General features: G+C 45.0%; 2 protein-coding genes and 1 pseudogene across 4 annotated transcripts; 1 reads left to right on the top strand and 2 right to left on the bottom strand.

Moving 5' to 3' along the window:
* Nucleotides 1-7,448: 7,448 nt before the first annotated feature.
* Zbtb34 (zinc finger and BTB domain containing 34) lies at nt 7,449-37,029 on the bottom strand. 2 transcript variants are annotated; one of them, XM_048343097.1, is made up of 2 exons: nt 36,969-37,029; nt 7,449-13,928 (listed from the first exon to the last, which is right to left on the bottom strand). In XM_048343097.1, exon 2 carries the CDS (start codon nt 13,904-13,906, stop codon nt 12,404-12,406), a length of 1,503 nt encoding a protein of 500 aa, XP_048199054.1. In that variant the 5' UTR covers nt 13,907-13,928; nt 36,969-37,029; the 3' UTR covers nt 7,449-12,403. The 2 variants fall into 2 exon arrangements, with proteins under 2 accessions (XP_048199054.1, XP_048199063.1); XM_048343106.1 differs by lacking the exon at nt 36,969-37,029 and adding an exon at nt 17,803-18,006.
* A 20,959-nt stretch (nt 37,030-57,988) lies between these two features.
* Zbtb43 (zinc finger and BTB domain containing 43) lies at nt 57,989-83,955 on the bottom strand. 2 transcript variants are annotated; one of them, XM_048343074.1, is made up of 3 exons: nt 80,946-81,262; nt 79,627-79,724; nt 57,989-63,422 (listed from the first exon to the last, which is right to left on the bottom strand). In XM_048343074.1, the coding sequence occupies exon 3, from the start codon at nt 63,397-63,399 to the stop codon at nt 61,996-61,998; it is 1,404 nt and encodes a 467-aa protein (XP_048199031.1). In that variant the 5' UTR covers nt 63,400-63,422; nt 79,627-79,724; nt 80,946-81,262; the 3' UTR covers nt 57,989-61,995. The 2 variants fall into 2 exon arrangements, with proteins under 2 accessions (XP_048199031.1, XP_048199040.1); XM_048343083.1 differs by lacking the exons at nt 79,627-79,724; nt 80,946-81,262 and adding an exon at nt 83,853-83,955.
* A 9,297-nt stretch (nt 83,956-93,252) lies between these two features.
* LOC125356392 lies at nt 93,253-94,101 on the top strand (annotated as a pseudogene).
* Nucleotides 94,102-127,254: the final 33,153 nt, after the last annotated feature.

Raw genomic sequence — 127,254 nt, 5'->3', positions numbered from 1 at the left:
ACCTGAAGGTCATCGCTTGAAATGAAATTCACTATACTTCAACATATAGCTCTAATCACCCTACCCACACTTGTTTCCTGGAAGCTTCTTAAAGTACCTACTATATTTTATCCTATTTAGCACCTTATTTAATACAAATAGATATCAATAGGTATTAAGTAGAGGCTATTATGTACATATATACATAGATATACTACATTGTACATACATGTACATACTGTAACCTATATATCTCACATGGCACATATCCCTTTAAAAGCTACTTTGCTACACCTGACAACATGCCATGGATATATACCTCACTGTGCCATAAAGGTTTAGTAATACTTATAAACCCATTTTAAATTATTTCGTAGTATAGCATTGAAGGTTATGTACCAGATTTATTGATGGCTATTAGAGTGGTAGCTTGCAACTGTTTTGGGGGTGTGAGAAAGAGAGTCTTACTATGTATCCCAGTTTGGTCTGGAACTCGATCTATAGCAAGGCTTCAAATTCCCGCCACCACCTCTCTAAGCTGGGTTTACAGGCCTATACCACCATGCCTGGCTCCAATAATCAACACTGGGACAAATAAATTATACATCTTTGATGACTTTTTTTTAGTGTCTTCCTAGGTTGGATTTTTTAAAAGTAATACCTGCATCAAAGGACATACATAATTAAAAATTACAACACAACACCAATCCGCCTTCCAGAAATGTTATATACCAGCTTCTATTTCTAAGAGCAGGGTCCACTATCATGAATGCAAGATATTGTAGGAAAATTGCCTCTTGTTTCTGCTTTGTTTTCTAGAAAGGCAAAATGTATTTGACTTGACTACATTTGTTGGGCTTGACTATTTCTTCTGTGGATCATTTCTTTACATTCCTTTCCCCTTCTCAAACTTTTGTGTCTTTTTCTCACTATTTTTATTTTTATTTATTTATTTATTTATTTTTTTGCCAGTCCTGGGCCTTGGACTCAGGGCCTGAGCACTGTCCCTGGCTTCTTCCCGCTCAAGGCTAGCACTCTGCCACTTGAGCCACAGCGCCGCTTCTGGCCGTTTTCTGTATATGTGGTGCTGGGGAATCGAACCTAGGGCCTCGTGTATCCGAGGCAGGCACTCTTGCCACTAGGCTATATCCCCAGCCCCTTTTTCTCACTATTTTTAAAAGCTCTCATTTTATATGTTGCAAAGCTGTTTTCCCCTAAATGATAGTTCTCCCTTTTCTTGCTTCTGTTTTGCTTTTACCTTGAATATAGTGTGCATGTGTGGGTGGGTGTGCACACACACATGTGCACATGTGCACACATGCCAGTACTGGGGCTTGAACTCAGGGTCTAGGTGCTATCTTTAGCTTTTTCACTGAAGGCTGGCAGTCTGCCACACTTTGAACCACAACTCCACTTCCTGCTCTTTGCTGGTTAATTGGAGATCAGTCTTCCAGACTTTCCTGCTGGGGCTGGCTTTGTACCTAGGATTACAGGTGTGAGCCACTCGTTCCCAAATTAGAAATTCTTCTCAAGTCAAATAAATCTTAAATTACTGTGTGTGTGTGTGTGTGTCTGTGTGTCTGTGTGTGTGTGTGTGTACTGCTCCCAGGACTTGAACTCAGGGCTTGGGCACTGTCCCTGAGCTGCTTTTGCTCAAGGCTAGCATTCTACCACTTGAACCATAGCTCCATTTCTGGATCTTTTGGGGGGTAAGTTAATTGGAGATGATAGTCTCATGGACTTTCCTGCCTGGGCTGGCTTTAAGCCACAATCCTCAGATCTCAGCCTCCTGAGTTGCTAAGATCACAGTTGTGAGCCACAAGTGCCTGGATCAACTCCTTTAATTTCAAAGTTACTTTGTTCATAGTTTGCTCATGCATTCTATTTTCTACAATTACTAATTACCTGGATTTTGTTTCATGCTTCCTGCCTGTTAGTCACTTAGCTGGACCTTCTCCCTCAGACTAAGTATGGTTTCCCCACCCTTTAACTGAATATAAAGGGTGTGTGTGTGTGTGTGTGTGTGTGTGTGTGTGTGCATGTGTGCACTAGAGCACAGTACTGGAGCTTGAACTCGGGACCTGGGTGCTTGCTGTCCCTGAGCATTTTCATTCAAGGCTAGCACTCTACCACTTTGAGCAACAGCACCACTTCTGGTTTTCTGGTGGTTAATTGGGGATAAGAGCCTCATAAACGGGGCTGGCCTAGTGTTAAAGTGCTCACCTCACATACATGAAGCCCTGGGTTCAATTCCTCAGCACCACATATATAGATAAAAGTCAGAAGTGGCGCTGTGGCTCAAGTGGTAGAGCGCTAGCCTTGAGCAAAAAGAAGCCAGGGACAGTGCTCAGGCCCTGGGTCCAAGGCCCAGGACTGGCAACAAAAACAAAACAAAGAGTCTCATAAACTTTCCTGTTTGGGCTGGCTTTGAACTATGATCCTCAGATCTCAGCCTTCTGAGTAGTTAAGATTACAGACTGGAGCCAACAGCTCCTTGACTAGAATATAGGTGTGTGTGTGTGTGTGTGTGTGTGTGTGTGTGTGTGTGTGTCCTGGGGCTTGGACTCAGGGCTTGAGCACTGTCCCTGGCTTTACCACTTGAGCCACAGCGCCACTTCTGGCCATTTTCTATATATGTGGTGCTGAGGAACTGAACCCAGGGTTTCATGTATGCAAAGCAAGTTCTCTACCACTAGGCCATATTCCCAGCTCTTAAAAGATGTCAAAGCTAGTCCTAGATTATCTTATCCTGAAATCTGAGTCTCTACTTAGAGGCTATGCCCCTGGCTCCATCTGAATTCTGCCTTCTGGTACCTGAGTGTAGCCATCTTAGTACCAGGTAGAAATAATCTGAAAGCCTGGATCCTGTGTCGTCTTGGGGTTCTCAAGGTTGCTGGGCTTGGCCACCAGCTCTCCAGGGGAATCAGCAAAGCATTCTGTGCCTCATCTATCCATAGCACCCTTGCAGTGAAACCACTCAATCTTTTTCATCTAGGCTAGACCATTACAACTGATGCTCCCTGAGTCTTTATAAAGGCGTGGACTCGAAAACCACAATGGTAGGCAGAGAGGTTTAGGGCTTACCATCAGGGTGGAAATCTGCAATCTTACCGGACATGAAGCTGGTTCCCTTGACCACAGTAAGAATTGGAGCATTTCAACACAGCCTGGTGGCAGGAGGCCCCTTCAGGGGACCAGGAGGCAACATAGAGCAGGGAAAGAAGGAAGTGGTAGTCCAGTTACTGAAACATAAGCAATCCCATTTCACCACCAGCCTAGCCAGGTAAGGATGAGAGAGGCTAGACAAAGAGGCACAGTTAGGATTAATGGGCAGAGGAAGTGGATGAAACTCCTTCCTCTGGATGAGCCACAGGCTCGAGCCTTCTGGGTGAAAAGACACACAGGCAGGACCAAATCCCTCTTCCCGGGTAGGGTAGTGCCACTGGCCCAGCTCTCCAGTGAAGCCAAGATACCCTGGAGAGGAAGGAAAATGAGCCACCAAAGGGGGACAATGATCCCAAAGGAATTTGGTAAGGCCTCAGGGAAATTCCTATGCTAGCGTCCAGGCTCAAGTCTCCCAAAGTCAAGGCAACAGCTCCCAAAGTCAAGGCAACAGCTCATATTTGGGAAAATGAGGGAAGAAAATGTAGGGCTGAAGAAACCATTTTAACAACCCTGAAGCCAGCTCCAGGCACACAGATGTGTGATGAACAAATTGTCTGGCAGCAACAGGCTAGTCACACCAGGCTGGCAATGTGGCTTAGTGGTAGAGTGCTTGCCTAGCATGCACAAAGCCCTGGATTCAAAACCTCAGGACCACATAAACAGAAAAGGCCGCAAGTGGTGCTGGGGCTCAAGTGGTAGATGCTAGCTAGCCTTGGGCAAAAAGAAGCTCTTGAGCCTATGGCTCATCCAGAGGAAGTAGCTTCATCCACTTCTTCCGCCCGTTAATCCTTATTGTGTCTCTTTGTCTGGCCTCTCTCATCCTTCTTACCTGCTGTACCCTGGCTAGGCTGGTGGTGATAAGGCCCTGAGTTCAAGCCCCAGGACTGGCCAAAAAAAAAAAAAGTCACACAAAAGTAATTTGCTTGCCAAAAGCATGTTCCTCCAAGTTATATTGTCTTCTCAGTTCCAAGGAGATTCTGTAAGTAACAGGTCTCAGTCTTACTAGTTAAAATCCTGAAATAGAGAGAAGTGGGTAGGTACAAAGATGAATGTCCCCATGGCCTAGTCTCTGAAAAAAGACAAAAAGCCCAGAATCACATGTACCACACCACAGTCCAGAGATGAGATGTCACAGACTCAATGCATGTGACCTTCGAGAGAACAGAGCCAAGGGCACAGACCCCAGGGAGGCAGATGTGGGACTCAGTACAAGGAAGGGCTTTGTGCCATTGGGAGCTGTCAGACTTGCAGAATCCCTTAGGAGGCAGGCATTTCCATAAGCAGAATCTGGTGGAGGTATATGTGGACCACGGTAAGAGTCCAACACAGGCATGGCATATCTGTGAGGTCCCATCCCTGAATGAAAGTGATCTCCCCATTTCCCACACTCTGGGAAAGAAGACTGAATTAGAAATGACTTACCATCTTAGTTGTCTAAGTGCATGTATATACCACATGTGGTATACACATGTGGACACACACTCAAGTACACACACATAGCACCTGAATGAAGGTGGTCAGAGAAAACCTGCGGGGTCCATTCTTGCTGAACTGAGGCTTGGGCCATGCGGTCACAGTGAGCTGAGGGGAGCCCACCAGAAGTTATGGGCTGTGACAAAAAGGACAGTTCTTGGGCCGAAGAGTACATCAAGGCTGAGCCTACAAGTGTGTGTGTGTGTGTCGGGGGGGGGGGTTCCTCTTGTCTCACTTGTCACTGCTGTCCCAGCAGTTGGTCTGCTACCCTGGTATAGCAGGAGTGAGCAGGATGTCCAACAGCAACACCCCTGGCTTTTCCTGATCCCATACTGAAAAGGCCCAAATTCCTTTATGGCAGAGGCAGAACAAAATGAGCTCCCTTTCCTCCCTGGAGCATGGACAAGGTTCTGAGAACTTAGTCTCTTGGAGTGCAGATGTGGCACAATGTTGTTGGGTATTATCTACATTCCGAAACATATGTGTATGCAGGGCACCAGGGGCTCACACCAGTAATCCCAGCTACTCAGGAGGCTGAGATCTGAGGATCACAGTTTGAGTCAGCCTAGGGATGAAAGGTCCCTGAGACACTTTTCTCCACCTAACTCAAAAACTGGAAGTGGTGCTGTGGCTCGCCCAAGTGCTAACCTTTAGCATTAAGAGGCTCAGAATGTGGCTTAGTGGTAGAGTGCTCACCTAGCATGCATGAAGCCCTGGGTTCCATTTCTCAGTACCACAAAGAGAAAAAGCCGAGTGCACTATGGTTCAAGTGGTAGAGTGCTAGCCTTGTGCAAAATAAGCTCAGGGACTTCCCAGGCCCTGAGTTCAAGCCCAACAACCACAAAAAAAAAAAAAAATCACACATGGGGGAGTGGGGGGAAGACGGCTGGGTGCAAACGTGTAGCTGGGCACCAGTGGCTCATGCATGTAATCCTAGCTACTCAAGAGGCTGAGATCTGAGGACTACAGTTCAAAATCAGCCTGGGCAGTAAAGACCCTGTGAGTCTATGATCTCCAATTAACCACTCAAAAACTGGAAATAGCACTGTGGCTCAAAATGGTAGAGCACTGGCCTGAAAAGCAAAAGAGCTCAGGGGCAGCACCCTGAGTGGACATGATGGACAAAACAAACAAAACCCACTTTGGGGGGCTGGGGATATAGCCTAGTGGCAAGAGTGCCTGCCTCGGATACACGAGGCCCTAGGTTCGATTCCCCAGCACCACATATACAGAAAACAGCCAGAAGCGGCGCTGTGGCTCAAGTGGCAGAGTGCTAGCCTTGAGCGGGAAGAAGCCAGGGACAGTGCTCAGGCCCTGAGTCCAAGGCCCAGGACTGGCAAAAAAAACAAAAACAAAAACAAAAAACCCACTTTGGAAAAAAAAGGACACTCTCGACTAATGAGAGTTCCAAGAGCAGGCTTTATGGTATACCTTTACCAAATCCATTTGCTTTCTAATTTCATTTCCTTCATGATGGACTCTGCCATTCTTGTGTCCTGACAAAAGGCGAGCTAGCCTGGCTGCTTTGAAAACCCCCAAAGCAAACATCATGAGAAATAATCAAATACGAACATCTTTGAGGAGCTTTCAATAAAGTGACCTAGGAGATGATGGCCAGTGGTCAATTAGGGACTGGGGGTGTCCTTTGACACTAGAAAGCCAACAGGCTTAGCCAACAACTCTGAATTATAATCAGCAGGAACCCAAAGCAAAGACCTGTCTGACTTCAGGACACATGAAAGGCCATGGCCTTTGCTGGCCATACAGCTCCATATAACCTCTTGGATATCTTCTCCAACCCATGGTGTGTGCTTCCAGATGGTAGAGACAGGAAACAGCCTCCAGGGATGGCCCTCTAGAGATCTGCCAGTTTCCTGATGTTGGGCTACTTTTCTAGCCTGAGGGAATGAACAAACCTATCAGAAGCCACAGCTGCCTGACTTGTTTATTAAGATGATGCTGAGGCACAGGAAGGCTAGAAGCCAGACCTCCCTCCAGTCAGGAATGTCAGTGCCCTTTCTCCATCATCTTTACTTTCTTCCTCAGGCATCCCAGGGCCAAGCTTGTAGGAATCGCCCATTCCTGCATTGTCTATTACCTCGCTGTCATCAGACCGTAAAGGAGTCCTGGAGAGACGGCAGCAGCCTTAACTTACCAGCAAGGAACATGTCAGCAATTCAGCTCTACGGGAGCCAAGCAGAATCCCCACTTGCTTCACAGCCTTACTGCCTGCTCCGTTCCATCAGGTCCTACAAACACCAGCTGAACACCCACTGGGGCCTATGCTAAGGACACAGGGGTGAGGGTGTAGGGCCCCTGCAGCAAGGAGGAGCTCAGGGGCTTTCAAGGGAAGCAACCACTGGACAATCCCACTGACTACCCAACCACAAGTGAAAGTGCTCCAATGGTCAAGATCACTGCACCGCTCAAAACATCCCGTTATAAAGGGGCCTGACATGGAAAGAAGGGCTCCAGAGCTGGACAAGAGCGGAAGGAACTAGCGATTAGGAGGGAGATGGCTGTGCAGGCAGAAGAAACGGCCCGGGAGGACTGGGCAAGGTGCACCCACAGGCAGTGTTCTGGAAGCCTGGGTGCAGACCAGAGCCTAACGATCCAATATTGGCTATATAAGAGAAAGATCAGAACTCCACCTGCTTCTTTCTCTTCTCAGTACAATCATAGCACTACAAGGGTCTCTTATGAAACTCTAGGCTTTCAAAAATAGTGGTTACACAGAAACTGTGACACAGCAAATGTTTGTCAGAGCCAGGAACACACACAGAGGCCATGAGGGGCGAATACAAACGGTGACCACAGCATGATTGCTCTAGCAGCATTTTTATTTACAAACAGCAATGTCCATTGACTTTATACCATAAAAAAGCCATTTACAAGCAAGAAACAAGAATTCAGAACAAAATTAAGCAGCACTGAAATATTCATGTCACAAATCTAAAACAAAATGAATACGAGAGTAAAATATCATTTGAATAAATAGTCTTAACTCCATGCTATAAAATAATCCTTAATGGCAAGTTACTAGTTGATACAGCATCCGCTTAGCTAGCTTCATTTACTTCACATGGCAATGAAGTGTGGAGTTGTGAGGTTACCAGTTTATATTGCAAGATAATGACACTGTGTTAAGTCATTCAAATTGCTCAACCACTTATAACGGAAAACAATGTTAGCCCTACTAATAAAGTGGTGAGAAAGATGGTTTTCACATTAGAAAAATGGTTATTTTCAAACAAAGTAAGTCTACCTCTTACTCTAGTCAGGGCAGCAACCAGAGGCTTGAGTCTCAAGTCCAAAGGTTGAATTCACAGCATACTTGTCACTGAGGGGCAGCAAGAGGTCTGTTTACTGAATCTGCCACACGGAGCACCACGGCCACAAGACCGACTCCAAGACTTGATGAAGAACTACAATAGCCCTGTCTGTGCCAGACCCAGGGAGAGAAGCAGAGCATGCCGGCCCTCTTCTGGGCTGAGAAGTCAAGCACTGGACAGAAACAGTGGGACCACTCTGGCACTTATTGAAGAAGACGCATGTGATGTGTGACAACCGTTACAATTTTGGAACAATGTGAATGACTTTCCTGAACTTTCAGTTCAGTTGCACTGAGTAATATGAAATCTATGACTTATGAACTAGTTTCATATAAAGAATTTACATAATTCCCCAATACTTTCATATATAAAATTTAATAAATAACCCTGACCAGTCTAGAAGCACCATTCAAGGGGCATGTGCCCTTGGAAAATAGTTTAGGTGTTGCATATTTGAGTCCCTTTCAGTGGAGGCTTCACAGGAAACCATTATAGATTTAAACTATAATGACAATGACAACAACAAAAATGTCACAGTTACAAATAGAAAAAAAATTAAAATAAAACACATTATCTCTAAAGTAAAGCTCATTCACATGGATGACTCCCCCAGCCCTTGTTTTGTATCCCTGCAAATTCTTCCTAGAATGCAGGACATTAAATAAAAATAAAAACAATCACACACAAAAATACACAGGCCTTATGATCCGGGCTAAGGGAAAAACAGAGTTGGCTATAACCGCTATCATTAGAAGAGTCATATGCTCTCAAAAATTTAAAATTTAGCAATTTAGTTCTACAGTATATTTTGCTTAACAGTGAATTGACAGTATCCTTTCTGCGGCTTAAAAAGAAGATAAACAACAAACACACACACATACACACACAAAAAAAAAAAAGGAAGAAAAAAAACCCCAAATAAATGCCAAGGCAGAGCCAATTGGTTGGGAAGCTTTCCCACTAACCAAAAAGTTAACTTTTTTCATAAATTGTATTTACAAATATATTTTTAAATGTATTTACAGTTTTAGTAGAAATTAGAGGGTAGAGAACTGATTGGAATGAAAACTGTTTAAAACCACAAACATTAGCAAAAGTATAAAATATTTTGTCTTCACAGTTTGTAATAACAGGTTAGACATTGATAGAAAAGGACGCTGTCACTGTCTTCACATTGTCAAATATGGAAAAGGTAGCGCAGAGACTCAATTATGAACAAGCCTAGAGGAATTCAGGATATATTTTACCGTAAAAGATTTCTTCACATATCACTTTTTTCTCTTAGCTGATTTCTGCATCTGTTATAAATGAAACACCTAACCTAAAACTGTACAGAAATAGGGACTTTGCTTTCCAGAAGGAGTTGCTCTAAGGAGCTAGTTACACAGCGTCCTTCGTCTGTGGAGACGTGGAATGAACTTCAGGGAGAGAATGGTTCTGTTCTGTGGTCATGTTAACCTCCTGGCACATCCTCCTGTGGCAAGGCACAATCAACTGCTGCTGCTCACCAGAGGAACCACCCCACAGCCCCGCCCACTGGAGGCAGACCTTGGAGCGCTCAACTCAGTGGCTCCACAGCACTGTGCTGGCCTACGCACCTCCCTTGAAGCCCTGCGAACGTTACAGTACTGTGTTATGGCTTGAGTATTCATTCTAACACTGCTAGCAGTGGAGAGAGAGGGTAAAGTGTTAGCAACATGAATGGGAGCAAGTGGAACTTGCAAAATGTGATATCATGATTATTAGAGAGAAACTCAATCAATTTTCTGCCCCTTAACAGTCCCATTACAATGTTTGAACCTGAACTGTACAATCAAAGCAATGTATAGTTTTGTCAAAGACAATTTTGGATAAGTCACTCTTTGGTAAACTCAAACCAGCTAAAACACATTTACAAGCACAACAACTCCATGTAAATAAGGTTCAGACAGACACAGAGACAAGATCCAGGACATGGAGGTACTGCCTCAAGAGTGCTCTCCACTCTCCACCTGTCTCGCATCCTGTGGAAAGCTCTGGAGACCTCACAGAAGGCCTGAGCCTGAGTGAATAGGAGGTTCCTTCCCTGAGCTTGACTCTCCTGTCCTTGGATTTGGGTCTTTCTTGTCACAAACTTAAATTTGTATCACAACACATTTTTTTTATTTTTGCATTTAACTCTTACGAAGAAAAATCAAAAAGCAAACTTAGTTGTGTAAGGAAAAAAAAAATCACAAACATTTACCTGAAACCCCAGAACACATTTAAGTGGGTAAACACTTAAGAGTCCAGCCTCCCCTTGAGGCACGCAGCTTTATCAAAAGTTGAGCAAGTGCTTCAGGGAGAGAACAAACCCCGACTTAGGCAGTTTGACGAGGAAAAAGGCATACTATATACCCGATTAGCAAGAGCTGCTCCCCAGGAGCAGCAAGGTTAGAGTGAAATCTATGTGAGTTAACACTGAGGTGTAGCCCAGCAGTTCACATGTGAACAAATCCTGTGTGCTAGAGGTGCTACTGCTCAGCCACCACTGGAAGGGGGTGACTGGGGGGTGGGGACGCCACACAGGGAGGGCTTGAATGACTTCTCAAAAAAAAAATTAAATTCAAAACAACCCCCCCCCCTCCCCGAACCCACCACTCTTGGTCTTTTAAGAGCCAGAAAAGCATGGGAAACCAGCAAACACTGACTTCTGCATTCTTTAACTCCTAGCCTGTGAGGTTATCTGTCTGGTTTTTTTTTTAGGTGGCTTGGAGATGTGCTGGTTGTGGGTCTCAGAGCCCAGGTTCTCAGGCAGAGAGACGAAGCATAATGACATTCCCTGGGCGGCCTGCAGCAAGACTCACCACCAACCTGTTCCCAAAAGTTCTCTCTGCCAGAGTCTACAGTACCAAAGTGATCTTGTAAAGCCTGTTGGTACAACAGAGAAACTGAAGCTAAAGTACTAAGACAACATTATTCAAACAGGACTCAGGTATGTCTTTGTAGAGCAACCTGTTTGCCAGCACATGCTTTTGAGGTCTCTCTTCAAGCTATGAACTTGGGAGGAAAATAACTATAATTCACTATTACCATTAGATTTCACATTTTCTACAACTATACTGACCTAAAAGACACGGAACATAAAAATAGCACCACGTGACCAAAAATATGGTGACATCACATACAGATTTGGTGACACACAGAGTATCTTAGAGGGCTTTGAACTGTTGGTTTCTTTCAGCAGGAAACACAGAGAGTGGGGGTGCCACAGAGGCTCGCGTTAGCACACACAATACTAGGATAGATATATTGCTTGCAATTCCCGTAGAGTATAGCTTTACAAAAAGTACAAATTCCAAGTTTTGCAGTTTCCCTGGGAACTGCACATAGAAAAAGTTGCTGTGCACCTGAACTGGCTGTTTGAAAAGAGAAAGGAAAAAAAAAATAACAACAACAGGAAAAACAAACAACACTGCTTGAAGAATTTTGTAGCCAGAACTACAAATTCTTTTCCTTTAGTGCGAGTAATAACTCATGGTAGAGTGATTCGGTTCAGTTACCTGGAATGTATGTTTCTACAGTACGGAATGAAGGTAGATTTGTAGGCCAGTAAAAACCTTGAAAACCACTGCTCCTTTGGGGTTGGCTAATAGAATACTACACTATTAAAAAGGTCAGCACCACAGGTTATCCAGCTTATGTGCTGGACAACAAACAAAAATTCCAAACGGTTTCAACTAGAGTTAAGAAATTTTATGGCATTTGGTTTATGTATTTGCTGTGAAGCAGAGCTATGAACACTGTGATTTGCTTTATCTGCTTCTGGACACAATGATTAATAGATATGAAAACCTACTGACATTCTTCTGGAGGGGAAATGAAGGGGCAAAACTAACATATTAGGTAGGGATGAGACAGAGTTAAAAGCTCTGTTCACGTTGTATTAAATTATATATTTCTCTTACATTCACCTCAACCAGAATAAACTCAAATTTCAGAATGTATATATAACTATATATATAATAATCACTTTATTATATATATATATAGTCTAACTACCCTTGAAAAGTAAATTTAACTTACAAAAGGTTACCCATTTATATCAGCTGGATAGCAACCTAGTCTCCCTGTGGAAATAAATACACTGGTGCTAGTGCCCACAGTGAGAGAGGATGCCTCTTGGCAGAGAATGTAGGGTCAACCAATTGGCATAGCTAAATAACTGGCAGGTTTGGGATTAAGAGTTCAGCCAAAGAAAAATACTGTCAGCCTGTGTTTTCCCTGGATACGATGCCCTTCATGCTTTGAGCTCCTTGGGGGAGACAGAATGGGAGAAAGGATAAACACAATGAAGTGTTCCGTCCAGAAACTTTAGAAGAACTGCCAAGAGACCAAGAGCTTTCCAGATAGTTGGGGAAACAAAAGATTACACAAAGCAAGTCACAAATATGCATTGATTAATGTGCTTTGTTTGGGTGCACTTCTTTACCATCCTAATCAGGAGCATCAGACACTGTATGAATTTCCATGCGAGAATCTAGGGCCATCTCTGAGGCTGATGCATCATTTTCTAGTTTCTGTTCCACATACACATCTGTTCTCTCAGGGGACTCAATGCGATTCCTGACTTCTGTGACACCTGGGTGGTTTTTCCGCAGGTGCTGGTTAAGGGTACCTTGGAATGGAAAGCACTTCCCACAGATCTCACAGCGGAATGGTTTGTCATCGGTGTGGCCCCGGATGTGGTACTCTAATTGGTCCTTGCGTGTATACTTCTTCCCACAGAACTTGCACACAAAGGGGGTGATTCCCATATGGAGTCGCATGTGCCTGTCAAGGCTTCCTTTCTGGTTGAAGGATTTCCCACAGTAAATGCAGATCAACCTCTCGTTGTATGGGTACCAGTGACCCCTGGCACTCCTCTCCCGCGGACTGCTCTCATAGCCTGGGTTGTTCATCATGGCTTCGCTGTCGGACCCTGGCACCACACCTTGGAGGTCACTGTGCAGGTGGACTGACCAAGCTCTTTTTTGGCGGGCACGTCCTCCTCGGAAACAGCTCAGCATGGACCTTGATGGGCTAGAATTACTCAAGCTTCCAAAAGTGTCTGACAAACTGGAAGGCTGTGAGGTTGCCTGGGAGTAGGAATACGTATGCTGGAGCACAGAGCCATAGGAGCCTACGTTCACTGCCACTACTTGCTCCCCATCAACCATCTCCGTGTGGTACCCATCGTCACCCACAGAGGAGCTGTCAGAACAGCTGGGCCGGTCAGACTTTTCCATCTTTACTTTCACCTCAGCAATCTGGCTCTCTCTCACCAAAAGGTCCCCTTGCTCATGATCCCCCTCAATCTGAATCTCATACTCAGACACGCTCCCACTGCTGCCCCGGTCTGAGTGCCCCTCCTCCTGTAAGCGGCTACGCAAGGCTTTGCTGGGGGCTGTCTCCATCCGGAGCTCACTGCTGGTGGTGGGCTGCCGTCCCTGAGGGCAGTATGGAGGGGAGATCTCAACTGGGTTAGCGAAGAAGCTGCCATCTTTCACCCCGTTACGGCTCTCGGGATTCTCTTCTGCACCAACAGTGACAGAGTCAACGTCTCCAACACTGATTTTTGAATGGATGCTCTCTAGGATCTGTGTGCACTTGTCAATGACACACTGCATCTGAAGAAAGCTGGCTGCCGTCAGAAAACTGACAACATCCTTCAATTGCAAGGACATTCTTCCAGTGTAACAAAAGGAAAGCAACTGCTCAAACACGTTGGGATTTTTAATCACTGATATTGACAAGCCACTCATGGTACTTAGTGCCGAATGGTCTCGGAAATATGGAGAGCTGGCTGCAAGAACTGCTTTGTGGGCTCGAAACGGCTGACCCTGAATGTGGACGATGATGTCACATAGTTTCCCTTGCAGGCGGAGTTCGTTTAGCTGGCTCAGAACGGTGCTGCTGTACTCGGGCACATCAAACTGAATAAAACTGCTGCTGTCCATTTCTACTGATATGAAGCGTAATCTGTGGAAAGAGAGTTTTTATTATTTGCTAAAGACTCCTCAGAACAAGTGGCATGAATTCAAGCTCACCACATCAAGACAACACTGAAGCTACTGTACTTCCTGAGGACTGCCTGACCGTTCTTCCTCTTGTTCTTTTTTTTTTTAAGTCTTCATCTTTTAGCTAATTCATTTAAAGCAAAAAAAAAAAAAAAGATCAATTAGCCTAATGTCATTATTACCCTACATTCATCTTGAGTAAAACTAAAACACTACACGGTAAGGCTATTTCAGCTCTGAATGAGAAAAATACTTCCTGGGACCACCTACTTTTGAAGATTTGAAGTTCTCTGTAAAAAAAAAAAAAGAAAAAGAAAAAGAAAAAAGAAAACCAAACAAACATAAACTCAATGAAGGAATGTCTTGCCTTACTTGTGTACTTCTAATTAGTATTTTTCAAGAATACAAACACTTGGACACATTTACTTGTCAGCATGCTCACCCCTTTCCAGTATTTGTCTTACTGCCTTCTCTCCCTTCAGCTATGAATGACAATGCAATGCTGACCTTCTAGTGAGGAGCTATTTTAGGCAGCAGGAGTAAAAAGAGCCACGGACACATCAACGGGCATTGGCTACCACCGGTGCTTTCAGCCCGCACACCTAGGACAGCTCTGCTCCCTCCTGCCTGCTCTCTGCAGTGCACATTACTCAAAACACTAGATCTAACAATTATGTATTAGCTTTTGAAATCTAATAAAAAGAAATTTAAATGCCAACTTAAAAGTATAGCATCAGACAAAAATCAAAATGAAATAAAAGTACTTAGAAAATGAGAAAGCACATATAATATGCTGGGGCTGGGGATATAGCCTAGTAGCAAGAGTGCCTGCCTCGGATACACGAGGCCCTAGGTTCGATTCCCCAGCACCACATATACAGAAAACGGCCAGAAGCGGCGCTGTGGCTCAAGTGGCAGAGTGCTAGCCTTGAGCAAAAAGGAGCCAGGGACAGTGCTCAGGCCCTGAGTCCAAGGCCCAGGACTGGCCAAAAAAAATAATAATAATAAGAGGCCCTAGGTTCAATTCCCCAGCACCACATATACAGAAAACAGCCAGAAGTGGCGCTGTGGCTCAAGTGGCAGAGTGCTAGCCTAGAGCGGGAAGAAGCCAGGGACAGTGCTCAGGCCCTGAGTCCAAGCCCCAGGACTGGCCAAAAAAATAATAATAATATGCAGCAAAAAGGGTTCAGCAGTCAGGTTGACCTGTCTTCAACTTGCTTAAAAATGGCCTCTCAACTGAATAGACACTTCTCAGAAGAAGTAAAAATGGCAAAGAAACACATGAGGAAATACTCACCATCCCTGTCTGTAAAGGAAATGCAAATAAAAACAACACTGAGATACTACCTTACCCCAGTAAGAATGGTCTATATCCTGAATTCAGATAATAACAAATGCTGGCAGGGATGTGGAAAAGAGGAACCCTACAGCACTGCTGGTGGGAATGCAAACTAGTACAACCACTCTGGAAAGCAGCCTGGAGGTTCTTCAAAAAAACTCTACACAGACATACCCGATACCACTCCTAGGCATCTATCCTGAACAACCAGGATATGACAAGGACACCTGTACCTCCACGTTCATTGCTACACTATCCACAACAGTCAAGCTATGGAAACAACCAAGATGCCCCTCTCAGATAAATGGATTAAAAAAATGAGGTACCTGTACACAATGGAATTTTATACTGCCATTAGAAAGGACAAAATAATGGCATTCACTGGAAAATGGATGGAACTAGAACAAATCATGCTGAGACAAGCTAAGAACAGAGAGACAAACAGCGTACGATCTCCCTGATATGTGGGTGTTAGAATTAAAATGCAAAGAGATAGAACAAAGTAAACAAGTCTCAAGATACCAAAATACAGGAAAAATAAAAGAGGACACAGAATGAGTAAAAAAAGGTATGTGAGAACAGTAATAATCATAACAGTATAGCAGAGGGGACCATCAGATACATTGGACACCGATGAACTAAGCAACTCATGGGTGGGAATGGGAAGGAAGGAGTGAGTGCAAGAGGGAATAGATGTTGTTAGTCTTGAGAAAACGAAGGTCAGGGACAGGGCCCTGAGTTCAAGTCCCAGGACTGGCAAAAAAAAAAAAAATTTGTACTCATTACCTCATTTACAGAACTGTAGCCTCTTTGTACAACACCTTCATAAAATTATATTTTTAAAAATGTATCTCAAAAAAACAGATGGACATGTTAGCTTTAGAGACAGTAGCTATTTGGATATCCACTATAAAGTTCTTTTGCTTAAGGCAAGTGTTAAACCATTTGAGCTATTTGAGCTACACATCCAACTCTCAGCCCCCCCCCCCACCTTTTTTTTTCTGGTCAGTCATGGGGTTTGAACTCTGGGGCTGGAAGCTGTCCCTGAGCTCTTCAGCTCAAGGCTAGTGCTTTACCACTTTGGGCCATAGCACCACTTCTGGTTTTCGGTGGTTAAGTGGAGATAAGAGTCTCACGGACTTTACTGCCCAGGCTAGGTTTGAACCTTGATCCTCGATCTCAGCCTCCCAAGTAGCCAGGATTACAGTGGTGAGCCACCAGTGCCCAGCCACTCTCTGTTTTTTTGCTAGTTAATTGGAGATAAAATTCTCATGGACTTTGCTGCCTGGCTAACTTTGAAATGCAATCCTCAGATCTCAGCCGTCTGAGTAGTAAGAATTACAAGCATGAGCCACTAACACTTGGCTTTTCAACCTGAAATTTTTCATGAACGCTGGAGCTTAGAAAACATCATCAACAAGCAACAACACAGAACAGAAAACATTACCAACAACAAAGAAGTGCAATATGGGAAGCTAGTGCCTTAACTTTCTATCTTTAATACTAAAAATAAGTCAACTCACAAAATTAGAGAAAAGGAAAAAAAAACTACACTCAATATTACAGAAAAATAGCATTAAGACACAGAGAAAATCAGAAATTTTAAAACCAGCCTAAGACTTTCAAGAAAGGATCAGTCAGATGGTGTGACTAGATGGTAACAGAATTCTTTGTTAATCATATCAAAGTCTGAGTTAAAACATTTAGTCAAAGAGGAATTTTGTGCCTTTATTTGTCCTAGACTTTGATTGAAATCACTTTGAAATCTGTGTAGAATGGACATATTTTTAGGATAACATACATTGGCAGAGCTGAATAAGAAAGAAACAGAAGTGCCAAGGCACAAATGATCTTCAGGCCGTCCACACTGTTCTAGATGCATTGAAAAACATTTAGGGCATCTCAGCTCATGTGGCATAAATTCTGACACCAGAAAATGACAAAGAGCATAAGAAACAGTCTACTTGGTCTAACTAGACTTTAAAGTCTGAAGGAAATACTAGGAAATCTAACCTATTAAGAGATAAATATATTATGACCAAAAAGGACTGCTTCATAAATTTAAGGATGGTTCCATATTGGGAAATAGATTAATATAATCAGTAATAATGGAAAGTCAATGGAGAAAAAAATTCCTATGATCAAATCAGTACAATGCCAAAAAAAAAAAAAGTATATGAGGAAGCTAAGTCTCTTTCAGAATAAGAAAAAAATACTAAATAAGCTAGAAATAGAGCGTTATTTTGTCAATGTAATAAGCAATATGTACTGTATACAAAGTTCTGGCAACATCATCCTTCAAAGGACACATTGTTATTCCCAAAATGTACTCAACAGTGCACAAGTCCATAAACTAGCCCCAATATGCCTCCCTCCCAGGGATTAAAAATATATTAGCATAATAACCCATCTGAAAAGTCCTGCAGACAAGCATTCTGTTTAACTCAGCAGTTTGCAAACTCATTTAACTGTGGAACTCTTTTCTCAAGGTACATACATTAGTATTCAAAGAATTAGCGCTCCCTGGAGCACATTCTGGTAAACACTTCAGTGGAGGCATTCCCATCAAAGCCTGGAAGACAGACAAGATATGGCCATTAAAAAGAGGAGACAAGTCGGGCATTGATAGTTTATGCCTGTAATCCTAGCTACTCAGGAGGCTGAGATATAAGGATTGAGCTTCAAAGCCAGTCTAGGCTGGGAAGTCCATGAGTCTCTTATTTCCAGTTAACTACCAGAAAAGTGGGAGTGGAGATATGGTTCCAAGTGGTACAACACTAGCGTTGAGCACAAAGAGACTCAGGGACAGCACCTAGGCCCTGAGTCCAAGCCCCACAACTGACAGCACATACACACACACACACACACATACACACATACACACACAAACACACACAAATCATATTGTGTCAGAATCAGGCTAAGAAGCAGAGGATGTAAAAAATAATTGTACATAAAAAACAGGTAAGATAGTGACAAGTTACAGCCATATAACAGGAACTATAAAATACTTGGGGATAATAAATAAATAGTGTCAACAGCAAAAAAGTAAGTACAAAAATATGTAAATGAAGAGATAGAAGAAGCTGTAGCAAGAAAATTCCATACTATATAATTTCTTCTAAAATGAATTTAGAATTATAATGCAAATCAATGAAATATTGTCTTAGAAACATAACATTATGATCTCAAAATCCATCTAGAACGTACACACACACACACACACACACACCTCTTTTTTTTTCTTTTTTTTTTTTTTGCCAGACCTGGGGCTTGAACTCAGGGCCTGGGTATTGCCCCTGAGCTTCTTTTGCTCGATATTAGCACTCTCTCACTTGAGCCACAGTGCCACTTCTGGCTTTTTCTGTGTACGTGGTACTAAGGAATCAAACCCAGAGCTTCTCCGTGCATGCTAGGCAAGCGCTCTACCACTAAGCCACCTTCCCAGCTCTTATATTTTTTTGTGCCAGAATAGGGTTTGAACTGAAGACATTTAGCTCTTGCTTGGCTTTTTTGCTCATGGCTAGCGCTCTACCAATTGAGCCACACCTCCACTTCTGGTTTTCTGGTTAACTGGAGATAAAAGTCTTACAAATTTGTCTGTTGGGCTGGCTTCAAACCATGATGCTGAGATCTCAGCCTCCTGAGTGGCTAGGATTACAAGTATGAATTACTGGCACCCAACCACACATTTTTAGTTTAATGTTTCTAGTTGTTTTCAGGGTTTTTGTTTTGGTTCTGGGAATCAAACTCAGAACCTCAAGCATGCCAGGCAAATGTTCAACTACTGAGCTACATCCTAGCCCTATCAAATACTTATATTTTTAATATTAAAAAAATCAGATGCTCTATTTAACCTAGCATCAAATCTATTATTCTAGTATGTAATCAAATTAGATTAGGAAGATGTGAGACATCTTAGGGGTTTTTTTTCCCTCTGAAAGGTTTTTTTCCCTCTGAAGGTTTTTTTTACTCTCTGAAATTTGGTATGTATTTTATGCAGAACATCTCAGTGTGAACTAACTGTATTTCAAGTGCTCAATAATCACAGTATAGATCTAGAACAAAATATACTAGAGAAATTTAGAAAAATACAGCTGACTTAATGTATAATTAGGCTGTAACTCATTTGGTAAATATGTACTGAATATGCCAACCACTAGAGGATGGTGTTAAGAGCTATGAGATCTTTTATAATAGGGGAATGATCAGAAAAAGCCACCTGAACAAATGCTATTTAAGATGGGCCCCAAAGAACAAGTAAAGGTTTGCTATATCTGCAAGGGTGTGGCAGTACTGCAAGGAAACTGCCTGGCAGAGGGATTCATATATACAAAAAAAAAAAAGAAGTGTCCAAGTCAGAAAGGACAGATGTGCTGAAGTGTCCTCACAAAGTGGGGCCCAGGCATGAAGGAAGTACAGAGGGCACACCAGGCTGTCATCTAAGTAGAAATTAAACTGAGATGGCCGCATGGGCCATTTTATATCAGTAAAAAAGTTAAGAATCATTAAACAGATGTTGCTTAGGGAATTTGAGCAAATAGTAGTTAGATCCTTTGCTCACTGCATACCCTGAACCTCTAAAAGAGAAATTTCTAAGTACTACAAGGCAGACATTATAGGTTTAATTACAGAATTTAAATATATATATTAAAGAGATGGAAAATCACGAAAAATATAACACACAAAGCAGAAAAGACTTATAAATCAATAAAAAGCAAATAAAACTATTGAAAAATCAGCAAATAATGTGAGCAGGTACTTTGGAACAACTTTAAAATAGCCTTTAAATAGAAAACAATGCTTGGCTACTTCATCAGTAAATAAAAATTAAAACATGAGATACAGTCCTTCTTTCTCAAATTGGCAGAACTTACAAAACTGCAACCAGCTATCCTCTAACACAGGTCGGATGTACCTACCCTTCATAGCTTTTCCAGGGCACAAGTGCCTGAAGAGCGACTTGGGGGATGGTGAAAGGGTGAAAGGAAGGTGGGCTCGGGCTTTCCAAAGGTGTGGAGTCCCGGTCAAAGAAGAACAGCAAAAAAGTATTTCTGAAATAGGAGGTAAAATTGAAAATGGATTCCAGTGAGGCCTCCTCGCTAGCAAGTGGCTCTTTTATCTGCTCAGAAGGAGAGAACTATACTTGAAAGAAAATCACTAACGAGAAAAACAGCACACCATGATTAACACTTCAGAGGGATTCCATTTTTCTGCAAAATGAGAAGGGAAGTGCTCTGCTCTCCTCTCCTCTACATTAACGCTTCCTTCCACAGCAACAATGAGACTAAGACTTTCCTTGATCTGTGAACAAGCAACACTCTTGAGTAAGAAGCTTCTGAAAAACTGGCAAATTTACAGTTAGTTCATCCAGTTCTAGGCACATTACCAGGCTAAAGAGAACAAAAGGCATAATTAATCACAAGTCCTCCATCCGATGACCTATGGTCCCAGGATAGAAACCTTTCCTAGGAGTATCAAGTTCAAATGCAAATCTTCCCCTCCTGTGAACTGGCAGTTTCCCCAAGGGCTGGGTACTCACTGGCTTCCGAGAGGTCTTGATCTCTCCCCATGATGCATGGAATGCCAGGCTCACAACTATGTTAGGTCAATTTTAAAATTAATTTTATCTTTAAAACTATTCAGATCATGCAGAAAAATATAAAAATGACCAAACTCTCTCCTCTTCCCAAAGATAATCCCTGGTAGAAGTTTTTGTTTTTGCCAGTCCTGGGGTTTGAACTCAGGGCCTGAGCACTGTCCCTGGCTTCTTTTTGCTCAAGGCTAGCACTCTGCCACTTGAGCCACAGTGCCACTTCTGGTTTTTTTCTATATATTGTGGTGCTGAGGAATCGAACCCAGGGCTTCATGCATGCAAGGCAAGCACTCTACCACTAGGCCATATTCCCGACCCTGGTCGAAGTTCTGTGGTGCTGTTCTAGGGAAATGTTAAACATGCATCAGTATAAGCTATTCTGCTCTTAAGAATGTATTTAAGCCAGGTACGACGGCTCACATCTATAATCTTAGCTACACAGGAGTCAGAAATTGAGTAGACTGCTGTTCAAGGACAGCTAGGGCAAAAAGTTAATGAGACTCCCCTATCTCAACCAATAGCTGGGCATGGTAGGGAACATCTGATATCCTAAGTACCTGGAAGTTAAAAACAGGCAGTAGAGGGGCTGGGGATATGGCCTAGTGGCAAGAGTGCCTGCCTCATATACATGAGGTCCTGGGTTCAATTCCCCAGCACCACATATACAGAAAATGGCCAGAAGTGGCGCTGTGGCTCAAGTGGCAGAGTGCTAGCCTTGAGCAAAAACAAGCCAGGGACAGTGCTCAGGCCCTGAGTCCAAGGCCCAGGACTGGCCAAAAAAAAAAAAAAAAACAGGCAGTAGAGGCAGCCCCTGTGTAAATAACAAAAGCAAAAAAGGAATGAGGGGGCATGGCTCAAATGGCACAGCACTGCTTAACAAGATACTGAGACTAACTACCACCACCAAAAAAAGTATTTAATATACATTAAAATCATCCCATCACAGCACATACAGAGCATGTCATTTTTTCTTACTTAATAGCATTCCATGGCCACACTGTACTCAGCCAACCCCCTAAACAGGAGGCAGTTTAAACAACCATTGCAAATAGAGAATGGTTCTATGATATTACATACATCTTCGCTTTCTTCTGTAACTCCTGGTAAAGGAACTGGAAGGATTTTTATTTCAACTGGTAATGACAAACTATCCTCTAGGAGATGGTAACAATTCTCCCTTCACTCGGCACAGCGAAGAGCCTCTTCCTGCCACAACCAGCCGGGGCACAGAACTGCTTTACCTTTGATGAACCCCTAGATGGGAAATGGTACAATATTGTTTTGATATGTGTATGCCTATTAATAAATGAGGTTGCCAGGCACCAGTGACTCACGCATGTAATCCTAGCTTCTCAGGAGGCTGAGATCTGAGGATTGTAGCTGGAAGCCAGCCTGGGCAAAAAAAAAAAGTCTATGAGGCTCTTATCTCCAATTAAAAAAAAACAAAAAGCTAGAAGTGGAGCTGTAGCTCAAGTGGTATAGAGTGATAACCTTGAGCAAGAATGCTCAGGGACAGTGCCTAAGCCCCGAGTTCAAGCCCCAGAACCTTCAATAAATAAAAAGAGATTATCTTTATTCACATTTAAGGGCAATCTAAACTTTGCCTTTCTTTGCCTATTTTTATCTTGTACCCTTCTTTGCCTTTTTATTGAATTGTCAGACGTCTTTGCAAATTTGGGAAATTAGCCTTTGTCACATGTGCTACAGTATGAGGTTTCACTGCTATCACTAAACTGCACATTAACTAAGACTTTAATGATTATTTCTCCTATACTTATATATGAAATACTCAGAGTCAGTCTCCTACACACACAAAACCAGAGAGAATAAGAAGACGAATAAAGGTCTTGCAGTTTGATACAACTTAATGCAGATTCCTCCCAACTTAGATAAGGGAACTGAATTCATTTTTGAAAATGCAGAGTAGTTTGTCATGTAGATTGTTTGCAGCTGCTTCAAAAAGCAATAATGAATTTGATTATCCCACTAACTGAAAACATTAAAATCAGTATTCTTTAATTTAGCAGATTAATCATAGATTTTTCCATCATGCCACACTAGGAAAAGAAATAAAAACAAAACATACTTCTAAATTAGACATTTATAACCCTACGTGTGTGTGTGTGTGTGTGTGTGTGTGTGTAAAGCTGGATGGTTTTCTACAGTCCTATTCTTCTCTTTGTTTTGTACTGAAGTTTGAACTCCGAATCTTGTATCTTGTGCTTTCTAGGTAGGTACTCAAGTACTTGAGCCTCTCCTCCAACCCTTTTTTGATTTAGTTATTTTCCATAATCTTTCTGAGTCTCCTGAGTGTCTGAGATTATAGACATGTGCTCCATAGCAAACTAGATGGCTGAGATGTGGTTTTACTAACTTTTTGGCTGGCATCAAATCCTGATTAACCTGATCCTCACCTTTATAGTAGCTGGGATTACAGGCAGGTGTCACCACACCAAGACTTATTTTTAACAATATTTAGGGTTTTTTTGGCCAGTCCTGGGGCTTGAACTCAGGGCCTGAGCACTGTCCCTGGCTTCTTCTTGCTCAAGGCTAGCACTCTACCACTTAAGCCACAGTGCTACTTCTGGCTTTTTCTAAGTATGTGGGTGGTGCTGAGGAATTGAACCCAGGGCGTCGTGCATGCAAGGCAAGCACTCTACCATCAGGCCATATTCACAGACCCAATATTTAGTTTTGTTTGTAAAAACTATACTCTGTATACAATACTTGTTTCAGAAGTGGAGATGTGGTTCAAAGTGGTAGAGCACTAGCCTTGAACACAAAATCTCAGGGACAGCGTCCAGGCCCTGAGTTCAAGCCCCCTAATTAACAAAAAATGAAAAAATGAAAAAAATAAAAGACTTCTTTCAAAAAACACACATGAAGAGGAGTTAGTTGAAATAGTTTGTTGGTTCCTCTATTTTCATAGGCCTCTTTTGTTCATTCACCCAAAGACAAACTAGCTGTTCTTTCAACTTCTTTAATCTCTTATTTTGAAATTCTTTCTTCTTCTGCAGTTCTAGAACCGAGTGCAGTGGAATCTAGAGCCTCTGTATGTTAGGCAAGTGGCCTGACACTGAGCCAAGTCCATCCAGAATTCTTAGTTTCTTACACAGAAAGAGAACTATGCAAAACCCAAGGAGACAACTTTCCCTTACCTCAGCCTCTGCTGTGGCTAGAAACACAGTACCCTTCAGCAGCCTCAGTAACTGTAAAAGGGGATGCCCTCTCTTTCTACCTGGGAAACTCCTTCCTTAGCACCATCATCAATAACCGTCAGGTTCTGAATGCCTGATACATGCTAGGCATTATATGACAAAATCACTTACCATGCATGATTTCCCTGAATCTTCTTGTACTTTCTTCATGAGGCAGGCATTATTTTAGAGATGTGAAAACAGATTCCAAGAAACTGACTTTCTAGGATGGTTCTAATGTCTGCTTTTCAGACCCCTGCACTATAACCCCCTATACTGCTTTATTTTGCCTATGGGGAAACACCAAGGCCAGTGCAGGAAGAGATGCTGAAGAAAAGGTAGAAGGAAAAAATGCTTACCCTAGGTTACTCTTCCCCCAGGGAGGTGAAATGGAGAGGGTTGGGGACAGATGGAAATCATTCTCCTATTGTTGCTCAGGTTGGAAAAGGCAGCAAATGAGGATATTTTATAAACATCCATCAAAACCATGAATGCACAGCTTGAGACCAGGCAATTTCAGATCTATGAGTTAACTACAACACCCTCTAGCTAGATCAAAATCGTCTGTATAGGCTAGGTATAATAGCTTATGTCTATAATCCCAGCACGATGGAGACACAAAGATTCTGAGTTCAAGGTCACTGTAGGCTACATAGTGATAGGGGACCCTATTCCCCATCCCTCCAAGAAAATCACCTGTAGGGTTAACAAATGCAGTGGTACTCATTAGACACTATGTTGAAAATGAACTATACAACTTGTGGGTAAGGACAGGAGGGAAAAATTGAGAAAGAGTAAGGGAAGAGGTGACATTGTCCAAAAAGAAATGTACTCATTACCTAAATTACTTAACTGTAATCCTTCTGTACATCACCTTTATAATACCAATAAATTTTTTATAAGAAAGAATATCACAGCTGGGTGCCAGTGGCTCATGCCTATAATCCTAGCTATTCAGGAGGCTGAGACCTGAGTATCACGGTTCAAAGTCAGCCAGGGAAGAAAAGTCCTCATGAGACTCTTATTTCCAATTAACCACTCAAAAATCAGAAGTAGAGTGGTGGCTCAAAGTGGTAGAGTGCTAGCCTAAGAGCAAAAGAGCTCAGGGACAGTGCCCAGGCCTTGAGACCAAGCAGAAAAACACCCCGAGGGCCCTCTTACTTAAGTGCATTATGCCTTCCATATTCTGCAGCTTTGATCCCTTTGCCCTTCCTTAGGCCCAGGACCCTGGCTCATTTTACCATTATGTAAAAAGCCATCTTTGCACACTAAAGCCTCAACTAATTAGAAACCACAGAACTAGGGCTCAAATAACTGGCCCTTTCGTGTTTCAGGGTAGAAGGCCCAGAGAGCAGATACTGCCAAGAAGACACAGGGTTCAGCCCAAGTTCAAAAGAATTCAAAGCAGCACTGAATATGGTGTTCAAAAAGTAAGAGTAAACTGAAGGGAACCCAGGATTGATGCTGACAATGCATTTATCTTTGTGGCTTCTGGGATTTATGTCATGCTTGGAAAGGCCTTTACATCAGTATAAATGAGTTTACCCATGTTTTCTATTAGTTTTTTGGTGATATGCAAATATTTCCAAGATATTAGTGTAAGAATGTAATGACTTCACATGGAAAACAACAAGACTCTGAGTATATTCCTTGTTACTTTTTAAGACACTGGTAACATTCAGCCACTCTCACAACTTGGAAAAGAAGCTGTCTTTTCCACACATCAGACCTTTTTAGTAACTCTGCATTGTCTTCATATTGTAAGGGTGATCACTGCCTTTGCCTAAACCTAGCAGAAGGAGCATGGGCTGAAGGATCTCACTGCTCAGTGAGAAAGCCAAGTCTGATGACACCAGGGAATGGCAGGTCTGGAAGCCAAATCACAGAGGTGAGTTCAGGGTAAGATCAGCAGCTTTTGTAATAAGATGGATGCTGAGTGGCAGAGGTCTGAGGAAGGAAACGACTCAGGCGGCACTGTGGGAAATCACAGGAGGAGTGAGAATGACCTATAGATTAAGGAGCCTGCCTGGATGCTAGGGGTGCAGGAAAAGAAAACACAAGGCCTAATGCAAGACCATAGGCTTGCAAGGGCCCACCACAAACATCACCGTGAAGCAGGACAAGTCAATGTCCTGAAATATCACATTCAAGGAAATACTACCTCCAACCTGGGTTCCAAGACTCCCCAGAAGCAAAACAGATTTACCTACAGGGGCCGTGGAGAGACAGGGAAAGCACACTCAACCATTACCCAACAGACTAGAGCTCTTGTTCATCCTTCAGCCCATGCTCCTTCTGCTGGGTTTAGGCAAAGGCAGTGATCACCCTTACAATATGAAGACAATGCAGAGTTACTAAAAAGGTCTGAAGTGTGGAAAAGACAGCTTCCTTTCCAAGTTGTCTGAGTGGCCAAATGTTACCAGTGTCTTTTTTTTTTTAACTCAATTTTATTTATTCATTCTTTTTGGCCAGTCCTGGAGCTTGGACTCAGGGCCTGAGCATTGTCCCTGGCTTCTTTTTGCTCAAGGCTAGCACTCTGCCACTTGAGCCATAACGCCACTTCTGGCAGTTTTCTATATATGTGATGCTGGGGAATCAAATCCAGGGCTTCATGTATGGGAGGCAAGCACTCTTGCCACTAGGCCATATTCCCAGCCCACCAGTGTCTTAAAAGTATCAAGGAATATAATGTATTCAGAGTCCTGTTGTTTTCCATGTGAAGTCATTACATTCTTACACTAATATCTTGAAAATATTTGCATATCACCAAAAAACTAATAGAAAACATGGGTAAACTCATTTATACTAATGTAATGGCCTTTCCAAGCATGACATAAATCCCCGAAGCCACAAAGATAAATACATTGTCAGCATCAAAGTGTATGACAAAAAGCACACATCTTGCTTGGGCCTATAATCCTAGCTACTCAGGAGACTAAGATCTAGGGATCCTGGTTCAAAGCTATCACAGGCAGAAAGGTCTGTGAGACCCTGATCTCCAGTTAACCACCAGAAAGCGGTTGCTCAAGTAAGTAGAGTGCCAGCCATGAGCACAAGCTCAGGGACAGTGCCCAGGCCATGAGTTCAAGCTCCAGGTCCAGCACACACGCACGTGCGCGCGCACACATACACACACACACAGAAACCCGACATGTTGAGGAGGAAAATGCATACATACTTGACAGAAGGCTACTTTACAAATTCTTTTTACTCATAGCTAGTGCTTTACCATTTGAGTCATGTCTATGGTTGCATCTTTTTGTTGGTTAGTTGGAGACATTGTCTCACCAATTTGTCTGCCCTGGCTTGTCTGGAAATTATTTTAATTTATAAATCAAATTGGGCTAACATAAAAAAATTCTATTGAACAACGAGCAAAGGCTATAGAGTTCAAAACAAAACAAAAAGAAAAAAGGACCATAAAAGATGCTCTAACTTTATTCGTGATTAAAGATATTTGATTCATTTAAAAGAGAGAGGGAGAGGGAGTGTGTGTGTGCTAGTGACTCACACGTATAATTCTAGCTACACAGGAGGCTAAGATCTGAGGACCCTGGTTCTGACACCAGCCTGGGCAGGAAAGTCCATGAGACTCTTTTTTTTTTTTTTTGGCCAGTCCTGGGGCTTGGACTCAGGGCCTGAGCACTGTCCCTGGCTTCTTTTTGCTCAAGGCTAGCACTCTGCCACTTAAGCCACAGCGCCACTTCTGGCCATTTTCTGTATATATGTGGTGCTGGGGAATTGAACCCGGGGCCTCATGTATACGAGGCAGGCACTCTTGCCACTAGGCCATATCCCCAGCCCCGTCCATGAGACTCTTATCTCCAATTTATCACAGAAAAACCACAAGTGACACTGTGGGTCAAGTGGCAGAGCACTAGCCTAGAGCAAAAAAAAAGGAATTCAGGAACAGAGCCCAGTTCCAGAGTTCAGGAAAAGAAAAAAAAAAAAGAGATACTTGTTTCCTTTTTTGGTGCTCGTGATATCAAACTCAAGGACTAGTACATGCCAGACTAAGTATTTTACCACTGAACTATATAACCTCTGTAGGGTAGTTTCCATTGTAAAACCATCAGATTTGTACATATTTTTAAAGAGCTGACAGATGTAATCATAAGGGATAATTTAGGAATATCCATCAATATGTAAAATGAATTTATTTACTTTTAAGTCTATAAGAAGCTCCTAAAAATTGAAATAGCAAAAAATACAGTACTTAACACAATTTATATCAGGAAGAGGTGGGCAGGGAGACACAGCTCAAGAGCCCCGAGTTCAATCCCCAGACATGCAAAAAGAGAAAAAAAAAAAAAAAGTCAGGATAATATAGGTAACAAGGATGTCTATCAAACACTTTTCTTTGCTATATAGCCCAGAATAGGTTCCAAAAGGAGACTAGATAAAACAAAACAACAAAGAGTATATAGAGTTCATCTATAGTATCAGCTATTTGGGAGGCTAATGCAGGAGGATCATTTGAGCCCAACAGTGAGAGGCCATCCAGGGCAGCACTGCAAGACCATGTCTCAAAAACAAAGCAAAGCAAATCCAGAATGAAACATATTGAAGCTTTAAAAAAAGAACAAAGTTATAGGCTTTAAAAAGAGCTTTCTAAGATTTAGTTAAGAACAGCAAGAAATAGAACAATGCATACATACATGTGATTTCCTTCATGCACATTTCTTCTTCTTTTCTTTTCTTTTTTTTGCCAGTCCTGGGGCTTGAACTCAGGGCCTGAGCACTGTGTCCCTGGCTTCTTTTCGCTCAAGTCTAGCACTCTGCCACTTGAGCCACAGCACCACTTCTGGCTTTTTCTGTATATGTGGTGCTGGGGAAATCGACCCCTGGGCTTCATGTATATAGGGCAAGCACTTTACCACGAGGCCATATTCCCAGCCCCCTTCATGCACATTTCTCAAAAGAATTAACTACAGTTGCCAGGTGCTGGTGGCTCATACCTGTAATACTAGCTACTCAGGAGGCTGAGATCTAAAGATCACCATTTGAAGACAAGCTCAGGTAAGAAAGTCAGTTGAGATTCTTACCTCTAATTAACCAGAAAAAAAAAAAAAAACAGAAGTGGAACTGTGGCTGAAATGGTAGAGTGCTAGCTTTGAGCATAAAAGTTTTAACTTTTGACTCCTACTGATATAGCCTGGCGCTGTTTAGTAGTTTACCAATAGCATCAACAATCAACCGACACATATTTCGTTTCTTATGTGTATTTTATATACAGAAAAGCATACAAGAGGCTCAAGAGATCACTTTTTACTGACACGTGAAAGTTACTGGAAAGATGTGGAAATGATTAGTGCACGGGTGTTAGAAGCAGATGCTCCAACATCTGAGCTCACCACAATAGCAACAGGAGGTGGCTTCAAAATTATTTCAGCTGCAACTACACCATGTACTACAGTGTGATCTGTTCAGCTGGATTCAACATTGTCTTCATGCCTTTAAGTTTCTCTCAAATGTAAATGGCATCATGTATTGCCTACATGCCTGTACATTTTGATTAATTTTTTTCTCAAATTTTTATTATCAAACTGATGTACAGAGAGGTTACAGTATCATACGTTGGGCATTTTGATTAATTTTAACTTTATATTTTACGGTAATAATAAGACAGACAATTATCTATATGTTATGCATTCATGATATTCTCTATCTTAAAGTTTTCCATATTTATAGGCTTATGGTTTCTGATTGTTTTGCAAATTGTTGCAAAGAAAAAAGAAAATAAAGTCCATGTAGATGGACTCATGCAGTTCTAATCCATGTTGTTCCAGGGTCAAGTGCATGCACTGCGGTATTCATTCCAAGAGGAATGCCATCACTTTTTGGGAAGAAGGACTAAGGACCAAGAAGAGGAAAAGGAAATAAAACTTTATTTTAAATCTTTTTAATTTTTTTTATTTTTTATCTGACCAGTCCTGGGCCTTGGATTCAGGGCCTGAGCACTGTCCCTGGCTTCTTTTTTTTTTTTTCTCAAGGCTAGCATTCTGCTACTTGAGCCACAGCGCCACTTCTGGCCGTTTTTCTATATATGTGGTGCTGGGGAATCAAACCCAGGGCTTCATGTATAGGAGGCAAGCATTCTTGCCACTAGGCCATATTCCCAGCCCTAAATCTTTTCAATTTTTAAAAATCACTTAGCTAAATTATTCTCACTTGAAGGGTGTTGTTGTTGTTTGTACAATCCTGGGGCTTGAACTCTGAACCAGGTCCTGTCTCTGAGCTTCTTTTGCTCAATGCTAGAGCTCTACCTACCACTTGAGCCACAGCTTCACTTCCTGCTTTTTTTAGTGGTTAGATAAAGTCTCAAAGACTTTCCTGTCCAGATAGGCTTCAAACCGCAAGCCTCCTATCTCAGCCTTCTAAGCAGCTAGGATGATGGGTGTGAGCCAATAGCACTCCGGGCTCCTTGAAGTTTTTTGTTTGTTCTTTTTTAAAGACAAGTAGGCTCATACCTAAAAATACCCAATTTTAAGCCAAAAAGTATAAAGATGGGCTAAAAATCGCTAATTATTATACCAAGAAGACAATTACAGAGGTAGAAACAAAGAACTATGAGTAACCGTGACAGGACTGGTTACTTTTGACCAAAAATAGTTTTTTTTTTTAATCAAAACAGAATAAAGAAAAAAAATCATGGTGTAAGATATTTTTGAACATATCCTTGCATTTCAAAAGGATAGATACAGCACTTCAGGCAAAAAGAATGGCAGAAGCAGAGGCCAGGCCCACAAGGCCTGGGGTGCAGCAAGCTGTAAGAGTGGACAAGGCCCCAGGACAGGGAAGCACATGGTAGGCAGAGCACAGCATGGGGTCTCTAGAACACCCTTGCTTACAGAATGCAAACAGAATTCTGGGGGCAGCTACTGTGAACATGAATCCAAAGACAGCCTGAATAGGTCCTAAAAAATAGGAGATGACACCCACTTCGGGGTATCAGTTCAACCAGGACAAGACAGACCAAGTATAGGTTGCCAGCTGGTGAATGGGAGAAATGGGGTGGAAGGAGGAAAGAAACAGGCACTGACTGTGGAGTTACCTCCTGAGTTACTGTCTTGAGAATGGCAACAGTAAGATGGGGATACGCAGAGAGAGAAAATGGAAAAAGGATGAGAACAAAAGATGAAGTACCACAACATAGTAGCTGGTTAAAAGAGGTAACACTCACACCTGGTTCTCACCTGAAACAGCATTTCCAGTGATTAGTATGCATAAGGAAAACTTGGCCCTACATTCTATTAAATGAGGAATGTAAACAATAAAAACTAGCAACATCCTCTCATACAGTGCAGAAAACCAAAAGATGAGGAGACTTGGGGCTGGGAATATGGCCTAGTGGCAAGAGTGCTTGTCTCCTATACATGACACCCTAGGTTCCATTCCCCAGCACCACATATATAGAAAATGGCCAAAAGTGGCGCTGTGGCTCAAGTGGCAGAGTGCTAACCTGGAGCAAATTGAAGCCAGGGACAGTGCTCAGGCCCTGAGTCCACACCCCAGGACTGGCGACAAAAAAAAAACAACAAAACAAACAAACAAAAAAAAAGATGTGTTATACTTACAAACTGATATGGTGGATTGAAACTCCTTTGAACAACGATTTAAGGTTAATAAAAATTAAAAAAAAAAAGATGAGGAGACTTAATTTTTGAAGTACTGAAGTTTGAACTCAAGTGTCTTCTGCTTGCTAGATTGGAGTTCTACCACCTGAGCAAGACCTCCAGCTTAGTTTTTTTATTTTAGAAATGGAGTCTTTCTGCCCAATCTGGCCTGGAACCACAATCCTCTAGATTTCGGCCTGAGAAACTAGGATTATATGCATAGGCATGCACTTCTCAGACGAGGGGATTCTAAAATGGGCAGAACACCCATGTGGGTCTTGAAATTCCTTTTGTAATAATTCCCTTTTTCTTGGAAAAAGCCTCAGAACCACTTCCTCATTACGACCAGCAGAACTGAAACAAAGAGTAAAGACTAAGCCATTGATGACTGATCACTGTTAATCCTAGCTACTAAGGAGGTTGAGACCTGAGGATCATGGTTCAAAGCCAATTCAGGCAACAAAGTCTGAGATTCTTCTCTCCAATTAACTACCAAAAAGCAGGAAGCAGTGCTGTGGTTCAAGTGGCAGAGTACTAGCCTTAAATGAAAAAGCTAAAGGTCAGTGCCTAGGCCCTGAGTTCAAGCCCCAGTACTTGCACAGACAGATAAACAGATAAAGACTCCACCACTGGAGCTGTACTCCTTTTGTAAGTATGTGCACAGCAGAGCTTTCCCACAGAGGCCAGGGGCTAAGTGTGGCCAGCTAATGTAACTTAAACCAACTAAGTGACCCAAGACCCATGGACTGCCCTTACAGCTACACAATCTCAGCTCACAGCTTTTCCTGCTCAAGACTCCCCAAGTTGCAGGCCAGTTTGTGGCAGGAAGCAAAATCTAACAAGGTGTCTTATTCCCACCTAACCCAGAAACACTCTAACACACATCACAAGATGCTACACTGTAAAAATACCCAGTTATACATCCAAGAAAGGAAAATAAGGTCACTAATTTGGAAGTTGCTTAAGGGACCTCTTATTCTCAGTCAAGATGCTCATGATTCCTAACTCAGATTTGTACCTGCCAGCTTCACTCTCTCACACCTGAGACACACAACTCAAATGTGGCTTTCTCCATCCAATGCTGAAGATACCTCATTTCCACTCTCATCCAAGTCATCAAAAAGTCTTGTAGTCAAAGATTGAGGCACTAAAGACGAAAGACATGGTAACAGCAGTAAAAACCACATAAAAATAACTTTTCTAGATATTTCTGCCTGGGTCTAGATCAAAACTAAAATGGAGCTGTCATGAGCTACAATCTAAGCCTTTGGAAAGCAGCAGCAGCCGCTGAATAGCACCAAGGCTGCACAAAACATTCTGGTGCTGCTCAAACCCAACGCTAAGGGAAAAAGAAAAAGGAAAAAAAAGAAAAAGGCATTCTGTGATGGATATTCATGAAGCACTCATCCTAATTTAAAGGAAAGCAAGTTTAGAGTTCTTACTGCATTAATTCATGTGAGCCTGAGAGAACATTTTTATCCAAACTGTTACATTTCCGACCAAGGCGTTAACATTCTCCAGGTCTGCTCAGTTACACTAATTCTGAGAGGGTGTGATCTGTCTTAGTCAAGGCAAGCCTAAGAGGCTGCTTCAGAGAGGAATGGCCTCTTTAATTTTTCTGGCAAAGGGAAGGATTAACAGCAATTGAGCTCCTACTGTGTACAGTATGCTAAACTCACTCTTCATTTGCATAGTAAATCTTTGTAATTATACAAGACAGATGTCACAATTATTCCCATTGTGCAGATGAGGAAAGACCTCAGACTAAGAAACTTTACCTTGAGGTTTCTCAGCTAATGAGTATTTGAACCTACATTTGTCACTCTCCAGTAAGAACTTTACCTCCTAGACAGTAAGACTTTAAGCCCACTGAGGATTCAGTGTTACTATTGATGCTGAATTCTTACTAGTTAATTTGAAGTGGAAAGAGAACTCCCATTTAAGGATATACTGCAGGAATAACATCAGTCAGGGTCTAACATGGTGATATTTAAGAGTCTCTGTATGTTATATTTCAAGGGGCTTGCAGTCATTTGCCTGTGAAATGTCCGTTTTACTCTATCAGTGAAGTATCCCAAAAGATGTCTCAATTCTATTTATTTTTTTTTTTTGAGACAGGGTCTTCCTATGTTACCCTGTTGGTTTCAAAGACCTGGGCTCAATCAATCTCCAGCCTCAGCCTCTTAGGTACTCTAGGTGGAACTTGCAGTATCACCCCTGGTTACATTTCAAATTCTAATCATGAACTGAAAGTATTTGTTTCAAGCTAAAGAATATTCTTTCTTAGGGTAAGACCTCAATGTAAAAATACTAAGGAATGACATCTCATCTGCTGACTGCTGGCATTTCAGGGGTACTAAGCCTGAAAAAAATACATGTTCTATGTCTTATAACCAAAGTATGAAAAAAGCTCACCTTGAATTGCATTCTTCCATGAAATTTTCCATGCCATCAACATCAACGAGAAAACAACCATTAGAAATTTAACTGTGTTCCGTTGATGACCTTCGCTAAGCTACATGCAGCAGTTTGTCAGCGACAAAACATTAAATGCACACAGTTAAGTCTGAAAAACATTAAGCAGAATTTAAACTAAACTAACATAAAAATGTAATGGGGATGAAACACAAGGATGGCATTCTAGATTCATGACAAACGTTTTTGACAAGTGGAAGGCAGAAGTAGGATACACAGGGATGCAGAACACCCCTCCATGACTATTCACAGACAGCAAAGTCTGGCAGCCTATTATTCCTCCACCTCCATAAATTTACTCCTAACAATAATTAAATGTATTAAGAAATCACTGGGTGCTACAAAATACCACCTCCGTTGCACACCATTTTCACTTAAAAACCCAGAACAGCACTATGAAATGGGCTTTTATTTTTCTACACACTACAAATAAAAAGGCTCAGAATTTGGGAACTTACTCAAGCTCACAGAACCAGGAAGTAGCCTTGCTGAGATTCAAATTCAGGGCTGTCTGACTCCAAGAACTGATGTTCTTTCCCTACAGCTTCTGATGAAGAATTGCATTATATTTTTCTTTTCACATAATCAGTAGTAAACATGTAAATGTTTCAAAGATTCATCTTAAAAATGAAAGATGAAAATATTCACCTCAAATGGCAATATCAAATTTCAGTTACACATAACAGAGAAGACTGATAACTAGCAATCGTTTCTCATTTAAAAAAAAAAAGTCAACTTATGGGGGGGGGAGTTGTTTCCCAACAAAATTCAGTAAGTATGTAAGTGCCTATTCTAAAAGTATAGCTCTAGCATTAGGCACCAGAAGGGATGACAGAAGAATTAAGCTTCAGTATCCCATTCCAAATAGCACAAGAACAAGCTCAGTGACCAAGGAAGCAGTGCTGAATCCCAGAGGCCTAGGGGCAGTGCAGCAAGGAACACCCGCTGGGGGAAGTACTTTTCAGCAATGGCTTGGAGTACAATGGAGACTGTGCACAGAAAGCCTACCAGCAATCATAACCTGGCAGAGATGGAAAGGTGAGGAACAAAGATGTGGAGCAGGGGGGAGTAAGAGAAGCCTTGAAAAGGGCAGGCAGGAGAGTACCACTCAGCTTTAAATAATGGTCTGACATCCTGGCCTCCTATCTGATCTTCTGGCCTCTCACTTCAGCCTCCAGCATAGGAACCAACCATAGTCGCCTGTCACTTACATATGCTTACCTTTAGAAAAGTTTCAACTTTGGCCTACCTAGTCTTCAAGTTCTTTCAGGAACCAGCCCCAACCAATCTTTCCTCTTTTCCCCCTCCAGTACAAGTCCTTCTAGGCCAGGAAGTTGGTTTAGTCACTAACTCCACAGGATCACCGGGATCCTGATTCTTCTTTTCCTATGTGAATCCTACTTATCCTTTTAACACCCAGCTTAAATCCTGACCCTCATGAAGCTATTCTGACTCCTGTGCAGCATATGTGACCTCTATGTACAGGCTTTCCTCAAAATTACCTTTTCACTAAGTTAACAACATCCCACCTCTATAGTAAAGACGGCATGTTTTTTCAACTACTCTCCTCCACCACACTGAACAACATCTTGACATTTATAATAAGCAAGCACCCAACTATTTTTTGACTTCCTACAGTAAGTTTGGCGTTAGCATAAAGGAAGGATGGGGGAGGGGGAACCTCTAGAGTCAGAAACCAGCTAAGAAACTGTTGCAATAATCCAGATGTGAGGCAAAGAAGGCCTGCACTGGGGAACAAAGAGGAATATGGGCAAATATAAATAACTAAACGTTTGCTTACAAGAGCTTTGTGGGATGTGATTAATGAAAACTAGAGACAACAGCCAGGGGTTAAGAGCTGATTAAGGCTAGGTTTAGAAACGCTTCTTGTGTTCTTTTTCAAGTCTGGAGCAAAGTGCATTAGCTGGCTATAAAGTCTACATTTGCAAAAAAAAAAAAAAAAAAAGTCTTCAGTGAAACTGTCCAGCATGTTGAACTAAGGACAGCCAGCATGGTGGAGCCGGAAGTCGGCCGGGCACTTGATCGAAACCCTCAGTTCTCACAGGGGGAAACTGAGGTTCAGAGTGGAAAAGGCTTGCTCGATGCCTCAAGTCAGAGCGCCCCTGACCAGTACCACTTGGCCTAGAAAGGCATGGCTTACAAACCCAGCCCAGCTGGCCCTCCACAACCGCAGGACTCGCCCGCGCGCGAGGGTGACCCGGGAGACCTCCCGTGCCCAGCACGACGCGCCTCGGCCGCCCGTTTACCTGCAGAAAGGCGGTGGCGGGAGGCTCAGGGTCCTAGGCGGCCACCCACTGGGCCGAGCCCCGACGGGGCCTGGCTCTCCGGGACCCTCAAGCACCCAGCCCCCAGCTGGCCCCAGAGACGAAGGCCCGGACAGCCGCGGGTCCTGGGGCACCTGGGGCGGAGGCTGGGGAGCCCAGGCAGCCGCCGGGGAATCTACCGACCACCTTGCCAGCGGCGCTCAGACCTCAGAGCCGAGCCCCGGAGGCCACCGGGGACGCATACCTAGCCCAAGCAGGTGCCCGGGCCTCCGGACTGCGCTCGGCCTTGGCTCGGGCCGGCACTGCCCGCCCACCCAACCTCCGGCCGGGCCGGAGACTGACCCGGCGCGGAGACGCCCGCCCCGCCGCACCCTGGGGGAGCCGGACAGCGGCCCTGGCGCTGCCACCACCCCTGTCTGCTCCGCCCGCAACTCGCCAGCTGCCCGGTCCCCCCCCCCACCCCCGATCCCCGACCCCCGACCCCCGAGCCTTACCAGTCCAGCGCGCCGCGCTCACATCGCCCGCCCGCGGCGACCCCTCCGCCGCCGCCGCCGCCGGCGCCAGGCCCGTCCCCGCCGCTCCGGCTGCCGCCCCTGCCCGCACCCCCCGCCCCCGGAAGCAATTCAAAGCCCCGCCCCCCCAAGCGCCCGCGCTTCCGGGCAGGAGCGAGTCGAGAGTTCGGTGTCTGGTCTGGTCCCCCTCCTTACCGTGAAGATGTTCCGGGGTCTTCCACGACTCCCGGTGGTGTACCGGCTGGCAGCCGCCCCGGCCTCCACTCCGAAACCGGACTCCAGGAGCCGCGGCAGATCGCCGCTTCTCACCCGCCCTCTCCTCGGCGCCCCCTGCCGGCCGGAGGAGGGCCCGGCAGCGGGGCTCGCGCGAGGCTTCCGGAGCCCACGGGGTCGGAGCCCAGGGCCTCGGGCCGCCTGACCGGAGCTGGCAGCCGGGCTCGGCCCAGCCACGTCTTCTCCACCCGTCGCTCCCCAGCCCTTCTGAAGGCTGCCCCAGGCCCCGGGGCTGGGGCGAGACAGCGGAAGGCTGAGAAGTGCTGCTCGGTGTGGGCCTGCCCCACCTACCCACTCACTCCCTACCCTTGGAGGGGGGGGGGAAGGGGGGGTCTTTCCTTCCTCAAAACGGATCTTGCACCTTGGTCCTCAGAACGTGTGAGTTTCACCTGTGTGTATTTACTGTTAGCATTCCCCCTCCCTCTGGTCCTCAGGCTCCTCCCATACCTAAACTTCCTGCCCTAGAGCTATAATGGACCCCTCCCAAACAAACTGTCAAGCAAATACTTCTTGGATAGTACCCGGCCCAATGACAAATCAGGGACCTCCGACTACTTCGCCCCTTTACTGCAGGAAGTAGCTCCAGAAGAAACAACCTCTGCCCATACTCCCCGGCCTGGTACCACTCCCTAGTTATTAATTTAAAAAAAAAAATGGGGGTATGCTAACATCCCCCACCTCCAATTCCACCTATACCTAAAAAGTACTGGATTAGCCCAGCGCTGGTGGCTCCCACCTGTAACCCTAGCTACTCAGGAGGCTCAGATCTGAGGATCACAGATCGAAGCCAGCCTGAGCAGGACAACTCCTGAGATTTTTTTTTTTTTTTTGGTCGGTTGTGGGGCTTGAACTCAGAGCCTGGGTGCTGTCATCCCTAAGCTATTTTGGCTCAAGGCCAGTGTTCTACCATTTTGAGCCACAGCTCCACTTCCTGTTTTCTGGTGGTTAATTGGAGATAGAGTCTCCCAGGCTTTCCTGCCTGGACTGGCTTTGAACCTTTATCTCCAATTAACCACTCAGAAAAAGCTGGAAGTGGTGTTGTGGCTCAAGTGGTAGAGTGCTAGCCTTGAGCAAAAGCAGCTCAGTGACAGCAACCAGGCCCTGAGTTCAAGCCCTCATGACTGACAAAAAAACAAAACAAAAATGAAACTTCTCTTCAAGACGGAAGCCCGACTTTGTTATGCCATGTCATCCTTTGCAAACAGGAACTATCTCTCCAGGTTCTATCCAGAGGCCATCTCTCAATCACAGCTACCCTTGGTCTAACGCTGAGCAGAATGCCAAAAATAAGTATTTTTCCAGTGCCAGAGATGGAACTCAGGACCTTTCATATGCTAGGCAAGCATCCTACCACTGAGCTACACTACACCTCCAACCTGACCTCCTTTAATGCAACCCTTAGAGACAGCAATGTATTACTCCTGTTTTACCTAAGAGGGGACCGAGGCTCAGAGAGATAAGTAGCAGACTTGTGGCAGATGTGGATTGACCTCCTTCCTGTGTCTCTCCAGATCTCTACCCGGGGCTCTGCCCTCTGTCAACAGAAAGGTCTAAGCATAGGCTTTGAAGTAGCCAGCCTATAACTGCAAGCTCCTGGGCTCACTGCTCACTGCTATTCTTATTGAGCTGTTTCCTTGAGATCTGTCTCCAAGAGTACATCAGTGAAAGGCACAAGAATGCCCCATTTTGTTAGGCCAGGTTTCCTCCATGCCACTGTGTTGATTCATGTGCTCAGAGCAGTGAGTTCTTGTTTCTCTGCACACCCAGTGTTGGGCCTCCTCGTTTTAATTTATATTTGCTACATTTGTTAGTAAGATTTGGAATCTTCTTGGCTACAGTACAGTGCTTGCATGCTTGAAAGACTATGAAGAGACTAAAATGTTGCTAATTATTTGCCTTTTCTGTCCACTATCTCAAAGTTGTTAGCCATCTACTATTACTGTTTATCTCAAGCCCACTTTGCAAAGTCATTTGGCTAAACATATCTGTGATTGGGGGGGGAAAGGCTACCGGTTGGTGTTAGAGGTCAGGCTTAGAGAATTGGAAGGCCATTCTCCCTCCCTCAGAAGGCTGAGGGTGGCCCCAGCAAGACCTATGGCTCTTAGCATTACAATGGCTACAGTTTCCCCCCCCCTCAGTGATAACCAGTTCAAGTCCTGATCTTCACTTGACCTTGGAGGTTGCAGGTGGCCTAGTCATATTGGCTGTTTACTGTTTACAATTTGACTCATCAGAGTATAGCTTGCTTTGTGAGGGACAGCAAACACTTGCTTACCTGATACATGCCAGTTTGGGCCAAAATAATAGATTAGTTTGAACAGTTACTATGTGGTTAGTTGTAACTCTATCAGCCACCTGCTTGTGGCCAGGCGTGATTGTGTGTGTGTGTGTGTTTTTCCCTTTTTAAACCCCTGCTTGAGTGGCCTCGGGGTCACAGTGTTAGCTCCCGAGTGTGCACTGTGTCCCTGGCTGGTCAGTTTTTGTGCTTGCAATAAAGCTTGAATTCTCCCGACTCTGTTTGTATGCTGGACTTGGCTTCTTTTCCTGCCCGGACCTTGTGTCAATCTGGGGAGAGGGCTCGCCCCAACAGGGTTCCCCTCTGTGCCCCACAGCATTGGGAGTCTACAGAAGACAGGGGGCTGAGTCTCCCTTAAATAAAAACTTACATAAATTCTGCCAAGCAGTTGCCAGTGCTCATGACTTATAATCCTCGCTACTCAGGATGCTGAGATCTGAGGGTGGAGGCTCAAAGCCATATGCAGAAAAACCTGAGACTTATCTCTAACCACCAAAATCCAGAAGTGGAGCTATGGTTGAAGTGATAGAATGCCAGGCTTGCACAAAAAAAAGCTGAGGGACAGCACCTAGGCCCCGAGTTCAAGCTCCAGTACTGGCATACACATAACACACAAAAATGACATGAAATCTTTGTCCTCTCCTTACCTGCTTCCTCACCTGGAGGCACACTGGTATGTCCCTCCCACCTGCCTCCCGCCTGGGTAGAACTGTGCCAGCAGAGGGAACCTGTCTCTCTAAACAGGTCCAAGATGCCACTGACCTAAAGAACAACCCAATGGGTGAAGATTCTTTCCATCGCTGTTTCTGTAGAGACTGAGCATTCCACCTGGAGACCAAAAAAAAAGCCCTTAGAGACCCTTCTGGCACCCACTGCCTGGGTAATGGGGACCATTTGTGGTTCACACCTCTGAGTAGCTCCTGTTAAAAGGTGATTAGGAGCCGGGCACTGGTGGCTCATGCCTATAATCCTAGCTACTCAGGAGGCTGAGATCTGGATTGCAGTTCAAAGCCAGCCTGGGCAAGAAAGTGAGTGAGACTCTATCTCCAATTAACCACCAGAAAACTAGAAGCAGTGCTGTGGCTCAAAGTGGTAGAGTGCTAGCCTTGAGCTGCTCAGGGACAGCACCTAGGCCCATTGTTGACCAAAAAAAAGGTGATTAGGTTTGTAATATGGAGGTCAGATCTAGCCAGTGCCATCATTGGCCACATGATGAGTTGTATGTACTATTGGGCATCTTGTCTTGATGGGTGTGCCTGGATTCCTAGAGAAAGGAAAGTCCCATCCCCATGTGATGGGTGTTTCTGAATCCCAAGAGACAGAGGTGGACACATGGCCTATAGGTTGCTGGACCTGTCAGCCAAGTGCCTGGGTCTGGGAGTTTCCTGTGACCCTACCCCCTGACCTGACCTGTTTAGGGTCAGGCCAGCTCAGGTGCCATTATTCCATGCCACATGTCTCCGTATTCATCTCCTGGCTCCTCTCTAGTCACCAGGACGTCCCAAGTCAGCTCCCCATTGGAGCTGGATTGGTTTGTTGGTATGGTTTTTGTTCTTTCTTCCCTCTCTGGTGTATTTGTGGGCTGCAGGCCTTTGTAACAACCAGCTGCCTGCAGACTGCTAATGCTCTAATAAAAACTCCAAGATTCTATCCTTCAATACGTGGCTTCTCGGAAAATTTATACATATAATAACAGGTTGAAGGTGTTATATGTGGAGTCCTTGCCTCCCCTGGCCAAGCCTGGCAGTAGAGAACGTTATGGATAGGTGATGAGGCAGATCTGAGTTGAAACTAGGTCCAACAGCCAGTCAGCCACCCAGGAGCTTTTGATCTGGAGCAAGGCATTTATCCCCACAGAGTGCTACTCTACACTGTTCATCCATACAGTAGCAGGTAAATAAAATAATAATATAATGCTTCCACTTTTTTTTTTTCAGTACTGAGGGTTCAATTCAAGGTTGTATGCTTGCTAGGTAAGCACTTTACCTCTGGGCTGCATTCCAGTTAATATTCTTGATCAGCAAGAAAGCAAGGGAATGAGGATGGCCTCAGGAGCTGCCACCTCCTTCCATATAGCCATCTCATTTCCTAGAGATGGCATGTTCTCTTCCCCCTCCTGCCCTGTCTCCCCTGTCCAGTTCTCAAGGCCCAGCCCCCGAAGGGATTTCACCTCTTTCTGACCTGAGCCCTACTGCCACCCAGGTGTTGTCTGGGGTATCTTTACCTGCTGTACTTTTTTTTCCTGGTCTCTTCTCTATGGTTTTCCTGACGAGTTGTGACACTATCCCTTGTAATTGACTTTCCTTCCACTCTGTACTTTTCCTTTGTAGTAATCACACTTGCGATTAATAAACTACTTATATAATTGTGTTTGATTGATAACTTTGCCCCCCACTACTAGCTTGTAAACTCCATAAGAGAACTTGTTTGACTTCTTTCCTGCTATTTCCCCAGCACTTAATGCTTCATAAATATGTGCTGAATGGATAATAAGCAGCTACCTGTTTTTGGTTCTAAGTATGTTCCTGAGGGCAGGGATTATTTTATCGATCCATTTCCCCTGCCACTTGCAGAAAACATGGTATGGCATAGTTAGCATTAATCATTTGCTGAGTGAGTGATGAAGGAACACCCATCTCTCTTCCCTTTTTCCCTGTACCGTGTCTTAAGATAGGATTCCTCTTAAGTGTAGTCTCTTGGTCTTGCAGCTTTCCAGTATTCATGAGAATCATAGGTGAGAAGGGTCAAAAAATGCCTTCCACATTTGACGGATATGTTCACTTGAAAAAAACACAGAAGGTTTTAGGTAATCTACACTGCTTTTCTCCCCATTTCCTTCTGCACCTCAGGGGTGGGCACACACACCCATGCAGGAACACCTGCATGTTGCTTTTTCATCAGAGCCATTAATAACAGTTTCACACTTGCACCCACACAAACTATGAATGCTACCAGAGGAAGAGCAAGCTGTGCTGCTGAAGGGAGTGAGTCTAGTTGGTTTGGGTGAAACCTCAATCTTTTTAACTTTTTTCTTGCTTGTCTGAAAATAAAGACTAATGTCACCCAACTTCTTTTACATTAGAAACAAAACAACAATAAAACCACCTAGCACTCTTTTTTGGTACTGGCACTAGGGTTTGAACTCAAGGACTGGAAGCTGACCCTTAGCTTTTCTGCTCAATGCTAGCACTCTGTCACTTAAGCCACAGCTCCACTTCCAGCCTTTTGGAGGTTAACTGCAGGTAAGAGTCTCAGGGACTTTTGTACATGGGTTAGCTTCAAACCATGATCCTCAGATCTCATCCTTCTGAGTAGCTAGGATACTATAGGTGTGAACCATTAGTGCCCAGCCCCCTATCCCCCCCCCCAAGAAAAAAGCATTCTTTCTTAAAATTTAAGCATTTGTGGAATTCAAAGCCATCTAACAATCAAGACCTGTATTGAATCTGCTTGGTTGTTTTCTCAGTCACAAAATCCAGAATATATCTCCAAATCAATGACATTCTCAAGCTGCAACATCTTAAGGTAGATTATTGCAACTCACATTGCTTTTTCCTCCCAAGGAGTCAGGAGAGTGGAGCCATCTGGCAACATCTAGCCTGGTTTCAAAAGGTGACTGAGCTCCAAGTGTTATGAGCAGGCAGAAACCCGCTGGGCACACCCTGGATTTCTGTGAAGTGAGCAAACTGCACATGAAGAGCCTTCATGCCGCCACATGTGTTTAATGTAAAGCCAACATTCTGTCCATCAAACTTCAGACCAGAAAACACCGCTTGCCTTTGCTCAGAAGTCAGAAGGCTTCGCAGAATGACTTTGATGACCAAGGCTTTTTTACAAAGATACCCTGGAAGATGGAAGCTACCCCCACACCCTCCATAAATTTCCCTAGAGGGAATACTTTCATTGACCTTAGACATGACTTCAGCAGCTTTCTTCAGACTTGAAAGCTGTTTAAAAAGATAAGTTGTTGCATCTGATTGCTTGAAGGCCTCACTGAAGATTTCAAACATGAGGATCTGGAGAGTGGGTGGGGGGAGGTCTGGTTTTTTTTTTTTCCTCTCTCTTTCCTCTTTTATTCCTTTCCTCTTAATAAAAGAATCAGAAGAGTCCCCAGGGGCCTGCAGAATCATCCCACGAATTGCAGAATGGGGAAGAGTCCATCTTTATTCTTTGCTTATCCTTCCTTCCTTCCTTCCTTCCTTCCTTCCTTTCTTCCTTCCTTCCTTCCTCTCTCCCTCCCTCCATTCTTTCCTTCCTTCCCTCATGTCTTTTTTCTTTTAATTTTCATGAGAAATGAGTCTTGATTAGTATTTGCATTTGTTCTCAGCCACCACCACCTTTGCTTTGGCTGAGTGTGAGAAAGCCCTCAGTGCCTGATTTTGTTTGGTTTTGTTTTTGATGCCAGTCCTTGGGCTTGAACTCAGGGCCTGAGCACTGTCCCTGGCTTCTTTTTGCTCAAGGCTAGCACTCTGCCACTTGAGCCGCAGCACCACTTCTGGCTTTTTCTATATATATGTGGTGCTGAGGAATCGAACCCAGGGCTTCAGGCATGCTAGGCAAGCACTCTACCATTAAGCCACATTCCCAGCCCCACGGTGCCTGATCCTGATTGCCTTTTTCAAGCTGCAAAATAGTAACTTGAGGGGGTCCTATAAGATATGTGAAGTCACCATGCTGCCAATAAGATGAGCTGGCCATGGACTCACACAGTCCTTGCAGAAGAGCCTGTCATGCAAATGACTCTTGTATATTTATTAATTCATTAAACACTTACCGAACATTTAAAAAGTGCCAAAGGTTTAGAAGACACACTTACACTTTTATGGAACTTACATGACACCTTGCATTCATAGGAAACAAGAGAATCCCCAATGATACTATTTTTGTTTTGTTTCCAGTATTACGGCTTGGACTCAGGACCTGGGTGCTGTCCCTTGGCTTTTTTACTCAAGGCTAGCACTCTACCACTTAGTCCACAGCTCCGCTTCTGGCTTTTTGCTGGTTAACTGGAGATAAGAGTCTCCGGACTCTTCTGCCTGGGCTGGGTAAACCCCATCCTCAGATCTCAGCTTCAAGAGTAGCAAGGATTACAGGCACCCAGTCAATGACTGAGAGTGTTTCAATGCTTGTTTGAATTCATGCTTTTACTTTCAGTCTTACCCTTCTATGTAGACAAGAGGATGTTCAGAGATACCAAAAAACAGTGCTCCTGGCCCTGTCTACCTTCCTCTTGCCAGTCTTCCTCCTGCTGACATTGACCTGGCGACTCCTAGGACCTAGGTTCCTGTTTTGCTCTGACCATTCCTCTTCTACTGGGCTTCTTGGGGGTATGTCCACCAGTTCCTGGGGCCTCTGCTCTCTGGTCTCACATCTGCAGTCTTTTGTTACCCACTGGTTTTCCAACTCAGTGCTTCCCTTACCAGACACTTGACTTTCATGGTACTTTGATTTCAGGTGATAAAAACTCTAAGACTCTGAGAAAGTGAACCTCAGTTTTCTCATCTTTGAAATGGTTATGGCGATATTATCAGCTCCAAACTCTTAGGGAAATCCCAGGAGAGAAAAGAAGTGAAGTATTTTTTTTTTTTTTTGGCCAGTCCTGGGCCTTGGACTCAGGGCCTGAGCACTATCCCTGGCTTCTTTTTGCTCTCTGCCACTTGAACCACAGCACCACTTCTGGCCGTTTTCTATGTATGTTGTGCTGGGGAATCGAACCCAGGGCTTCATGTATACGAGGCAAGCACTTTTTGCCACTAGGCCACATTCCCAGCCCGAAGTGAAGTAGTTTGTAGAGCCCAGTACTTTATGGGTGCTGAGTGAATGGGAACTATGGCTGAGGAGAGCATGAGCAGAGGCAGAAATACAGGGGGCAGCCAGCTGCTGGTGGCTCACATCTGTAATCCTAGCTATTCCAAGAGGCTGAGATTTGATGATTATGGTTCAAAGCCAGCCAGGGGCAGGAAATCCCTTGCAACTTTTATTCTCAATTAACCACTGAAGAGCAAGAAGTGGAACTGTGGCTAAAAAGCACTAGTCTTCAGCATCAAAGCTGAGGGCCAGTGCCCAGGCCCTGAGTTCAAGCCCCAGGACTAGTGTGTGCGTGCACGCGTATACACATACATACACACACACACACACACACACACACACGCAGGGGGCAGCACAGGGTAGAAGTGCACTCAGGTTGTCTCCCACCTCCCTTCTCTTCCAGGCTTCCCCTCCACCCCAACCCTGACAGGCTGTCATTCTCCACTCCCCTTTCATCAAGGAGCTTAGCTCAGTGGAATCTTTGCCTCTGGCCACTTAATGAGAAAACCTTTCCACCCATCTGCCCACATTCTCCCTCCTTCTTACCTCATTGCCTGAAGAATAATCTGTTCAAAGATGAGGCTGCTTTCTTGTCATTCAAGACTCAAGTAGCTCAAGTAGGCTAAGTGAGATCTCAATCGCCCCCCCCCCCTTGATTTGTGGTTGGTCAGGGGCTTGAACTCAGGGTTTGGGCACTGCCCCTGTGCTATTTTCCTCAAGGTTAGTGCTCTAATATTTTGAGCCACAGCTCCACTTCCAGTTTTCTGGTGGTTAATTGGATATGAGTCTCATAGGACTTCCCTGCCAGGGCTGGCTTTGAACCATGATGCTCAGATCTCAGCCTTCTGAGTAGCTAGGATTACAGGTCTGAGCCATCAGTGCCCAGCTCGGCCCTTTATTTTTAATGCCTTGGTTTGAGAAGACAATGCTTTTGTCCTCTCGGAGAATAAGTAGTCACTTGGAACACCCAGAAAACTTTGGTGATCACTGCCAAATGAGTCAGAGGCTCCATTCATCCCAGGTACACAGTTAACAGACTCTCTGCCTCCTGCCCTTCAGGTGGAACCAAAACACACCTGGCCTAGTTGACAATGTATACAGAGTCTTTCCCTAATACCTGTTATAGTATGTTCCAGACATTCAGTTATATGGGTAACCTGTACCTAGCCTCCCCCATAGAACTTTCAGAGCAGAAGTCTTCTTGTGAAAACCCATTGAGTTTTCCATGTATGACTGGAACTCTTTTATGCTTGATCATACTTGTTACAAAAAGAAAAGTGCACATGGCCAGCAGGAAATTCTGAGGTGCAGGAGTGAAGTGCCCAGTGATAAAGCAAACTTCACACCTAAGTGGCTTCACACTTAAACTTCAAGAACAACGAAAAAAAGTGCACCCAGTCTGGCTCTCCTGTGACTCCAGTGCCTTAAATTCTCCTAACAAAAAAACTTAACTTTCCAGGTGAACATGGAAACAGAGTCCCCCGGGTCTCTTCCTTGGATCACTTTCTACACAAGTCCTAGGTCATCATCCTCCCACCCCAGGAAGGCCAGGCACTGCTAGACAGTACAGCTGCTGAGGGAATCTTTAAGAGCTTGTATGCATTTGGCCCAGAGTAGAATTGAGGTATATTCAGGAGAGGGGTTCTCAACTTCAGACTCAGAAGCCACCCTTCCAACTCTGCAGAATTCCCCTGTAAGTGCTACTGTGATCATAGGACAAGCTGCATCCCAGGCCTTCTGAATTACAAGTTGACTTTTATCCTGCCCAAGGCAAGGGAGCTTTTTGGAGTCCAGACTTCTGAAAGGAGTGGTTTGTGACTGAGAGGCTGCTGGACTGGATGGAGAGTGAAAGATTACTCAAAGAACAAGGCAAAGACTGTTTTTAAACTCAGCCAAGCTAGTCTTTTTTTTTTTTCTTCTCAGTTCAGAAACAAAATACAGCCTGAATTGCCATGGTCCTCTGTTTGCAGAGAGGGTGGAGGGGCCTGTAGTAACAGCTAAAAGGTGGGGTGACCCCTCTGATCTCAGGCTGTGACACACTGGTTGTGACAGCTGCTCTCAGGTGGAGCAGAAACAGATGGGGTTGCAGCGGGCCCCACAATTCAATTCCCAAGGGAGTGGGGGAGAAACTGCAAGGTGACAAAGACAAACTTTTGTCAGTCAGTGACTTCTGAAGCAATGCCTAGCTTGTGGGTGGCTGGTTATTTAAAAAAAAAACTGTATTTGCTGAACAATTGCATTTACAAGACAGAACGCAAATAGTAATAGTTCTGTACATTTTTTACCTCTCATGCAAGAAGAATTGATGTTTCTCTATTTGGGTGTTTTTGTCTCCCCCATCTCTCACCACATAGGTGCCATGCCTACACCTGCTTCAAGACTGAACATTTCTCTCTCTCTCTCTCTCTCTCTCTCTTTCTCTCTCCCTCTCTCTCTCTCTCTCTCAAACTGATGTTGTTGTAGCCTGCCTGGGGCTTGAACTCAGCCTGGACGCTGCTTTTCCCGAGCCTCTCTGTATTCGAGACTAGCTCTCCCCCACTTGAGCCACAGTGCTACTTCCAGCTTTTTTTTTGAATAGTTTATTGGAGATAAAGAGTCTCAGTTTATTGGAGATAAGGGACATTTCTGCCTGGGATGGCTTTGAACCACAATCATCAGATCTCAGCCTCCTGAGTAGCTAGGATTACATGCGTGAGCCACTAGTGCCCGGCTTTCTCTCTCTCACCTTAATACCGGTCCTTCCAGTTGTTAGCTAGGCAAGTGCACAACCACTTGAACCAGGCCCTCAGATAAGAATGTCTTGCTTTTGCCCAGATTGGTCTCTGACTAACATCTTCCTACTATGCCTAGGCTCCTTGGGAGACTGTGTGGATTTCAAATGAACAAATATTGGTTGGGTGTCAGGCCTGTGCTGCAAGGAACATAATAATAAGAAGGTCTCTGCTTCCTCACAAAATGAGACCTACAGGATGGCCCAACCTGAGTTCTCTGGGGATCTCCAGAGGATCTGGTGCTGCTGGGCTAGACGGAGAATGGAAGTGTCTTAGAGAATGTGGCCTTGACTATCCGGCAGGGCTTTGATAGAAGGAGAGGACAAAATAGACAGCATGTGCAACAACACTAGCCATGATCTTGAGTACCAGGAAGTCAAGGGAAAGCCAAAGGAAGAAGGGCTTTGGCTAGAGTAGAGCAGGTAGGACAGAGAAGGAGAGGAAGAACAAACCAGACAGTCTGGGCCTGCTGTAGTAGGAACGGGGGAATCCCAAGGAGGTGTCTCAGCAGGATGAAAAGAAGGCAGACAGGAGAGTGGAGGGTGAGGTCAGGCAGGTGCGACAAGCTAGATGAGAATGAGGTCAGGGTTGTGACAGAAGAGTCAGACTTAATGGAGTATGTGTAGGAGGGGTGGGATTCATGACATCCTCTGCTAGCTGCCTTTCCTTCCCCTCAAGATCATCAGGGAGGCTGGGCACAGTGGCACATGTCTGTAATTGCCAACTAGAGGAAGGAGAATCATGAGGTTGAGGTCAGCCTGGGCTATATAACGAGGTTTCTCTCAAAAACAAACAAACAACAAAAACCTGGTGGGCCCCTGTAATCCTAGCTAGTCATCGGGAGCCTGAGATCTGAGGACTGTGGTTTGAAGCCAGTCCAGTTAGGAAAGTCTGTGAGGCTCTTAATTCCAATACACTACCAGAAAAGCCAAAAGTGGAGCTTTGGTTCAAATGGTAGCACGTTAGCCTTGAACAAAAAGATCAGAGACAGAACCCAGGCCCCGTGTTGACGCCCTAGGTCAAGCACAAATAAACAAATACAAAAACTAGCCAACCCAATAAGCAAAGAAAGATCATCACGGAGAGAGAGAGTGCATATTGCTCATTCTGGGCGGAGGTAATTTTTAAATTACATTAGAGGAATTATTAATGGGATTTGGCTGGCATGCATGACTATAGGGTTCGTGACCAGTAGTACCACAGGCAAAAATCTCGCAGAAGAAAATTAAGTTCAGAAGCTTCTGCAGTTCTTGTTCTGATGAGTGTGGGTTAACAACCCCCCCCCCCCCGCCCCCCAGTTAGGCTATAGTTGGGCTGGCAGCATTTCATCACTGACTGAACTTGACCTACCTGGGCTCCTGGTAGCTCCTCCCTCTGGGCATCTGCTCCACACCCAAGAGATTATATTGCCAAGCCTACTATTAGTCACTCACCCCCATGTAGAGAATGCAGTGTAAATACCACCTCTGACTGAGGTCACATCATTCCATCAGGTTCATCTTCCTGACAGCCCTGATGATCCCTTACTAAATCAACTCTCCTTTCCTCAGCGAGAGCTGCCGCTCAGCATGACCTTACAAAGCAGCAAGGTGTAATGATCACGAACTTGGGGACAAGGCACAGGTACCTAGTTTAGAATTCTGGCTCTACTACTTACTTCAACTCTCTAGGCCTCAGTTTCCCCTTTCAAGCTGAGTGGCAGTACAGATCTAATATCATACTCAAAGAATAGAGCGAGAAGCTTGGCATCGATAAAAGCTCAATATTGACATGTTACCATGGTAACCACCCCTCCTAAACCCCCTCCCTCATATACCAGTTAACTTTCTTGCTGGGTTCCCACAGCTACCCTCACACTGTCCTTCCCCATGGGTAGGATGCCTCTTCTTCAATCCATGTTTCCTCAGGCCAGGAGTCCACCCACTCTTCCTGTTTGTGTCTGTGACAGTCTCATAGCAGTGTTAGAGATGTTGCAGGTTTCTCTAAGTAAACTCCAGGAGAGAAAGGATCCTAAAAACTCATTTTACTTACCATCTATCCCCAGTACCTAGAACATATCATATTAGGCTCTTTTTGTGGCATTGTTGTTTGGAAAACATGACTGCTTCCTAATAGGAAACTACTGTTGAACAATATACAAGGCTGGGGATATGGCCTAGTGGCAAGAGCGCTTGCCTCGTATACTTGAAGCCCTGGGTTCGATTCCCCAGCATCACATATACAGAAAATGGCCAGAAGTGGTGCTGTGACTCAAGTGGCAGAGTGCTAGCCTTGAGCAAAGAGAAGCCAGGGACAGTGCTCAGGCCCTGAGTCCAAGGCCCAGGACTGGCAAAAAAAAAAAAAAAAAACAATATACAAAGACAATATAGCTTCCACATTGTCCTTGTGATGAATACAAGAAAGGGTTCATCTCTCAAGCTGGGTGTCAATGGCTAATGTCTGTACTCAGGAGGCTGATATCTAAAGATTAAACACACAAATTCAACTGACTCTTTACTTCCAACTATCACAAGGCTAGAAGTAGAGATATGGTTCAAGTGGTAAAGCACCAGTTTCAAATAAAAAAGTTAAGCAAGAACACGAGGCCTTGAGTTCAAGTCCCAGTACTGGCACAAAGGGAAAAAAAAAGACAGAAGTGAAGAAGATTCATCTTTAAAAGAAAAAAAAGGGGAATGGGAAACTCCTGGGAGGTAGATTAGAGAGAGAGAGAGAGAGAGAGAGAGAGAGAGAGAGAGAGAGAGAGTGTGTGTGTGTGTGTGTGTGTGTGTGTAAGGGAGGAGAGTGTTCCAGAGCCTGGGTACTGTCCCTAAGCTTTTGGGCCCAAAGCTAGGGCTCTACCACTTGAGCCACAGCTGTACTTCCAGCTTTTTGGTAGTTTATTGGATATAAGAGTCTTACAGGCTTTCCTGACTTTGAACTTTGATTCTCAGATCTCAGCCTCCTGAGTAGCTAGTATTACAGGCATGAATCACCTTCACCCAAACAAATTGTGTACTTTTGAACAAGAGCTTTGAGATTTAAATTTTTTCTTGACCACCTGTTTTCTGGAGAAAGTTCTCCAGAATATTCGAATATTCAAATGGATTCCCCTACTTGAAAAGATTGGAAATAATTGCCCTGAGAGGCCTCATGGACCACAGCTAAACTGCATAATACCTTCTGGGCAGAGTGCCCGGGGAGCCCTGGATCTCATTCCACCCTTGCTCCCTTTAGGCAGGCAGACAAAATTTTTCATGCCAAACCCCCTTCAGAGCTGATTTGCGAATTCCCCATATTGTCCGGCTCAAATTGTGTTTTCTGACTCTTAACACTCAATTGTTACTTAAAGCTCAGGTCAACACAATATGAAAATTGTTCCAAACCAACTTTTGGTTCTGAATAAACTGTTACAAATTTCAGTATCAGATGAAGCATCAGATAATAAGAGAGGACAATCTACTGCACAGTGTCCAAGTCTCACTGGACGTAGGCCCTTCTAGAACAAATTCTTCACTCTGCTTCACTGTAGGGCTGGTATATTTAATAAGGAGCATGGAAGTCCAGTTTGCTCCACTCCAAAACAAGTGCTGCTCACACATTGACTTTCCTCATCTAGAAAACCTTTTCTTGTTTTTTTTTTTTTTTTTTTTTTGCCAGTCCTCGGGCTTGAACTCAGGGCCTGAGCACTGTCCCTGGCTTCTTTTTGCTCAAGGCTAGCACTCTGCCACTTGAGCCACAGTGCCACTTCTGGCTTTTATCTATATCTGTGGTGCTGAGGAATCGAACCCAGGGCTTCATGTATACTAGGCAAACACTCTTGCCACTAGGCCATATTCCCAGCCCCGAAAACCTTTTCTTTATAGCTCCCACTACCCTCTTCTGCCTGACTTTCCCTAAGCCAGTGTCAAGTACCTGGCTCATATAGAAAATCTTTCCTTTGAGTTGAAAAAAGAACCCATACTTATCTCAGAATTCTCAACTAGCAGGCAATTTCATAAGATTGTTGGGTGCTGTGTTTCCTAAGAAAGATTGTGGTGTTTTTTTTTTCTTTTCCTTCAGTGCTAGAAATGGAACCTAGGGGCCTCCTGTGTGACAGGAAAGTGCCTGCCATGGGGCTGGGACTGTGGCTTAGCGGTAGAGTGCTCGCCTAGCATGCATGAAGCCCTAGGTTCAATTCCTCAGTACCACATAAACAGAAAAGACCAGAGGCAGCACTGTGGCTCAAATGATAGAGCATTAGTCTTGAGCAAAAGAAGCTTGGAGACAGTGCCCAGGCCCTGAGTTCAAGCCCCAGGACTGGCAAAAAATAAAAATAAATAAAAATAATTTTAAAAATCTAATAACAACAACAACAACAAAAAAGGGAAAGGTTTTTAGAGAAAAAAGTCCAACACGATAGCTAGCAGCTAAGGCTTTAACAACACATCTGCTTTTATTTACTTATTTTTCTTTTTGCCTTTACAGGAGTTTGAACTCAGGGCCTTGCTCAGCTTGCTCTCCTGATGGTCTACTCCTTGAGCCTCACCTCCAGCCCAGCTCTTTGATGATTACTTTTGGAGATGGGAGTCTCAAAAGACTTTTCTGCCTGGGCTGGTTTTGAACCAGAATCCTCTGGATTTCAGTCTCCTGAGTAGCTAGGATTACAGATGTAAGCCACTAGCACCTGGCTCACCTCTGTACTTTAAAAACATTCAACTGCATTGGCTATTAATGAGGACTATGTCAGGGGCAGCCATTAAGACCATTACAACACAGTTCCTGCCAGGTGCTCCAGTACATACCTGTAACCTCAGCGATTCAAAAGGCTGAAGCAGAAGAATTAAAAATCCAAGGCCAGCTTTAGCAACTTAGTGAATTCCAGTCTCCAAATTTAAAAAGTTGGGGGATGGGCATAGTCCAGCGATAGAACACTTCACTTAGCATGGATGGGTCCCCTGGGTTTAATGTCCAGTAAAGCGTCCCCTCCCCGCCCCAAAAAAGATATACTTTCTATTTCAGGGAAACTTACTGTCAGCAGACATGGGTGCAAAAGGGTAAAGAATAGATGGCACATACACTACATCACAGTACAATGACAGGTGCCACCACCTAGCTGAGTTCAAAATGAAGTGGGATTAATAAAAGTGGTATGGGGCTGGGGATATGGCCTAGTGGCAAGAGTGCCTGCCTCGGATACACGAGGCCCTAGGTTCGATTCCCCAGCACCACATATACAGAAAACGGCCAGAAGCGGTGCTGTGGCTCAAGCAGCAGAGTGCTAGCCTTGAGCGGGAAGAAGCCAGGGACAGTGCTCAGGCCCTGAGTCCAAGGCCCAGGACTGGCAAAAAAAAAAATAAATAAATAAAAATAAATAAATAATAAAAGTGGTATGAATTTTGGGGGCTACTGAGAGAAAGAGCCATAGACTGGGACAGAGGGAAAGGAACCTGGGACAAAAGAAAGGAGCTTTCCTGGAGGACAGAAGTTAGGGCAGGGTAGATAGAAACAAAGGATGTGCTCAAAGCAGAGAAAGGTTGCCACATAAGGACCAAGAAAAGCCAAAGGAAAAGAGTCAGATTCCAATGGGAAGCAGTACATAAAATGGACAAGTAGGCTGATGTCAGAGCTTTGGGTCAGCTGCTTTGGAAGGAAGAAGCCTTGCTACAATCAAGGGTAGATTAGGTGGGAAACAGAGGCTATGTGTGGGAGTACCCGTTAGGTCCTCGGGGGAGAATCCCTTCTGGCTGTCCCAGAGGCTGATGGGAACAGGGTAGCCTTGTGTGGGGCCCACCAATCCAGAGATAAGCAGGTTCTGCTGGTACCAAGACCCACACAATCTGCTGGCAACAAACACCAGAGCACTGGTCAGATAAGCTGGTGGCCTTTGGAATGCCCCTTATTGGGGCACCAGTAGACAGTGGGGTTTACTCTGGATGTTCTGAGCCGTCCACTGGCAGTCAGTCCTGGTATGATAGCAGAGCACATGTAGCTCAGAGGAAGGGATCTGGGACCCGGGCTGTCTCTTGAGCACTTTCTTCCTCTCTCTGCAAGTCAGCATATTTGCAAGGGTGGCAATGGCACATGCCTCGCAGGGCTGGTGTGAGGGTGAAGACTTGATCCAGAAGAGTTTAGAATAGTCTGGAACACAGTGAGCCACTGGAGGGTGGCCAGAGCCCCAGGAGAATAGAGCTGCTCTCCATAGGGGAGGAGGTCTTGCGCTCCTTTTCTGGGTCCATTCTTTGGAGTAGGCCTTGATAGAACTTTTCTTCCAGTCTAAGAATCACTGGACTCTCCATTTCTAGGGTGAATTTCTACATGTGTTTTAACCCAAAGAGTTCAAGTAGGACTAACTGCTGACACCAAGTCTTGTTTCTCCTCAGACAGCAGAGTTCAGGAATTCCAGGAGGGGGCTGGGAATATGGCCTAGTGGCAAGAGCGCTTGCCTCCTACACATGAAGCTCTTGGTTCGATTCCCCAGCACCACATATATGGAAAATAGCCAGAAGGGGCGCTGTGGCTCAGGTGGCAGAGTGCTAGCCTTGAGCAGGAAGAAGCCAGGGACAGTGCTCAGGCCCTGAGTCCAAGGACTGGCAAAAAAAAAAAAAAAGAATTCCAGGAGGACTGGGTGCCATCCGCTACCAGGAAAGATAATCAGGCATAGGTTCACACTATCAAGTATCAGAAGCTGGACTCAGCACCCTATAGGTATGGGAAGACACCTGTGTAAATCTCACCCCAAATATAGACATCTCTGCTGGCTTAGAAGGGCTAGAGAAGGGCTTTCCCCAAGGGAGCAAAAAACTTCAAGTGAGTCTAAGTTGTCACCCTTTTTGCTACATATGATGGCCTGGAAGGAAATTTAATCTTGTGATTCTGTTTTAAAAGCACTAATCTAAATATTTAACACATGTTAAGCAAGAAATGGACCTTTCTTAAGAGTCAATTTTACTCTGCAACTCCAATTCTTCTTATGTCTATTAAAATAGAACTGGCATTTGGAGGGTTGAGAGGTTTGGTTCAGAGCCCCCAAAATATATAGAAATGCAATTTGAAAAATTCTAAGGGCAGATGGTGGTTCCTGTCAGCAATCCAACTACTCAGGAGGTAAAGACTAGGAGGATCGTGGCTTGAGGCTAGTCAAAACAGAATGTGAGTGAGACTCCAACTCAGCCAATAAATTTGGGCATGGGAGTGTGAACCTGTGGTCCCAGTTATGCAGAAGGCCTCAGGTGTGAGGATCAAGGTCTGAGGTAATGTCCTGATATCACCAGAAAAATAAGGCAAAAGAAAGCTAGGAGTGTGGCTCAAGTGGTAGAGGGGCCTACCTACCAAGCACAAAGCTTGGGGCTTGAACTCAGTCAAGGCTTGGGTGCTGTCCCTTAGTTCCTCCTACCCTCAGAGGCTGGTGCTCTACCATTTATTTGAGCCACATCTCTACTTGTGACTTTTTGTGGTTAATTGGAGATAACAGTCTCAAGGAATTTCCTGCCCCAGCTGGCTCTGAACCATAATCCTCAGATCTCAGCCTTCTGAGTTTACAGGCATGAACCACTGGTGCCCAGTTTATATTTTATTCTTCATAGTGTGGGATAGGCAAAAGATACTTCCTGCTATAACATGCCATGTAAATGAGGTAAAAATTAATCCCTTATTGAGTGGATCAAGGTCATGTTGCTACCCTTCAAAGCCTAGTTTCTAGCCAACCCAGACTTTACAGGAATTGTAGCGGCATCTACACATTTGACCTTGGTCCATCTTGGAGTGCCCCCAATGCTGGGGACCTTTACCGAGAACCCTAATAAGTGAGATTTTTATGACTATGCTGCTGACCCCAAATTAACAAGACAGGGGCGGTTCTGGAAGCAGCTTTTAGTTTCTGTTCATCAAGGTTAGCTGTGATATTAGGCAGGCCAGTATGCTCTGGGGAGTAACTAGTACCTTATTAAGTTATAAATACATTTAATGACTTTAGTACTGGTTTCTTATTTTGGAATATGAGGAAGAAAAAATAGAACTCATAATCACTAGTGTCGAAGTAAAAAGCCACTAGTTTTATAATGTGTATTTACCTACCTTATTGCTTATGAATTATTATTTTTTTAATAGAGCTTGTGTGCTCCCTCGAAGGATAACTGTAAGTCTCCTGTAATTGTGTCAGGCAACTTGCTACTGGTTTATCTGCTAGGGAGAAATTAAAAGTGGTCCAAGATTTTTATGACTAAATTGTTTATAGTTTTGACTCACAATCAGCCAAATCAGTTAATGACCAAGAGACTTTTCTTCCTACCCCCACAAGCCTTTGTGATTCCTCCTTAAGGAAAACAAAGGCACATCTTCAATCCCATATATATATATATGTATATGTATATATATATAGTGGCAGTGTTGTAGATGAAACCCGAGGCTTTACACAAGCTAGGCAAGCGCAGTACCACTGAGCCACACCTCCACAATTTTCTTAAGAACATACAAAGTTAAATGGAGGGCAGAGCCTTCTTCCTTCACATTTCGGCACAGAGAAAAAACTTATTTTAAATTATTCACCAAATAATAACATCCTGCTACAGCAGGTCGGAGCTTACCTCATTTTCAGTTGGTGACCTGCTATTAGGCTGGCGGACTATGGACAAATTCTAGGGCTGTGCACCCTGAAGACGCCCAGGGCTGAGGACTGTCTCGAGGAATGCTTCTGTGGCTTCGTGGCAAATGGTCCCTGAGCTGCTGATGAAAGCTAAATAAACCGCACAGGTGCTATAAGCTCCATCTGGGTAACTCCCCTCACATCCCACCCCCTTCTGTTCCCAAACACACCACTCTCCTCCCCGCCCCTCACGTGCTATTTCCCTCCCTCGCCCCACTAGCCTCCAACCTGGAGAAATATGCTTTGGGGACCACTGTAGACCCCGGGAAGGATGAAGAGGTGAGAGGTCATCACATGCAGGGCTGGAGCTGCTTGCCCTGGATCAGGAGGGGAAGCCTCACTTCAAGTCGAGGCTGGACCAGAGGTCATTTGGGGCAACTTTTTCCCCTTCTAGAGATGGGCTGAGTGAGCTGCAGCAATCAGGAGCTGGCTTCAAAATCAGTGACAGGGAGGGGGACAACCTCACAACAAACAGTGGTAACAGAAGGCCTGTGTGGGAAGATGGTTAAGTTTGGTCTAAAACAAGCAGTGTCTCTGGTAATGAGCTGTTGTTAGGAAATACGTGGGGCTCCAGGCGCTAAAAAGAGCGCTGCCACCTCTCCAGGGCTGGGGTTTGGGAGGGGAAGGGACGGAGGGCAAAGCAAAATGAAGCAATGACTGAAGAGCCATCATAGGGACATTAGAGAGCCTGCTCTTGAATCCTGGCTACACTTTGTGTTCTGGGCAACCTTTGGTAAACACTCATGCTTCTCTACCACAGCCCAGCGAGCTCATTTGTGAAATGAGGACACCTGAGGTGTGAGTCAGGGTCCTGGCAGGAAAGAGTGAAGCACAGGAGGGAAGGCTGGCAAAAGCAGCCGTGAGAACCAATCCTGGGCTTCAGGACAAGTGGAGGGTGTGGTTAGGAGACCTCAGAAGTTACCTGACTGCTATCACCCCACACCTGGCAGGAGAGAGGAGCGTGAGTCTCCCTTCTCTCATCTACTGAGCTGCTGCCAATGTGCAGCTAGGCCAGCCTCCCCAGGGGCACGTGTGTAGAGTTGAGGGGACCAAGCTGGCACTCAGGGTATACCCGGCATACCTAAACCTTGGACCTGGCTATAAATGCCTGGCATAGTCACCACTCACCCACAATTCGGCATTTACTTATGAAAAGCCCACAATGCAACTTTACTCTTAGGTGGCAAAAGCCAGACTGAAAAGCAAGACAGATGTGTTCATCTATTCAAGAGTGAAAAACGAAGCTTTTACAAAATTGACAGATAACATTTATTAAAACGTGTCATACAAAAGGGCATGGTCTCTTCTATAAGAAGAAAATATTAAACAGTAACATTCAATTAAGTAAAACCATGCTGTACACTGAAGACAGCAATTATATAAAGACAAAACTATTCAACTTTTGCAATACAGGCATAACATTTCACAAAATGTCAATAAGATATGCACCTAATGATAACCTGTTTATCATCAAATGGTTTTGTGGCCTAAGTCACCTGACTTGCATAAATAAAGTAACTTTCTGGGAGAAACATTGGGAACCTCATCAAAAGTAAGAAGGCAGCAGCAGCAACTGACATGACACAGGCTTCAAGCAAAATTAAAACAAAACAAAACAAAAGTCACATTTGCAAAATGTGTTCCAGCATCTTCCCATAGGGCATTATCAGTAGAGATTGAGATAAGAAACATGTACCTTTAAGTAGCAAAAAACTGAAAACAAAAACAAACCCTGGTTTATCTGGATCAATTTAGTTACCCATGAATGCAACCTAAAATCACAAAAATTAGTGGCACAGAAGGGGGTTAGGGTAATGCATCTCTTGGTTTCTTCCAGTATCCCTAAAGTACCAGAGAGCAAACTCCTGGATCGTGTGGTAGACGTACCCTTCTCAAACTATGTGGGGCTGCAGCACCTCCCTAGGGAAGACAGACTTCTCCCTCTTGAACTCAACTTCCTTCCCCTACCAGTTCAGGTTCTGCCTCCCTCTGCAGAACAGAGCTGCTGGGGCCACAGCTTGCCAAATAGCCAGACCCTGCTCAGCAACAAATACTCCTGTAAGGAAAGGGACCTTTGGAGATATCTTTAAAAACAGAGGCCAAAATAAGCTGGAGGAAGTTGAAACCTAGAAACTGACAGGCCAGCGCTCAGAAGAGTCTGAGACAGCTCTCAGCACATGAGGACCAACCACCTCATTCCTTCCTTGTTGGACCAAGTATTGCTGTGATCTGTGCATCCAAACAAAAAGGCATGGTCTACACAGAATGCCAAATGCCACCAGTGGTGGCTGAAGCCTTTTCCTACCAAGATGGAGGAAAACCAGTTAAGACTCAAAGCAGGGGACAAATACCTTGGTTACACACACATGGAAATGATCCTTGAAAGATGGCTTGGAAAATGCCACCCACAACTATCCAAACTCATCTGGAAGGTTGAAGATTTTCTAAAGCTGTGCTGAGGCTAAGGGAAGAGACTGTCACTACAGTGGTCTTCTAACCTAATAAAAGCATCTTACAAACATTCACTGTTTAACATCCAGTCCAAGGCTGTCCTTTCTCCTTCCTCCTGAACACAGCCAGTATCTCAAGACACTCAACTATCTTACAGGCTTTAGCTGACCTAATAAGCAGCCCCAGGTTTTACTAAAACCCTATTACAAAAAGGGGCAGATATGAAGAACTTGTGTAAGTTCTACATTTAGCAGCTGATGTCCACAGAAGGAATTCAGTAAGATACTACTCTCTTCAAACACATAGATAAGTCCCAGCAGAGCTGGCCCCTAGGGGATGACCACACTCCTGGCTGAACAAAAGCTCTTCATCACCACTCAGGGCAAGATTGCTGATTCAGCCTGAAAGACTACGGTTTCCCCAGATTTAAATTTTACCATTCAGATTCCACCCTAATATCCTAGTGTTCATTTAAATAGAAACCTTTAATAGAAAACATCACACTGAACCTTTCCAACAGGCAAAAAAAAAAAAAAAAAGTTTTGCTGATAGCATGGGAGTAGTGACCAGCTCTGGATAGAACAAATGGCTTCAGTGCCTTACTATGGAAATTAGTAGGAGTAATAAAGCAAGTTCTCCTCACTGCAGTGGCTAATATATGTTATACACACCATACCACTGGTCTCTAACATGACTGTCTAGCAGCCACCTCCATGCACGTCCGAGAAAGGACTGTCCAGTGCCAAAGTTTCAACATTAAGAGAAGATGGTATTCATGTGACAAACAACCAAGAGGTAATATCTAGTTTCTAAATTAAAAAAAACTATATTTATAATAAAGTTTTAAATACAAAGTGCTTTTTATATAGACTGATACAGTGTTAGTGAGTAGATCCCTGTTTTGTAATGTTTTGTAATCGTGATTGCAAGAGCTAAGTGGTAGTTACTCCCCACTTTCCAGACAATGTTCAACAGGGAAACCCTGGGTGTGGGGAGCTTGAAGATCAGAGGCCATTGCCAGTAATGTCTATCACATTAGAGCAAAGCAAAACTTTTAAAACAATTTCACCCCAAGTCCAAGAAAAACTAATTTTTATTTGAAGAAAAACAAATTTCTACTTAAAGTAATAGAGCAGTATGTCTCTAGAAAGATGACAAAACAATAGCACCCTGTCCTACCCTGGTAACCTCAGACATGCCACACAGCTGAACGGCATTCTGGATACATGCCTTCTGTTGACCCTAAAACAACTGATGATCAGCAGAAAAGGCCTTAGACTAGCAGCTCAGCTTATTGTTTGCTAGATATAGCTATGTGCAGACTTGTAAATTTATGCAGCTTCATCCATAACTTGGGAGAGCATGAATCTGTAAGACTATTTTGCTAAAATTAGGACTTCTTCCTCAGCCTTTAATCAGTGGTATAAGGGTGTGAACACAGGGCTTGCCACTCAGTAGGTAGACCCACTGAGTCATGCCCCAGTCCTTTTTGCTTTAGTTATTTTTTCAGATAGGGCTGGGCCAGCCTGAATTGTAATTCCTTGTTTATACTTCCCATCTAGGTGGGATGACAGGTGTGAACCACTATGACTAGCTTTTTTATTGTTGAGCTGGGGGTCTTGCAAACTTTTTGCCCAGACTGGCCTAGAACTGCAATCCTCCTAGTAGCTAGAGTTACAGGCCTGAGCCATGCCCAGCCCTTCTCTTCCTTAAACACATAGCACTCCCTAGCACTCATAAAAAACCGACAGTATTAGCTCACTGTACTCTTTCCTCTGTAAGAGCATTCCTCTACCAGTGTATTCCTCAAGACTTCTTTCTTGGGCCATATGCTTTGAGTATAACCTGACACTTAAAAGATTCTGCCTGCTTCTCCCCAACTTTCACTCTGACAGTGAGGGTTAATATGGCACTTGCTTAACTCCAGCTCCATCCCATGAACTGTGATCATGGGTGCCCTTGCTGGGAAGCACCATGATTTCAAGAGCAACAGCTGGTGCACTCCTCCATACTGTGGTCAGAAGTCTCCTAGCTGGAATGGACATGTGTGGATATTACAATTAGATAGAACTAGGCAAAGGGTAACAAGAAAGACCTAACTCTGGAGCCCTAGACAATTATTAGATATGAGTTCAAATTCACCTAAAGTAGTACTAAAATACTAAAGTTTGAAACATTGTGACAGCGGCATGTTACAGAAATTGAAACTTGTCTCATGGGTTATTGGTTTCAACCCTTGAATGTCACCCTCCTAGGGCCTCCCCAGTCCTAAAGTATCCTTTAGAAAGAATAACACCAGACAAGATTGCTCTGTTAACCAATTTCTCATCCTAGGAATTACATTTGAAGCTTTTACATAAGTAGCATTTCATTCAGTGAAGCAGCTACCAAAACAAATCCACATTACCTAAGTAAGAGCAAAATAAAACTTTAACATGACCTTGTGATATGGTCAAAAATCGCTGCCACCTGAGATGGAACTGGTAGGCTGAAGTCCAGTTCCAAATGCAAAAGTCTCTTTCCCCAAGTCCACCTGCCTCAATCACAACTGGCTTGAAGGTTTCCCTTGCCAGCTGGGAAGCGGATGAACTTATTCCTCTTACCCAATCCAGGCCAGAACTGGAACATACCAATCCAACGAATTAGATTTTTTTAATTGGCCTACTTAGAACTGGTCTTTCAGAAATATCTTCTTTTTTTTTTTTTAAGCTTTTCTCATAATAGCAAGTAGCACGCATCATCTGTGCCCAGATTTGCATTAATTACCATAGTTTATTTCTGTGCATGCCACTCAAGGGCCAGCCCCTATTTTTAGTTAGCCTCAGTTGTATTCTGCTCAGCCTTTGCAGCTTCATAGGACTTGGTACAAGAAGTCACATGCCTGTGGAAACTGTCTCTCCACATAAATCTCTTTGCACAGATATTACACTCATAGGGCTTTATGCCTGTATGAATTTTCATGTGGCCCACGAGATGGTGTTTCATTTTGAATTTCTTACCACAAACACCACAGCCATAAGGCCGAAGACCGAGGTGCATGCTCATGTGTCGATCTCTCTGACTCTTGTGGGTGAAACTTTTCCCACACTGACACGGATACAGCTTGTCTGTGGTTGAGAATCCTAAATGGGAAGCTTCTTCTTTAATCCCAGTTACCATTTCAATATTCTCACTGTAGCCTGCTGTGAGGGCAGCCTCTTGTCTGTGCCCCATCAGATTCCCATCTGACCTCTCTCCAGAAAACTCCTCCATGGAAGAGCCGTAGAAATCCACCTGCTCATCATAGTTGCTCTCATCGGCCTGCTCATCAAACTCTGCCTCAACTTTCTTTTCCCCAATATGAAAATCCTCCTCCACTCCTGAAGGCTGGACTGAGTGCTCGGTCTGCATGGCATTGATGGACTCAGTGACCTGGTGCTCATCATAGGCTGCATGCACATCCATGCCCTCACAAGCCTGTTCCAAGCGCTCAGGCTTCACGTGGATCCAGCGCTTGTGAGCCATTATGCTGGGCTTGCTGTACATGGGCCGAGTGTAGTGGAACTCAGCACTGTCGCTGGCTCCCTCCTCCCCATCCTGGCTTGCCATTTCAGTGCTCAGCCGGTCGTGCTCGGTGGATGAGTTGCTAGGAAGGTATTCATGCTCGGTGATCTGAGATGACAGTTCATCTTTGGTGCTCTCCTCTTCATTCTCACCATCCCTCAGTTCCTGGGCTTTGGGAAAATCAGTATGGCTCCCAGAGCCCAGCTCAAAACTCTCTACTAGACCGTTATAACTACTGCTGCTTGGAGACTGGTGGTCACTGCCATGATTTAGTTTCTGACAAAGGACTGTAGGGTTTCCCTCTAAAACCTCTGTGCATTTGTCCACTACATGCCACATCTGGAGGAAGCTGGCTGCTGTTAAGTAACTAACGATTTCTGGGGCAGGCATGACCAGGCGTCCTGTGTAGCTAGATAGGAGAATGTTCTCAAACACTCTTGGGTTCATCACATCAGGCAACACAATTCTCCTACTGTTTTTCAGGAGTACTTGATCACAAAAGTAGGGTGAACTGGCAGCAAGAACAGCTTTGTGTGCCCGGAAAATGTGGCCTTGAACAACAATGGAGACGTCACATAATTGTCCTTGCTGGCGTTGCTGGTTCAGTTTCTGCAGAATGGTGCTGGAAAAATCAGGAAATTCGACTCGAAAAGAGTTTGTTCCAGGCTCCATTTCATCACAAATCTTGTTTAATACTACAAGAGAAAGGAAAGTTAGTACTAATCCAAGCCTAAAAAAGAACATACTCTGTTTCTTCCTCTATCACTAAGAAAATGCAGACAAGTTCCAAAATTCCAAAAGTTTCCTTGCCTATGGGTACTGGTGGGTAGGGGATTGGTATGAGGCCAGGTATGAGGGCACCAAAAGCTGGAGCCTCCAGTACCCATAACGTATTGACTCAAGGTTGCCTCAGGGTGTGAGTGAGAAAACAGAATCCACCACAGTAATAGCAACTGTAAACTACATAAAGCCCCTACAGAAAACAAAGGAAACATGCTTCCTATCAAGGCCTTACTCTCAACTCACACTTGCAAGCTGAAGTGAAGGAGTAAGACTAGAATTGTGGGAATAGGGTTGGGGGTATAGCCCCACAGTAGAGGATCTCAGTTCTGTGCCCTTCACCCCCACCCCAGGGAAAAAAAATGTGGGGAGAAAGAAATTCAGATGCAAACGTTCTGAGGCAAAAAAGGATCTGGCCATTTCAAGGAAGAAAGGAGATCGGCAAGAAGAATCCAGGGAGAGATTGATGGACAGGAGGACTAGCGCCAAGGGACCAGATAATTAATTGCACTGGTCTTTTGGTACCACAGTTGCTGAAATGTAGGTTTCCCTAACAATGGTGGGAATTTTCACTCCTTAAGAGCTGATGGTGTGAGGCAGAGAGAATCAAGTTGCAAGTACTAAGGTTTTTCTAAAACTTGTCTCTCCAAAGTGCTTAAAGTTTTAGACCAACTAGGACACTGCTTCTGTTACTGAATGGACCCAGGAGATAAAGCTACAACAAGGAATAAGGGATTACATGGATTGTTACTGTAAATGTATCTGCTGGGTTTGTCTGTGTTAGGGACCAGTCCTAGCAACAACACAAGAATTCAGCTACAGATGTGCCCAATCACTCCCAATTCAGTTGTAAATGACCCAAAAGATAAGACACTGCTATGTGTCAACCTTGCTTAAATACTAGTAGTTAAGCATCACTAAATACCAAGCTTTAAAAGCATGAGATAAAGAATCAGGGGGCTGGGGATATAGCCTAGCGGCAAGAGTGCCTGCCTCAGATACACGAGGCCCTAGGTTCGATTCCCCAGCACCACATATACAGAAAACGGCCAGAAGCGGCGCTGTGGCTCAAGTGGCAGAGTGCTAGCCTTGAGCGGGAAGAAGCCAGGGACAGTGCTCAGGCCCTGAGTCCAAGGCCCAGGACTGGCAAAAAAAAAAAAAAAAAAAAGAATCAGGCAACCCGAACAAAGACTGAAAGTCATTCTTGAGGGATGGGGGAGATGACAAGAAACTAATTGCTCTGAGTACATCATTTCCACTAGTCTTATTATAAATTATTCTGCAAATGCAGGGCTTGAATACTCAAGTTCAGCTATTTTAAGTAACATTCCCAAGGCTAAAAGCTAGTTTTTATTAAGTTGAGATATAATCTAGGTCAGTATTGTCCCAAAGACTATAGTATTTTTTCCTACCACATCACTCTGCCTTTTCTAAGAAAATGCCATAATGCAGCCAGGCACCAGTGAATAATGCCTGTAATCCTAGCTACAAAGGAGGCTGAGATCAGAGTATTGCAGTTTGAAGCCAGCCGGGGCAGGAAAGCCCATGAGATTGTTATTTCCAATGAAGTACTCAGAAAAGCTGGAAGTGGTGCTGTGACTTCAGTGGTAGATTGCTAATCTTGAGCAGGCTAATCTGAGAGGCTCAGAGACAGTGCTCAGGGCAATAATTTTTTTTTTCCAGTCTTGGGTCTTGGGGCTTAAACTCAGGGCCTGAGCACTGTTCCTGGCTTCTAATTAAAAAAAAAAAAATTAAAGGAAGTTCCTGAAGGGGCTGCAGGGAATTGGAAGGAAAAAAAGAAAATACCATAATAAAAGATTAGTCATTAGGCTCATTTCTGCATCTTAACTACTCAGGAGGTTCAGACCTGAAGATCCTGATTCAAAGCCAGCCTGAGCAGACAAATCCAAGAGATTCTTACCTACAATTAACCAGCAAAAGGCGAAAATGGAGCTGTAGCTCTAATTGGCCTTGAGCTAAAGCTAAGGGAGAGTGTGAAGCCCAGTATCAACAGCCCCACACCACACCCAAACACAGACACACACACACACCTTACAGACAGTATTTTTTTAAAACAAAATATTATTAATATTATTATTTGGTGCTGTTCCTTGGGCTTGAACTCAGGGTCTGGGCACTGTCCTTGAACTTTTGTGGTCAAGGTTAGCCCTCTAGCACTTGAGCCACAGTTCCACATCTGGATTTTCTGGCAGTTAATTATTGATGAGTCTCAAGGGCTTTTCTCCATGGGCTGGCTTTAAACCTTTATCTTCAGATCTCAGCCTCCGGAGTAGCTAGAATTACAGGCGTGAGCCACTTGTACTTGACTAACAAAATATTAATTTATGACTTCATAAGAGGAAACCTAAAAGATGCTTTTGCTGGGCCCTGTGAGTTAACTAAAAGCCCCACAGCTTTTTAATCTATGCCATTTGACCTGAGCTGTCACTTGTACAACCACCCTGGGCTCCAGTAAAAAGAAATTCACTAAAAAGTACCTTATTTGGAAGGCAAATTGCCCCTCAAACAAGACAATGCCATATTCTTATCATCTTAAATGAAACATTAAAAAACTCGGGAAATCACCCATTAAACAATGTGTTCCTAATTTGTCCTTGGTAAAGTGATAACTACTCCATGGACAAGACTGAGCTAATGATCAACTAGGCCATACCTGTGACTCTCAGAGACTGGTTCAACTATGTATCCATCCCTTTCTCTCCCTCTGCCTCCAAGTCTCCTATTTAACCTAAGACAACGTCTGTACCTTGGAAGATGGCTGAATAGATACTGGAAGTGCTGTCTTTCCACGGCTGTGGTGTAATAAATCTCCTTTCTCAGCCTTTCCCCTTGTCTCTTTATTTGGGGATGAGCAACTGGACCTAACGTGAGACTCTTGAACTTTGGTATGGGGTCTGAAAACCCATTTTTAGTTTTATACATCTTAATACATTTCCTAGTGTCTTAAAACATAACAGACTAAGATATAAACTCCTTAGGTATTTGTAGTTTCAAAAAGAAAAGTTAGCTGGGTGCCTGTAGTTCAGGCCTGTGAGCCTACCTACTAGAGAGGCTGCTGAGTAGAAGGATAGCAGTTTTAGAATAGTTCCTCAAAAATTACTAGCAAATCCCCTACGACCCAGCAGCCCCACTTTTGGGCATCTACCCAAAAGACTACAGGTAAGACCACCCTAAAGCCACCAGCACAACTATGTTCATCGCAGCACAATTTGTCATTGCTAAAATATGGAACCAACACAGATGCCCCTCACTAGACCAGTAGATCAGGAAAATGCGGTACATATACACAATGAAATGTTATGCCTCTATCAGAAAGAACAACACTGCCCCATTCGTAAGGGAATGGAAGGACTTGGAAAAAAAAAAAATCACACTAAATCAAGTGAGCCAGACCCAAAGAAACATGGACTGTATGGTTTCCCTCATAAGGAATAACTAGTACATGTTTAGGTTAGTCATAGCAGAAGATAGATAGCTCAATAGCTATGCCCATATTAACACATAAGATGATGCTAAGTGAAATGAACTCCATGTTATAGAAACAAGTAGTATATCATTGTTGTAATTCTTTTCAACAAGCCATGTGAAACAGTACCCTTTTTTTCTCTCATATTCCTTCCTGTGGTTTTACCCCTGCTATCACTATATCTGATCTTAGTACCCTGGATACTGTATATACGTGTATTAGAACTAGGGAAGGGAAAGGGAATACCAAAATTGAGAGACAAAGGATAAAAAGACAAACCATTCCAAAAGCAGTACTTACAAAAACATTTGGTGTCAACAACTGTACAACTCATGGGGGCGGGGGGTTGGAGCGAAAAGGGGAGGGGGAAGGTGGGAGAAAAATGAGGGAGAAAAATGTACTCACTGCCTTACATATGAAACTGTAACCCCGCTGTTCTTCACTTTAACAATAAAGAAAAAAAATTACCAGCAAATAACAGAATTGGAGGCATGATTCAAATGGCAGAGTTCAACTCTAGCAACAAACAGAGGCTAAGCTAAACTACAAGCATTGCCAAAGAAAATTACTACTAACAAATGTCTGGTATATCTTTCTAGAAACCTTCCCTTGTAACTATCAAAATAAATCATGCATATTCTCTGAGAATACTCATTCAAATTGATCCATATCTATTATTTACTCAGCACTTTGCTTTTGTCATTTAATATATCTCAGAGATCTTCTCACATTAGCCCCAAAAGAGCTACTCATTCTGTTTAATGGCCATAACATCTCCTGGTACATGAGTGTATAATAATTTGAGCATTTCTCACTTATAGAATTTCACCTGTCTGGATTTTTGAAATTATAAACAATATTACAATGGCTTTATCTCTGGAGAAGGGATTCCCTCAGCTTCCCAGTTTCCACTGAAAACTGTGTTCCTGAGATCTACTCAAGAAAAGTATTCAGGGTATCTCAGCAAAGAGAATCTTACAAGGTAAAAGTTCAAGCAAGGATTTTTTTTTTTTTTTTTTTGCCAGTCCTGGGGCTTGAACTCAGGGCCTGAGCACTATCTCTGGCTTCTTCTTGTTCAAGGCTAACACTCTACCACTTGAGCCACAGCGCCATATTTGGCTTTTTTGTTGTTGTTGTTTATGTGGTGCTGAGGAATTGAACCCAGGGCTTCATGCATGCTAGGCAGGCACTCTACCATTAAGCCATATTCCCAGCCCCAAGGATGGATGGATGGATGGATGGATGGATTTATTTATCTATCTATCTATCTATCTATCTATCTATCTATCTATCTATCTATCTATCTATCTATCTATCTATTTATTTATGCCAGTCCTGGGCTTTGAACTCAGGGCCTGAGCACTGTCCCTGGCTTCCTTTTGCTCAAGGCTAGCACTCTGCCACTTGAGCCACAGCGCCACTTCTGGCCGTTTTCTATATATATATGGTGCTGGGGAATCGAACCCAGGGCTTCATGTACACAAGGCAAGAGCTCTTGCCACTAGGCCATATTCCCAGCCCCCCAAGGATTTATTTTAAAATAACAGGGCTGGCAAAAAAACAGCTCAGGGACAGTGCTCAAGCATTGAGTTCAAGTTCCAGGACTGGCCCCACACCCCCCCCAAAAAGGAGGGGGTGACATTGTCTAAAAAGAAATGTTCTGGGGGCTGGGAATATGGCCTAGTGGCAAGAGTGCTTGCCTCGTATACATGAGGCCCTGGGTTCGATTCCTCAGCACCACATATACAGAAAATGGCCAGAAGTGGCGCTGTGGTTCAAGTGGCAGAGTGCTAGCCTTGAGCAAAAAGAAGCCAGGGACAGTGCTCAGGCCCTGAGCCCAGGTCCCAGGACTGGCAAAAAAAAAAAAAAAAAAAAAGAAATGTTCTGTTTATCTGACTTATGTAAATGTAACCCCTCAGTACATATAACAATAAAAAACTTTTTAAAAAAAGGACAGAGTTGAAGTAGGGAGAAACAAAGAGAAATACTTCCAGCTTCCCAAGCAGGAAATGGGAGTTATAAAGACTCAATACCAGGATTCCTATCTGAGGTTTTGATTCTTTCTGAGTGGGCAAATACTAGAGTTATCATCAGTCTAGTTACTCCTAAGCCTTTGACAATGGTGAGGCACAACCTCAATACCCGTAACTCTGCCACACAAGCAGTCTCTTAGTCACTACCCATTGAAGAAGAATTTCCAGACTTTTACCATTTCAAAGGAGAAGAGTTTCCCTAAATCTAACCTTCCAATTTACCACAGAAAAGGGGTTGTAGTGGGAGGGTAGCATATCTGCCTTGTCTGTTTACTTCCTGGTTTTAATTTTTCAGTCCAGCCCATTAGTGTAAGTATAATATATAATTTTCCTGTCTCCTTATCTATCCCATTCTGCATAATGGTGCTTAACTACCTTGGCAAACCTGTGAAGGTATCTACAGGGGCTTTGTATTTAATTTTCTGACACTTATTACTTACCAAACTACTCTAAAGGCTTGGAGTGCTCTTGCTCATTAAGTCCCCACCCTGTGTCCCCACCTGTTAAATTTCTATTTCTTCTGGTGCTGGTGCTGTAGTGCTGTACTGTTTTCCTGGTGTGATGTATGAATTCCCATCCTAGTTGCAACAGTCTCATTACACTCCTTCCCAAACAGACTCTCCTACCTACCTCCGGATTCTCCTCCACCCACCCAATTCCCACATAATGTGACCCATGTGATTGTCCCCTAAGGTTTTGTTTAAATTCTGCCCACACCTGTCCACTGCTGCTGCCTCCACCCCTGCTTGGAGCAGTCCCACAATAAAGCCTTAAGCCTATATTGATCCTTTGTCTCTCATTTTTTACATCCTGGTGCCGAAATCCAGGAGTAGTTTAGGTTTGGACCTTGGCCCTCCTCCTGAACCTTTACTCCCCTCTGCCAGCCATTTTGGACTTCTGCATGCCTCATGATGGGATCTGCAAGGGTCAGTATTGACCACATGCCTCTACGAGACTCCTCACCTCTACTTTCATTTCCTTCTTGACAGACCAGGCGCCTGGCAGGGAATGCTCCCATTGACTTGCAACCCCTTGAGGCATTGTCCTACTCTACAACGAATTCTTCTGTGTTCCTGGGGATGCCCAGAGCAACAGAGATTTCTCTACTAGGATCTCAACAGCCACCCTCTGCTTAAAATGGGTACCTCCCAACCCAAACCTCCGGAAAACACCCCTTTGGGCAGTCTCTTGGCTAATCTCCATGAAACCTAAGAGGCTTATTTTCTAATATAGCATGGCCTCAATACCAATTGGACAATGGGTCTTGATGGCTTGAGAATGGTACCTTCGATTTTAATATCCTCACAGACATGGATAACTTCTGTCACTGAAATGGCAAGGCTGGAGAAATCCCTTATGCTCAGGTTTTTTTCTGCCCATCTCTCTTATGCAGACATAATAGTCCACTCTGCTAAACACTCTCCTTCTTCCACATTCCCACCCAACTCCTTTTTTCTGCTCCTCTCCCTGATACAGACCTGCTGGTCCACCCTGCTAACCACTCTCCTTCCTCCACATTCCTACCCAACTCTCTGTCTCAATCCCCTCCTCCCTCTCCACCACTCTATCAAGCCCCCACCTTCTATTCCCTCCACCCCTTCAACACTGTCTCTCTCTGCCTCACACCAGTTCCTACACTGCCCATCAGTCATCTGCTGTGGCATCAGCCCACCTTTTTCCCCTTCAAGAGGTGGCTGGCACTAACGGCATTGTTCACATTCACATTCCTTTCTCCCCCTCTGACCTGTCCTGAATAGAAGTTTACACTCCTTAATCAAAAACCTATTGGTCAGGAAGCGGTCCCTTGCTCTGACCCAGGGTTGAGTTATCAGTCTGATCTCCTCCTCCATAGCCTTTACCAAACTGCCCACAAATCTGTTAACTACAAATAAATTGAGAGAGGTAGTTCAGCGCCCCAATGAGACTCCCAGAAAACTTTTAAGCCATTTGGTAGATACCCTTTCACCACTTCACCCATACTGACCCATCCACTCCCATGCTCGTTTTCTTAGTACTCCCTCCATATGAGAAAACAAAACAAAACAAAACAAAACAGAAAAAGCTTGAGGACGGCCAACACCCCCAAGCTGGGACTCCTCCCCTCTACATCCTCATGGACTCCTCTCCTCCACATACTCACCAGACTCCCTCTAAAGGATTACATAAAGCCCAAATGACTGGTGGGTTGTTTTTTCTTTTTAATTGCAATCAAGTCTGGCTACAATTACAAAAGTCTCAGAGATTTGGGCAATTTCTGCCAATACAATGGTAAATGATCACAGGTTTCATATGCTCAGGCTTTCTTTGCTCTCCTTGCTGGTCATTCTCTCTGTCTGCCTTTCTAAGCAAACTCCCTCTGTCAACCTTCACCTCTGTTCCAGCCAGCCTAGTGCGGCTGACACAGGCATAAGCCTCCCAGCTATCTCCTCTGGAAACTTAGCCTTCTTTGCCTTGTAAACGTACTAGGAGCAGTTCAATCTCTTTCTCTCTCTCTGTTTCGAATTAAGGAAAAGTGCTGCCTCTATTCGCCCGGTAGATCTGTCCCCCAATAAAGACTTGCGCTCACATCAGTCGCTTGCTTCTCATTTCTTACAACTACTTTCCAGAAAGCTTGTTGTACACCAAGTCACACCCTATTCTCTCCAAGACTGGATGTTATTAAGTCAGAAAACCCTTCAAATGAATAATCCAGGTCATTTGTGATTTTGATTTGCAGTTTTCATGTGTGACTCATAATACTCTATTGAAATTTACTAGTCATTTGTATTTTTCTATATATTATCAACGATATTCTTTATTTAAATAAATTGGACAGTTAATATTGTCTTTCTTCTTCTCTTTTTTCTTTTCTCTTCCCATTTATTCCTTTCACAAATTCAGGAAATTAACTTTACCGTGTGCAATTTTTTTTCAGTTGCCTGACATTAGAATTTCTTGTCACAGTGAAATTTACTTAAAATTAGCCATTTTCTTTGATCTTATAGTTCCAGGATTTGTGTCAGGCACAGAAAAACACTCCAAATTTCCAACTTTTTTTTTTTTTTTTGCCAGTCCTGGGCCTTGGACTCAGGGCCTAAGCACTGTCCCTGGCTTCTTCCCGCTCAAGGCTAGCACTCTGCCACTTGAGCCACAGCGCCGCTTCTGGCCGTTTTCTGTATATGTGGTGCTGGGGAATCGAACCTAGGGCCTCAGGTATACCGTGGCAGGCACTCTTGCCACTAGGCTATATCCCCAGCCCCAAATTTCCAACTTTTAAAAATTACTTAGATTTAAAAAAAAAAAGCATTTAAATCTAGGTTTTGTTTTATTCTTCAGGACTTAGGCTGGAACCCAAGCCCTTTCCCTCCAAAAGAGCTAGCCTACTTTCCTAGTCATTTATTGAATAACCCATCTTTCTTGAACTTGTAGGTTCAAGAATCTACTGCGAAATTCTAAGTGACCAAGAATAAGACATTTGAAATCAGTATACAGAAATAGGTGCCATAAATAAGTGCCTGACCTCTCCCTACCCAGCATAATCAAGAAGCTAGAAAAACCAATCAAAATCACACTCATTCACAAATGCGGACACTGATCCACACTCAGAGCAGTGCAGAGAAGCTACACAGACGGAGAGGTAGCCTGCATTCTCCCTAAAGCAACCATCAGGCAGAACACGGATTTTTTTTTTCCCCCAAACATTTGGAACTCTGCTTCCAGACCTGTCCAGCACCTCTTGCTTCTTGCTGTAGTGACTGTCCTAGTGGTATCTACTGAAAGACTGTAGAAGAGCCAAAGGATAAAATCATTCTTGATGAAACAATGGTCAGAAACTCCCAAAATTTATAGAAGACATCTAAGAAATTCAACAAGCTTCAAACAGAATAAAGTTAGAGATAACACTGAGCCACTTACTGTCAAACTGGAGAAAGCTATATAAATTGTGGGAAGAATCTCAAAAAACAAGAGAGAAGCTACGAGTTATCTTAAAGGGATCTTCAATAAAACTGCCAGCTAACTCTTTGTCAGAAACCACAAACGACTTATGAAATGGTAATCCCTCTTTATACAATCCCTTAATAATAACAATAAATTATATTTTAAACAAGAGGAATATAAGCAACACTATTAAATAATATATGTATATAAAAGATAAAACAAGTAACTAAAAGGTATAACTCAATTCTCATTAAGTTGGGCACCAGTGGCTTACACCTGTGATCCTAGCTACTCAGGAGGCTGAGATGTGAGGATCAAGGTCTGAAGCCAGCCTGGGAGGGAAGTTCGTGAGATTGTTATCTCCAATTAACCACCAGAAAACTAGAAGTGGAGCTGTGGCTCCAAGTAGTAGAGCACTAGCCCTGAGCTGAAAAGCTCAGAGACAGCACCCAGGACCCACGTTCAAGACCTACAACAAAACAACAACAAAAATCCTTATCAGTAATTACTTCAAGTATAAATGGATTAGTCTAATCTTTCCAATTAAAAGACATATTTAAAAATGACATTCCTGGGGCTGGGGATATAGCCTAGTGGCAAGAGTGCCTGCCTCGGATACACGAGGCCCTAGGTTCGATTCCCCAGCACCACATATACAGAAAACGGCCAGAAGTGGCGCTGTGGCTCAAGTGGCAGAGTGCTAGCCTTGAGCGGGAAGAAGCCAGGGACAGTGCTCAGACCCTGAGTCCAAGGCCCAGGACTGGCAAAAAAAAAAAAAAAAAAAAAAAAAAAATGACATTCCAAATGCATGTTAACTCACCAATAAAAAAATAAAAGCCAGAAGTGGGCTCTGTGGCTCAAGTGGTAGCCTAGCCTTGAGCAAAAAAGAAGCCAGGGACAGTATTCAGGCCCTGAGCCCAAGCCCTAGGACTGGCAAAAAAAAAAAAAAAAAAAAAAAAAAAAAAAAAGACAGATGAGCCAGCACCTGTGGCTCACAGCAGTAATCCTAGATACTTGGGAGGCAGAGATCAGAAGGACTGAAGTTTGAGGGCAGCCTGGGCAAAAATTTGAGACCCTTTCTCAACCAAGAGCAGGTCACAGATGTGTACATCTGCCAACTACTTGAGGCTGAGATTGGAAAAAGTCAGTTTCAGGAAAGTCTAGGCAAAACTTTCACATGACTCCATCTAAGGGAAGCTGGGTGTGATGCTGTACATCTGTCATCCCAGCTACCCTAGGAAGTGTAAAATAGGAGGATCTCTCTCTCAGTCCAGTTCTCAGACCTGGACAAACAGCAAGACACTATTCAGAAAAGCAACAACAGCAAGAAAGGGCTGGACGTGTCGCTCAGTAATAGAGCAAATACAAGACCCTGGGTTCTAATCCTAGTACTGGAAGAAAAGACTTAAGACAGAGAACACATGGAAGGGACACTGCCCCTACAACTTTTCTTCCTGCTCTCAGTGATCCAGTAGAAAAAAAATAGCAGCAAGGTACGAGAGAGATCAGCATGGACACTCAGAGCTAAAAGCCAGGGTGGAACACAAAGGTAGGTGCTGTGTAGCTTGGAACATTCAGAAGTGGGTGTGGTAGACACCACAGGTTACAAATTGCCTTAGCAGGAAAAAATCTTAATCAGATGCCAAGCTTAATTCAGTGGCCATCGTTTGTCATCTGGGCCAAAGACACAATAGAGGCTCTGGTCCAGTATCACTTCACAAACACAAAAGAAAGTGCAGAGTGCTTAAGCTCTCCTGGGTGTGTCATTCCACTTATGCTCAACTACAGAGCCAAGATGGTTCACAGCCCTACATCCAAGCTTAAGAACCAGATCAAGTCTAACAACAAGTATTTAACAAGAGACCCCTGAAGCAATCCATCTACAGGTAAGTAAAATTCCAGACCTGAACAAAATATTTCCTTCTCAAGGATAAACAGAATAAAACCAAGATGGGGTCTGCAAATATATTTTACAATATCAAAAATGAAACAATGATGCCTGGAGAAAGAAAATATTTTAGATATCATTTCTTTATTTTTATTTTTATTTTTTTTGGGGGGGCCAGTCCTGGGCCTTGGACTCAGGGCCTGAGCACCGTCCCTGGCATCTTCCTGCTCAAGGCTAGCACTCTGCCACCTGAGCCACAGCGCCCCTTCTGGCCGTTTTCCATATATGTGGTGCTGGGGAATCGAACCGAGAGCTTCATGTGTAGGAGGCAAGCACTCTTGCCACTAGGCCATATTCCCAGCCCTAGATAACATTTCTTAACTAGCTGTTTTCCATAAACTTCAATATATAATGATTTTAATAATTTTAAGGAACATGAGACTAGCAGAATGACAGGCAACAAAGATCTTTCTGAATTAAAGGTAGGACAAAGGAAACTAAAATAGAACAGAAATTTACAGGAGAAAACATCAATAAAATTCCCTAACACAGAAATGTTTAGGACACATGACTGCACAATGTAATCAAACCACAAATATTAAAAGGAAAGGGAAAAGGGAAGGGAAATAAACTAAGAGAAAAAATTGTTAGTTTTATAAGACCTGGTATCATCAGGTGCCAGTGGCTCACACTTTTAATACTGGATACTCAGAAGGCCACTCAGATCATGGCTTAAAGCCAGTCTGGGCAGGAAAGTCCTCGAGACTCTCATCTCCAATTAACTATCAAAAAGCCCCAAGTGGAACTGTGTCTCAAGTAGTGGAACACCAGCCTTGAGCAAAAATGTTGAGGGACAGTGCCCAGGTCCTAAGTTCAAGCCCCAGGACTGGCACGAAAAAAGAAAACAACAAAAGCTTAAAAAACGTTGGTATCAAAACTAGATAAGAAGTCAGGCACCAGTGGTTCACATCTATAATCTTAGCTGCTCAGTAGGCTGAGATATAAAGATCATGGTTCAAAGCTAGCCCATATAGATACACATCTATAAGACTCTTCGATTAACTAGTAAAAAGCTGAAGTGGAGATATTCCTCAAGTGGTAGACCATGAGCCACAAGTGAAAAAGCCTAAGTGAGGTGAAAAGCCTAGTTCAAAGCCCTAGTACTAACAAAAGCAAACAAACGAACTAAAAAAACCTAGGCAACAAAGGAAATAACTATAACTCCATCTTATTTATTAACAAAGAAATATCCTAAGTCACTTGGCATTTTGGTTCATTTATCTCTTGGGGGTTTACTGCATTCTGAGTATGGCATATTGAAGAAACTGAGTAACTAGGTGTGTGCCATTACACTAAAGACAAAATTCTCAACTATAGTAAAAATGACCAAGAGAAAAATGATCAATCATGAGATTCCCTTGGTTCTCCTCTTCCAGTCAAAACAAATATCATTACCTGTGCTTCCTTCTGGAGGTGACAGAGAGAGATGGATAGAGCTACATCCCAGAAAGGATGAAGGGAATTACTTGCTGAAGGCTGAGTTTGAGCATTTAGGCTGTTTGAGCATTCATTAAATGGGCACTGGGCAGCATTGACAACTTTGGAGATTGCATGAGTCATAGTTTAGAAAGGTTCATCTGTTGATGAAGCAGAAGAATGAAATAGAGGGTAATTGTAAGACTCAGTAAGGACTGGGAATATGGCCTAGTGGTAGAGTGCTTGACTCATACACATGAAGCCCTAGGTTCGATTCCTCTGCACCACCTATAGAGAAAAGGCCAGAAGTGGCACTGTGGCTCAAGTTGGCAGAGTGCTAGCTTTGAGCAAAAAAGAAGCCAGGGACAGTGCTCAGGCCAAGTTTAAGCCCCAGGACTAGCCAAAAAATAAAAAAGGAAAGAAAAGAAAAAGATTCAATAAGGACTGGGAATATGGCCTAGCGGCAGAGTGCTTGACTCGTATACATGAAACCCTGGGTTTGATTCCTCAGCACCACATATATAGAAAAAACCAGAAGTGGCGCTGTGGCTCAAGTGGCAGAGTGCTAGCCTTGAGCAAAAAGAAGCCAGGGACAGTGCTCAGGCCCTGAGTCCAAGGCCCAGGACTGGCAAAAAAAAAAAAAAGAAGAGACAGTTCAAAGAAGAGGTGATCTTATTTATTGAACATATAACTAAGGAATGATTTGTATTCAGAATAAAATTTTTTCTTCTATTTCAAAGACAAATAGCCAACCTTAAAAAAAATGAAGTATTTGACTAGAAATTTTCCAGAGAACATGCCCAAATGACCAATAAACTTATGAAAAATGAAGATGGATATCAGCTGGGTGCCAGTAGCTCACATCTATAATCCTAGCTACTACAGAAGCTGAGATCTCAGGATCACAGTTGGAAACCAGCTGGGGCAGAAAAGTCCCTATCAGATTTTTATCTCCAATTAACCACTCAAAACAAAACAAAACAAAACAAAAAAACTGGAAGTAGCACTGTAGCTCAAAGTGGTAGAGCACTAGCCTTGAACAAAAGAGCTAAAGGACCCGTCCCTGGCCCTGAGTTCAAGCCCAACAATAGATGGAAAAGGAAATAAAGATGCAAATCAATTAGGAGAAATCCCTTCTCACCTACTAGGAAGGCAGGACAAGCAAGAGATTAGCAGTGACAGTGATGACACACGGATACTAGAACTCTTCCATTACACACCTGTGCGTAGGCATGTAAACTGGTACAGCTGATGCTGAAAAGGTTTACCAGTAACGTAATAATTCTACCCCTAATATACACCTAAGAGAAACAAACACATGATGTTCACACAAACTTGTACTTGAATGTTCATAAAAGCATTATTCCTAAAAGTCAAAATGTAGAAACAAGCCATGTGGCTCGTGCCCTGAGTAAATGCCCGCAGCCTATGCAAAGCACTTTACATACTATATCTCATTTTCTTACAACAACCCAATTAAGTTTGTTTTTGGCACCAGTTTGGGAGCTTGAACTCAGGACCGAAGCACCGTCCCTAAGCTTTTTTGCTCAATCAAGGCTGGCACACTACCACTTTAGCCACAGTTTCATTCTGGCTTTTTGGTGGTTATAATTGGAGATAATAGTCTCATGGATTTTTCTTCCCAGACTGGCTTTGCACTGTGATCTTCAGATCTCAGCTTCCTGAGTAGCTAGGGTCATAGGGATGAGCCACTGGGGCCTGGCTCTGTCTTCTTTTAAGCAGATGAAGGTCAACTTATTGAAGAATCCCTAAACTAGACCTCCAAAATCTCTTCTCTGAGGAGTTAGTAATACATACTTAAAAGCTGTTGTTGCTAAAAACAATGACTCCCTACTTAGGCTCACAAATTAACTAAAAGCAGAATAAAGACTAGGTATCTCTGCTTTTGTTTTGTATCAATGTCCTTTTCCATTAGCCATTCTTTCCCGCAGACACTTCCCAAGAAGGAATGGACAAGACTGTATAGAAAACCACAGGAAACTGGACTACTTGTGAATTGTCAGTTATTTTAACAAGTCCTCACCTAAACAATCCTAAGAAAATGTATGTCATACCACATGTCACCATCTCTGACCACATACCTGGGACTGAGACTATTTAAGTATACCTCATTCACCCTATCCTCAATTCTCTGCCTCCTTAAGCCTATAGCTCATATTTTATCCCAAAGATGGCTGAAGATGGCCTGAAGTGTGGTCTTTATACTCCATGTAATAAATCTCCTTTCTCAGCTCTTTACTACGTCTCTATTTGCTCTGTAGAGGCAGGTGACCAGACTCAACATGTCAAACTCCTGGAGTTTGGGCCTGTGGCCTAAAACTCCAATTTTGAATTTAGTAGTGGACACTACTAATTGGCTAAGGAACTGTACAAATTTTATAGACCATTTAAACAATGACTAAACAACCAAAAAGCATAGAGGATAACAATAAAACAGGGAAGTAGACCCACCAGCTATTTGTACTGAAGCCCTCCAGAGATTTCTTTAATCAGGGCATATGGTAATTTGCATGCTTACTGTAGAAAGCACATTAAAACACAGTAAATGTTGCCTTGGTAAATTTAAAAGTCTGGCACAAATGTACAAAAATACTGTCACCCTATGTGCAATTCTTTACATGAGTCAAATGCTTTACAGTCCACAAAGCACACTATATATATAAACTCAGGTACTGTAACCTGTTATCTTCACACTCATTTTAAAGTCAATGAAAGCACAGATTAAAAGACCTGCCTAAGCTTACATGTCTTAGAAGGGTACATCAAGATTTAAATAGAACTATAAATCTATCATTTTTCTGAGCTGTAAAAAAAAGCAACAAAAAATATTCTATGAAATTACATGCTCAATGGAAAGTGTGCTAGTGACTGGCCTTAAAATGGGCAATATCTACTCTCAGAAGAGAAGAGTCATCAATTCCATAGCCATTAAAAACCTATGCTACTAGCTGGGCACTGGTGGCTAATAGTTGTAATACTAACTACTCAGGAGGTTGAGATCAGCAGTTTGAAGCCAGCCCAGGAAAGAAAAGTCCCTGGGAATTTTATCTCCAATTAATCAGCAAGAAGCTAGAGTGGAGCTATTGGTCAGTGAGCATCAGCTTTGAGTGAAAAAGCTAAGGAGTAGTTCCTTGGCCCTGAGTTCAAACCCCACTACTAGCACACAAAAATCTTCACTATCTTAGCTCTAAAACAGTATACAAACTACCCTGCTATTTTTGCTCAAAGAGCAATGATACATGGCTTTAAAAGTATACAGCTTTAAAAATTGTATTACTGGCAAGTCAATAGCTTACCTAATGCAAAGTTGTATTCCTCAGATAAAGTTATTTATGCCATGACCATCAAAAAGTGGTATAAATGAATGAAGATGGATTCATTTTTTTCAGTTTTGCTTCAAATTAAATCACAGATTCCTGAAAAAAAAAAAAGACATGTTGAAAGTGTAAGAGATGCTGGTGCCAGTGACTTGTCTCCCTAATAAACACTCTATGTTTGAGTAAGAGACAGCAAACAGATCAAGACTGGTTTTAGCCAGGCATGGTGGTACATACTTGTAACTTCAGCACTGAAGAGGTGGAGATAGAATTTCAAATCTGAAGTGAACTTGGGCTCCATAGTGAGTTTGAGGCTAGCCTGAGCTACACAGCAAGCCCATGTCTCAAGAGTAAAATATAGCCCAGTGCTGATGGCACATGCCTAGATTCCTATCTATCCTGGAGGCTGAGATCTGAGGACTGGGGTTCCAAGCCAGCACAGGCAAATTAATTTTATTTCCAATTAACCAGAAAAGAAAGCTGGCTCATGTGGCTCAAATGATAGAGCTGAAGCCTGAGTTGAAGCTCTAGTAGCAGGAACAACAACAAATAACACAAACCAACCCCAAACAAACAAAAGACTGGTGTTTTGGGTTATATAAACTTTCATTCCGAAACTTAAGTTTCTGTCTTTGAATTTTAATTTTATTTATCGATTTTTGAGACAAGGTATCACTGTTCCCAGGCTAGTCTTTAACTACAGAAATACTCTTGCCTTGGCCATTCTATTATGGACTACAGCTATACATCACTGGGATTGGCTCTACATATTCTTTTTTTTTTTTTTTTTTTTTTTGCCAGGCCTGGGGCTTGAACTCAGGGTTTGAGCACTGACCCTGGCTTCTTTTTGCTCAAGGCTAGTACTCTACCACTTTGAGCCACAGTGCCACTTCGGGCTTTTTCTATATATGTGGTGCTGAGGAATCGAACCCAGGGCTTCATGTATATGAGTCAAGCACTTTACCACTAAGCCATATTCCCAGTCTCTTTGTATTCTTTTAAATAACCTTTTTATTTTGTAATAATTTCACATTGCAAAGATAGTATAGGCTTCCCTTATACTTTTCACCCATCTTCCTTCAATGTTAACATTTTCCATTATTATTTCATTCATGTTTGCTAAAACTTGGACATTAACACTGTCAATGCCTGTGTACTTTTGGAGAATAAAAACATCCTTCCAGTCTAGGAGTATAGCCCAATGGTACAGAGTTTGTTTACCATGCACAAGGCCCCAGGATAGACTCCAGAACCACAATACAACACAACAAAAAATACCCTTTGGAGCCAGATGGTACATGCCTGTAATCCCAGTATTCTGGAGGCTGAGGCAAGAGGATCTTGAGTTTGACACCAACCTGCAAGTCTGGGGCATGTAGTGAGAACCTAACTGGAAAGAAAAAAAAAATCCCTGAAGAATAGAAGTTGTAGCTGACTCAGTGGGTTCAATCCACAACACCAAAAATATTTTTTTAATAAAAAATGCTGTGGAAAATGCTTTTGGTTTCTTGATCGTCAATCATCAGTCTCCTATCCTTCCCTAATTGGAATATTTTAGTGTAAGAATTCAGTAAATTCTCTTTTAAGATTTTTAAAGCAAGCCACCTACTTTGTGAAGTTTGATTCAGAACTTCCTCCAATTTTAAGTCACAACTGAGAACATACTTAGAACTTCTAGGGCAAATTGGCCCACTGAGGTAAGTTCTTTGAGATCAAAAGAGAAGCCCCAACTTCCACTTAAAAGTCATCTTTCCATTACTCTTCAATAAAGCCAGGAAGATACTTTATAACCTCATGCACAAGAATACACAACTATGGATTGAAAAATATTCAAAAGAGTGGAGCTTAGGAAGGAGGTAAAGGAAGGGGGCGCAAATAAATAAAGAAATAAAGTGGAGGGAAGAATGCAGTCATAATACTCAAGGTACATCCAACGAAACTAGGTAACCCCTTTGTACAACTACATAAATAAAAATATAATTTAAAAAGATTAAATAAGTACTTGAAAAAATAAGTACATTAATCAATTTATTCTTACTCCTTTTGTATGTAATGCTTTTTAAAATGTCTGTCAGTGTGTTTCCAGTAAGGATAAAATAGGAAGGCCAAATGAAAAGACAACATAACTGCCAGTGTTTTTCTCTTTTTAGTGACATATAACAATGGATGGCATCTAAGATTCAAATATGGTAGTAATTCAGCTGTTACATCTTGTTAGGATGTTTAACAACCACTTTAAAGGCAAACTCAAGGCTTTTGTAGGGAAAAGAATAAAAGGACATTCCCCAGTAAAAAAAATAGCCCGCACTTTGGTATTGTGATAATAAATGATATCCCCCCCCCCCCAACTCTGTAAGCTTTCTACATCAGAAGTAAAATCTTTCAAGTTTCCTCCTCTGGTAGATTTTTACATTCATTCCCAAGGGTGGAGGAGGAGAGAATCAGGGTGGAAATCTGATGTTGGTAATCTTGAGGAAGATTTAAAGCAAATAAATTTATTTAACCAAACTTCTATTCTAAGTCCCTCAGGCTGTAGCCACTGCTGTGAAAAGTGGTATCAATAGACACAGCTTCAATTCAATGTTCCTAATGGCATACATTTTTAAGAACAGTCTTTAAAGGACCTTACTTCAGTAATCTCCAACGAATATTTTTGTGTACATTAAATGTACATTAATATAACTCACAACTTTAACCATTTTAAATGTTAAGTACATTCGCAATGTTGTGCAGCGTTTACCACAATCCATATTTCCAGAACTTGTTAATCTTCTCTACCACTATGTATCCACTGAATAATAAATACCCCCCCCCATTCTGGTCTCTGGGAAACTCTTCTACTTCCTGTCTCTATGAAGCTATCTATTCTGCGTACTTCATTTCTGAGGTTTCCAAGTATTTGTCCTTGTGTCCAGCTTCTCTCCAGTGGTATGTTGGTGCAGCAGGGACTTCTTTATCTCTAATTATTAGGTTTCTCATAATTTAACTGACATAATCTCCTAGCTAAGCATGCAGCTCTTCCAGAAATTCAGCTACTATCCTAAGGGTCCCCCAAAACAAAAGATCTTAGCCTGACCCTTACACATTATTCCTTACCCTGTGGACAGGCATTAGCTGTGATTCAAAAGGCAGACTCCTGACCGCCCTGAAAACCATCTCTGCAACATGGATGGTGCCATGAGATGTAGAAAACTGTGGAGGCCCCGAAACAGACCACAGGGGAGAAAAGATGAAGATTCATTAAGCCTTAGGTAAGCTGCTTTGGCCCTGACTCTTGGTAAGGACGGGAGACACCTGTCAGAGTTGAGGCCGGACTGCAGTCTGTAGACACCGAGAATGCCACCAGTGTGGGTTGTTTCACGAGGTCATGAGTCACCTTCCATGGCCCAGAGATCCAGGCAGGCCTGCCCCACCCGGCTACACAAACACATTTGGGGAGAGAGACCAACAAGACAGACCCAAAATTGGTAGAGAAGGGGGCAACAGACAGACGACCAAAAAAAGTGGATTTGACTTTTAGGGTAATCAGTGAGAGGAACAACTGAGTGAGAGACAAGGGGTCAAGAGCCACAGAAAAACAAGGTGGGGACAGAAGACAGAGAGAGGCCCAGATACAGAGACACTTCGAGAGAGGCAAAAGTGGACAGCAAATAGCAGGTGGGAGGGGGTGGGGGGAAAGCTGGTACAAAAAGGACAGGTGACACAACAGGTGACAGGAGGCAACAACAGACATGAAACTGAGGGAAACCAACTACCAAAGTCCGGGTACAGCCTTTCCACAGGCCTCGGTTCGTCAGGACTCGCCCACGGTTGTCTCGAACTCGAGGCCGCTAAACGGCCTTCGGACAAACCGGGGCAAGGATCTCCAAGCGCTCCGGCCCGGCGTAGCCCGGCGCGGCAGGGTGACCTTGGCAAGAGGTGGCCGGGAGGCCCTCGGCGTCGCGCTATCCACGCCGGACTGACTGGAGACACGGAGAGGAGTCGGACGTGGGACCCCAGAACTGCGCCCCCCCCCCCGCCCCCGCCCGCCCGCCCGGCCGGCCGGCCGGCCGGCCTCAGCATCCCGGCGGACCCGATGGCCGGGCGGAGCGAGCGAGCGAGCGCGCGCCCGGGCATGCGGAGAAAACTCCCAAACCTCCCGCCGGCTTCTCCTCTTCTCACCCTGGCCCACCCCAAACCCTGTGTTTTCCCTGTCCCGCCATTACCTGCCAAGGGCTCGGCGCTCACATCCCGAGGCGGAGCGAACGTCTCGGCAGCCAGCGTCAGGCCTGCTCTAGCCGTCTCCTCCGCAACAACCACCTCCTGAGCCTCCCGCCCCCGGAAACGCTTCCAGGTCCCACCCCCTCGAAACTGTCAGTACTTCCGGTGTGTGTGTCGGGGGGCGGGGGGGGGGGCGGGAAGAGCGGCGCGTAGGCCCGAGCGCTGAGTGTACCAGCCGGAACCTGCTCCCGGCGGGGCGTAAACCGAGCGATTGGACAACCCGCGCCTGCGCAGTTCTGTCGGAACCGGGTCAGGTTTTGGCACTCAGTTTGCCTGGTGGAAATTGGGGCGCCAGTAACAAATTCGAGGCCTTTTATAACCTTAACCTATTTCAGCTTGCCTAACAGAACTTGTTTAAATGCAAAGAGCCTACTCTGTCTGGCACACATAGTGGGTGCTCAAAGAGCTTTGAATGGCAGGCCTAGTGTCTCCTGTGTGTCTTTCTTTGTGTGAGGCACAAGGACTCAGTGGGACGAAAGGGTCTCCTCCAGCTTTTTATTCTGCCATTCCCTTGCCCCACAAAAACTCTTTACCAAGAAAGTGGTGCTCTGGCTCAAATGGTAGAGTGCTCCCTTTGAACTGAAGAGCTCAGGGACAGCTCCCAGGCCCAGAGTTCAAGCCCCCACCACTGACAAAACAACAACAACAACAACAACAAAAACCTCCTTACTTCATCTTTCCCCTTTATCCCTCTGAGACACCAATATCTCATATCAACTGATGTAGAAAGGATGTCGAGTCTTCAAAAATGCAACCTGAATCTCCAAGTTTGGGATATGTTGAGAATCAGCCCCCTATTTCTGTAAGAGCTGATTCACACTTGAAATCCAGGAAGCGGCAGCAATTTGGACAAAATAGCTTCTGGATTGATGGTGGATAGTCAGGCCTGTTGGGCCAGCCACACCTGTTGGGTATTGCCTCTGTCTTCCCGCAAAACACGCAGTTTCCCAGCTATATGCCTGTATGGGTGATTGTTGTACTTCAGAATCCAGTTCTGTTCAGAAAAGAGGTCAGAAACCTTCCAAGATAGTTGTAAAAAAACCAAAAACAAAAACAAAACAAAAAAAGAAACTAAAGAAAACAAGCACTGAGAGCTGGGAATGTGGATTAGTGTTAGAGTGCTTGCTTAGCATTTTTCAGTACCACAAAAACTAATGTAAGAAAATAATGTAAGTGACCCAGTGACTCCTCAGAGCACTAGCCTTAACCAAAAGAGGATCGACTGTGCCAAGGCCCTGAGGTCATGCCCAGGGACCAAAAAAAAAAAAAAAAAGGAAACCAAAACAAATACTGCCAGGAGGCTGAGGCTCACAGCTTGGAAACCTAGCAACTTAGATACCTAAGTTCTCAGGATCCCTGAAGGAGGAGAGTTGGGGTGGGGAAAGTCTGTGAGTGGCAAATCTCCAAGGAACCACCAAGGGACAGGAAAAGGAGCTGTGGCTCCAGTGTAGGAGCATAACACAAACCTAGTTCAAAGATGGATTATTTAAAAAAAGAGTAAAGCATTGACCCTTCAAAGTGCAAGAAAAAAAAAAAGGAATTACCACAGATGATAAGGTAGTTTATTTAAGGTCTGTCCCCGAAGGGCTCCATGCAGATGCGCCCCCACCTCATTAAGTCACCACCCAGTTACCTTGGTAACCAGTAGACATGGAGGCTGTTACCTCCCCTTTCCCTGAGGTCACATCCTAATCCACCTGGCCACAGCCCTGGTCCCTGCCCTAGATAAGGCAGGGCTGGGTGGGGGTTGCCCTTTTCTCCCTCTCTCTGTCCATGCATCACCTTGGCCACAGGCCAGCAGTTAGGTAATAAACTTTTCTCTCCTGCCTGAATACCATGTGGAGTTCTCCTTTACCGGTTACCTACTTTAAAAACCTAGTGGTTTAGCTGTATGAATATTGGGACAGTAAAGGAGAAGGCACTGCTACAAGTGGGCCACAACAGCATTCCTAAAACTGTGCGGCCCCTCCCTGGAAGAGAGCTGACTGACTCTGTAGCCCGTGGACAGCAGACTTGGTCACTGATCAGTGAGAAGAAGATATGGGTGTACTCCAAGGACTTTGAAGAGCCAGAGCTGGGGCAAGGGATTCTTTCTTTGAGGGTCCTGGTGTTATATACATGTAAATTATCTGAGAAGCCACATATTAAAGGGTCGAATCTTAAAGTTTTTATTTGAGCATTAGCAGTCTGCAGGCATCCAGTTGTTACAAAGGCCCGAAGCCCACACATACCCTTAACACCATCAGGAAACAGACCAGAGAGGGAAGAAAGAACAAAAGCCATACCAGCAACCCAATTCAGCTCCAGTGGAGAGCTGACTTGGGACGCCATGGTGACAAGAGATGAGCGCTAGGAGACACAAGGCACAAACATGGAGACATCTGGCATGGCTAATGGCACTTGAGCTGGCCTGACCCTAAATAGGGTCAGGTCAAGGGGCAGGGTCACAGGAAACTCCCAGTCCCAAGCACTTGACTGGCAGGTTCAGTAACCTATAGGCCATGGGCCCACCCCTGTCTCTTGGGATTCAGGAACACCCATTACCTGGGGATGGGATTTCCCTTCCTGTAGGAATCCAGGCACACCCATCAAGACAAGATGCCAGATAGTACTGAAATGCTCGAGTTCGGATCCCCCGAGAGACCATCAGAGACCAAGGCCAATGCAAGCAGCAAAAAGGGCATTTATTTTGGGCTAGCTTGGTCCTCCGTGCACTCAGTAAACTGATAACCGCTAAGAGGCCCTGAGCCTAGGGCTTCTAGCTGTTTTATACATTCTTTGAGGAAGTTAGGGGACATAGCATACATCATAGCACCTTTTAACAAATCAACACACACCGTGGAAAAATTATAAAAATAATTCTAAAGCATGCTTGGCGCATTTGGTGGCAAGAAGGAATCTGGAAAGGGTCATTGGTCAGATCAAGGGACCAACACATTTAAAATTGATTGGTTAATGGGGCTGGGGATATGGCCTAGTGGCAAGAGTGCCTGCCTCGTATACATGAGGCCCTGGGTTCGATCCCCCAGCACCACATATACAGAAAATGGCCAGAAGTGGCGCTGCGGCTCAAGTGGCAGAGTGCTAGCCTTGAGCAAAAAGAAGCCAGGGACAGTATTCAGGCCCTGAGTCCAAGCCCCAGGACTGGCCAAAAAAAAAAAAAAAAAAAAATTTGATTGGTTAAGCCATAAGGGTGTAGCAAGGGGGATATGTGCACAGCTGCAGGGTTTTGATTAGATACTGGAAATCCCACTCACAATTACTGGAAATCACACTCACAATTAGATACGGCCTTTACCGGGAAGCGAGGGGTGAGGGGTAGGACTTACAGTAAGGTCAGTCAGGTACAGAATGGGGTCTTAGTACAATATGGAGTTACTCTGGTCCTTCACTCTGGCTCTATAGTACAACTTGCCATGTGGCCAATGATGGCGCTGGCCAGATCTGACCTCCATATTACACTGGGAGGAAGGGAGAAAGCTAACATAGAAAATAGAATGGAGAGTGTCACCGAGGACAGGAACTGCACACGATTTCACCCTGCTCTAAGCTGCTGAGGTCTGGCAGCCATGCGTGGTCTGGTGACTTGCTTTCACCAGGCATCAGTACTATGAAACATGGAGGACTTTCCAGGAGGGAAGCTTAAGGATCTGTGTGTGCTTCATGTGATGACATGTGATCCTGTGATTTTTTTCCAGCATAATTCAGCAAAATGTGGCTACCATGAATAGGCCTTTTTAAATTTTGCAACAATGAGGTTATTATAAAGACATTCATTTGGAATGCATAAATGTGACACTGTGGGAATCCATAAATGCAGAGCCATGAGGTCTGCCAAAGAGAATTGGAACTCCATTCTCTGACTCACAGAAGGCCCTAGGAAGAGCTATTGCTCTTAGCATTACAGTGGCCATAGTTTCTACCCTAGATGTAATCTATGCAGTTCTTGATATTCCCCTGATCTTGGAGCTGGCAGGGGCCTAGTCAAATTGGCTGTTTACTGCTCACCTTCACCTCCTGTTTACTGGAAGTCACTAATCCTAGGATTGTTCCCCCCCCCCCACACACTCTGGTGCCCTTATCACTAAAAGATGACTTGTTTTCTGCAGGTACTCTCTGAAAGGATATGTCCAGACCATCCCAGGGGACCATGCGGAGATAGTCACAGACAGGAGAAGAAGGTTTATAAGGAGGTTTATTAGTGGGGCCATATCTCCCATGGGAGAGGGAGTAACATGGCATCTGTACCTTATCCAGGTGGCCGCTTCTTTCAGGGCTAAAGGGGAAGTATGTAGGTCTTAATAGTGAGTAGGAGTGGCCCATTAGGTATGGGTTGATCTGGGAGCTAATGGGAGGAGCTGAGGACCGGAGGCAGGGAAAATGCTAACATTCCCCCATTTGTTGTTTATTAATAACTAGGGAGGGGTACCAGGCTAGGAGTATGGGCAAGGTTGTTTTTTCTGGAGCTACTGCCTGCTGTAAAGGGGCAAAGTAGTCAGGGGTCCCTGATTCGTTGTTTGGCCGTGTACCATCCAAGAAGTATTTGCTTGACAGTTTGGTTGGTCAAGGTCCTCATCTTTTCCATGAGAATGGTTATCAGAGCCAGTGGGTGTCATGGTCTCCTCTGGCTACCTCCTGCAGCTTGGGCACATCAAGGAGTCACTGGGGCTGGGGTCTTCAGGATCCAGATCTACACTGGACAGAGCAGTGTAAGTGAAGCCTCCACTTGCCTGTAGTAACAGGATGGCCTTGAACTGCAAGTTCCCAGGTGGCATCCTGGGTGAGGGATGCTGTCCTGTTAAAAGAGACTTTTGTAAAGGTCAGGCAAAAGGCTGACAAGCTCACAGGACCAGTTAACATGAACGACATGGGAGAACACACCCTGGCCACAAGCCAGAAAAGTTCCATTTGGAGAATAAACCCAATTGTGGCCCATTACAAGTAAGAAGGAATAACTGGACTGGGGGCAGGAAGGGAGTGCTTAGGGGTATTTTTTTGGGGGGGGGCAATTGGACTAGTTGGGAATAACCAGTCAGAGGCATACACACACACACACACACACACACACACACACACACACACACACACACACAGCAAGTAACAAAGGCAAGAATGCAAGTTTCTGTCCAGGTGGAAAGTGGACAGGTATGGACTTTAGGTGGGCAAGCAACTATTCCTCTTGATCTCCTGGCTCTGGTTAATTTTGAAAGGGCAAGTTTAAATTGACTCCATTTAAGATGAGACTTCATCTCCTCTTACTCCTCTCCACGGTTCCTCTTTGTCAGTATTGACTTCATCCTGAAGGTCTAGGTGCTCATTGCTTGGATAGCTTGTCCCAGTTGGCATTCACAGGGTTTGAACTCAAGGCCTGGGCACTGTCCCTGAGCACTTCTGCTCAAGGCTAGCACTCTACCACTTGAGTCACAGTGCCGCTTCCAGCATTATGATATGAGTCTCTTGAGCCAAGCTTCCACTCTGGCTCTTTGCTGGTTAGTTGGGAGATGGAGTTTTAGAGGGATTTTTTTTCCTTTGCCCTGGTTGGCTTTGAATTGAAATCAAAGGAGTCTTAGCCATAAAAACCCTTTTTATTTCCAATTAAAGCAACAGGAGAACAATAGTAGAGTTTACCTGTAACTTGTTGAGAATTGACCAACAAATACCAGAATTCTGCAATGACATAACTCAGTAGATGTGATAGGAGTCTTCAAAACAACAACTGATTAGCACTTTAGAGTTCCTTGGGCTATTTAACCACTAGCACTGTGCCAAGAACCCAAACTTGGCACCTTTTTGCTATTTACCGAAATGCATCTGACTGCAAAATAGCATAAAAACCAAATCATATCATTTAACATTACTGGCAGGTGGAAGAACACAAATGAATAATACGAGGGCAACAGGTCAGGACAATGTAAGGACAATGTAAAAGTCTCAGCTTTAGTGGATCCGAAGTGGCTGTGTCTTCCATCCTGAATCAGCAGGCTTCGTTAGTCATGTGTGATGGAGGCAGGCAGGAGAGATGGGTTGGATCTGGGCGAGGCTGTAGTGGCATCTCTCAGAGTCCCTTGGATAGATTGTCACACCTCCTTCTGGGTTGCCTGCAAATTTCTACACAGACTGGTTAAAGACATTTGAAGTCTCCCAGTATTCCCTGGTTGCTTACTCTGAGTACTCTGGCTTTTGCAGGCTGGTGCCCTAATGGTTTAAGCAGGGTGACAACTTTAAAAAAAAATATCATTTTTTTTTTAAACCTTGATGGAACCAAGATGGCACTTGTTAAAACCAATTCTATTTGTCTACCATGTGGTGAATGCTAGAGAAAACTTAGGATTTAGCCAACAACAAGCAGAATTTTAATTGCATGAGGCTTAAGATTGGGCTCAAACTTGAGCAGCTTTAGACTGTCCCCCACCCTTGATGAGTGAACAGCAGAACTGAACTAGAGATACCCACCAGCGTCCCAGTGCGGCTCTGTTCAGTTGACTCCCTGGGAGTGGGCCTCAGAACTCAGCGCCAAGATTTTGGTGAGGCCCAGAGGCCTAGGCCCTGTGACCTTGTGGAAAATCAGATCCAAGCCCCCAGTTAATGGTCACTCACCCTGGTTGGAGGTTCAAATCCGTCGTTGTGGTGGGTGGAAGTAGAGCATTCAATCAGGAGAAAAGTTACCTCGGTGGTCCTCTGGGTGGGCTTAGGACAGCAGAATAGGTCCCAGGGGCAGCTTGGACCCCCCCAGAAATGGGGGAGCAAATCCATCGGGGAATCTATCCTAGGTTTCGGCAACATTGAAAGGATATGTCCCGGCCATCCCAGGGGACCATGTGGAGATAGTCACAGACAGGAGAAGAAGGTTTATAAGGAGGTTTATTAGTGGGGCCATATCTCCCATGGGAGAGGGAGTAACATGGCATCTGCACCTTCTTAATAGTGAGTAGGAGTGGCCCATTAGGTATGGGTGGATCTGGGGGCTAATGGGAGGAGCTGAGGACCTGAGGCAGGGGAAATGCTAACACTCTACTGTTTTATAATGAATAAAAACCCTGTTCAAGGGACCCACTGGATCTGTTGCTGACGCCACACAGCAGGTCCCCTGGTAGCCCCAAACCAGTTCCACGGTCAGGTCTCCATCATTGCTTTGCTCCCAGCCATGGCAGTACAAGGCACTAATGGCGGTTTGCAACAACACACAAGACGGTTTGTCAACTTACACTTGCTCTAATTGGGAAGTTAACTAAGCTTTCGAAGGGGAAAAAAGGTTTCGGGGTTGATAACCCACACTGATTGTATAAATGACAGGCATCAAGAAAGGACTATTTTTAGTTTTTCTAGTTTGATTACTTTTTATTTCTGTTTTGTATCTTTCATGTTTTCTTTCTAGGGGCTAGAACTCAGGGCCTGGGCAACGTCCCTGAGCTATATCGCTCAAGTCTACAGCTCTACCACTTTGAGCCCCAGCTCAATTAGCAGTTGTATCTTTGCTTAAAGTGAGAGAGGAGTCTCACAGTGAAGACTGGGTTGAAACCACAACGCTCAGAGCTCAGCCTCCTGAGTACCAGGGATTACAAGGGTAAGCCACTTGTAATTCTCTGTTCAAGGGCCAGGTGTCCCCTATTGGCTGAAGGGAATGTGCGAATAATCCTTCAGTGCTGCAGCCACGTGTTGATTGTGAGTGTTGAGTGGCTGCTTGTTCTGCAGGATGGGTTTTCTCCATCTCTGGACCAAGGGCACTTTCTTTGGTCCAGGGCCCTGCATTGCAGAAAAACCCTATCCCTTCAGATATTCTTCAATTTTCTCCTCATCCGTTGAGCCTACAGTGACACTCCTCCACAGTGAAAGGATATGACCCGGCCATCTCTGGGGACCATGCAGAGATAGTCACAGACAGGAGAAGAAAGTTTATAAGAGGTTTATTAGTGGGGCCATATTTCTCACGGGAGAGGGAACAACATGGCGTCTGCACCTTATCCAGGTGGCAGCTTCTCTTGGAGCTAAAGGTAGGTAGGTCTTAATAGTGAAAAGGAGTGGCCCCTTAGGTATGGGTGGATCTGGGGGGCTAATGGGAGGAGCTGAGGACCTGAGGCAGGGGAAACGCTAACCCATAGTATCTGGAATTCTTCATCCACAGAAAACGGACAGCTCTTAGTTGAGTAAAACTATTTTTTTTTCTCATCAGCAGGACTGACCATTACTATCTGGTCCCCAAAGCCTTGAGAGCTTTCTGAGAATTAGGCAGACTACAGCCTGCCATCTTCCCTTTGGCCCAACTGCAGGTGCTGTATCAGGCTACTGGAGGGCAACTCTGGTGTCCCATCAATATCCAGGACATATCCCCATCCTACAAATTTGTTTTTATTGGGCAGAGGAGGGTAGGGGGACCTGTGGGGGGGTGTGTGGGGGGGGATCCTGGGAACCAACTCAGGCTCTGCATGCAAGACACTGTCCCTAGCTTCTTTGTCTTCAAGCCTAACCCTCTGCAGCTTGAGCCACAGTGCCACTCCTCACTTTTACCGGAGTGATGTATTGAAGGTAAGCGTCTCCAGGGCTTTTCTGACCTGGGTTGGCTTGGAACCTCAATCCTCAGATCCCAGGCTTCCTTCCCAGGAGCTAGAGTGACAGGGGTGAGACTCGAGGGCCTTGCTATTTGAACCAAGTCATGTTGCCCCTGAACCCCAAATCCTTAACACAAGTTCCCTGGTGGGAAGAGCCCAGGTTGGGGGTTCAGAAGCCGGGCTTCACAAATGTGTCCCCTTAGTGGTGCTGCTCCTGTAAGCCCAAGAGAGCTGGAAGGAAGTTCTCTGACCTGAAGGTAGCATGGAAGGCAAACCCATGGGTTGCAATGCAAAACCGGCTGGAGGAAGTGCTGGGAAATACTGTCTTCCTTCTGTGTTGCCAGCATCTGCCACTTGAGGCAGGTTTTCCGCTAGGCCTCTTCCATGCCCTTGTGAGTGGTTGAGACCCAGGCCGCCCTGACTTCCTCTTTTTCCCACTGCAGGCGGGATGCCTGCAGGGCATGTGTCCTGGGAGACTGGGCTTCGGTCCTGGGCGGTGCTAGGCGCCACAGTGGCTACTGGGAGCTGGGAGCAAGGGCTATATAGGCAAGCAGAGCAGGCTGTGGCTGGCTCAGTCTGCTGGGAGACCTCTTCCTAGCGGCCGCGTCTACCCAGCTCCAGCTCTTCCCAGGCTGGTCTTGGCAGGGGAGCCCTGAATGGAGCTCAGTGCTGGGCGTGAGCCGGGCCCACTGCAGGTCTGAGGAGGACCAGGAGGTGCTGGCCAGCCCACTAACTGAGGCACCGGCCACAGCTGTGGCCAGTCTTCTACACTGGTGGCGGCTGTCCTCGCTCAGGCACGATGGATCCAAGTGCACTGGGAGCTCGGCAGCTGTTTCCAAGACGGACTCTTTTTACCCCCCTGGTAGTAAAACAGCCCTTACCTTCTGAGTCGTTGTCATCCTCCTCCTCCAAGAAGAAAGCCAAGATGGAACATGGAGGGTCCTCGGGACCCAAACCGACTTCCGATGCTGGCCGTGGGGTGTCCAAGTGGAAAGCTCCCTCTGCAAGCTCGGGGTCTAAGGGTGCATGAAAAGTCGGCATCTGCAAGGAGATACACACCCCCTGACCTTACAAGAGATTTTGGACGAAACCCAGCAGTTAGACATTGGACTCGAGCGGAAACAATGGCTGGTGACAGAGGCTTTGGTAAACAATCCCAAAATCCAAGTCACCAATGGGAAATACGCCTTCAAGCCCAAGCACGATTTGAAAAACAAGAAGGCCCTCCCTCGCCTCTTGGCTCAGCATGACCAGCGAGGGTTAGGAGGAATTCTTTTAGAAGACATAGAAGAAGGATTGCCTAACTCCCAGAAAGCTCTCAAGGCTTTGGGGGACCAGATAGTAATGGTCAGTCGTGTGGACAAGAAGAAAATAGTTTTCCTCAACGATAAGAGCTGTCAGTTTTTTGTGGATGAAGAATTCCAGAAACCGTGGAGGAGTCTCACTGTGGGCTCAATGGATGAGGAGAAAATTGAAGAATATCTGGAGGTGCAAGGTTTATCTATCATGCCAGGCCCTGCACCAAAGAAAGTACCCTCCATCCAGAGATGGAGAAAACCTGCCTCGCAGAACAAACGGCCTCTCAACACTCACAATCAACATGGCTGGAGCGCTGAAGGATTATTCGCACATTCCCTTTGGCCAATAGGGGACACCTGGCCCTTGAAGAAAGTGGCTCAGGGCTGGGAATGTGGCCCAGTGAGAGAGTGCTTGTCTAGCATGCACAAAGCCCTGGCTTCCATTCCTCAGCACCACATAAACACAAACCACTAGAAGTGGTGCTGTGGCTCAAGAGGTAGAGTGCTAGCCTTGGGCAAAAGGAAGCCAGGGACAGTGCTCAGGCCCTGAGTCCCAAGCCCCAGGACTACAAAAAAATAAAAAAAAATTACAGGTGGCTCACCCCTGTAATCCTGGCTACTCAGGAGGCTGTGATCTGAGGATGGTGGTTCCAGCCCAGTGGGGCCAGGAAGTTCCTTGAGACTCCTCTCTCCCCTTAAGCAAGGGGAAAACTGCCAGTGGAGCTGTGGCTCAAAGTGGCAGAGCCCTAGCCTTGAGCGGAAACAGTGCAGGGACATTGCCCAGGCCCCGAGTTCATGTCCCTACCCCGACAGAAAATATGAACAGAACTAAAAGAAAAATGAAAAACACAACAACAACAAAAAACACAAGAAGCAATAGACAATAAGAAAAAAACAACAACAATGAGAAAGACTCAATACTCGATGTCCGTCTTTTACAGAGCCAGTGTGGGTCATCAAGCCCAAAGCCTCTTTCCGCTGAAAACTTAGTTATCTGCCAACTTAGAGCATGTCAAGTTGGCAAATGGTCTTGAATGCCACATTGGTGCTTTCCAAATGAACGTCTTTATAATAAAATCATTGTGGCAAAATTTAAAAAGGCCTATTTGTTGTCGCCACGTTTTGCTGAGTTAGGTTCCAGAAACCACACCCTAGCCTGTACCGTGTCACATGAATCATACACACACCCTGCCTGTACCAAGTCACATGAATCACACACCCCCTTCAGTTTCCTTCCTGGAAAGTCCTTCCTGTTTCCTAGTACTGATGCCTAGTGAAAGCAAGTCACCTGACCGCACAGGGCTGCCAGACCTGGGCAGCTTAGACCAGGGAGAACTAGTGTGCAGTTCCTGTCCTTGGTGACACTCTCCATTGTTTTCCCTGTTAGCTTTCTCTGTTCCTCCCAGGACCCTGAAAGAAAGAAACCCGTCCCCCACTAGAGCCATCTCTCTTCAAAGTCCTTAGAGTACACCCGTCATTTCCTCTCACCAATCTTTGACCAAGTCTGCTGTTCCTGGGCTGTGGAGTCGGTTATGCCTCTTCCAGGGAGGGGCTGCACATTCTTAGGAATGCCGATGTGGCCCACCATATTATTTTTAGCAGTGCCTTTTTCTTTACTGTCCATTTATCCAATATTCATAGAGTGAAACTAGCTCATCATCTCTGGTGCGTCCGTATTTCCTTGTGCTTTTAAGGGGCGTATGGCTCTATGGCTCCATGGCTCCATGTTTTTTGTTTTGTTTTAACCCATCTTTGAACTAGGTCTATTCAATATGCACTAACATGGGCCACATTTCCAGTTCTGGCTCTTTGCTGGTTCCTTGGAGAGAAGCATCTCACAGACTGCTTCCACCCTGCATGGCCTCCAACTGGGGTCTCAGCCTCCTGACAAGTTAGGATCACAGGGTGTGAGCCACAGCCTCCTGACAGTCTTGGTTGTGTAGGGCTCTCGGCCCGCGCACACTTTCTCCTGACCCGCGGGGGAAAGGCTGGAGCATGCCCTAGTGTGAAAAGCTGAGGACGTGTGTAAGTCGCGAAAAACGCCCACCCAGCTCCCTTATGTTTAAATAAAGGACTCAGGTCTCCAGGTGCTTCGGGGAAAACGTTGCGGGAAATCTGAGGTTTTATTTTCAGGGTGGGGGTTTATATAGCAGTAATGGTGGCAGGAAGGGGAGGGATTTGGAGTGGCTAGCTAGACACGGCGATAGGCTGATTATGAGCTGTCCATCACAGTGACATCACTGGACTTCCTCTATGGGCGGTCCTCAGGTCCCATAGGACCGCCCCCTGGGTTCCGCCTGCCGCCATCTTGGCGGGCATGAGGTCTGAGGCGGGAGGCGGGGCTAGCAGCCACACTGCCCCAGGCCAGGAGAAGAGGTGGCCCTAGGACTGCTTCTTAAAGCTATAAGCCGGTGCCCAACAGGTTGTCTTTAGCTTTGAATTGGGTTTTCTAAGTTAGTCTTTGAAGCTTTGGGTACAATCATCTTGGAGAGTTTTAACCTCTTTTCTGAACACACATGGTTTCTGAAGTCCAAGCAACATCCAAGCAGGTGCAGAGATGGGAAACTGGGTGCTTGGAGACAGGACACAGGTGTGGCTTTCTCAATAGGTGTGGCTCCCCTAACAGGTGTGGCAGGTCCAGTAGGACTGACTCTTCCCCCATACCCACCTCCTGCCCTCCTCACATGGATATAGAAGCTACTCAGTCCAAATTCCTGTAGCCTCCTGGATTTAGGGTTGGGATCATCTGGGACAAAAAACCAACCAAACAAACAAAAAACAGGGGCCCTATTCTCTAAATACATGGCAAAGTAGGAGACTTGGCTTGAGTTCTGGGTGACTTGACCTCTTTCCTACACTGAAATGAAATCTGGGGGGCCCAGAGGGAGAAATGGCCCTCCTGGAAATCATTCATGTTTCATATTCCTAGAGCCTAGTCAAAGGCTCACACGTAGCTCCAAACCCTCAACAGCTCACAGCAGGGTGAAGTCATGTGTATTCTTTGACACCGTTATGTGACACCATTTGTGAGGACCACCAGCACAGTTCCTTCCATCTTCCTGTTGGCTCAAATACAGGTGCTCTCCCAGGTTCTTGGAGGCCAATTAATTATGTGTCCTGTTCATATCCAGGCCACTTCTCCGTCTTACAGGTTTTTCAGTAACTCTGGTCCCTTAGCGGGGCACTTGGAATACTAGCCCTTCAGGGATGCTCCTGGACCTATCCTCTGCAACTTGTGCTAATGGTCTTTTTGGGGGGACTAAAGTAGAAGATCTGAAGAGGACCCTTTATTCTAGATAATTTGCAGATGGATGGTGGAATTTTCCTTGAGCCTCTTTTCACTGGCATCCCCTCCTACACCACTTGAGCCACTGTACTATTTCCAGCTATTTCTGAGTAGTTTATTATATATGAGTGTCACAGAGTTTTCTCTGCAGGCTGGCTTTGTATCACAATCCTCATATATTAGTCTATGATTATATGCATTAGCCACAGTGTTGCCTTATGTGTATTATTTTTAAATCACAAGTCCTTTGTGTCCTTAAATGTCCTTCTTGTGTCTGTGGGAAGAGGTGGAAGAAAAACCATGAGGGATTATTAGCTTTAGTGAGATTCCATCTGATGTTACTGTTTCTTAGGTGAAGGAATTTTCCCAGAATCCCAGGATGCAAACAGGCTCTAGAAGGAATGTCCTTCTGAATGCCAGTGAGAAAATTGTCTGTCCCCACAAAATATAGGGATTTGAACATTTGTATCCATTTCTCTAGTATAATTTATTACAGTGATGACAAAGTGACTAATGTGAAACTCATGGCACACAGGAGACATTTGGGGCCTTGCAGATATCTGCCAGGTTTTGTTGTCTGGAAGAAGAAGGTCATAAAAAAATCTCCAACCCTATGTGGAGAGGGCAGGGTATGTTATTGGCTACACAAGCTGAGCTGGAAGGACCACACTGCCTTTGACTTCTCCTTAAGACTTGACCACTGTGCAAGCAGATTGACTCAGTCTTTCCTGCCCACTCTCCTTCGGTGCCGATGGAAATGGACCGAGATGCAACCAGTTGCATTCATTCTAGCCCAATCCCTCTCCCCACCGCGGCAGATTGACTCAGTCTTTCCTGCCCACTCTCCTTTGGTGCCGATGGAAATGGACAGAGATGCAACCAGTTGCATTCATTCTAGCCCAATCCCTCTCCCCACCACGGCCCACTGTGCTGCTGGCTCTTCAGAATGAAAGTCACTGCCCAGAATCCAAGCTACTGGGAAGCTGGCTGAGATGGGAACTCAGTTTCTGGAATGACATCTTCCTTCCTAATTGATAGCCACTGGATACATTTCTAGGGCTAGCATGACAAAATGCCACAGGCTGGTTGCTTGAACAACAACCATGGATTTTTTTCTCACATTTCTGGAAACAGGAAATGTTGGTAGATTTAGTTTCTCCTGGAGTCCCCTTTCTTTGCAGTCAGAATGGTCTTTTCTCTGTACAGGTGTGTCTCTGGTTTCTCTCGAGATGTCCTAGCTCCTCTTACAATGATTCCAGTTGCACTGGTCCACTCCACCCTCCTGGCCTCATTAAACAGAATCATCTCTTTATAGGCCCTATCTCTAGTACACTTGCTTTTTGAGGTACTAGGGGTTAGGTTTCAACCAATAACCTCGGAGAGTGGGGGGACAAAATTCAGTCCTATGACAACGTCTGCCTTGACATAAGGTTACTCCATTTCAGAGCCCCTCGGGTAGAAAGGCAGGGGTAGAAGGGCTCCAGTGTGTACCCTGTCCTTTACCACCACCAATGGAGACTGAGGCATGAAGAGGAAAAGGGGCTGTTCATCTTCATACCAGTGTACAGGAGCTGAGCTGAGAACGGATAGTCTAAGTTTCCCAGCATCCTCCTCCCCCCCGCCCCCACTGGCAGGGAGCTTATTTTCCTTGGGGACTGACTTCATCACCATTCTCAAGGGGAGGCTTGACACAGGGTCTAGCTCCAGGGAGGAGGCCCTGATTAGTGTAAGTTAACCCAGCATATGCCATGTTCCACAGGAGAAAGACAAGAGACAGTTGCAAGGAGACAAAAGGCAAATCAATTCTGGATCCTTAACTTGGTAGCAGTTAAAAGCAGGTCATTTCTTTTTTTCTGCTTCCATCCCTATGTTCTTTCAACAGTTCTGTTTTAAAACACCCGACTGAGCCACATGCCTTGAATGTTTACAGACTAGAGGCCTCTTATCACCAAACCAAGCTAAAACTAGTGGGGTGGAAGATGCTACACAAACAACAGAGACATGGGAAATTGCTAGCAAAAACAAATACATACTTTGATCCCATATAAGGTCCTCCATAAGCTCTAGAACCCACTCAGATATCAGAAAAATCTGTCAGAGCAAAATCATAACATTTGCTTTTAGTTGACTTAAAAAAATCAGTAATTTTGAGCTGTCACCTTAGCTACTCAGCCAGCTTGGCATCTCTGGCTTTGTCTTGTTTCCCTCACCTTTGTTACTTAGAGTAAGACTCTCTTCAGCTCTGCCTGTAGACGACTGGCCATAGATGAATGCTTCATCCAAGTCTATGATCCAGGCTCAGCTTGCATGTGTGTTTCTTTTTCCTTACTCTCTGCTTTCTCACCAGCTCAGTCCTTCAGATTTATCCTAAGGCCTAGAACAAGTACTGAGGTGGGGATCTTCTTTTTTGTTTTTCTATTTTGCTCGTCTTGAGGCTTGAACTCTGGGCCTGGACTTTATCACTGAGCTTCTTTTACTGAAGGTTAGTGCTCTACCACTTGAGTCACAGTGCCACTTCTAGCTTTTTCTGAGTAGTTTATTGGAGATACAAGTCTCACAGACTTTCCTGTCCAGGCTGGCTTTGAACCCTGATCCTCAGATCTCAACCTCCTGAGTAGCCAGGCTTATAGGCATGAGCCACCTTTATACAAGATACTGACTCAGCAGCAGAGAAGTCTCAACAGTACTAGGTTTAAGTCACAGCCTGCAGCCCTTGGAATTAAGGTGCTAATAACTCCTCAGGGTTAGTAGCCTTGGGTACTGCATCATTTATTCCTTCTTGCTTTTCCTAAAACCATTACTGAGCTTTCTGGATTAGCTGGCATGAAAGCCAGATGTTTCCTGTTGGAGTCCTAAATGAGCCAGTGAAAGTTCCTCTGCCACCCTGTGAGAAACGGCTGCTCACTCACATCAACACACGGGAGGTGAGGAAGTCTCAACTCAATGAGAAGGAGGTGGCAGGGAGTGGTAGGAACTGTCACAAGTAGAAATAGCAGCCCAGCATCTCCAGAACTTCCCATCAGATTTTTAAAGGAGGCCTTTTGGTTAAGTGTCAGGTCATGTTTTTAGAAATCCTGGTATGAGCCTGGTAAACCATGAGGTGTCTGAAATCGGTCCAGGCATTTCCACTTTCCGTCTCTGTTCCCAGCACACAAGCCCCTAGCCTTACGTGGAAAGAAAAGCTTATGGGAAAGATCACGCGTGCAGGCCGTTCACGAGACCCTTGGGTTATCCTCTTGGGGGTAGCACAGAGACGTGGCCATGCCACCTCCTCCACAAAGGCTCAGTGGTAAAGCCCACGAGCTCATGTCCGCCTGTGCTTCTCTGGCGCCCGCAGCCCGGCTGCGCCTGCCCCGTCCATCACGTCTAATATGGGTGTCAGCAGAAAGTAAATTAAATCCGCTAGGCTGTAATTTGCCAAGGAAACATTTTGTGGCAGTAACTAAACAGAGCATTATGTTTTAATCAGGTTTTTAAAATGTTGTTTTAAAAATCATTTTATTGTGCAGAAGCTGGTATCCTAAGAGCTATAATTCCTTAACTAACAGTATGCAAATGCAGTACCCTCTAGTCTAGATGCTCTTACCAGCCTGGGCATTTGTCTTGATCCTTTTAAACCTAGATTATTTCCAGAGTAGAATTGCTGCACTGCTTTCTGGATGTTCAGAGAGGAACCCCAGCAGCAGTTTCCTTAGTGGGGGCTGCCTTTCAGAGTGGCTTTGAAAAAGAAACAAATGGGTTCATTTTTCCTTTGTGATATTTATTTGTTTGTGTATGTAGGTATACTTACACATGTTTATTTATTTAACAAACATCTGGATACTGATACCTAAGCATTCTGCAAACATCCATCCCACTGAGTATTCCTAAGACCTCCCCCGCCCCCAAGGGAAATCCTGTTCTTATCTCTCATTTTACTGAGGAGCAAGTGAAGGCCCAGAGAGGTAAAGTAACTTGGTAGGCATCACACAGCTGGTAGCTGATGGATGGGAGTCTGGCTCCTGAGTCTGCATTCTGAGCTACTTTGCACTGTTCCTCTGCTTCCTCTGCTTTCCATATGTAGCTCATTTCTGGTAGCCCCCATTGTAATTGTCTTTCTGTGTTTTCTTCTGCTTCTCCTCTCTTATCCCCCAGATATCATTTATTTATTCCTGTGTTTTATGATGATCAGAGGCCCTTAGCTAAATACTGAGCTTCCTCTCTATTGTATTCTTCTAGTAAGTAGGGCTCACAGTCTAGGGAGAGGAACAGCCACCATCCCCTGGTGGACCTCATAAAGCCCATGGGGGCTCCCAGCAGGATACTGTCCAAGTCTGGAAGAAGGGCCAGGAGGCATTTCAAAGGTAGCTGAGATTTAAAGGATGGGTAGGTACAGGAGGATGCTTCAGGATGGGCATTAGTGTGTGAAAAGAGCCTTGGGAGTTTTGTACTACCTTTCTTCAGTTCAGCTGAAACTACATTTCCCAGAATGCTTTTCCTTGTTCTGGGTCAGGGTTGGCATTGTGGGAAATTGGTATGAGGTTAGGAAGGAGAGGTGGAACAGTTAGTTAGGTCTTGTCAGGTGCTGTGGTGGCTTATGCCACAAGAAAAAATGGTTTCTCTGGCCATTTTTGATCTAAAGTCAAGTCCTGATGTTAAATTCTTTTTTTTTTTTGGGGGGGGCCAGTCCTGGGCCTTGGAATCAGGGCGTGAGCACTGTCCCTGGCTTCTTCCCGCTCAAGGCTAGCACTCTGCCACTTGAGCCACAGCACCGCTTCTGGCCGTTTTCTGCATATGTGGTGCTGGGGAATCGAACCTAGGGCCTCGTGTATCTGAGGCAGGCACTCTTGCCACTAGGCTATATCCCCAGCCCTGTTAAATTCTTTTTTTTTTTTTTTGGCCAGTCCTGGGCCTTGGACTCAGGGCCTGAGCACCGTCCTTGGCTTCTTCCCACTCAAGGCTAGCACTCTGCCACTTGAGTCACAGCGCCGCTTCTGGCCATTTTCTGTATATGTGGTGCTGGGGAATCGAACCTAGGGCCTCGTGTATCCGAGGCAGGCACTCTTGCCGCTAGGCTATATCCCCAGCCCTGTTAAATTCTTTTTTAAAAATGGCATTCTACTGTAGGCATTCACACACAGTGACACTGAAGGAGGATACTCTTAGGAGAGGAACACAAAGGCTCAATGTCTATGTGCATCTGATCATACAAAACAATAATTATCAAAATGAACTCCAGCAGCCAGGTGCCAGTGGCTTATGCCTGTAATCCTAGCTATTCAGAAGGCTGAGATCTGAGGATCATGGTTCAAAGATAGCCCAGGCAGGGAAGTTCCTGAAACTCATCTCCAATTAAATACCAGAAACCTGGAAGTGGGGCTGGGGTTCAAAGTAGTGGAGTGCTAGCCTTGAGTGCAAAAGCTCAGGGACAGCACACAGGCCCTGAGTTCAAGCCTCAGAATTGACAAAAAAAAAAAAAAAAAAGAAAAACAGGAAAAAAAAAAAAAGGAAATTGGCTCCAGGAAATAAAAATAAGAGTTGTTTTTTTTCCCTTTTCTTTTTTGTTCTGTTTGTTCATTTATAGGTCTTTGGGAGGCACAGAAATGGAGGGACAAAGGGTGACCGTATGCATCAATGGTCCTCACCAGATACTATGTTGAGGATGAACTATACAACTTGTGGGTGGGGATGGGAGGGAAAAACTGGGAGAGAGCACACGCAGGAAGGGGCAACATTGTTCAAAAAGAAATACACTCTTTATCTCACTTGTGTAACTGTAACCCCTTTGTTTATCACCTTTATAATAATAAAAAGTTTTTACAATGTCACCCCAGAATGACGAAAGGGGTGACACTGATCAAGATGCATTGGACTCCTAATTTGACTTGTTGAATTGAAACCCCTTTGGTTTGAAACCCTACTTAAAATTTTAAAAAAATTTAAAAAAAAGGTCATTCCAGTGTCTTGGCTTCTCTGTGCACAGTGATCAATTGAAGGACTATCAAGAGATGGGGCCAGATGGGTAGCAGGGACTAGAGGATGAAGGGCCTTTGGGGAGATGGGGAGACATCCACCATGTTTGGCTTTGTTTTGTCTTTTAGATTGGCATATACTTCACATACCAACATTGTCACCTTTTTGAAATATGTAATTCAGTGTTTTTAAAAATCAGATTCCTAAAGCTGTACGGCCATCACCACTCATGTTCAAGAGTACAGAGCAGTTACTGCATTCCTTTAACCCCAGACCCTGGAAACCACTAATCTTCCTTCTGTCTCTACATTTGCCTGTTCTGGACATTTTGTATAAATGACAGCAAATGACACGGAAGACCCCACGACCAACCCTCTCCCCACCAAATGTTTCACATTCATGATAATGCCCTTTGAAACACATTAGTAAAAAGAAATAGGAGTCTCACTATGTTGCCCATGTTGGCCCCAGATTCTTGGGCTCACAAAATGCCCCTGATTCAGCACTGGAGGAGCTGGGCCTTTTCTGTGTCTGGCTATAGCAGGACATTTTAAAAATGTTGTGGAGATTCATTTGATTTTTCCTTTGGTTGTCTGTGCTTCTGGTGTCATAGCTAAGAAACCAATACTCTAATCCAAGTTCACAGACATTCATACCCATTTTCTCTGAAGAGCTCTAGAGTTGTAACTCTGACGTTTAGATTTTTGATGCGTTTGAGTTCCCCTTTGTGTATGGTGAGAGGTATCTCTATTGTTTTGCATCTGGACATCCAGTTGTGTCAGGACCATCTACTGATAGGACTACTGAAGGGTCACTTTGGTACCCTTGTTGAAAACTCATTGACTGTAAATGTGTGGGTTTACTTCTGGACTCTCCAATAACCTGTAGGTCTGACCTTATGCTACCAACTGCTGTCAGAATCAGCTTTCCTTCTATGTAAGTCGACTGCCTTGGGTATTTGTTACAGGGATGGAAAGCTGGCCGGGCCTCTGTCCTCCCCACACTTCTCCTCAGCCCCCTCTGTCAGGAGTCATGCGTCTCTGTGTGTCTTCCTGATTTCCCCTCCCTTCCACGAATGTATGTTTCTAGAGCTGTTACTACTATAGTAGCAGAATTACCAGAGCTTGGTGGTTCAAAGCCAACCCATGCAGGAAAGTCCATGAAACTCTTACCTACCAAAAAATGCTAGAAGGGGTGCTGTGGCTTGAGTGGTAGAGTGCTAGCCTTGAGCACAAAAGCTCAGTTAGGCTCTGACTTCAAGCCCCAGGACCAGCACACACACAGAGAAAGTATATATTGGCTGGGGATATAGCCCAGGGGTAGAGTACATGCCCAGAATACACAAGGCCCTGGGAGGAGGAAGAGGATGATAATACCAATCATCATCATCATCATCATCATACAAAAATAAAGTAAAAAATATATGTTGAGGGCTGGGGATATGGCCTAGTGGCAAGAGTGCTTGTCTCCTATACATGAGGCCCTGGGTTCAATTCCCCAGCACCATATATACAGAAAGCAGCCAGAAGTGGCGCTGTGGCTCAAGTAGCAGAGTGCTAGCCTTGAGCAAAAAGAAGCCAGGGACAGTGCTCAGGCCCTGAGTCCAAGCCCCAGGACTGGCAGGAAAAAAAAAAAAAAAAAAATATATATATATATATATGTATTATATATATATGTTGAATTTCATTAGCCTGGCCTCATCTAGTGGTTTATTACAAGTTTATTAAAAAAAAAGTTTGGGGCTGGGGATATGGCCTAGTGGCAAGAGTGCCTGCCTCATATACATGAGGCCCTGGGTTCGATTCCCCAGCACCACATATACAGAAAATGGCCAGAAGTGGCGCTGTGGCTCAAGTGGCAGAGTGCTAGCCTTGAGCAAAAAGAAGCCAGGGACAGTGCTCAGGCCCAGAGTCCAAGCCCCAGGACTGGCCAAAAAAAAAAAAAAAAAGTTTATTAAAGCTGGGGCTGTTCTTCACCATCCCAATGGTGGGGAACAGATGCTATGCAGCTAAATAAAGACTCCTAGCTCCATTGACTAGGTGTTGGTGACTTTGACTTTGTTGCTGTGGGTTCGAGTCCCATTTGGGTAGCCAGTATACTATATTTCTTGCAGGGCCCAGTGAGATGCCAGCCTCAGGAACCTGGGGCAAGGGAAGAGCCCTCCGTCAGTAGGGAACACATTATCCTCAGCCCCAGAACTGTTCCTCAGCTCCGGAACCGTGATGGTGACCCAATGCCCCAGACACTTCCTAGGGTCAACATTTGCAGGAGTCTTTTGGACAATCCTCCGGAGGTGAGTTTTATGTTTTGTGTACTGACTGAAACAGGTCGGTGTGTGCTGACTGGAATAGGTGAGGGGTGACTTGGATGCAAGCATACACCCCTACCTTGGGTGGTGGTCAGACCCATCCACAAGGACCCGGGTGGGTCATGTTTGGTGAGGGACCCGGGTGGGTGGGGTTCTGTCTGTGTGGCTGCTCTCCCTGTCTGTTTCGGCGGTGGTGTTTGTTAAGGATGGGTGTGTTCACTGTTACCGGTGCGCTGATTCCACTGGCAGGTGGCCTTGGTGGGCTAGCTGCCAGAGGGTGGAAATCTTCCCAGGGGAGGCTCCTCCTGAGATGCTTCACGGCCCCGTGTTCTTTCCACTTCTCTGACAGCCAGTTCGTGGGTGCCGGACATGCCATCCAAAAAGTCTTTTTGGAAGTAAGTGTCTGTTTCTCTGTCCTGTTTTCTGTGACATGTTTCCTGGGGGTAGGGAGGCTCTGGTGGCACGAGTGGGGAGCTGCTCATGTAGCAGACTCTGGACTCAGCGGGCTGAGCCCCCGGAGGGATGAGCTGGGGGCCCATTAGGCCCCATCTTAGCCTTCAGTGTTTTGTCCTTTTTAAAAAACTTGGCACCAGCTTTAAACGTGGATTCTTGTTTTCTGTATTTTTGCTGTTTATTTGGACATCTCTGGGGGGGAATTAACGAAAGTGACCAAAGCTGGGTGCCTGTGGTTTGTGCCCATACTCTTAGCTACTCAGAAGCTCCACGGATCCCTTCCTTGTGCCGGTCATCATGTTTGTTTTTTTTCCTCCCCCACTTACTACAGTGTTGTTTTAGAGGTGATATACCGTGGGGTTCCCTTTGCATACATCAGGTATTCAGTATGTTTCCTTTCCCACAGTGTCATCTGTTCCCTCATTTCCTCCCCCTCTCCCCCTCCCATCTCCACCCATGAGGTGTGAGGTTCACTTTCATCACTGTCTGGTACGGCCAGTGGGCTCTGCGGCTGCACATTTCACCTTTTTTTCCTCTGTACCCACGCCCCCACAGATGTGCACGCGAATACGCCGTATATAAGGTAGGGAATACAGAGTCAACAACAACAAAAATAAATAAACCAAGAAAAAAGTCCTTTGTTGGGGCTGGGAATATGGCCTAGAGGCAAGAGTGCCTGCCTCATATACATGAAGCCCTGGGTTCGATTCCCCAGCACCACGTATATAGAAAATGGCCAGAAGTGGCGCTGTGGCTCAAGTGGCAGAGTGCTAGCCTTGAGCAAAGGAGAAGCCAGGGACAGTGCTCAGGCTCTGAATCCACACCCCAGGACTGGCAAAAAAAAAAAAAAAGTCCTTTGTTTCCATATCTTTGGAGTTCATTTCAGTATGTATATTGTTTTATATACATATGAAGAGGCGCTTAGGTATTGCACCTTTGTGATTCTCTCCTAAGGTGATCCTCTTTTGACCTCACTGTGTGTGAGTATCTAGAATCCTATGTAATTTATCATACTCCAATGCATTTTAGCTCTAACTCACGCATATCAGGGAGAACATGAGCTGCTTGCCTCTCTGAGCTTGGCTTACTTCACTTAACATGAATTGCTCTAGTTCCATCCATTTCCCTGCAAACGACATTATTTTATCCTTCCTTCCTTCCTTTCCTCCCTCCCTCCCTTCCTTCCTGTCGGGGGTTTTTAGCCTCCCAGGCTCTCCTGTCCTGCAGGAGAGACGGGAAAACACGCCCCACCCGGACGGGCCAGGAAGAGGAAAAGAGGGCTGACAGACTGCCACCTAGCTCCCCTCTCCACGGAGGACACACAGACAGCCTGGGAGCCAGTCAGAGCTAAGACTCGTTTAATGGCGGCAAAGAGCTGTTCTTTTAAAGGGGTCGGAGGGCGCTGGAAGGGGAGGGGTACGTGCACCTACATAGGGGCTGGGATTTGATGCCTGAGCTGTCCATCAGGGTGGAGCTCCGAGGGACCTCCCTAAGGGGCGGTCCACATCTACATCAGGGCTCCCAGGACGGCCTCTGAGTTCATCACCCACTGCCATCTTGGTGCACACACGGTCTGAGGCCGGAGGCGGGGCTGGTTGGAGCCGCCTTTCTGGACTGGAGAGCAGGCGGGACTACCAGCCACACTGCCCTAGGGCTGGGGAAAGAGGCGGGCCAGCTAGAACCACCTGGTAATGATGCAAGGCCTCCCGGCGGGTATGCCCCCCCTCCTCCTCCTCCTCCTCCTCCCCCTCCCCCTCTCCCTCCCTTCCTCCTCCCTTCCCCCTCCCCCTCCCCCTTCTCCTCCTCCTGTTTTACCTCAGGGCCTGAGCACTGTCCCTGGCTTTTTTCTGCTCAAGGCTAGCACCCTACCACTTGAGCCACAGCACCACTTCCAGCTTTTTCTGTGTATGTGGTGCTGAGGAATGGAACCCAGGGCCTCATGCATGCTAGGCGAGCACTCTACCACTAAGCCACATTCCCAGCCCTATTTTATTCTTCCTGATGGGTGTGCAAAGTTCCACTGTGTATGGGTAACACATTGTTTGGATTCACTCACCTATTGCCAGCCACCACGTTTGCTGTCCCAGTGAGAGGGGCGGAGCAGAGCAGCCCGGCCTCCATCAGTCAGACCCAGCTGTGAGCGACATCAACAGCCACTGTGGCTCAGCCCTGGGATTTTCACTAGGGCACAGCCTGATACAGGAGCTCTGCAACAGTGGGTGTCGCCACAGGAGGGCAGCAGGCTCCACATGCATCCTGGGAGTGGGTGACATTAATGCAGCCACAAGGGAAGTGGATACCTCAATCCCCCAGAGAGCGATCCACACAAAATCATTTCCTGTTCCAAGCCGTCAGTCTGAAAAATGGCACGGTGATCGTAGGTGGGTGGGGGTGTAAAACAGCATCAGTTCAGTTATAAAATAGGTTGCCAGCAGTGGGGGGGGGGTGGTGAAAAAAAATCAAAGTATTGAGAGGTGATGATGGTGGTGTGCTTAAGTGCTAGGCAAGCCAGCCCTAGGTCCTGTGCCCAACACCACAGCTGCCCTGGGGAGTCTGCAGGTGGCTCAAGTTCAATGTGGTCAGACCTGCTGGATGTTGTGGTTGCCTTTCAGCCTCCTCAGCTCTCCTCTGTTACACAGGTCAGGAGAGGATGCGGTTAACACCTCTGAGCTCTAGGAATAAGCCCTGGTGGGAAAAGTCTGGGTTTATAAGCATCAGAATCACCTGCCCGTGGTCTAGGCCTCAGCCCCAGACTCTTCTACACAGCCAGGGCTGAAAACCTGCTCTAACCCACTGAAAGAAGCCCTCTCCTTTTGGCCATGGTATAGTGTCCAATTAAGCCAGCTTCAAACACTAAATCCATGTCGTTTTTAGGCCTTAGTTGTTAACCCAGAAATGGGCACAAAGGCAACTTTAGATCAATGAGCCATGAGGGAAAGGGGTGCTAGGCCTTTAGAGAAAGTCTTACTTTTCTTCTTCTGAAATGGCCTCTCTATGGCAAGAGCAGGTATAGATGTGAAGCCTGGAGCTTCTGCAGCCGTTTTGTCACCATGAAAAGAGGAGGGAAGGGAGGAAGAAGGCAGAGCCAAAAGAAGAACTCCTTCCCAAGAAAAACAACAACAACAATAACAACAATATAGTGAGTGCCTCTCGTGCTGGCCAATCCCCAGCTTATTCTGCCTGCAGACTTTCTAATAACTGAATCCATCTTGAGCTTTCTATGGTCTGCGTTGTCACTACAGCTGATGAATGGATCATCTCTCCCCTCGTATCCACCTCTGCCTCATCTCAGTGAAAGCCGCCTCTGGAGGCCCAATTTGGCAGAACTGTGAGTCTCTGGATACCTTTCTGGCCTTTAGACTTTGTCCTGCTTCTATCTCACACCTGTCCACTCATCTCGGCTCCTACCACCTCGACCCTGCTTTATGACCCCCCCCACGCCCCCATCACGCACCTCTTAGCAGTGGAGCCACCTGCTCTCCCTGCCTCCAGCCTCCACTGCACACCTCAGTGTGTTTGGGAACACAAACCCGGGCGGGCCCCTTCCCAATCTCTTCCCTCCCAATGGCCTCCTATTCCTTTAGACCTGGGGCCTAAATCCTCCAGCTCTGGATTGATGTGGCCCTCTCCCCATTCTCTCTCTGACTCCCACCCCCCAAAAAGTTGCTTTCCATTTTCCATTTCTGGAAGGTGCCAAGCATTCTCCTACCTAGGACCCTTTCACTTGGGCTCCCTTGTTGGGGTGCTCCTTCTGGGCACCCCTTGCCTTTCCTCTGGTTTGTTCTTTGCTGGCTTGGTAGGGGTGTACCCCTACCTCTGCCAAGCTTCCTGGACCCTTCTCTCTTTCTGGATCCTCCTCTTTGGTCTTGGGGCTGCTCTTGCACCAGCACTGCGTTCTTTCGCCCATTCCACAGACGTTGTTTTGTACTTACTATGCGCCAGGTCCTGTGCAAGGTGAAAAAACAAACAAACAATGGTATTTCCCCACAAACTCAGACTTTGCATCCTCGTTGAGGAGACAGTGAAAACGAATGGAAAAAGTAAAATCCAGTTGCGATGACAAATACATTACAGGAGGAAACAATACAATAGATTGGGAGAGGAAATGGCAAGACAGGTGGACTTTCTGGGCCAGGAGAGGCCTCAGTGGGGTATTGCTATGTGATGGAGAACTCCTAACCTGAGGAATGAAGGGGAAAACAGTCCAGGCAGGGGAAAGAGCCTCTGCAAAATGACTGAAGTCAGGAAGAAGTTGGCATACTAGGGCTGAGCATGCCTGTAATCTCAAGTACTCAGGAGATGGTTGTAGGAAGAAGGTGGTATAGGCCAGCTGGGCAAAAAGTATAAGATCTTATCTAGAAAACGAACTGTAGCAAAGGGTTGGAGATGTGGCTCAGGTGGAGGAAGGCAGTTAGCAAGGAGTTTAAACTCTAATATAACCCTTCTCCCCCTCAAAAAAAAGAAGAAAGATAAGAAAGAACTCGATATGTTGGAGGAACTCAGGAATCTACATAAGCCAGAGACTGTGGGATGCAGAGAGAGGAGAAAAGGCACCAGGTGAGGCTTGTCAGACCCAGCCTTATCCCGACTGAGAGTATACTCTAGACTCTGAGTGCATCTGAAGTTTTTAGGCAAGGATGGTGGGATCACTTTCTGTCTGATCAACTGCAAGCAGGGGACGGAGGGAGCCCGCTTGTGGCAAGAAGCATTTGCAATGATCAGGAGAAAGGTGTGAGGAGCTGAGACCGAGGGGGCAAAGGTGGTGGGCCAGGACAAGGTGTGTGGTAGAGAGATCTAGGAAGTCTTCTTGCCCTAAAGCTTCCATCAGTAAAACAGGCAGGATGGCACCATGATACCACCCTTCGCATGCTCACGAATGTCCGACTTGGGAAGCTGGCCCAGGGGTGAGGGAACCGTAGATCAACAACCCCTCCCCTCCCCCCGCCAACATGTGTCCTAGAATGCTTCCAGAGGCATCTGGTCTGGTTTTTCTTGTTCCCTTCTCCAAGTTGGTCTCCTGCTGGCCTTGTGGAGAGTTGCAGTTTGGAGTGTAGCCAGCAGATGGCGCTGGAGGCTAAGGGAAAACGCCCCTCCCTGTGGCGGCCTCCGGGTGGGTCTTGGAGCAGCTTCCTGCGCTGGTCCCCGGCTGGCCAGCGCCCAGATTTCCATTGCATCAGGGGGCCAGGCCCACTCATCCGCAGTCTCTGGGGGGAATCACAGGTCCATCTTCGTAGAAGCAGGAAGAAAGCCTGATGGGATCTTTGGACCGGGACCACCATCCCTTGCCCTCCTTACCAGAAAAGCACTTTTAGAAGTAGGCCAAGAGGGTCCCAAATGAGAGACAGGATTTCCTCCAAAGAGACACACTCCACGTGTGAGCAAAGCAGCCTGTGACCTCTCCGTCCATCCTGTGTACAATGTGAAATAAGAGTTTTAATTATCAAGCTTGGAAGGCAGCCGGCATGCTTAATATTTAATGTCTCCCGTGCTTGTGCCCCAGGCCGGCGGGCACTGACACAGTTGGGGTTTCCCTTGGGTTGGCTCTCAGTGTGTTTGGAGAATTGCCAGGCAGTTGCCTTCCCCAGCACCTGGGAGCCTTCTGTAGCCCAGGCCTGCCCTGGGCCTTCCCTCCCTGCCCATTGGGGCCCGTTCCCTAACCCTGGAGAAGACTCTGGACTTGGGGCGGGGGGGGGGGGCAAGGGCCATTTGGATATTTATAACATCTTTTGCCTGGCATACAAAACAATCAAGGCAGGCAGAGGATTGCAGGCAGCCAATGTGAAACTTACATGTCTGCCCTGTCATGTGCCAAATGATGCCCAATGGCTGGACATCTTCTCCTCCCCCGTGCCCGGCCCAGTCCCAGGCTCAGAGTCCAGGCAGAGAACAGGAGTCAGTGACATCAGGCAGCGGGAGAAGATGGCACAGGAGGGTCTCCATAGATGCCTGAGTTTGAGTTCTGCTTTTTATACTTAGCCTCTTTGGGAGTCATTTTTTTATTATTCATAAAATGGAGAATGCATTTCCTGTGTGATGGGTTATTAATATAGCACCATTTTTGAGGTTTAGCTTGCGCCTGGAACCCTGTTAATACTTCACACACATTGTGTATCAATGTCATTCCGACAGCCTTTGAAGTGGCTGAGTTGGAACTTAGACCCGGGGTTTTCTGGTTGCAGAGCGGCCGCCCCGCTGCAAACATGCAAGCAAACGCGCTCAGCAGATTTGAAGAAATGTGAGCTTGAAGAGGGGAGGGCCCTGCCATCCTGTCCCAGACCCTCATTTGTTCTGTGCTGCAGAGACTTCCTCTTGCTTGACAGACAATCAAAAATATTATTTATTGAGGCTCAGATCCTTCCCACTGCCGTTGGCCCCTCATTTGCACTTCCAGCGAGAGGTGGTGGGCACCCAGGCTGCATTTGATTGGTTGGCATCCATGACATGCGTAGAATTCTTGAAGCCATCTTGGTTTTGGTGGCGCATCTTGGTTTGTTTGGGGGCTCCTGTGTTATCCTTTGTCCAGTCAGCCGTGACCACGTTGGTGCCTTTTGTCATCTTTCATACCACATGGATGATAGCAAATGAGGACCAGTGGAGGAGTAGAAGCTACTTGTCTTAAAAGGTCATTCAGCGAGCAGGGCACCAGTGGCTCACATCTGTAATCCTAGCTACTCAGGAGGCTAAGAGCTGAGGATCGTGGCTCCAGGCCAGCCCGGGCAGACAAATCTGAGAAAGTCTTATCGTCACGTAACCTACAAAAAGCCAGAAGAGGAAGTGTGGCTCTAGTGGTAGAGCACCAGCAAGACAGCAAGCTAGAGAGCAAGGCCCCGAGTTCAAGTCCTCATACTGGCACATAGTATCAAGGTGTGTTCTTTGCATTGCACGCTGAGAGGGACAGTGATGAGGGAAAGGAGAGGGGTGACAATGAGCTCTAGATTATAACCAGTGGCTGATGTAGGTGGGAGACGCCTTGGGGGTTGGGAACCCTGGTCCCACCAGCAAAGGGAGATGTGCATGTTGTTGAGAGACACCCTGTGTTCCAGCAATGCCACTGCAGGGCAGGAACCCCAGAGCAACGGCTACACAGGGAACAAGCACTTCCAGTACCAGCTTGGTAAACAGAAGTGCCACCCACAAAGCAATGAAGTCACATGGGGGCAAATCTTGAAGCACCAGGTAGTCTGATGGGACGAATTAGAAGACAGAAAAATGGGGCTGGGGTTTAGTATAGCTCAGAGAGGGAGGCTTACCTAGCATGCACAAGATCCTGGGTTCAGTTCCCACCACCACAAATAAACACCAACAACAAAAAATAAGACTGGGTGGTATGCGCCTGTAATTCAGCACTGGGGGAGACAGAAGCAGGAGGATTGTGAATTTCCAGGTGGTGAAGATACAATGTTGAATGATGACAGCAAATTTTGTATGCTACAGTGTATCTTTTCATAGACACAAGTGCACTCACACATTGACCGCTTAAGGATGGCTCCCTTGGGCAAGGCAGGGGGCTGGCGGATGAGACCAACAAGAGCACAGGAGACCCATGTGCTGCCTGAAATGATGGTCAGCAAGGACTGAGGCCCGCCAGGACTGAGGCTGCCCAGTGCTGCATCTCTGAGATCCAAAGAGAGAACAAAGGAAAGGGAGGAAGGAAGGAAGAAAGGGAGGAAGGACGGAAGGAAGGAAAAAGGACGGAAGGAAAAAGGAAGGAGGAAGAAAATGAAGGAGGGAAGGAAAAGGAAGGAAGGAAGGAAAAAGGAAGGAAGGAAGGAAGGACGGAAGGAGACTTCTGCAAGTGTTTCATGACACTCAGAAATTGTTGGGGATTTTTCAAACCAGACCAGCAAGTCATCCAAACTCTAAAATAACATGTTATCAGGTTCTTTCTCGGCGATGGATGTGTTAGATCACTGGATCCTCACAACCACCTCTTGAGGTGGTTTTTCCAGGGGCTCAGAGAGGGTAAGAGATAGCCCTAAGCTACCTTAGCCCAGTTCCTCAGCTAAGCATGTGGGGTTCAGAAAATACGTTTCTCCAGGATAGCCTGGAGGTGGCGCTGTTGCAGCTGGTCCAGGACAGGTGAGAGGCTTCAGCTTGTAAGGCGGGGAGCATCCCTTAGAATCTGCCTACCTGCCTTCCATTCTTGGTCCTCTGTTTCCTCTAGGGGGAAACCAGATGCTCTTGGAGACATCTGTGCAAAGACCTGGGCTCTGGGGAGATGGCTCAGGGTAAGAATTCCAGGATGAGGTGCGGATGAACCTTGGTCAGCCTATTAAAGGAACTCTCCCACCTCCCATTCTCACAGTCCAACCTTTCCTTTCTAGTGAGTTTTGGCACCTTGGGCCTGATGCATTCTCCACACAGAGCGTTCATCACAGGGAGCCCTGGCCTTGGAGTCAGGGAGTAAGGACACTGCAGGGCAGACCGCGGCCTGTGACCAGTACCAGGGACATTTCAGGCAGTTAACCCACTGCCCACTGGTTCTCAGCTACTTCCTGTTCACCACTGCCCAGATGTTCAGGCAAAGGGCTGGTAAGGAGAGGTAGGGGTGAAGAGGAGGGGCAGACGATGCCTGTTTATTTGTAACTTCAGGAAACAGACACAGATTCCTTGAAGAGCGATAGGGACATTGTCAGGTAGATACAGGAATCAGAGGACACTACTATATATAATTGTGGAAGTCTAAAGGCCAGCAATGAAGGCCCAGTGCAGAATGGAAGAACACTGGGATCTGATCAGGTCTTGAGCATGCATGCGGGCCACTGGGTCAGGGGGAACCGGTTCACTGTGCTGTTCACTGGGAACGTAGCCTGGAACATAATTGGTGCTGGCTAAATAGTTGAGTGGATGGGTGGATGGATGAGTAGTGAGTGATGTGAGCCTCTCGAATTTTATCATGGTGTGCCCCCATCCTAGACCAGAGAATATGGCTGGTACACTAAACTCTCTGCTGCCCCTGTGTGTCTAGCTGGGGGCAGACACAGAGGCAAGCCCCACTCTTCATTCTTTGGGTGTGCAAATGCATCCAATAGACCAGTGGTTTTTCGGCTGCTCCTCCTGCCACTCCCCAAGGGGGCTTGGCCCTGGCAACGCTGGCGTCAGTGAGAATGAAAGCTGGGGTTGGGGAGCTGCATGCTGCATCTATGCTTTCCGCGAAGGGGTAAGGAGAAGGCACGGAGTCAGGCTAGCCCTCTGGCATCCTACAAGCCCTGCCTGATGGGGTTGTGCCGGTAATTTGTCTGGGAAGTAGACAGAATGAGAGGAGGAAGTCGGTCAGGAATCAGAGCTGGGGTTATAGCTGTCTGCCAGAGGGCTCAACTCCCCTGGGGGCCTCAGTGAAGGGTGTCCAAGCCCTCTTCCCCTCCCCCCTCAAGGAATGATGGGAAGAGCACTGGCTCCCCCCATTGTCCCCTGAGAGGCACTCCTTGAATCTCCAGGTGGCGCCTGAGTCTGCTGTGCTCACAGCTGGAGCACTACGGAAGGAAACTGACTGTGGAGCAGGGTGCAGCAGCAGGAGATACTGGCAGCACACGGGGAGTCTGTTTGGATGACCTCGTCCACCATGATGGCTGATGAGAGGCAAGATGGGTGGAGAGGGTGGTGCCTGGGATTCTGGGGTCCTCAGAAATGTTCCTTCTGTGCTGTCATGTTCCTGTGTTGCGGCCTTCCCTTGGGGACCCAGGCCTGTTATTAGTTCCCAGATCCGCGCACACAATGGACCCAGTAACACCTGACACTCTGGATGTATCATGGCTGCCTCAGATTCACAGAACCAAGTCAAGTCCATCACACGGTCTCCTTCTAATTGCCCATCCCAGCATCTGCCTGGGCCCAAGTGGGCAGCCCGGTATTCATGCTTTCTGTCTCTGTGACCCTCCACATCCGATCCCTTTGCAAGCCTGTGGATTCGCTTCCTGTGTTCCTGCATAACATTGGGAAGGCGGAGTGTCAGAACCCCCGCCCCCCCATCATCCATGTTGTGAGGTCTTCGTTTATTCTAGCTCCCACAATCTATCTTGGGAAAATAATCCTACATGGAGAAAGATTTCTGCCCAAAAGTGCTCATGGCAGCGTTGTTTATACTAGCAACTCCCCCTCCCCCAGCAAAACTAAAACCACCACCACAAGGACAATGAACTCTTGGCTTGCCACTTCTTCATTCATGCTCTGGTGACCATTGATTTCCCAGTGGAGTCTTATCTTCTCAGGCGGGCCCCAACTCTCCAGGGGGGCTGGTCTCCACGAGTTTCCCCGCCACACCGCTTCTTGTGCTGCATGCCTGCGGTGGAGGCTTTTCCACAGCCTGGTAATGAATCACATCTGCACCAGCTGTTCCCCGTCCTTCCTTCTCATGCCAATCGCCCTTCTGCATTTCTCACCCAATAGCTAACCCAATGCCAGCATCCAGAGCCCACTGCGCCAAGAAACCAGGTGTCCTAATTCGCGGATGCCAGCTCCATGTCCAGGCTAGACTACAAATGCCTGCCCTTCTTCCCGCTCTCCACACCTAGCTGAGGGGAGGCCAGGAGGGCGGAGCCATCGTGAGGAGATTAATGTCTTGTGAAAAGAGGAGGAGCCAAGTAAGAACAGGGCAAGAAGATGGCTGTGCGCACCCCAAGGTCGGGCTGTCACCGAGATGTTTTGACTCTGGACTTCCCAGCCTCCATATAGCCAAGATAGAAGATGTACGATTCCTTAGTGCTTAATTTCTCTCTTTGGAGAGGAGTTTGATTATTGAAATTTCCCCTTCATGGATCAGTAGTGAAGGGGGAGAGAACCAGCCAGACTGAAGTCTGACGGGTGAGCTCAGATCTCTGCTCCAGAGGGCTAAAAGCGGTGGATGCTACACTGGGCTGAGAGCAGTTAAGATGGCCCAATGTGGACAGAGTCTAGAAATGCCTCGGAGAGTAAACCAGCTCCATACACGACACTGGGATAGCCCAGAGAGCCTGAGCATGGTGGCATCTCTGTCCCAGAAAGCCCCCAGAGAAGGACCCAGCTGGGGAGGACACCCTGGGTCCAGTGTCTGGAAGAGCCAGGAATCATGTCTGGGAAGCATTTTCTTAGGTCTTCAGAATCCCACATGCTTCTTCTCTAATGAGTCCCTAGGTCGGGGGAAGTTCTTGAGCCCAAGACCACAGCTGGTACAGCCAGAGGTGACCAGATGCCATTGCCCATCAACTTGAGATTTGCTGCAAGGAGAGGAGGGGAAGCCGGGCCTCCCCCGATGGCCGATACGACACTCTCCGAGGACGACATTTCTGTGGCTGACTCTGGCCGGCCTTGTTTCTGCCCCTTCTGAGGTCCCGCCGTCCATCTCTTAGCTTGCTGCGGCATTCTTCTAATGACTCCCTGTGTGGGGATTAAATAATCGGAATGAGTTAATGATCTTCACAACTCCACAAATACATGCAGTCTCATCTCCGTGTCTGGTGGATCATTTGTCAAGTTGCCTCCCGGTCCCTAAGTTTTACAATATTTAAACTAACTTTGATATGATCCTTTTTACTTCCCAGATTTGTTGGCTGCTGTGTTCAATTGCTTGTGACCTACAGTATCCATTTCTCCAGAGAAGATTTTCATTGAAATTACACATCAAATTTATAGATTTCTAGAGGGAGGATTGACACTTTTCCAATACTGTTCCAGAACAGTCCATTTCTCCATTGATTCAGGTCTTCTATTTTAATGTCCTTCATCCAATTTCAGCATCTATCTTGGCATGTATTTTTACTAAGCACATTTTTTTTTGGTCCCTGGATACTTTCTCACTTGTTATTGCCGGAGTAGAGGAGAGTGATATATGTATCACCCACACTAATCCCTTTATTCAATGCTCTGATTAGCTGGCGCCGTCTTTCAGCTTATTCTCTTGATTTCTCAGAGTGAACAAGAATGTCATCTTCAGGTAGTGATAATTTTCTCTCTTCACTGCCAGTCTGAATGCCTTGTTTTTGGTTGTTTGTTGGGGGTGATAGTATTAGGGCTTGAACTCAGTACCTTGGCACTCTGGCTTGTTTGTTTTTTTTCCATTCAGGGTGGGATTCTACCACTTGAGCCATACTTCTAGTTCTGGCTATTTGCTAGTTAATTGGGAATGAGTCTGCCCAGGCTGGTTTCAAACGGTGATCCTCAGATCTCAGCCTTCTGAGTAGCTAGAATTACAGATGTGAACCACTGGTGCCCAGCTAAGAAAAATGTCTTTGACTCGATCATTGACCCTTCTATTTCATGCCTTACTGTTTAACATCTCGTGGGCATGGTGGTCACAGGGCAATGTTAGAATTTTGATTATAATTTACCACTAAGTGTGATGTGTTGTTTAGGGATTTCTAGACACAGTTGTTGGGTGAGTGAATAAAGTTTTTTGTTTTTTTTATCAGAGGAAGACTATTTTCTTCATTTCCTACTTTTACTATGAGTTTATGTATTTGATTTTTATTTGCTAATTTACTTTTTTGGGGGGTCAGTTATGGGGCTTGAACTCTGGGGTTGGGGACACGGGGGTAGGGGGGAGGAGGTTTCGGCAGCCCTATCCCATCTCAGCTTAGCCCCAACTGGGACACGCTCTGGCCTCCTGTGGCTGGCAAGGCAGGAGAAGCGGGTAGGGCTGTCCCCAAAACCAGTGTAGCGCAACAACTAAGCATTCCCAGGGCGGGGCCCTGATAGCCAATGGGGCTCTACTTCACCTCCTGTTTGCTGCCTCCTGGTGGTTGTTTGCTGCTATGACTGGATATTTATATCCACAGGGACCATACTTGTTAGGAAAAGAGCAGCAATTTCAGAAATGACCAAGTTTACATGGTGCTATTTTTGCCAACCAATCTGAGGAGACTGGCCTGGAAGGAAACTCCCTTTTGACCACCCTGCCCCTTGAGTCTGTTTGCCTGTTTGCCTTTTCCACATTCTCTCCACTCAGAAATTCGGAACATCCTCTCAGCACCTGTTGCGGAATTTGGGCTGGACAAAGGATGCAAGCTAATTTCCGTGCTTACTGTGTACCAAATACTTAGCTCTGTTCTTCAATGAATAATTTAAATTTAATTCTCTCATCTCTCTGAATTAGATATTATTGTTTCCATTTTGCGCAGAGAGAGATTACATCACTTACCATGCTCACTCAGGAAATTCCTAGCCTTTTGCCTTTCAAATCTATATTTCTGAGTATAACTGACCTTGCTCTTTGCCTTCACAAATAAGCCTAGTACTGGAATATTTTGTTTTGTTATTCAACTCTATTTACAAATACATAGATATTGTGTAGAGATGACTTTTTGGACAAAGTTTTCCTTTTTTATGTGTTTTATTTGTTTTTGGTATCAGGCTTATACAAGACAGATAAACCAAACTGGAAATTTTTCATATATTTTCAGTGCTTTGACAAAATTTTAAAGGATGTATGCAATATCCATAAAAAACCATTTGGTCCTGCGGCCTTTGACAATCTCTTTAAACTTGTGTGTTATGTGATTAGTATTTCTGAGTTTCTCACTATTGAGTCATTTAGGATTTCCTGGAGTAATTATCATATTTGTCTAGTGATGTTCAAGTTTATTTAGTGGAACACAGCATGAGCTTCTGATTGAAAAAGTGTCTATATTATTGGTGCTGTTGGTAATCCTGAAGGACGCATTCACGAACGCTTTAATCCCAAATGTTGAAATCCCCAAAGATCAAAATTCCTACAGTCTAAAACTCCCCATGTACCCCCACCCCCACCCCCAGAATCACAATCCTGTCAGATTAAAGTCCCACATGTGGAAATCCTGACAGCTGAAATCCAGGAGGCCCAACTCCTTAAAAACACAATGCCCCTGGGGGAGTCAGAGGCCCTATGGTGAGCAGAATGCAGCAGGCAGGCGCGTGGGCTTGAGCCGTGGGTGACACAGTGCCCTGCATGCGGTGGGACCAGCGGCCATAGGTGCTGAGGACTCACCATGGAGGGACACCCCACAGATGCCGGGGTGCACGGAGCTGAGCCCTGCCCCGCAGACGCTGGATGCGTTCAGCACGTCGTAACACGGCCAGCTCCCACGAAACACATGCTCTCTCTCAATGAGTCTAAAATGTGCACTTTATCACTTGAACTAAATGCACTCTGTGTGTGTGTGTGTGTGTGTGTGTGTGCGTGCGTGTGTGTGTGTGGTGTGCCGATTTGAGACTTGAACTCAGGGCCCAGTTGCTGCCCCTGAACTTTTCTTTTTCCCCCTCAAGGCTAGCGTTTTATGACTTGAGCCGCAGTTCCGCTTCTGACTTTTTTTGGTGTTTAGTTGAGGATAATAGTCTCATGGGCTTTTCCTGTCCCCGCTGGCTTTAAGTCTTAGTCCTCAGATCTCAGCCTCCAGAGTAGCTAGTATTACAGGTGTAAGCCGCCAGCACCCGGCAATATGTTCACTTTTAACTTTTGTTTTGTGCACCCTTTGCTTTTGGGGAGAGGCAGATTTTCACAAAATACTCAGCCGATCGTGCAATGGTTTAGACAGAGCTAAGGATAACAGGGACCTAACCGAGTTTCTCAATATGCTTAATGCTTGGAGCAATTCTTAGTAATCTTTTTAATTGGTTAACAAAGGCCATAGGAAAGAATGACTATCAACAGCCCCTGGGCTCTGATATATTATTAATCTAATAATCACAGTATCAGCTCTTGGTTTCATGGATGACCTCTATTTCTGTTTCCAATTTCGTGCTATTTCTTTTTCTTCTACTTGTTTGGAATTTAATCTTTAATTTCTGAAGGTAAAAGCTTATACATTTCATTTGAAACTTTTCTGTCTTCTTTTGAATACAGGCATCTAGGCTATGAATTTTCCTCTTGGCAATGTTGTAGCTGCATCTCATATATTTTTTTTGGCTGTAATAAAACACATCATATAGGCTGGGAATATGGCCTAGTGGCAAGAGTACTTGCCTCAGATACATGAAGCCCTGGGTTCAATTTCTCAGCACCACATATATAGAAAAGGCCAGAAGTGGCACAGTGGCTCAAGAGGTAGAGTGCTAGCCTTGAGCAAAAAGAAGCCAGGGACAGTGCTCAGGCCCTGAGTTCAAGCCCCAGCACTGGCAAAAAAAAAAAAAAGAACTTTTCAGAGATCTGCTAAATGATAATGACTAACAAAACTATAGTATATACTTTAAAGTTCGTTAATAGGGTAAATTTTATATGATGTGGTTTTTTTTGTTTGTTTGTTTTTGGCCAGTCCTGGGGCTTGGGCTCAGGGCCTGAGCACTGTCCCTGGCTTCTTTTTGCTCAAGGCTAGCACTCTGCCACTTGAGCCACAGCACCACTTCTGGCTTATGTGGTACCGAGGGCTTCATGTATTCGAGGCAAGCACTTTACCACTAAGCCATATTCCCAGCCCCTGAAAAATTCTTACCTATTTGTCATTAAAACTCCCCATTTTCCCCTTCTGCCCACAACCTGGCAACCACTATTTTCCCCCAAACATTTTTTTTTTCTTTTTCTGGGACAAGAACCCACTATGTAGCCCCAGACTGACCTCAAACTCTCAATAAACCTGCCTTGCTCCTGCACCACCATGCCTAAAATCTTCCCACAACATTTTATATGTTTTGGTTTGCGGGGGGGGGGGAGCGGGGGGGAGACAGGCATGGGGCTTGAACTTAAGGCCTGGGTGCCGTGTCCCTGGGCTTTTCTGCACTACACTAGCGCTCTAATACTTAAGCCACATCTCCATTTCTGGCTTTTTTTTTAGTTGTTTAGTTTTAGGTTTTTTGTTTTTATTTTTGTTTTTGGTTGATCGTAGGACTTGAACTCTGGGCCTGAGCACTGTGCCTGAGCTTTTCAGCTCAAGGCTAGCACTCTACCACCTGAGCCACAGCGCCACTTCCTTTTTAAAATTGTTTTTTATTTTAGTTTATTGGAGAGTCTCACAAACTTTCTTGCCTGGGCTGGCTTTGAACCATAGACCTCAAATCTCAGCTACTCCTAAGTAGCTGAGGATGAGCCACTGGCACCTGGCTGTATTTTTGTTTTAATTGTGTTTTCATTTTCATTAAGTGAAAATATTTCCTAAATTTCTGATGAAGTCTCCATCTTCAAACCGTGGGTTATTTAGAAGTATATCATTCCAGAATAGTTGGAGATTTTAAAAGTTAGTTTCTAGCTGGACACTGGTGGCTCATGCCTGTAATCCTTGCTACCCAGGAGGCTGAGATCTGAGGATGGCAGTTTGAAGCCAGCCCAGGCAGGAGAGTCTGTGAGATTCTTATCTCCAATAAACAATATATATATATATATATGTGTATATATATATATACATACACACATATGCATATATATATATATATATTGCTGGAAGTGGATCTGTGGTTCAAGTGGTAGAGTGTTAACCTTGAGCAAAAGAAACTTAGGCCTGACTTCAAGCCACAGGGCTGGCACACGCACACACACACACATATACACACATACACACGTGTACATAAAGGTAGCTTCCTAAAATTGGTTTTACCTTAATTGTGTTATGGAAGAAAAAAGTGAAGGAGTGAAAAAAGAACACTGTATAATTCTTGTATTGTTATTATGAAGGTGATGTATGGAGGGGTTACAGGTATATTTCTTTTTGGACAATGTCACCTTTTCCTTGCTGTATAATTATTATGCTGTTGTTAAGGTGGTTTTTTTTTTTTGTTGTTTGTTTTTTGCTGGTCCTGGGCCTTGAACTCAGGGCCTGAGCACTGTCCCTGGCTTCCTTTTGCTCAAGGCTAGCACTCTGCCACTTGAGCCACAGCACCACTTCTGGCCATTTTCTATATATGTGGTGCTTGAACCCAGGGCTTCATGTATCTGAGGCAAGCACTCTTGCCAATCACTAGGCCATATCCCCAGCCCCTGAGGGTTGTTTTTGATGACCCTGAATATAGCTTTTCTTGGTGATGGTTGCATGAGCACTTGAAAGAATGTGCATTCCAACCTTGTTTCTCAGAGTAGTCTATAAACGAGCAAATCAGGTCCCATTGCCTGAGGCGATGATCAGGTCATCCATGTCCTTGTTAATCATTATTAATTTTTTTCTATTGCTTACTGAAAGACGAGTGTTTGAATCACCATTATAACAGTGGACTTCTCTAGTTCTGATTTTAATTCTATTAGTTTTTGCTTTATGAATCTTGAAGCTCTGTGATTTAAATATGTATATGTGCAGGGTTTTTCTATCTTGTGGTGAATAAATACTTTGTTCTAAAGTCTACACAGTCTGATATTAGTATAGCTATTCTATTGGCTTTTGTTTGGGGGAAGATTTCTGTGTGTGTGTGTGTTTGTGTGTGTGTGTGTGTGTGTGTGTGTGTGTCTATGTGGTAATGGAGCTTGAACTCAGAGCCTGTACATTTGCTGAGATTTTCTGATCAATGCTGATGCTCTATCACTTGACCCACAACTCTTCTGCCTTTTGGCTGGTTAATTGGAGATAAGAGTCTCACAAACTTTCCTGCTCAGGTTGTCTTTGAACTGTGATCCTCAAATCTCAGCCTCCTGAATAGCTAGATTATAGGCATGCGCTACCAGCACCCAGTCCTCATGTTATCTTGAGCCATGCTGTGAGTTATTTTTGTCTTCATTGTTTTTTTTGAATAGTACAGTCCAGCCTGGTCTGATATCCATGGTGCTTCCCACACAACAAGGATGGCAGGCGTGTGCGGCTGCATCTCAGCTTTTTTCGCTTGTCTTCATCTTTTTTTCCTTCCTTCCTTCCTTCCTTCCTTCCTTCCTTCCTTCCTTCCTTCCTTCCTTCCTTCCTTCCTTCCTTCCTTCCTTCCTTCTTCCTCCCTTCCCTGTTTTTTTTTTTTTTTTTTGCTAGTCCTGGGCCTTGGACTCAGGGCCTGAGCACTGTCCCTGGCTTCTTTTTGCTCAAGGCTAGCACTCTGCCACTTGAGCCACAGCACCACTTCTGGCCATTTTCTGTATATGTGGTGCTGGGGAATTGAACCCAGGGCCTCACGTATACGAGGCAAGCACTCTTGCCACTAGGCCATATCCCCAGCCCCCCGTTTTGTTTTGTTTTATTTTAATGGTTCTGGGGCTTGAATTCAGTGCTTCACACTCTCCCTTGGCTGGCTTGCTGGTGTCCTACCACTTGAGTCTTACCTCCAGTCCAGCTTTTTACTTAATTGGAGATGAAGTCTCAAAGACTTTTCTGCCCAGACTGGCTTCAACATGTAACCCTCAGATCTCAGTGTCCTAAGTATTTGAGGACGTTAGATCTGAGCCCCCAGCACTAGGCCCATTCAGCTATCGACTGACTCGAGGTCTTGAGTTGATGGTCGGACTGGTCTCAAACTGCAGTCCCCTGGACCTCAGCCTCCCAAGGATTATAGGCATGCGCTCCAGTGCCTGGCTCTTCTACTGCCTTTTGATCAGTAGTGACAGGTCCTCCCTTCCTCTCATGTTACTTTAGTCTACGAATTATATTAAAGTGGGTTTCGTGTAGATAGCAGGGGATCAGATCTTTGTGTCCATATGTATGTATATATGTGTATGTGTGTAATTGTGCAGGTGTGTGCGTGTGATTGTTGTCCTTCCACCCTGACAATACCTCCTTCCAGAGAGAGAGAGAGAGAGAGAGAGAGAGAGATAGAAGGTATTTCTTCCCATTCTTCTTTTCCTGGTTCACTGGGGCAAGAAAGATGGGTCCCCTGGAGGTGTTGGGTCTCTCTGGCACAGCCTTGTCCCCCCAGTGCAGCGTTGGGACTGGTCATTAGGAGAAGTCAAAAGAGAGAAAGCGAGGCCCTACGGGCTCACAGAGGCCTTCCGCTTCTCTCAGAGAGACAATGTTTTGTTGCCTGCACCTGCTCCATGTTTGGGCTGCCTTTGGGTCAGTATTGGGTGATAAAAGAAGATTAAACCCCTAAAACTCACCCCATGAGGGCCTTTCTTCAGGTGTGGCCTCCTTTACCACCCCATCTGCTCCTCGGGGTCCCTAGGCAGGTGCTGTTTGCACTTTGTCCAGACCTTCCAGGCATCATTGGCGAGAGAGAAGCCATCCTGGCTCTTCATTCTTTTGGCCATCACTGGAAGTTCAGGATGGACTTTTTTTTGCAAAAGGAGTTGCAAAACATAGTCACATATGTTTAAGCTACTAACTGATATTCCCCATCCTTCTTTAACGTGGCTGTGCCAATTTATTTTATGCTAGCACTGCGAAAGGCCCTTTCCTTATTAACAGCTGATAGACAGCATTGTGTTTCTTTCCAATCCACTGGGTTGTTGATTTGATTTTAGGCTCCATGTTTGGTTGGTGAGATTTGAGCATGCATATATATATATATATATATATATATATATATATATATTCTCAATCTATCTATCTATCTATCTATTCTCAATATATCAGCCATTTATATATCTTCAGTTGTAAATAGTCACTTTCTCTCCTTTGCTCATTTTTCTATATGGTCATTTGTCTTTTTATTATTGATTGGTTGAAATTGCCTGTGTTTGTTATTTATGGTACTTTACATTGAGACTCATTACTTAATCAATTGGTTTATATGTCCTGTGAGTATCTGAGAACAAAAAAACCAACAAGACAAACCAGTATTCCCTGTTCAAATTCTTCCTAGATATATTGCAGCAATCTTGTTAATTTTGTTAGATTGTCTGTGTGTGATTCTTTCAAATATTTGGTCTGTTAAATGCCAAGACAGGCGTTTAAAGAATTTCCCACTGTAGTTGTGGTTTTAGGCTTACCTTGCATTTTGGTATTTTACTTTGCATCTTCTTTTCAGCGTGTCTGTCAGGTGATTCAGATTCCTGACCCACAAATCACTCCATGACTGGTATTAAGATTCTTGGTTTGGAAGTTCTAAACCTCAGCACTCTCTTCTGAGAAATGGAATGAAGAATAGCATTTTGCTTCTCATTGTCATGAGATCAAATTTTCTCTTTCTCTCTGTCTTTCTCTGTTTGTGTAGTACTGAGGGTTTGAACTCAGGGCCTTGTGATCACTAAGTAAGCACTCTACCACTTGAGCCACCCACTGACTCCTTTTTACTTTAGTTATTTTTCAAATAAGACTCTCCCATTTTTGCCTGGGCCAGCCTGGAGTATAATTCTCCAATTTATGTTTCCTGTATAGCTGAGATGTCAGGTGAGTGTCATCACACTTAGTTTTTCCTTAGTGGAGATGAGAGTCTCGCTCATTTTTTTGTCTGAACTGCTCTCAAACTGCAATCTCCCTGATCTCCCCATCTCATCCTCCTGAGTTGTCAGGATTCCATGTGTGAGCACCCTGCTAGCTTAGCTGGCTTCCCCCTAAAGCATAATTAATGCTTTAGGACTCCCAAATCAATCCTTGCCTTGCCTGAAAGTACACAGCTCCATTCTCTAAGGGGTAGGGTCTATTGCTCCTGTCCTGCTGTAGAGATGACCTCGTGTCCCACCCAGGGCCAACAGAAAGCAGAGGAAGTCATAAGGCCCACATAACCTGTTTGTGTTTGGAGAAACCTCCTGCCATATTAGAAGGATGCTGAGGCTAGAACTCTAGGGGACGAGACACAGCTGGAGACAGAGAGACAGCGGCAGAGCCTGAAGTCCAGCATCGTAGAAGTGAAATCTTCCTGGCCCTCCCAACCCAGCCCCCTGCAGAATGCAGCTGAGTGGCCACAGGCGGGAAGACCCCAGCCAGCCCTGCCAGCACCCCAGAAGGAAATGGCAGCTCATGGCTGCTTCAAGCTACTAAGTTTTAGGGGTGGTTTGTTTTTGAGCAGTAGATGATTAGAGCAAGAAGAGAGCTAGCTAGAGTTTTCCTTCTTATTCGATCTGTAACTCTGTAACAATTTAATCATTACATATTTTACAGTTGATCACTGGTCTTGTTTTTGTCATCTCCTACTGTTTTCTGTGCCTTTCATCTTTTTTTTTCTTTACTTTCATGATCTTTTTTTCTTGTCCTTTTTTTAAGGGTGTATAATGATATTATGCTTTGCTTTTCTATTACTGTTTTTGGTATACATAATTTAAAATGTTCAAAATAATATTTCTAACAATGTCAAAAGTGAAATGGTATCTATAACCTCCCTTCTGCTCCCTGAACAGGATTTGTCCTTTAGAATTTGTTGGTGCCTCTTTCCTTTTCATCTAAAGAAATATTGTTAATTTTTTTTCCTCTTCTCTTTTCTTTTGTATTTTTTTCTTGTTACATTGGTAAGTAAGGCAAACCATGCATTCTTATTAATTTTTTTTACTGCATGTCTTTTGTTTTTTTGCTGTTGCTATTATTATTTGAGACACGTTTTCCCTAGGTAGCCCAGGCTGGCCTCGAACTCAGGATTCTCCTGCCTCAGCTTACCTAGTGAAGGAATTACAGGCACGTACTACCACGCCCAATTTATCCTATGCTTCTTACTTTATTTTCAGGAGTCATGTGAAAGGGTTTAACTTCAGAAGTAATGCTTCTTATATCTTAAGAATTGTCTTTATTATTATTTTTTTTGAGGGCGGGAGGAGGCGGCGGCAGGATGACCAATAGGCCTGGGGCACAGTCA

The sequence above is a fragment of the Perognathus longimembris genome, chromosome 1 (genome assembly GCF_023159225.1).
Source record: "Perognathus longimembris pacificus isolate PPM17 chromosome 1, ASM2315922v1, whole genome shotgun sequence".
In the NCBI taxonomy this organism is placed as follows: domain Eukaryota; kingdom Metazoa; phylum Chordata; class Mammalia; order Rodentia; family Heteromyidae; genus Perognathus; species Perognathus longimembris.
This window is presented reverse-complemented; position numbering and strand designations above follow the sequence as displayed.

Bases quoted from the DNA above. Each gene is read 5' to 3' on its own strand.
- Zbtb34 (XM_048343097.1), bottom strand. From the start codon at position 13,906: ATGGACAGCAGCAGTTTTATTCAGTTTGATGTGCCCGAGTACAGCAGC.
- Zbtb43 (XM_048343083.1), bottom strand. From the start codon at position 63,399: ATGGAGCCTGGAACAAACTCTTTTCGAGTCGAATTTCCTGATTTTTCC.